This window comes from Rhinoderma darwinii, chromosome 2 (genome assembly GCF_050947455.1).
Source record: "Rhinoderma darwinii isolate aRhiDar2 chromosome 2, aRhiDar2.hap1, whole genome shotgun sequence".
Taxonomy (NCBI): domain Eukaryota; kingdom Metazoa; phylum Chordata; class Amphibia; order Anura; family Rhinodermatidae; genus Rhinoderma; species Rhinoderma darwinii.
This window is the reverse complement of record NC_134688.1, coordinates 467219720-467363898: the sequence shown is the minus strand read 5'-3', so window position 1 is coordinate 467363898 and position 144179 is coordinate 467219720. Positions and strand designations below refer to the sequence as shown.

General features: G+C 46.5%; 2 protein-coding genes across 3 annotated transcripts; both read right to left on the bottom strand.

Moving 5' to 3' along the window:
- Positions 1-34868: 34868 nt before the first annotated feature.
- On the bottom strand, positions 34869-96273 carry LOC142741644 (interferon-induced GTP-binding protein Mx2-like). Of its 2 annotated transcripts, XM_075850998.1 has the most exons (18): positions 96219-96248; positions 84863-85001; positions 83257-83327; positions 83130-83173; positions 81738-81840; positions 81516-81565; positions 79396-79591; positions 72315-72452; positions 68333-68487; positions 66703-66841; positions 66213-66411; positions 58728-58806; positions 56162-56284; positions 55036-55177; positions 53038-53196; positions 51936-52012; positions 41380-41592; positions 34869-35466 (listed from the first exon to the last, which is right to left on the bottom strand). In XM_075850998.1, the coding sequence occupies exons 3-18, from the start codon at positions 83312-83314 to the stop codon at positions 35245-35247; spliced, it is 2097 nt and encodes a 698-aa protein (XP_075707113.1). In that variant the 5' UTR covers positions 83315-83327; positions 84863-85001; positions 96219-96248; the 3' UTR covers positions 34869-35244. The 2 variants fall into 2 exon arrangements, with proteins under 2 accessions (XP_075707113.1, XP_075707111.1); XM_075850996.1 differs by lacking the exon at positions 84863-85001 and having other exon boundaries at positions 96219-96273.
- A 20017-nt stretch (positions 96274-116290) lies between these two features.
- Positions 116291-141231, bottom strand: LOC142743661 (interferon-induced GTP-binding protein Mx1-like). Its single transcript, XM_075854627.1, has 13 exons — positions 140952-141231; positions 133478-133668; positions 132716-132853; positions 131903-132057; positions 131012-131150; positions 130272-130470; positions 129752-129830; positions 127025-127147; positions 124707-124851; positions 122411-122569; positions 121082-121158; positions 119669-119914; positions 116291-118129 (listed from the first exon to the last, which is right to left on the bottom strand). The coding sequence occupies exons 2-13, from the start codon at positions 133665-133667 to the stop codon at positions 117899-117901; spliced, it is 1881 nt and encodes a 626-aa protein (XP_075710742.1). The 5' UTR covers position 133668; positions 140952-141231; the 3' UTR covers positions 116291-117898.
- Positions 141232-144179: the final 2948 nt, after the last annotated feature.

Below are 144179 nucleotides of genomic sequence, written 5' to 3'. Positions count from 1 at the left end.
CTGAGATGGACAGTGACAGTGGCTACTTCTTAAGCGGAATCCCCATTGCCGATGATCTGGCAGGGGATTCCGCTCCTAGAGGAAACCCCTTAGGTCACTGTCCATATATGGACAGTAACGTCAAGGGATTCCCCGAGCACAGCTCTTAAAGCAGATGTAACGTCCACAGCCGCGGACCGTCGTTCTGACTTACCCCTCGACGGCCACGGCTATGAACGTGTGAGACTCCCTACTGAGAGATGCCGGCACTCACTTCCACTTCGCTATGCTGACTCCCGTAGGGTGCACGCGCGCACGCGCGTGCTACCAGCCTTAAAGGGCCAGTGCGCACACATGTAAAAAAATAAATAATTAGCCTATGATCACCCTGGACTATAACAAGGGCTCTGCCCTTTCACTAATTGCCTGAGCGTTGTTGTGTTTATGGTCCCTTAGTGTTATCCAGTTCCCGTTGTTCCCGTGCCCTGCTACCTGTATCCCGTGCTATATTTGTTTCTGTGCCTAGAGTGTTGGAGTCATGTTGTGCCACCTGTCATGCCTGCTGTCCCATACCACATCAGGTGTCATCTGTCTTCAAGTTCATCTGTGCCTAGCCCCCGCTACTGTCTGGACTATCAAAGGTACTCTTGTACTAGGACTGTTGTTTGGCCAGCTGCTACTCCGCTTCAGTGGTGCGGCCCAGTGGGTCCACATACCCACGGATCGTGACAGTACGCTCAGGCCATAAACCACGCTGGTCAACTCAAGACCATGACGACGTCACAAGCCATTCAGGCAGACCTGCGAGACCTTCGGTGACGACAGGACCAATTCCTCCTGGCTGGATGCGCAACCTACAGTCATCACAGCACCTGTTCCTGTTGCTCTGGCTGTTCCTCCTGCTACACCTCCTGTCAGTACCAGTGCCAACTGTCGATTCTCGCTGCCACTACCTCCTCACTACGACGGGGACGCGAGGACCTGCAGGGGATTTCTGAACCATTGCCAGATCCACTTCAGTCTACATGCCAGAGCATTCCCTTCCGATGGTGCAAGGATCGCTTTCATAGTCTCTATCCTTACTGGCAAGGCCCTAGCATGGGTGAATCCTACCAGAGACCCATGACTTCCAGTGTTTCCTACAGACTTTTCGCACGGTATTTGAGGAACCTGGACGAATCTCGTCAGCAGCTGCATCTCTGCTGTCCCTTCACCAGGGAGACATCTCCGTGGGCGTGTACGCCATTCAGTTCCGCACCATGGCATCAGAGCTGTCCTGGAAGAACGAGGCCTTGGTGGCTACATTCTGACAGAGACTGTCTTGTGAGATTAAAGACGAGCATACCGCTCATGATCTGCGACGTACCCTGGATGACCTCAATCTTCTAGCCACCCGGATTGACATGAGGATCCGAGAGCAATCCCAAGAAGTTTGTCGGGAGAGAATCTTCCCCAGGCTGTCTCCTACTTTCTAGCAAGCCCTATTGCCCTCACTTGTTGTTCCACCAGAGGAGCCTATGCAGGTGGACTGGCTCAAATTGTCAGCCCAGTAGAAACAATGCAGACGCACTTCGGGAGCTTGTCTGTATTGCAGCCTCAGAGGTCATGTTGTGCTTTTGTGTCCCCAGAAAACAAAAAACTCCAATGCCTAGGATTGGTTGGAGGGACAACCCTAGGCGGAACGGAGCTAAATAAAAAATTCTCTTCTAAACTGTCCAACCCAGTGACCATAGTGTCCGGCGAAAAGACACACCGGGTCTCTGTCTATCTGGACTCAGCAAGAAGGAGGCGGAGATGCTTCTTCCACACCGGTCTTATGACTGTCCAACTGAACTGGTTCCAAATGTTTCCCCTCCCCATGGACGGGTATATCCTCTCTCTTTGCCATGTCGGCCTATATCAAGGATAATCTGGAGAGGGGTTTCATAGAAAAATCCTCCTCACCAGCCGGGGGCGGGTTCTTCTTCATTAAGAAAAAAGACGAATCTCTTTGACCTTGCATTGACTACCGTGGTCTCAACCAGATCACGGTCAAAAACAAATATCCGTTGCCACTAATTTCCGAACTATTTGACTGCATACGAGGAGCTAGGATTTTCTCTAAGCTAGACTTGCGTGGGGCTTACAAATGGAGTAGAATCTGTCAGATTGACGAGTGGAAGACAGCATTCAACACTCGAGACGGGCACTACGAATACCTGGTGATAACCTTCGGTCTGTGAAACGTCCCACGGTCTTCCAGGAATTTGTCAATGATATATTCCGAGATCTCCTCTATGTCTGTGTTGTGGTCTATCTCTATGATATTTTGAGCTTCTCTCCAGATCCGAGGACTCATCGGACGCATTTACGTCAAGTTCTGCTGTGATTATGGGAGAATCATCTGTACGCCAAGCTGGAGAAGTGCACTTTTGAAAAGAATTCCCTTCCCTTCCTGGGCTACATCATCTCGGATCAAGGTCTCAAGATGGATCCAGAGAAAGTAAAGTCTGTCCTGGAATGGCCACGTCCCTAGGGTCTGCGGTCCATGCAGCGTTTTTTGGGATTCGCCAACTTCTACCGGCAGTTTATTCCAAACGCCAAGGTGTGGACTCCGGAGGCAGAATCAGCGTTTAATAGCCTTAAGAGTGCCTTCACTTCAGCCTCCCTCATTCTGACGTGTCTCAGCAGTTCTCGTTGGAGGTGGACGCTTCCTCTGTTTGTGCAGGTGCACTTCTGTTCCAGAGAAGCTTCAAAGGAAAGGCAGTAGTATGTAACTATTACTCTAGACTTTTTTCTCCCGTAGAGCACAATTACTCCATTGGGGATCGGCAGTTACTGGCCATTAAATCGGCTCTGGAGGAGTGGAAACATCTACTAGAGGGCGCAGGTAACCACATCCTGCTATATACCGACCACAAGAATCTCACCTATCTTCAGTTTGCTCAGCTGCTGAACCCCCGTCAAGCCAGGTGGTCGCTGTTCTTCACTCAATTTGTGCTCCACTACGTCCCGCTGACAAAAATGTGAGGGCCGATGCCCTGTGCTGGTCACTTGAAACAGAGGACACTGTGGACTCCCCTCAATGTATCATAGACCCGTCCTGCATTATTTCTCCTAATCCCTTGCAATTTAAAGACTTTCCTCCTGCGAGGACTTTTGTGCGGTTTGCAGACAGGAGGAGAATCCTTCGCTGGGGACACAGTTCCAAACTGGCTGGGCACGCGGGTGTTCGTAAGACTCGAGATCTGATTGCTCGTCAGTTCTGGTGCACCACGCTGCCCAAAGTTATTGTGGACTTTGTCTCTTCCTGCACTGTGTGTGATTCCAACAAAGTTGCTCACTCCAAGCCTGCCGATCCGCTCCAACCTCTGCCCGTGCCCAACACTCCCTGGCAGCATATAGCAATGGAGTTTGTCACCGATCTTCCCTCCTAAGCAGGATGCAATATGGTCTGGGTTGTGGTTGATCGGTTCTCGAAGATGGCACATTCTGTCCCGCTGAACGGCCTCCCTTCTGCCTCTCGACTGGCCAATCTTTTCATTCAGCACATCTTCCGCTTACAGGGCTTGCCCCTTCATATCGTGTCTAATCAGGGGGTTCAGTTCACCTAAAAATTCTGAAGAGCCCTCTGTAATCTCCTAGATGTGATATTGGACTTTTCCTCAGCTACCATCCCCAGTCCAATGGCCAAGTTGAGAGGATTAACCAAATCATGGAGAACTATATTCAAAACTTCATCTCCATGCAGCATGATGACTGGGTACAGCTTCTTCCATGGGCCGAGTTCTCATACAACAACCACACAAATGAATCCACTGCTTCCGCACCATTCTTCATTGTCTACAGGCAACATCCACGAGTCCCTCTTCCTGTTTCGGCTACATCCCAGGTACCCACAGCTGACTCTGCATTTGGGGACTTTATACAGATCTGGCAGCAGACCCGGTCCTCCATTCTGCTGGCAGTCAATCGCATGAAGAGAAAAGCGGATACTAGGAGAAGACAGCCACCTCAGTATTTTCCGGTTACCGAAGTCTGGATGTCCTCAAGGAATATTCAGCTGAAAGTGCCTTCATACAAATTTGCTCCCAGGTTCCTCTGACCTTTTGAGATCCTGCAGCAAATTAACCCTGTCTCTTATAAGCTTCGGCTGCCTCCTACCCTCAAGATCCCCAACTCCTTTCATGTGTCGGTTTTGAAGCCTGTGGTCCTGAACCGCTACACTAAAACTCCTAGCACTGCAGTTGCTCCCAGCGGTTCTGCCGATGTGATCCTGGACTTCAAGAAAGTAGGAGGAAAAACTTTTTATTTGGTGGATTGGAAGGGGTTTGGTCCAGAGGAGACGTCCTGGGAGCCAGAAGGGAACCTCAATTCCCCTACCCTCACTAAGAAGTTCTTCTCTTGCTCTTGCCCCAGGAAGAGGGGGCGTAAAAGGGGGGATACTGTAACGTCCACAGCCGCAGACCGTCATTCTGACTTACCCCTCGACGGCCACGGCCATGGACGTATGAGTGCTGGGCGGCAACTCCCTCCTGAGAGACCCCGAAACTCACTTCGGCTTCGCTATGCTGGTTCCCGAAGCAAATGGTCCCTTAGTGTTATCCTGTTCCCATTGTTCCCGTGCCCTGCTACCTGTATCCTATATCCCGTGCTATATTTGTTCCTGTGCCTTAGAGTGTTGGAGTCATGTTGTGCCACCTGTCACGCCTGCTGTCCCACACCACATCTGGTGTAATCTGTCTTCAAGTTCATTTGTGTACCTAGCCTCCGCTACTGTCTGGACTATAAAAGGTACTCTTGTACTAGGACTGTTGTTTTGCCAGCTGCTACTCTGCTACGGTGGTGCGGCCTAGTGGGTCCACATACCCACGGATTGTGACAGAAGCACTGTGCCCGGGGAGTCCTTGGCGAGCGGAAGAGCTCCCTCTGCTCCTCCCCTCCGAACTAATCCTGAAGCAGGGAGCTGATGGTTCTCTGCTTCAGAATTAGTGGCTACTCCTTGAGCGAAATCCCCATTGCCGATAATCTGGCCGCGGATTCTGCTTCAAGAGGAAACCCCTGAGGTAAATGTCCACACATAGGAGTAGCCATTGACGTCACTGTCCATATATAGACAGTGACATCAGGGCTTGCCTCTAGGAGCGGAATCTGTGTGGGCATTATACTGTATGGGGGCATCTGTGTGGGCATTATACTGTATGGGGGCATCTGTGTTGGCTTTATACTGTATGGGTGCATCTATGGGACAGTATATTGTATGGTGGCAGCAAGAGGGCATTATAATGTGTGGGGGCAGTTATTTGGTATTATACTGTGTGGGAGGCATTTGGGAGCATGATACTGTGTGGGCTGAAACAGGTGTGTATGGGCGGGGATTGGGTGGGATTAGATTGCTATGACGCACTGGTTGTCCTTTGTGATACTTGAAAGTTGGGAGGTATGGTATAACACATGATAAGGTTAGATACAGGGCTCCAGCAGACAGCATCCACCATATACTCACCCAGTCACTGCTCCTGAGTCAGGTCCTCTTCACCTCTAGGTCCAGCAGAGGTGGACCTGACGCCATTCAGCGACAGGACGTTATCTGCACCACGCTGCTGCAGTACATTGTAGTTTTAACGCGTTTTTGCCACGATTTTGCAAAAGGACCATTAGACATAAGGTCACATGACCGCAGGACCTTGAGCAGCAGCAGTAGCAGCAAAATTCCGCAGAGCAGACTGAGGAGAGCTGCTATCTAAGCATAAGGGGATGGATTTGTTTAAGGGGGTCTGTATTTAGGGGGACTGTATTTAGGGGGTCTGGTGTGGGGTCTGTATTTAAGGGGCCTGGTTTGAGGACTGTATTTAGGAGGTTTGGTGTCTGTATTAGTTTAAGGGGTCTGTATTTAGGGGGTCTGGTCTGGGGCCTGTATCAGTTTAAGGGGTTTAGGGTCTGTATATTTAGGGGTCTGTGTTAGTTTGAGGGGTCTGGGGTTGGTATTTAGGGGGTCTGTATTAGTTTGAGGTCTGTGGTCTGTATTTAGGGGTTCTGGTCTGGGATCTGTATTAGTTTATAGGGTCTATTTAGTGGGCCTGTTCTAGGGTCTTTATTTAGGGGTCTGTATTTAGGGGGTCTGGTCTGGGGTCTGTATTAGTTTATAGGGTCTATTTAGGGGGCCTGTTCTAGGGTAGTTTAGGAGTCTTTATTTAGGGGTCTGGTCTGGTGTCTGTATTAGAATAGGGGGTCTGGTCTGGGGTCTGTATTACTTATGGGAGTCAGGTCTTTTGGTCATTATTAGTGTAGGGGTCAGGTCTGGGGTCTGTATTTAGGAGGTCTGGTCTGGGGTCTGTATTTAGGGGGTCTGTGGGTCTGTATTTAGGGGTCTGTATTAGTTTAGGGGTCCTTATTTAGGGGTCTTTATTAAGAGAGTCAGGTCTGGGGTCATTATTAGTGTAGGGGTCAGCTCTGGGGGTCTGTAATTAGGGGTCTGGTCTGAGGTCTGTATTTATTCAGGTTGCTCGTTCTGGGGTCTGCATTTGTTTAGGGGGGTCTGTCTGGGGACTGCAATAGTTTAGAAGGTCTGGGTCTGTATGTATTCTATGATCTAGTTTGGGGTCCAAATTTATCAGTCTGAGTAAAAGGGGTTGTCCGGGCACATCGACAGGGTCATCAGTATAAAAAACGGTCCATGCCCGGACAACCGCTTTAATGTCCTGGGCCTTGGTGTCTAAATTTGTGTGTTTCTATGGAGGCTGGAAATGGCTGCAGAAGTGATGGGCAAAGATGTCTCATCAGGAGAAGTCGCCATAATGGTCTGCGTCAGATGGAGAAGAAAAGAAAATGGCTCCCATCAGAGAAGACGTCACTTGTGAGTAACTGGATTTATAGGCGATCTGTCACCTCTCCTGAAATGTCTGTTGCAGATAATCCTTATATTCTACATTTCTCTGTGTACCCAGGACAAGTAGAGAAATGCGTGTTACCATTCCTAATGTCAAGAGGAAGTGTCCCTACACAGTGTTATACTGTCAGCGATGGTTGGGGACTGTCAGTATGTAGGGACACAGCCCTTTGACAAGGGGAATCGTAACAACCATTTGTCAATGCTCACACAAAAAGGTGGTGTTCACTATAGACACGGCAGAGCGGTGGTGGGGAAGGGGGACCAAGTTTGTGGAATAGCCCAGGGCCTATGGTCTACTTAATCTGCCACTGAGTGTCTGGGTAAGTATATGGAGGCCCTGATGAACATGGCAGCGGCAAGTGCCGAGCCTAGAGTGCCCCCTTAAAGGACAGCCCTGGGCAGCGATAATGGGCCCTCAGGTAGCTAATGGTAAAGCGGGGGTTTTGGTTCTTATTCATAAAAGGGTAAACCACTCACACACTTGAGGTGCTAGATACGCTCCTAATGGATCAAATAAATCATTTTCTCACTCCTTATAAGGTACTTTGCTGCAGGAGATGGACCAAAATGTAATAGTTGGAGGAGACTTAAACGCGGTGTTGACTACTCCAGAAGATAGAAAACGCACGAACACATATTTTTGAAATAATAGTAGCAGCAAATTACCATTACCTTCGATGTTAGGAATACGCAGGAATAACCCGATGTTGTTTTAGGACTCAACTAAAGCAGTTCTCAGGGAGAATATTATTTCATATGCGTGACCCAAAAAGGAAAGTTTAGATGAAAAATACTTATAAGCTACTTACTTATTACGGGGGGAATACACAAATTTCAATACACACCTGACAGACTTTTTAAAAACGGGTGTCTTGTAATAGTGTCTTGTATTAGTTTTATGCCGAACTCTACAGCCAGTGACTTTTAAATATGAATAAGGGAGACTATTTTTGAATGGGACAAACCTGCCACAATTATATGGTAAAGATAGGGATCTCCTTAATGCTTCAATATCTGAGGACAAAGTGAGTAAAACCAATAAATCTTTACATACGTAATTGATCTTCTCTGAGTTTTAAATTCCCCAAAAATAGATAAGTAACATAGAAGTTCTGTATTTACCCTGCAGAGTCTCAGTGTATCCTATGTGGTGCAGCTTCAGCCTGTCTCCTCTGCCTCTGAATAATATATCTAGATATTGGGCATTTATAACTATGGTTCCCAACCTAAAAGATGTTGTCCTTAACCATCTAGCCATCACATATAGAAGTCGGAGTATAGAGGATAAATTAGTAAATTTTGAAGGCCTGTTCTTTTATACAAACTGTATTGAAAATGTGGATCCCAGTACTTACATTCACTACTATGCAATGATTTTACTAACTGCCTCACGAGTGGAGTCGCCTACATCTGAACCTCTATGTGCGACAATAGGTATAGTATGGAGGAAAAATCATCAGAGAGTCTATAAAGAAAATTCTCAAACACATAGGAGATGTAAACAATGAACGTGATAAATCAGTTTCCCGACATGTTGTTGAATGTTACGACGGGGACCCATTTATGCCACTTAAAGGAGTTGGCCAGGAAAAAAAATATTTTCTAAAAAGTGTCCCCCTAGCCTTGGTTTGCCTTCCCTAAGACCCCCTACAAACCTTCTAACCAGTTCTGTTTAATCACAATCATCACTGCTGCTCTCTCTGTTTGTTTATAACCCCTGCATCTGGTCCTGGCTGTTTCCTGTCTTGTAAACCCACCATACCCATGATTCCTTGCTGCATCTGAGGACACAGCTTACATACACAGCATCTCAGCTATTTGTCACGCACCTCTATGTTCACAGGTCATTCCCTGCTGTAATTACAGGCACCCAGCTCCCTGCACACTGTCACAAACACCCAGTAATTATCACACAGGGGGGACGGGGGTTATACACAGGAGTGATGGGTGTTATACACAGGGATGATGGGGGTTATACACAGGGATGATGGGCGTTATACACAGGGATTATGGGGGTTATACACAGGGATGATGGGGGTTATACATAGGGATTATGGGGGTTATACACAGGGGTGATGAGGGTTATACACAGGGATGATGGGGGTTAAATACAGGGATGATGTGGGGTAATACACAGGGATGTTGAGTGTAATACACAAGAATGATGGGGGTTATATACAGGGATGATGACCCCCATCATTCCTGTATATAACCCCATCATCCCTGTATTTTTGTAACCTGCGTAATCACTTTATATATGTAATCATCGGGGCGTGCGGGGATTGAGGCATAACATGAACGCTGCCACCTCCTTCTACATTAGAGAGTAGAAAAGAAACTCCCAAACTTTTCAGACTCGAGGCACCCCTTAAAAAATAATTTTTCTCAGGGCACCCCTACCAAAAATTGTTTTGAGAAAGACAGAAAATGCCTAAAAACAAGCACTAAACTCTTAGGGTATGTTTACATAGCATTCTTTGTAAGGCAGAAAAAAATCTGCCTCAGAGTTCCTTCAGGAATTTTGAGGCAGATTTTGAATTGACAGATTTTGAATTTACATTTATGGATAGTGACGTCAGGGGTTTCTCCTGTAGCCAAATTAACGGCCTCTGCGCCGGCAACTCTGTAAACGGGGATTCCGCTTCCGGAGTTGCCCCTGATGTCACTGTCCAGGAGCAGAATCCCCGGCCACAGGGGGATTCCGCTTCTTCAGGGAGTTACAGTGGCGCTATGTACAGGAAGAGGGGGTGCCATCTACCGAGGTAGGGGGTGCTATCTACAAGGGGGCTGCAAAATAATCTCCTCCTCCTCACATGCACTTTGCGTTGTGAGGAGGAGGAGAGAAAGCACGGCCGTGGCAGTGGTTCTGAGGGGTGTCACGGCACCCCTGGAGGGTTCTCACAGCACCCAAGGGTGCCACAGCACCGCGTTTGGGAACCACTGGAGTAGGAAGAGGAGGGGGCGTGTACTATGAGAGACGACATTCCGTGTCTTAGCTCAGCCAGCACTTCCTGCTGAACTGAGGCACAGTGCGTCATCAACTACAATTACAGGCAGTGGGACCAGAAGCGGAGCTCTGAAGAGCTCTTGAAACATCTGTCCGGCCCACTGCCTCTAAATCTACTTGATGACGCGCTGTGCCACAGCAAGCCGGAAGTGCTGGCTGAGCAAAAATACGGAAGTGAAAAGTTTACTCTGGGTGCGGTTACGTGACCGCAAGTCACAACACAGTAACACTAAGGCCTCATTTACACGAGCGTGTGCGTTTTGCGCGCGCAAAAAACGCTGCGTTTTGCGCGCGCAAAAGGCACTTGACAGCTCCGTGTGTCATCCGTGTATGATGCGCGGCTGCGTGATTTTCGCGCAGCCGCCATCATAGAGATGAGGCTAGTCGACGCCCGTCACTGTCCAAGGTGCTGAAAGAGCTAACTGATCGGCAGTAACTCTTTCAGCACCCTCGACAGTGAGTTCCGATCACAATATACACCAACCTGTGAATAAAAAAAGACGTTCAAACTTACCATGAACTGCCTGCTTCCTCCAGTCCGGTCTCCCGGCCGTTGCCTTGGTGACGCGTCCCTCTCTTGTCATCCGGCCCCACCTCCCAGGATGACGCCGCAGGCCATGAGACCGCTGCAGCCTGTGATTGGCTGCAGCCTGTGCTTGGCCTGTGATTGGCTGCAGCCTGTGCTTGGCCTGTGATTGGCTGCAGCTGTCTCTTTGACTGAACTGTCATCCCGGGAGGTCGGACCGGAGTTATCGGTAAGTCAGAACGTCTTTTTTTTTTTACAGGTTCATGGATTTTCGGAGCGGAAGTCACTGTCCATGGTGCTGAACCAGTTTAACGCTTTCAGCACCGTGGACAGTGACTGTCTCCTGACGTCGCGTACCCGAACATTTTTTACCGGTTTCGGTCAAAACGAGTTTGGCCGAACCCGGTGAAGTTCGGTGCGCTCATCTCGAATTTGACACTCCGTTTGGATGTTTGTAACCAGAAAAGCACGTGGTGCTTTTCTGTTTACATTCAGGAGTTTGACAGCTCTTGCGTGATTTTCGCGCATGCAACGCAGGACCGTCAGGGTGGCATGCGTTGTTTTCACGCACCCATTGAAGTCAATGGGTGCGTGTTGCGTGAAAAACGCAAGAATATAGAACATGTCGTGAGTTTTACGCAACGCACTCACGCAGCGCAAAATTCACGCATCGTCTAAACAGCCCCATAGACTATTATAGGTGCGTACGACACGCGTGAAAAGCACGCGCGTCGCACGCGCGTATAATACGCTCGTGTAAATGAGGCCTAACACATATAAATATACATTATATTAGAAAGTTAATTATATATGTCACACGAAGTTAAAGGGAATGTGTTGTTAGCAAAAAATGTTTTTTTTTTTTAGTTAAACAATTAGTGTGTGGGTGATTAAACATTGTTCTAATTTTTTTTATTTTTTCACGAGTCAGGAAATATTATAAATTGGATTCAATTGGATTCTAATTAATAATATTTCCCATTGCTGGTCACTAGATGGAGCAATTCCCAAAATTGCAGCATTGCATGTGGTAAAGCAACCACATTGCTTTATGCTGCAAAATTGGGAAAAATCACTCGCTCTAGTGAGCTCTCAGAATCCCCCCCTCCTTTATCCTGGCTAGTGCCGGGAGAAACGAGGGGATTGAACGGTCAAACCTCCTACACTGTGTGTCGCCATTTTTTGAGCTAACACACAGTGTAGTAGGTTTACATACAGTAGTAAACACACAGTAAAACACGAACATACATAGAAATCACTTACCTGCTCCAGTCGCCGCCGCTCCCTCCGGTCCGTCCGCTCCGTCTACTGCCGCTGCTCCATGTGCACAAGTCCGGAAGCCGCGACCGGAAGTAGTAATCTTACTGTCCGGCCGCGACTTCCGGTCCACAGGAAAATGGCGCCGGACGGCGCGCATTTCAAATTGGACTGTGTGGGAGCGGCGCATGCTCCGTTCCCACACAGACGGCGTACACCATAGTGGATGGAACGGGCCCCGTTCGCATTCCCTATGGGACTGGAGCTGCCGTATTCCATGTCTTATGTGTCGTTAATCGACACATACAGAAATGGAAAAAAAAATGGCAGCCCCATAGGGAAGAAAAAGTGTAAAAATAAAAAAAAGTAACACACAAACACACAAATAAATACAAACGTTTTTAACCCCTTCCCGACATTTGCCGTACATGTACGTCATGGAAAGTACTGACTTCCCGCATCTTGCCGTACATGTACGCCAAATGTTTGGGACCGGCTCAGAAGCTGAGCCGGTGCCATCATCACCGGATCTCAGCTGTATCTTACAGCTGACATCCGGCTGTAACGGCGGGGACCGAAATTAGCTTCGATCCCCGCCATTAACCCCTTAAGTGCAGCGCTCAAACGCGATCGCTGCACTTAAGGTGTTTGCAGCTCATCGGAACCCCAGTAATGAAATTCCCGGGGTTCCGGTGGCTGCAATGGCAACCGGAGGCCTAATACTGGCCTCCCGGTCTGCCTAGCACCGAAGCCGGTCAAGATCCGCCCGGCGGCGGAGCCTGATCGGCTTCCGTAGCTGCCGGCAAGATGGCGCCGGGTCAGGAGCTGATCCGGCGTCATCAGCGGTGGAAGTCAGCTGTACTGTACAGCTGACATCCACCTGTAACGGCAGGAACCGGAGCTAGCTCCGATCCCTGCCATTAACCCCTTCGATGCAGCAATCGAAAGCGATTGCTGCATCGTAGCGGTTACTAGCAGATCGCCAGCCCTGACAGGCAATCGGGACTGGCGACTGCTGTTATGGCAACAGGAGACACAATGGTCTCCTGCTCTGCCATTACGGAAGCCGATTTAGGCCCCGCCGGGAGGCGAAGCCTAATCGGCTTGCTGTCAGTGAATGACTGACAGATCTAATACATTGCACTACATAGGTAGTGCAATGTATTAGAAAAAAAAAAAATCTGACCGTTGGAACTTCAAGTCCCCTAGTGGGACTTGAGAAAAAGTGTAAAAAAAGTATAAAAAAGTGTAAAAAAAAGTGCACAAAATAAAAGTTTGAAAACAGTAAAAGTTTCAAATAATCAAATAAAACACAATCCCCCTTTTACTCTTATCAAGTCCTTTATTATTGAAAAATAATAATAAACCATATGTATTTGGTATCGCCACGACCGTAACGACCGGAGGTATCAAAATATTATATTATTTATTGCACGCGGTGAACAGCGTAAAAAAAACCGTAAAAAACGTTACCAGAGTTTCTGTTTTTTGGTCACTTTGCCCTACAAATATTAGAATAAAAAGTGATCAAAAAGTCGCACGTATCCAAAAATGGTACCTATAAAAACTATAGCTCGTCCCGCAAAAAACAAGCCCTCATACACCTCCATCGACAAAATAATTAAAACGTTATGGTTCTCACAACTTGGCGACAGAAAAAATACATTCTTTTTACAAAAGTAGTTTTATTGTGCAAAAAGTTGTAAAACATGAAAAAGTTCTATAAATTAGGTATCGCCGGAATCGTACGGACCCGCAGAATAAAGTGAACATGTAATTTATAACGCATGGTGAACGCTGTATAAAAAAAAAACGAAAAAAGCTGTGCCAGAATTGCGTTTTTTTGTTTACCTGGCATCCCAAAAAATAGGATAAAAGGTGATCAAAAAGTTGCATGTACCCCAAAATGGTACCAATAATAACTACAGCTCGTCCCGCAACAATCCAGCCCTCACACCGCTACGTCTATGAAAAATAAAATTAGTTATGGCTCCAATAAGTCAGGAAATAAAAAAATATGCAGTTGTGCCCGAGGGGAACATTTCTTCTGTTTGAAGAGGCGATTTATCAAGGACCTAAAATTAGGGAACCAGGAAAGGGAGGGCCCAAACATATCCTCTGGAAGCGACGGTGCCCGTATTATACCAGGACAACACTTCCTAGCAAAATTCCCCAAACTACAAAGGCGCGGAGTGTGGACCAAAAGGGGGATAAGAAATGACACCATTTATCAGTGCGACACCGGCCTGTGCGGAAAGGATTGCTTCACAGCGTAACACACATCTATGGATTATTTTATTGTTTTTTTTTACCCCGTTATTATACCACCTGACTATGCCCCTGATATACTCCGCCCAGCTTACATATGCCCTACATTATAAACGGAAACACCAGTAAGACTCCAAACAAAACTACTACCAAGCAAAATCCACGCTCCAAAAGCCAAATGGCATTTCCTCCCATCTGAACCCTACAGCGTGCCCAAACAGCAGTTTCCTTCCACATATATGGCATCGTCATACCCGGGAGAGCTCTTTTAGCAATTTTTGGGGTGTGTGTCTCCAGTGGCATAAGCTGGGCACGACATATTTGCCACTGAATGGCATATCTAGGGAAAAATATAAATTTTTAATTTGCACCATCCACAGCGCATTCATTTATGGAAAAGATCTGTGGGGTGAAAATGCTCACTACACCCCTTAATAAATGCCTTGAGGGGTGCAGTTTCCATAGTGGGGGTCACTTCCCAGGGGTTTATTTTTATTATTTCACATCTGAGCCTCTGCAGTTGTGAACCAATACTTTGTAAATCGCCAAATTAGGCCTCAATTTTACATGGTACGCTTTCACTCCTGAGCCTGGTCGACTGTCCAGGCAAGAGATTAGGGCCACATGTAGGGTGTTTCTAAAACCAGGAAACCCAGCATAATAATTAGAGAGCTGTCTCGTTATGGTGGCACAAGCCGGGCACCACATATTGTCCACATATCTGTGGAAAAAATCCCATTTTCACTCTGCAACATCGAGTTCACACTAATTTCTACAAAACACCTGCAGGGTTAACATGCTCACTACACCCGTAGGTAAATGCATTGAGGGGTGTAGTTTCCAAAATGGGGTCACTTCTGGGGGGTTTCCACTGTTTTGGGCCCACAGGCGCCCAGAAACCAATCCAGAAACATCTGCACTCCAAATGGCGGTCCTTCCCTTCTGAGCCCTGACGTGTGCCCAAACAGCAGTTTATGACCACATATGGGGTATTGCCGTACTCGGTAGAAATTGCTTTACAAATGTTGGGTTCTTTTTTTCCTTTATTTGTTGTGAAAATGAAAAAATTTGCGCTAAAGCTACGTCTTATTGAAGAAAAAGGATTGTTTTTATTTTCACTGCCCAATTCTAATAAATTCTATGAAACATCTGTGGGGTCAAAATGCTCACTACGCCCCTAGATGAATTCCTCAAGAGGTGTAGTTTCCTAAATGGTGTCACTTTTTGGGCGTTTTCATTGTTTTTTCCCCTCAGGGGCTTTGCAAATGTGACATGGCCGCCGCAAACCATTCCTGCTCAATGTGATCTCCAAAAGCCAAATAGCGCTCTTTCCCTTCTAAGCCAAGCCGTGTCTCCAACCAGCCGTTTATTACCACATGTGGGGCATTGTTTTACTCGGGAGAAATTGCTTTACAAATTTTGTGGTGCTTTTTCTCCTTCAGTCCTTGTGGAAATGAGTAAAAATAAGCTAAACCTACATTTTCTTTGAAAAAATGTTGATTTTTATTTTCAGGGCCTACTTCCAATAATTTCTGCAAAAAACCTGTGGGGTCAAAGAGCTCACTATACCCCTAGATAATTTCCTCAATGGGTGTAGTCTCCAAAATGGGGTCACTTGTGGGGGGTTTCCACTGTTTTGTCTCCTCAGGGACTTCGTAAATGTGACCTGGCCTCCGCAAACCATTCCTGCTAAACTTGAGCTCCAAAAGCCAAATAGCGCTCTTTCCCTTCTCAGCCCTGCCGTGTCTCCAAACAACCGTTTATTACCACATGTGGGGCATTATTTTACTCGGGAGAGATTGGTTTACAAATTTTACGGTGCTTTTTCTCCTTCAGTCCTTGTGGAAATGAGAAAAAATTAGCTAAACCTACATTTTCTTTGAAAAAATTTAGATTGTCATTTTCAGGGCCTATTTCCAATAATTTATGCAAAAAACCTGTTGGGTCAAAACGCTCACTATACCCCTAGATAATTTCCTCAATGGGCGTAGTTTCCAAAATGGGGTCACCTGTGGGGGGTTTCCACTGTTTTGTCCCCTCAGGGGCTTTGTAAATGTGACATGGCCTCCACAAACCATTCCTGCTAAACTTGAGCTCCAAAAGCCAAATAGTGCTCTTTCCCTTCTCAGCCTCGCCGTGTCTCCAAACAACCGGTTATTACCACATGTGGGGTATTGTTTTACTCGGGAGAAATTGCTTTACAAATTTTACGGTGCTTTTTCTCCTTTAGTCTTTGTGAAAATGAGAAAAAAAATCGCTAAACCTACATTTTCTTTGAAGAAATGTTGATTTTAATTTTCACGGCCTACTTCTAATAATTTCTGTAAAAAAGCTGTGCGGTCAAAATGCTCACTGTACCCCTAGATAATTTCCTTGAGGTGTGTAGTTTCCCAGATGGGGTCACTTTTGGGGGATTTTGACTGTTTTGGCACCGCAAGAGCCCTTCAAACCTGACATGGTGCCTAAAATTTATTCTAACAAAAATAAGGCCCCAAAATCCACCAGGTGCTCCTTTGCTTCTGAGGCCGGTGTTTCAGTCCAGTAGCACGCTACGGCCACATGTGGGATATTTCCTAAAACTGCAGAAACTGGGCAACAAATATTGAGTTGCATTTCTCTGGTAAAACCTTCTGTGTTATAAAAAAAATTGTACTAAAAATTTATTTCTGCAAAAAAATATGAAATTTGTAAAATTCACCTCTACATTGCTTTAATTCCTGTGACATGTGTAAAGGGTTAAGACATTTTCTAAATGCTGTTTTGAATACTTTGAGGGGTGAAGTTTTTAAAATGGGGTGACTTTTTGGCGGTTTCTAATATATAAGGCCCTCAAAGCCACTTCACAACTGAACTGGCCCCTGTAAAAATGGCCTTTTGAAATTTTCTTGAAAATGTGAGAAATTGCTGCTAAAGTTCTAAGCCTTGTGAGGTCATAGAAAAATAAAAGGATGTTCAAAAAACGATGCCAATCTAAAGTAGACATATGGGGGATGTTAATTAGCAACAATTTTGGGTGGTATAACTGCCTGTCTTACAAGCAGATACATTTAAATTGAGACAAATGCTAATTTTTGCAATTTTTCGCTAAATTTTGGTGTTTTTCACAATTAAATACTGAACATATCGAGCAAATTTTGCCAGTATCATAAAGTCCAATGTGTCACGAGAAAACAATCTCAGAATCGCTTGGATAGGTGAAAGCATTCCGGAGTTATTACCACATAAAGTGACACATGTCAGATTTGAAAAATGAGGCTCGGTCAGGAAGGTCAAAAGTGGCTAAAGAGGGAAGGGGTTAATAAAACACTAACATCAAACTGATATAAAAAAAAATGTTTTGGGTGACACTGTTCCTTTAAAAACTAAAAAAAAATGTATTCCTGGACAACCCCTTTAAAGTTGTGAGGAGGTCTATCTGTAAGGGAAACTGAGATAAAGTCATTTTGAGAAAGGAAACACAATGGATTTTTAGACTAAAAACGTTATCTCCTAAAGGTCTAAACAAACAACAAATTTTTATTTTAATCAACTATTGGATAGTTTCATTTGCGTTTTTGTTTTGGGGTATTATGTTTTATTGCCCATGATTGCTTTTTTAGAGAACTAACCTTCCATAACTGCTATCCTCCAGTACCTGATATTCCCTTTGTGTCTATGTCCCTTCCAGTATCATCTGACACTTAGGCTCTCGTTTGTTCCGATGGGTATTAGAAGCCCAGTATAGGGAAACTGTATGTATAGCTCCTACATGACTAGTACAAGGCAACCTTGTCTGTAGCTAACTGCTCTCATAGGCAGGGCTTAATAGGAGCTGGTAAAAATGGCCTTATTCAAGTTTGCTCTGGAGACTACGAAGAACATGGTCCTAAACGGTAGGTAGTTAAAACATCAGGAGGAGCATAAGCGTGTAGTTATTGCATGGGCACAACAATCCTCTGGCATGGCCTACTGGGTTGCACAAATGCTACGGAATACATAGTTTTCCACTGGTTAAACCAGGGGTCCCAAGCACGCGGCCCCTGAGGCTGTCATCTGCGGTCCGCGGGACACAGAGCCGCTTGTATCGGCTCTGCTCCAGGTCTCTGTGGAATTCCCCGACATCGCTATCCATATATGGAAAAGGTTGTCAGGGTCTTCCCCAGAGCGGAGCCTCGGGCAGAGTGCTAGAATCGGCTCTGCTCCAGGACTCTGTGGAATTCCCTGACATCGCTGTCCATAAATAAACAGTGTTGTCAGGGTCTTCCGCAGAGCAGAGTCCCGGCCAGAGTGCTAGTATCAGTTCTGCTCCGGGACTCTGTGGAATTCCCTGATATCGCTGTCTATATATGGACAGTGTTGTCAAGATCTTCCCCGGAGCGGAGTCCCGGGCAGAGCGCTAGTATCGGCTCTGCTCCGGGACTCTGTGGAATCCCCTGACATTGCTAACCACATATGGACAGCGATGTCTAGGGCTTCCCCAGTGTTGGACAGTAATGTCAGGAGCACAGCTGGAGTCCCAGTAGGAGCGATAGTAGCCACTGGCGTAGCTATAGGGGTCGCAGCGGTCGCAATTGCGACCGGGCCCCGAAGCCAGGGGGGCCCACGGCCCCCAGCACCACATCAATAAAAAGTTACTATAGTAACTCGGGCCGCGGGCCCCTGTTACTATAGTAACATACTTTACTTACCTTCCTGGTTCCGGATCGCAGCGGAGGTCCTGACGTCAAGCGCTGTGCGCAGCGCATGACGTCACAGCGCTATGCGCCGCGCACAGCATCGAGACGACAGAACTCCCGCCGCGGCCGAAGAGGAAGGTAAGGTTAGCCCTGACTGGCGGGGTCCGACTCCCGGGACCCGCCAATCAGCTGTTTTGAAGGGGCCGCAGCACTCGTACGAGAGCTGCTCCCCTTCATTCCTGTCACTTCATTCCGGTCACACTGTGAATCCGTGTTGGCGAGTAGTGAAATGAAGGGGAAGCAGCACATTCCGGTCACTTCATTCCGGTCACACTGTGAATCGGTGTCGGCGATTCACAGTGTGAGCGAGTAGTGAAATGAAGGGGAAGCAGCTCTCGTACGAGTGCTGGGCCCCTTCAAAACAGCTGATTTGCGGGTCCCGAGAGACACATCAGCTATTGATGGCCTGTCCTGAGGATAGGCCATCAATGTTTAGGGACTGTACAACCCCTAAGCCTACGATGTAGCAGGCTTAGGGGGCCCATAAGACAGGATCACAGATTGTGTGATCCTGTCTGCTGGGCCCTGTATCTAAGCCAATCACATGGTAGGCTTAGATACATGGCCCATGCGTGATCCTGTCTGCTGGGCCCTGTATCTAAGCCAATCACATGGTAGGCTTAGATACATGGCCCATGCGTGATCCTGTCTTCTGGGCCCTGTATCTAAGCCAATCACATGGTAGGCTTAGATACATGGCCCATGTGTGATACTGTCTGATGGGCCCTGTATATAGGCCTACCACACTGTAGGTTTAGATACAGGGTCCAGCACACCATAATCTTATACTGTATAAGATTACTGTCTGCTGGACCCTGTATCTAAGCCTACGTTGTGGTAGACTTAGATACAGGGTCCCACAGACAGTATCACACATGGGCCCTGTATCTAAGCCTAACACACGTGTTACTAATAATTTTTTGTGTGTTTTCTTACAGGTTCGGTCGTTGGACTACGTCGGATTCCAGGACTACTTCGATGACAGCTTTTTTTTTATTATCAATAAAATGGTTAATGAGGGTTGTGTGTTTTTTTTTTTTATTTCAATAAAATATTTTTTCTATGTCTGTGTTTTTTTTTAAACTATATTACTACCACCTTAGTAATGGCCGCCGGCTGATTGACAGCATCCATTGCTAAGGCGGGGCTTAGTGTTAGCCGGTACAGAGGCTAACACTAACCCCCTTTATTACCCCGGTACCCACCGCCACCAGGGGTGCTGGGAAGAGCCGGGTACGATCCAGTACCTGACCATCTGTAGTGATGGTCGGCCACTGGGGTGGCCGCAGGCTGGTATTATCAGGAGGGGAAAGGCCAAAAACAGTGGCCCTTCCTACCCTGGTGATGCTAGGCTGCTGCTGCTTTATTGTATCTGGCTGGTTATGAAAAATGGGGGGGACCCCACGTCATTTAAAAAAAAAAATAATAATAAAATAATTGGAAAGAACGATGTGGGGTTCCCCCCAATTTTCATAACCAGCCAGATACAACACAGCAGCAGCAGGCAGCATTACAAGGGTGGGAATGGCCACTGTTTTTGGCCTTCCCCAGCCTAATACTACCAGCCTGCGGCCGCCCCGGTGCCTGCCCGTCACTACAGATGGACGGGTACTGTTTCGTACCCGGCTCTTCCCAGTACTCCTGGTGGCGGTGGGTACCGGGGTAATAATGAGGGTTAGTGTAGCCTCTGCACCGGCTAACATTAAGCCCCGCCTTAGTTTGTCAATCAGCCAGCGGCCATTACTAAGGCGGTGATAATAAAGTTTAAAAAGATACAAGCACATAGAAAAAATATTTTATTGAAATAAAAAAACACAACCCTCATTAACCATTTTATTGAGAATAAAAAAAACGCCGTCATTGAAGTCCTCGAATCCGAAGTCCAACAACCAAACCTGTAAAAAAAACACAAACACACAAAAATAACCAGTAACACATAAAAAAGCAAAATTATTATTCTTACCTATCCTGGGTCCAGCGCTGGAGACGCAATGTCAGCGAGCTGGGCCCTGTATCTAATCCAATCATGTGTGATACTGTCTGCTGAGCCACTGTATCTAATCCTATCATGTGTGATACTGCCTTCTGAGCCACTGTATCTAATCCTATCATGTGTGATACTGTCTGCTGAGCTGTGTATCTAATCCAATCATGTGTGATACTGTCTGCTGGGCCCTGTATCTAATCGTATCATGGGTGATACTGTCTGCTGGGCCCTATATCTAATCCGATCAAGTGTGATACTGTCTGCTGAGCCACTGTATCTAATCCTATCATGTGTGGTACTGTCTGCTGAGCCACTGTATCTAATCCTATCATGTGTGATACTGTCTGCTGGGCCACTGTATCTAATCCTATCATGTGTGATACTGCCTTCTGAGCCACTGTATCTAATCCTATCATGTGTGATACTGCCTGCTGAGCCGTGTATCTAATCCTATCATGTGTGATACAGTCTGCTGAGCTGTGTATCTAATCCTATCATGTGTGATACTGTCTGCTCAGCCACTGTATCTAATCCTATCATGTGTGATACAGTCTGCTGAGCCACTGTATCTAATCCTATCCATAGTTTATAGGGTCGTAGTGCTATAGATATGCTATGCTGTCTCCTATACACACATTTTTTTTGGCGGACACATATGTATTGGGGCTATTTCCCTGACATTTTAAGCCCTGAGGGTATGTTCACATGGCAGCGTCTGTTACGGCTGAAATGACGGTGCTGTTTTCAGGAGAAAACAGCACCGTAATTTCAGCCGTAATGGCATGTGCAGGCGTCTTTCGCTGCGTCCATTACGGACGTAGTTGGAGCTGTTTTTCTATGGAGTCCATGGAAAACGGCTCCATTTACGTCTGAAGAAGTGACAGGCACTTCTTTGACGCGGGCGTCTTTTTTACATAAAAAAAAATGACCGTCGGCACAGAACATCGTAAGACCCATTCAAATGAATGGGCAGATGTTTGCCAACGCTTTTGAGCTGCATTTTCGGACGCAATTCAATGCTAAAACGCCCGGATTACGTCCGTAAATAGGGTGTGTGAACCCAGCCTTAGTGACACCCCCGGCTGCTAGTGCTGCATTGTTGGGTCACTTAGGAGACCCAGTGATGCAGCTGGAAGCTGCGGACCGTCGGCCATGAGAAGTTTGTGGGGGGGGCCCAGTAAAAATTTTTGCATCGGGGCCCATGAGCCTTTAGCTACGCCCCTGCTAGTAGCGCTCTGCCCGGGACTCCAGCTCTGGGGTTGCCGCTTACATCTCTGTCCATATATGAACAGTGATGTCAGGAGCAGAGCTGGAATCCCAGGCAAAGTGCTAGAAGCAGATCTGCTCCAGATCTCCAGCTCTGGGCAGGCTGATGTCAGTTGCTTCCCCAGAGTTTCAAAGCGGAGCCTATACTAGTGCTCCTCTCTGGGACACCGGCTCTGGGGTTGCCCCTGACATCACATTCCGGTCCATGACCTGCCTAGGTAGAGTCGTGTGTTAACGAACCTTCCCTTACCCCATCCTATCCCCCCACCCCTCCCTTTAGGAAAGACACGTGACACCGAGGTTGGATGTGAAATGGCCACAGCAGCCGTTTATTAATTTTACAGTTTTATAAAAACAATTTAAATCCGAAACCTTCGGATAACTAGTTAGGAATCCACCAGAGAATTCCTTCCAATAATTCACATGACCCAACATGGGTCAGAAACGTAAATAACAATTTAACGTTAACATTAACTCGAGCAGAGGAAGTCCTTGAGGCCCTTTCAGATATTCCTTTTTTAAGAACACACCGAGTTAGCCATCTGCAAACCACTAATTACCTCCAGCCGTAAACCAGCTCGGAAGCACCGTTCACCTCTGCAGATGGCTCCAACCACTAGAAGTCCACTTCAAGGGGATAACACCCGATGAAGCCCTCAAGTGATATACCGACCACTAGAAGTCCACTTCAAAGGGATAACACCCGATGAAGCCTTCAAGTGATATACCTTCTACCAGAAGACCACTTCAAAGGGATAACACCCGATGAAGTCTTCAACCATGTACCTTTTTTGGGGGACGCATACCCCCGATGCGACCCCCCCACCATTTTGTACTGACTGGCCTCAAGGACTCCCCCCGCCACAGCGAAACAGGCCTTGACCACCTTAAGCCTGTGAGTTCCTCCACACCACCACCGCCCTTTCTATGCCTTCTGCTATCGCCAAGCTCCAAAGATCAATGCCAACCTCGGTCAGATGAACCCCGTCACTCCTCCAGAAATTCCCCATTCCTGACTCCAAATCCCAGTGCCTCACGCAAATGCCCCCATTTTTTGCCACAAAACGGGACACCGCCCGATTAACTTTAATGCGAGCCTTATTGACTCTCTCCACAGATCTAGCCAACCGCCACTGTTTTCTTGGGACTATGTCCGACCACACTATCACCAACTTGGGATAAGAAACCCACAAACACAACATATCGTGTTTGATATCCCGCACCAACTCACGAAAGGGGCGGACTCCTAAGTCATTCCCACCCACGTGCAACACTAAGACCTCCGGAACCCTATCAAGCCGAGCATATGTCTGGAATTCCGCCAACACCCTGCTCCACGACATACCTCTAAATCCCAGCCAATGCACAACCGCATCCTGTCGCGGAATGCGCAACTGGCGACCATCCGGGCGGACGTCTGCCCTCAAAGCCCCCCAGTGCACGTAAGAATGACCCATCAACCACACCAAACACGGAGGCGAATCTGAAACGGAAAAAACAGTTAGGCACCACCATACAACATTTTAAAAGCGTTACCAACAAACCTCATAACATATGGGGGCGGACATAGGACTTAAACCTGTTGGACTCCCAACGACCAATACGCCGCACCCCCTCATCATCCAACCCCCAGCGCCCCGCTTCTGTTGCTGCGCCAATCCTGAAGGAATGAGATGAATATGAGCCTGCCGCAACCCCAACCGCCATCAAACATTTTTTAAATACAGCTCCAAACTGAAACCTGGACAAAAACGACCCGTCCACATGACGTGACAAAGGCAAATCTGGAGACCCCCTTTTTGGCGTAAAACCCCGCATGCACTCTACTGGGCACATAACCGACCCCGGGAGGGCGAACAAAACTATCAGTTTACCCTTCCCTACTTGGTCAGTTTTTGACCGACGCAACCATACCTACAGCCGATCTGCGAATAGGCTCACCTCCCCAGATCTCAGCCCCCCTGCCTGTTTGGTACTTGGCGACACCAACTCACCTATTCTAAATGCCCCAAAGAACGCTAACGAAAAGGCTAACCGAAACAAATCCATTTCGTCTGAAGAACGACAGACCGATGCTAATGAACCGCCCAACGAGCTAAGCAAAGCAAACGACACAGGCCTTCTACTATCCGCCTCCACCCTACCTCGGCGCAACCCCTTCAACGCCTGCGATACCAGAAATTCCTTCGATACATCCTGAAAGCCCCGCAACTTAAACCCAAACGCCACCGCAGATATGAACCGGTTCACCTTTGCCACTGAAAACCCCGCCTCCCAGGCGTCCCCTAGCCAGTACAAAAGTGCCACCAACCTGTCTCTATCCGTATTGACGTCACCCAACTCTCTTACCCACTCCTCCCACTGCCTCCAACAAGCAGCATAAGCACTCCACGTCGTGCGCGCCAAAGACCTTTGTAACAGTTGTTCTACGGGACCGATACCAGATCCCAAAGATGATCCGGACAAGACAAACCGAGACGATCCGCTCCCGGTGCCAATTGCCGAAACCGGTCCCACTGCGAGCGAGAAAGAGCATCAGCGATACAATTCCGTACTCCCGGGACATGCACCGCCACCACCCACGCGTTCAACGACAAACACACCAACACTAAATGTCGCAACAATTGAACTACCGGAGGAGAGGACGCCGTGATGTTATTAATGGCCAGCACCACCCCCATGTTGTCGCAGTAAAAACGGACCTTCTTATCCCTGAGCCTGTCCCCCCAAATGGTAGCCGCCACCACGATGGGAAACAGCTCGAGCAGGGCCAGATTCCGCATGAGTCCACTGGACACCCAACTAGCCGGCCATTGACCTGCGCACCACGGACCTCCCCCGTAAGCTCCAAAACCGCCCGCCCCAGCCGCATCCGTAAAAATATTCAAATCACTCGTATCCTGCGCTGGGGCCATCCATAGCGAGCGACCATTGTACTGGCCCAAGAAGTCATCCCAAACCTGAAGATCAGCTCGGTGCTCCTCCTTGAGCCGCACAAAATGATGTGGCGCACGCACTCCCGCCGTTGCCGCCGCCAACCTCCTACCAAACACCCTCCCCATCGGCATAATCCGGCAGGCGAAATTCAGCAGCGACTGAAGCTCCCGCAGCGTAATTTTTTTCAGTCTACAAGCCCGCCGTACCTCCAACCTCAAAGCACCCAACTTATCCGCAGGGAGACGACACTCCATTGCCACCGAGTCTATTTCAATACCCAAAAAACAAATCGTCGCTACCGGGCCCTCCGTTTTTTCTGGCGCCAAAGGAATCCCAAAATCCCTCGCCACCTTCTGTAGTGTATGAAGCAAATTACCGCAAACCGGCGAACCCCCCGGGCCAACGCACAAAAAATCATCTAAGTAATGGATCAACGAGTCGACCCCGGATACTCCCCTCGTTACCCACTCCACGAAGCTACTAAACGCCTCGAAGTATGCACAAGAAAGGGAACACCCCATCGGAAGGCACCGATCCACGTAAAAAGCCCCATTCCAAAAACAACCCAACAGCCGTTGGCTTTCTGGATGAACTGGCAACAACCTGAACGCCGCCTCGATGTCGGTTTTTGCTAGCAGCGCACCTGGACCCGCAGCCCGCACTAAACCCACCGCCTTATCGAATGAGGTATAGACTACGGAGCACAACTCGTGATCAATCCCGTCATTTACCGACGAACCCTTGGGATACGATAAATGTTGAATCAAACGAAATTTTCCGGTCTCGCGTTTAGGGACAATACCCAACGGGGACACAACTAAATCTTTTACAGGCGACTCAACAAACGGCCCCGACATGCGGCCCAACGAAACTTCTTTTAACAACTTTTCCGACGCGACTTTTGCATGCAAGTAAGCCGATTTTAAATTCCTCCGCGTAACCGGAACCTCATAAGGAGGCGGAGGAATAACAAAACCAACACGAAACCCTTCGTAAAGCAACTTAGCCGCCGCCCTATCCGGATACTCATTTAGATAAGGGGCCATCTTTTCCACCCTCACCGGCGACACCCCCTTGACCAGCCGCGGAGGGCTGGTTCCCTGACCTCTTTTTTCGCAGACATTTTGCCGCCCCGTGTGATGCACCATTACACTCGGAACACACGTGCTTGAACTTGCACGTGGCCCCGAACTTACACTGGCCTTCATTAAATTGCCAGCAAAAAGCCGCCTTTCCCCCGCCGCTTTGTCCAACCTGACTAGACTGGCCTCCCTGGCCGGCGCTCCCGGGAAAGGACTGCCTAACCGGAGCCGTAACCCGTAACCAGAGAGCAATATCCTTCTGGTCCCACCGAATCGCCGGCCGAACCGCTTTCCGCTGACGGAATTGCTCATCGTATCGCAGCCACGCCTGACCCCCATACGCCCTATGAGCCTCCCCAATGGCATCAAAATAACAAAACAACGCCGAGCAATTTTCCGGCGCCTTTTCCCCTATCACACTAGCCAATATGGCGAACGCCTGCGACCAATTAACGAACGTCTGCGGGATAAGCCTATACCGCCGCCGTTCCTCCTCGTCCTTTTTACTCTCGTCCCGCTTGCTCTTATCCAAATTAAATTTAGCGAGCGGCAAGAGAGAAAAAATCTCAACATATTCGTCCTTCCATATCCGCTCGCGCACCTCCTGCTTTAAATGCGCCCCCAACGGACCTTCGAAACAAACGTACACCTCGCCCCGAGCACGGTCATCAATACGCACCCGATCGCCATCCTTTTGTGCCTCGGTCTGTACCGACACCGCGACCGCCTCCCTAACCGCCAGCACGGGCCGCGCCTGTACCAATCCCACGTCCCTGGGGCCCTCCCACACTACCGCCGGGGACACTTCCGTAGCTACCGGCGCCGCCGCCCTGTCTAGGCGCCCGACCAGCTCCCTCAAACAACCCACTAAATCTGCCAGACCCGCGCCATCGTGCCAGCCCGCGCCACTACCGGCCACCGATGCGACGCTAGCAGCCCCCCCGCCGACACCCGACATAAAAATCGCTGGATATGACAATGATGGAGTTACACACTCACCGGGCCGCACAGGCGCTGTGTTCCCGTCAGCCGGACCATCCTGACCTCGACGATACACGTCCAGTTCACCTTCCTCCAGCTCCTCTCTCGCAGACGACTGGCCATCCCACCGACATCTTCGGATCGGAGATGATGAAGCGCTGACTGATGGGCCGGCAACCTGCCGCCCGACCGATGGAACCCAGACTTCCGACTGGAGCTGTTGCCTCAACGTCGCTGCAGATCTAGGCGTCCGTCTCGATGATCCTGAAGAAGCCTGCCCCCTGGCCGGAACATCACCAGGCGGGGCGGCCGTACCTCGTCCTCCAAATCTTCCATCCGATGGTGGAGGGGTGACAGGGAGCCCGGCCTGCGACTCCCTGCTCACCGCCGGACCCCGTCGCGGCTTGGGATTCCTGCCAGGACGCAGGGCCTGGGAAGGGGCGGTCCCCCCAGCTGCCTGGCCTGCAGCGTCTGAGATCGGGCTCCCTCTGCGACGCCGTGTCCGCGGGACTGCCTCAGGACTGAGGCGCTCTGGAGGTCGAGACCGCCGGGAGGGACGAGTCGACCCGGCCTGCATCGCCGTCACCCCCGGCAACGCTCTCTGCCTGCTCCGGACAGGAGCAGTTGTTGCCGACTCCCCCCCGCCGCCATGCTAGGAAGGGGGCCGGGGGAGGGGAGCCTGTCTCCTGCAACAGACCCCGAACGCCGGGCCCGACGTGGCAACACGGCGTCCGGGATCCTTGCTAATGCAGCCACGGTCTCCTCCAGCCATCCGGGACCGTGGTGCACAGCAGCAGCACGCAGCTGCTCTAACAACACTACCTCTGCCATACTGAGCGAGCGCGGGCAACGGGGAGCTTATCCTCACTGTGCTACTCCTCCCGCTGCTCCCGGCTCAATGCCGCAAACAGCGGGAAGCGCAGCAACAGCCCCCTGACTCCTCCCTGACCCCCCCCTCCTCCGACTCCCTCCAACTCTCCCTCACATGTTAACCCTTTCCCTTCCAGGGAGGTCATGGAGGCTTCCCTTCAGCCCTGCAGGCTCCGTCCAGCCCCTTCTGGAGGATCCCCTGATGTCACTGTGTATGGACAGTGACATCAGGGGCTCCTCCAGCAGAGGAATCCCCAGCAATGCTCTGGCTGGGGATTCCACTCCTAGAGGGAGCCCCAATGGAGCTATCTACCAGGGGTGTGTGTGTGGCACTATCTGCAAGGGGTGTGTGTGGCATTATCTACAGTGGGCACTGTGGCAGCATCTACAGAGGTCACTGTGGCAGCATCTACAGAGGGCACTGTGGGTGTGTGGCAGTATCTACAGAGGACACTGGCATTATCTAGAAGTGTGTGGCATTATCTACAGAGGGCACTGTGGCAGTATCTACAGAGGGCACTGTGGCAGAATCTACAGAGGGCACTGTGGCAGCATCTAAAGAGGGCACTGTGGGTGTGTGGGTGTGTGGCAGTATCTACAGAGGACACTGGCATTATATAGGGGTGTGTGGCATTATCTAAAGAGGGCACTGTGACAGCATCTACAGAGGGAACAGAAGAGGCTGGATGCAGCCTGCAAGGCTTAGGAGGGAAGCCTCTATGACGGACCTAGTAGGGAAAGGGTTAACTATGAGGGAGAGGTAGGGGGAGGTGAATTAGAGGCAGGGTGGAGTTAGGGGCAGTTACCAAGCTTCCCGCTGTTTTCGGCATTGAGCCGGAAGCAGCGGGAGGAGTAACACATACCTGTATAAGCTCCTCCGTTGTCCCGCTCTGTGCTATGTCGGAGGCCGACATACTTGTGCGGCTGCGTGCCGCAGCTGTTCACCACGGTCCCGGATGGTTGGAGGAGACCGTAGCGGCACTCACAGCGATCCCGGATGCCGAATCGTCGCCACGTCAGGCACGGCACCCGAGGTCTGTTGCTGAAGGGGACAGACTCCCCTCCCCGGCCCCCTTCCTAGCAGTAATATGGCGGCGGGGGGGGGGGGAGTCGGCAACACCCGCTCCTGCTCAGAGGAGGCAGAGAGCGTCGCCAGGGGAGACGGTGACTCAGGCCGGGTCTACCCGTCGCTCCCGGCGGTCCCGCCCTCCAGAACGCCTCAGCCCTGAGGTGGTCCCGCGGACACGGCGTCGCAGAGGGAGCCCTACAAAGGACGCTGCAGGCCAGGCAGCTGGGGGGGCCGCCTCTTCCCAGGCCCTGCGTCCTGGCAGGAATCCCCAGCCGCGATGGGGTCCGGCGGTAATCAGGGAGTCGCAGGCCGGGCTCCCTGTCACCCCTCCCCCATCGGATGCAAGATTTGGAGGACAATCTACGGCCGCCCCGCCTGGTGATGCTCCGGCCAGGGGGCAGGCTTCATCAGGATCGTCTAGACGGACGCCTAGAGCTGCAGCGACGACGAGGCAACAGGTCCGGTCGGAAGTCTGGGTCCCAGCGGTCGGGCGGCAGGTTGCCGGCCCATCTGTCAGCGCGTCGTCGTCCCCGTGAAGGAGATGTCGGTGGGATGGCCAGTCGTCTGCGAGAGAGGAGCTGGAGGAAGGAGAACTGGACGTTTATCGGCGAGGTCAGGATGGTCCGGCTGACGGGAACACAGCGCCTGTGCAGCCCGGTGAGTGCATAACTCCGTCTTTGCCATATCCTGCGATTTTTATGTCGGGTGTCGGCGGGGGGGCTGCTAGCGTAGCGTCGGCGGCCGGTAGCGGCGAGGTCGGGCGCGACGGCGCGGGTCTAGCGGACTTAGTGGGTTGCTTGCGGGAGCTGGTCGGGCGTTTAGATAAGGCGGCAGCTCCAGTAGTTACGGAGGTGTCCCCGGCGGTAGTCTGGGAAGGCCCCCGGGAAGTGGGATCGTTACAGGCGCGGCCCGGGATGGCGGCGAAAGAGGCGGTCGCGGTGTCAGTACAGACCGAGGCCCAAAAGGAAGGCGATAGGGTGCGTATTGATGATCGTGCTCGTTGGGAGGTGTATGTTTGCTTCGAAGGTCCGTTGGGGGCGCATTTAAAGCAGGAAGTGCGTGAGCGGATATGGAAGGACGAATATGTTGAGATTTTTTCTCTCCTGCCGCTTGCTAAATTCAATTTGGATAAGAGCAAGCGGGACGAGAGTAAGAAGGATGAGGAGGGACGTCGGCGGTATAGGCTTATCCCGCAGACGTTTGTCAATTGGTCGCAGGCGTTCGCCATATTGGCCAGTGTAATAGGGGAAAAGGCGCCAGAAAATTGTTCGGCGTTGTTTTGCTATTTTGATGCCATTGGGGAGGCTCATAGGGCGTACGGGGGGCAGGCGTGGCTAAGATACGACGAGCAATTCCGTCAGCGGAAAGCGGTGCGGCCGGCGATTTGGTGGGACCAGAAGGATATTGCTCTCTGGTTAAGGGTTACGGCTCCAGTTAGGCAGTCCTTTCCCGGGAGCGTCGGCCAGGGAGGCCAGTCCAGTCAGGTCGGGCAAGGCGTCGGGGCAAAGCTGGGATTCTGCTGGCAATTCAACGATGGCCAGTGTAAGTTCGGGGCCACGTGCAAGTTCAAGCACGTGTGTTCAGAGTGTAATGGGGCATCCCACGGGGCTGCAAAATGTATGCGAAAGAAGAGGTCAGGGAACCAGTCCTCCTCGGTTAGTCAAGGGGTTGTCACCGGTGAGGGTGGAATGGATGGTCCCTTATCTAAATGAGTATCCGGATAGGGCGGCGGCCAAGTTACTTTACGAAGGGTTTTGTGTTGGTTTTATTATTCCTCCGCCTCCTTATGAGGTCCCGGTTATGCGCAGGAACCTTAAGTCGGCCTATTTGCAAGCTCAGGTCGTGTCGGACAAATTGTTTAAAGAGGTTTCGTTGGGTCGCATGGCGGGGCCTTTTGTTGATCCGCCAACAAAAGATTTAGTGGTGTCCCCGTTGGGTATTGTTCCAAAGCGCGAGCCTCGGAAATTTCGTTTAATTCAGCATTTATCGTTTCCCAGGGGTTCGTCGGTGAATGACGGGATTGATCACGAGTTGTGCTCTGTAGTGTATACCTCATTCGATAAGGCGGTGGGGTTAGTTCGGGCTGCGGGTCCCGGCGCGCTGTTAGCAAAAACCGACATCGAGGCGGCTTTCAGGTTGTTGCCAGTTCATCCAAAGAGCCAACGGCTGTTGGGTTGTTTTTGGAATGGGGCTTTTTACGTGGATAGGTGCCTTCCGATGGGATGTTCCCTTTCTTGCACATACTTCGAGGCGTTTAGTAGCTTCGTTGAGTGGGTGACGAAGGGAGTAGCTGGGGTCAACTCTTTGATACATTACTTGGACGATTTCTTGTGCGTCGGCCCGGGGGGTTCGCCGGTTTGCGGTAATTTGCTTCATGCACTGCAGAAGGTGGCGGGGGATTTTGGGATCCCTTTGGCGCCAGAAAAGACTGAGGGCCCGGTATCGACTATTTGCTTTTTGGGTACTGAAATTGACTCGGTGGCAATGGAGTGTCGTCTTCCTGCGGATAAGTTGGGGGCTTTGATTCAGGAGGTACGCCGGGCTTGTAGGTTAAAGAAAATTACGCTGCGTGAGCTTCAGTCGTTGCTGGGGAAGTTGAATTTCGCTTGCCGGATTATGCCAATGGGGAGGGTATTTGGTAGACATTTGGCGGCGGCAACGGCGGGGGTGCGGCTCAAGGAGGAGCATCGAGCTGATCTGCAGGTACGGGATGACTTCTTGGGCCAGTATAACGGTCGCTCGCTATGGATGGCTCCGGCACAGGATACGAGTGATGTAAATATTTTTACGGATGCGGCTGGGGCGGGCGGTTTTGGAGCGTACGGGGGAGGTCCGTGGTGCGCAGGTCAATGGCCGGCTAGCTGGGTGTCCAGTGGACTCACGCGGAATCTGGCCCTGCTCGAGCTGTTCCCCATCGTGGTTGCGGCGACCATTTGGGGGGACAGGCTCAGGGATAAGAAGGTTCGTTTTTACTGCGACAACATGGGGGTGGTGCTGGCCATTAATAACATCACGGCATCATCTCCGCCAGTAGTGCAGTTGTTGCGACATTTAGTGTTGGTGTGCTTGTCATTGAACGCGTGGGTGGTGGCGGTTCATGTGCCGGGGGTACGGAATTGTATCGCTGATGCTCTTTCTCGCTCGCAGTGGGACCGGTTTCGGCAATTGGCACCGGGAGCGGACTGTCTCGGTTTGGCTTGTCCGGAACATCTCTGGGATCTGGTCTCGGTCCCGTAGAATGATTGGTGGAAAGGTCTTTGGCGCGGACAACGTGGAGTGCTTATTCTGCTTGTTGGAGGCAGTGGGAGGAGTGGGTAAGAGAGTTGGGTGACGTCAACACGGATAGAGACAGGTTGGTAGCACTTTTGTACTGGTTAGGGGACGCCTGGGAGGCGGGGTTTTCATTGGCAAAGGTTAATCGTTTCATGTCTGCGGTAGCGTTTGGTTTTAAGTTGCGGGGCTTTCGGGATATATCTAAGGAATTTTTAGTGGGACAGGCTTTGAAGGGTCTGCGCCGAGGTAGGGTCGAGGCGGATTGTAGAAGGCCTGTGTCGTTTTCTCTGCTTAGCTCTTTGGGCGGATCGTTAGCATCGGTCTGTCGTTCTTCGGCCGAGATGGAGTTGTTTCGGTTCGCATTTTCTTTGGCGTTCTTTGGGGCATTTAGAATTGGCGAGCTGGTGTCGCCTAGTACCAAGCGGGCAGGGGGGTTGAGACTGGGGGAGGTGAGCCTATATGCGGATCGGCTCGAGGTATGGTTGCGCCGGTCAAAAACTGACCAATTGGGAAAGGGAAAGCTGATAGTTTTGTTCGCCCTCCCGCGTTCGGCTATGTGCCCGGTCGCTTGCATGCGGGGTTTTGAGCCACGAGGGGGGTCTCCAGAGTTGCCATTGCTATGTCACGAGGATGGGTCATTTTTGTCCAGATTTCAGTTTGGAGCTGTATTTAAAAAATGTTTGGCGGCGGTCGGTGTCGCGGCGGGCCCGTATTCATCTCATTCCTTCAGGATTGGTGCGGCAACAGAAGCAGGGCGCTGGGGGTTGGATGATGAAGGGGTGCGGCGCATCGGTCGTTGGGAGTCCAACAGATTTAGGTCTTATGTCCACCCCCATCTGTTATGAGTCATGTTGTTAGCGGTTAAAAAATGTTTGTGTGTTGGTATCTAACTTTCTTTTCCGTTTCAGATCCGCCTCCGTGTCTGGTGTGGTTGTTGGGCCACTCTTACGTGCATTGGGGGGCTTTGAGGGCGGACGTCCGCCCGGACGGTCGCCAGTTGCGCATTCCACGGCAGGATGCGGTTTTGCATTGGCTGGGATTTAGAGGTATGTCATGGAGCAGGGTGTTAGCAGAATTCCAGACATATTCCCGGCTGGATAGGGTTCCAGAGGTCTTGGTATTGCACGTGGGTGGGAATGACTTGGGGGTCCGCCCCTTTCGTGAGTTGGTGCGGGATATTATACACGATATGTTGTGTTTGTGGGTTTCTTATCCCAGGTTGGTGATAGTGTGGTCGGACATTGTCCCAAGGAAACATTGGCGACTGGCTAGGTCAGTGGAAAGAGTCAATAAGGCTCGCATTAAAGTTAATCGGGCGGTGTCCCGTTTTGTAGTCAAAAATGGGGGCATTTGCGTGCGGCACAGGGATTTGGAGTCAGGAATGGGGAACTACTGGAGGAGTGATGGGGTTCATTTGACCGAGGTTGGGATCGATCTGTGGAGCCTGGCAATAGCAGAGGGAATTGAAAGGGCGGTGGTGGTGTGGCGGAACTCACAGGCTTAAGGTGGTCAAGGCCTGTTTCACTGTGGCGGGGGGAGTCCTTGAGGTCAGTCAGTACAAAATGGTGGGGGGGTCGCATCGGGGGTATGCGTCCCCCAAAAAAGGTACATGGTTGAAGACTTCATCGGGTGTTATCCCTTTGAAGTGGTCTTCTGGTGGTTGGAGCCATCTGCAGAGGTGAGCGGTGCCTCCGAGCTGGTTTACGGCTGGAGGTAATTGGTTGGTGGTGGTTGCAGATGGCTAACTCGGGGTGTTTAAAAAGGAATATCTAAAATGGCTTCAAGGTCTTCCCCTGCTCGGATTAATGTTAACGTTAAATTGTTATTTATGATTCTGACCCATGTTGGGTCATGTGAATTATTAGAAGGAATTCTCTGGTTGGATTCCTAATTAGTTATCCGAATGGTTCGGATTTAAATGGTATTTTATAAAACTGTGAAGTTAATAAACGGCTGCTGTGGCCATTTCACATCCAACCTCGGTGTCACGTGTCTTTTCTAAAGGTGGGGGTGGAGGGATAGGAAGGGATAAGTGAAGGTTCACTAACACACGACTCTACTTAGGCAGGTCATGTGGGTGTGTGGCAGTATCTACAGAGGACACAGGCATTAACTAGGGGTGTGTGGCATTATCTACAGAGGGCACTGTGGCAGTATCTACAGAGGGCACTGTGGCAGTATCTACAGAGGGCACTGTGGCAGTATCAAAGGAGGGCACTGTGGCAGTATCTATAGAGGGCTCTGTGGCACTATCTAAAAAGGGGCTGCCCAATCTTGACATTTGTGTGTCTGCCAAATGCTGCCAATTGAGAAACCCGGACTGCATTTAGCGACACTTATACTGGAAAACTGGATTGTTGAAATATACACGTGGAGAAAACACAGAAATTTCCGTTAAGTTTAAACCTAGCGCTATTATTCTAGTAATGTAGTATTATTATTATAGTAATATAGTGTTATAGTAGTTCAAATAACTAATTGATTAACAATAATTTTGTATTGTATCAAATTTGGAAGTAATGCGGCCCGTCAACTTCACATTTTTTCTATATGTGGCCCACTTACCCGGCCGAGTTTGAGACCCCTGGGTTAAACTATGTTTTTCCTAAAGCCCCATGTCAAACATTTATGGTTAAAAACATGCTGCATCGCTAAATTACTAGAGCCAGATTATAGAGAGGGTAAAAGGGGCAAATGCTCCTGGGACCCTTATCATACTCCTCAATATCATCCACGGCAGGGCTCAACTACTAGGCATTCAAGATTTGAAAGACGTTTATTAATTGGTCTTCTAGTGAAAGTACCACAATTCTACATAGGAAAAAAAGGCTACAAAATTATGCACAGTATATGTTTTTTCTGAATTTCCTGGAGAGTGACCGTACAGGTTTGGCCACTTTTCCGCTGCAAATTGTAGACAGGGTACATCCATTCTCTGTCTGACATAGAGCCGTGATTATATGAAAAATGTGTGGCCGATGCAACTGAGAGTGAACATAGGAGCTGTACACACTGAGCAGTACACAAATGAAAAAGGGGAACGGAGATTGAGCCCAAATTACCCGCCAATTGCGCCATTAGAAAAAAAGTTGATTAACGGGGCATATTTTCCTATAGGATAAAAGCAAAAAAGGTTAAATGATCCTTCATATTGATTCAAAATTTTTGTAAACGTTCACGGGCAAGCTTGAGTCGCTGAATCTGATCCTTCAGCTTCTGTCTCTCTCCTGACAAGCCGTCTTTTTCTTCAAGTAAGTCAGTCCTGTTTCTTTCTTCCAGTAGACGGATCATTCGATAGTGTAGATCGACCTTAAACTCGTATAGAATGTAATGCTGAATGATAAGAGGGACTTGATTTGACAAACGAGTGGTGGTGTTCTGGAAGAGAAAAACATGCCGATGATGATAAATGTTCTTATCCTCAGTTATATAGTGTTAACATATCATAATGCCTGTTTAAAAATTAGTAGCACATGTCAATACAACTTTAATATATGTTATAAGGGGATTGTGGCCACCTGTAGGCCCGATCGAATATTGCGGAAGGGTCAGGGACTGCAGAAGGTAACACTTCTCAGAAGAGCATTTAGAAGATCTGGGCCTGGTAGTGCGGTTTTTGGAGAACTGTGTTATTTTAAAATTACCATCGTCTCTTATGTTGTGTATAGTAAGAAGAGGCTTTGAGCTACGATTTAAAGGATGAGTGTCGCAAATTTTTTTTTTTTTATATAAATTTGATTTTAGTGTGTTATTAAAATACATTTTATTTATTTGTGTGTTTGTGTTTTACTTTTTTATTTTTTCAAACTTTTACTTCACTATGGGGGCTGCCATTTTTTTTTTCATCTCTGTATGTGTCGATTAACGACACATACAGACATGGAATACGGCACATACATCCCCATAGAGAATGCGAACGGGAGCCGTTCCATTCACTATGGTGTACGCCAACTGTGCATGCGCCGCTCCCACACAGTCCAAAAGAAAAGCGACATCCGGCGCCATTTTCATGTGGACCGGAAGCCGCGGCCGGACAGTAAGATGACTACTTCCGGTCGCGGCTTCTGGAAATGTGATTAGAAGCAAGCACTAGGAGCGGAGGGAGCGGACGGAGTGATGGGAGCAGCGGCGGCGGCAGGAGCAGGTAAGTTATGTTTGTGTTTTACTGTGTAATTACCACTGTATGTAAGCATACTACACTGTGTATTCGCTCAAAAAATGGCGGCACACAGTGTAGGAGGTTTGAACATTCAACCTCCTCCTTTCTCCTGGCACTAGCCAGGATGAGGGAGGGGGGATTCTGTGAGCTCACTAGAGCTAGAGCGTGTGTATCTACACCAAATTTGCAGCAAAACACCTATTGGTACAGACAGGAAGCAATCTTGCCAATGAATGTAACGCAGTGTAGCAGACAATGCTATATTTGAGACAAGATCATTATATGAAACCAAGTATGACTTGGTGCATTGACCCTCAATAACTGATATATAACCTATAGAGTTTGGGGTACAATTAACACAAAAAGGTGTGGCAGAGAAAATATATACATTTTATTAGCATATATCACAAACAATTAAAAAATGAGTCATACAGAGCATGAAATAAAAACGTTCAAAAATCGCAGGGAATGCAGGTACAAAGAAAATGGGGACAAAATCTAGTGGGTGTAGCAACCAGACTGATTACTTTGTTGTATGGTCTGCACAGAAGTCCAAACTCATGTTTTGTAAAAGGCAACAATGTGCAATGACACGGTCACCACCCCCGGACGAAGGCATCCCGCCGAAACGCGCGTCGGGTTTGACGGTCTCTCATCGCAGGGATATCATCAGTATCATGGGTATGTTATTTAACTCATTTCTCCCATGCTGCTTGTGTTTACCATAACAATTACTTTTGAGCAATATTCATCTTTACTCTCTAGCTTCCCAAGCAGTTATATGGGTGATTGAGTTTAGCTACAGACTTGCACTTTGTCCATTACTTTACATTAGTGTCATTGCACATTGTTGCCTTTTACAAAACATGAGTTTGGACTTCTGTGCAGACCACCATACAACAAAGTAATCAGTCTGGTTGCTACACCCACTGGATTTTGTCCCCATTTTCTTTGTACCTGCATTCCCTGCGATTTTTGAACGTTTTTATTTCATGCTCTGTATGACTCATTTTTTAATTGTTTGTGATATATGCTAATAAAATTTTTATATTTTCTCTGCCACACCAAATTTGCAGCATAAAGTAATGCGGTTGCTTCACCACATGCCAATGTTGCAATTTTGGGAATTGCTCCCTCTAGTGACCAGCACATGGAAATGTTATAAATTAGAATCTAATTTATAATATTTCCTGACTTGTGAAAAAATAAACAAAAAAATAAGACAATGTCTAATCATGTAAATACGAACTGTTAAACTAAAAAAAAAAAACATCCCCTTTAAAACATTCCCTTTAAAAGCTCGCAAGTCAGGAAGTGAATCCTCTGTATGCTACAAACTGCTCCTACCCTCACTGACAGCTCCTCTATACTACACCATACACGAGAGCTGACAGATCCTCTATACTACACCACACAGGAGAGCAGAAAGCTCCTCTATACTACACCACACAGGAGAGCTGACAGATCCTCTATACTACACCACACAGGAGAGCGGACAGCTCCTCTATACTACACCACACATGAGAGCTGACAGATCCTCTATACTACACCACACAGGAGATCTGACAGATCCTCTTTACTACACCACACAGGAGAACTGACCGCTCCTCTATCCTACACCACACAGGAGAGCTGACAGATCCTCTATACTACACCACACAGGAGAACTGACAGATCCTCTATACTACACCACACAGGAGAACTGACAGATCCTCTATACTACACCACACAGGAGAGCTGACAGCTCCTCTATACTACACCACACAGGAGAGCTGACAGCTCCTCTATCCTACACCACACAGGAGAGCTGACAGATCCTCTATACTACACCACACAAGAGAGCTGACAGATCCTCTATACTACACCATACATGAGAGCTGACAGATCCTCTATACTACACCACACAGGAGAGCTGACAGCTCCTCTATACTACACCACACAGGAGAGCTGACAGATCCTCTATACTACACCACACAGGAGAGCGGACAGCTCCTCTATACTACACCACACATGAGAGCTGACAGATCCTCTATACTACACCACACAGGAGATCTGACAGATCCTCTTTACTACACCACACAGGAGAACTGACCGCTCCTCTATACTACACCACACAGGAGAACTGACAGATCCTCTATACTACACCACACAGGACAGCTGACAGATCCTCTATACTACACCACACAGGAGTGCTGACAGCTCCTCTATACTACACCACACAGGAGAGCTGACAGATCCTCTATACTACACCACACAGGAGAGCTGACAGCTCCTCTATACTACACCACACAGGAGAGCTGACAGATCCTCTTTACTACACCACACAGGAGAACTGACCGCTCCTCTATCCTACACCACACAGGAGAGCTGACAGATCCTCTATACTACACCACACAGGAGAACTGACCGCTCCTCTATCCTACACCACACAGGAGAGCTGACAGATCCTCTATACTACACCACACAAGAGAGCTGACAGATCCTCTATACTACACCATACATGAGAGCTGACAGATCCTCTATACTACACCACACAGGAGAGCTGACAGCTCCTCTATACTACACCACACAGGAGAGCTGACAGATCCTCTATACTACACCACACAGGAGAGCGGACAGCTCCTCTATACTACACCACACATGAGAGCTGACAGATCCTCTATACTACACCACACAGGAGATCTGACAGATCCTCTTTACTACACCACACAGGAGAACTGACCGCTCCTCTATACTACACCACACAGGAGAACTGACAGATCCTCTATACTACACCACACAGGACAGCTGACAGATCCTCTATACTACAACACACAGGAGTGCTGACAGCTCCTCTATACTACACCACACAGGAGAGCTGACAGATCCTCTATACTACACCACACAGGAGAGCTGACAGCTCCTCTATACTACACCACACAGAAGAGCTGACAGATCCTCTATACTACACCACACAGGAGAACTGACAGCTCCTCTATACTACACCACACAGGAGAGCCGACAGATCCTCTATACTACTCCACACAGGAGAACTGACAGATCCTCTATACTACACCACACAGGAGAACTGACAGCTCCTCTATACTACACCACACAGGAGAGCTGACAGATCCTCTATACTACACCACACAGGAGAGCTGACAACTCCTCTATACTACACCACACATGAGAACTGACTTCTCCTCTATACTACACCACACAGGAGAGCTGACAGATCCACTATACTACACTACACAGGAGAGCGGACAGATCCTCTATACTACACCACACAGGAGAGCTGACAGATCCCCTTTACTGCAGCACACAGGAGAACTGACAGATCCTCTATACTACACCACACAGGAGAGCTGACAGCTCCTCTATACTACACCACACAGGAGAGCTGACAGATCCTCTACACTACACCACACAGGAGAACTGACAGATCTTCTATACTACACCACACAGGAGAGCTGACAGATCCTCTATACTACACCACACAGGAGAGCTGACAGATCCCCTTTACTGCAGCACACAGGAGAACTGACAGATCCTCTATACTACACCACACAGGAGAGCTGACAGCTCCTCTATACTACACCACACAGGAGAACTGACAGATCCTCTATACTACACCACACAAGAGAGCTGACAGATCCTCTAGACTACACCATACATGAGAGCTGACAGATCCTCTATACTACACCACACAGGAGAGCTGACAGCTCCTCTATACTACACCACACAGGAGAGCTGACATATCCTCTATACTACACCACACAGGAGAGCGGACAGCTCCTCTATACTACACCACACATGAGAGCTGACAGATCCTCTATACTACACCACACAGGAGATCTGACAGATCCTCTTTACTACACCACACAGGAGAACTGACCGCTCCTCTATACTACACCACACAGGACAGCTGACAGATCCTCTATACTACACCACACAGGAGTGCTGACAGCTCCTCTATACTACACCACACAGGAGAGCTGACAGATCCTCTATACTACACCACACAGGAGAGCTGACAGCTCCTCTATACTACACCACACAGGAGAGCTGACAGATCCTCTATACTACACCACACAGGAGAACTGACAGCTCCTCTATACTACACCACACAGGAGAGCCGACAGATCCTCTATACTACTCCACACAGGAGAACTGACAGATCCTCTATACTACACCACACAGGAGAACTGACAGCTCCTCTATACTACACCACACAGGAGAGCTGACAGATCCTCTATACTACACCACACAGGAGAGCTGACAACTCCTCTATACTACACCACACATGAGAACTGACTTCTCCTCTATACTACACCACACAGGAGAGTGGACAGATCCACTATACTACACCACACAGGAGAGTGGACAGATCCTCTATACTACACCACACAGGAGAGCTGACAGATCCCCTTTACTGCAGCACACAGGAGAACTGACAGATCCTCTATACTACACCACACAGGAGAGCTGACAGCTCCTCTATACTACACCACACAGGAGAGCTGACAGATCCTCTACACTACACCACACAGGAGAACTGACAGATCTTCTATACTACACCACACAGGAGAGCTGACAGATCCTCTATACTACACCACACAGGAGAGCTAACAGATCCCCTTTACTGCAGCACACAGGAGAACTGACAGATTCTCTATACTACACCACACAGGAGAGCTGACAGCTCCTCTATACTACACCACACAGGAGAGCTGACAGCTCCTCTATACTACACCACACAGGAGAGCTGACAGATCCTCTACACTACACCACACAGGAGAGCTGACAGATCCTCTACACTACACCACACAGGAAAACTGACAGATCTTCTATACTACACCACACAGGAGAGCTGACAGATCCTCTATACTACACCACACAGGAGAGCTGACATCTCCTCTATACTACACCACACAGGAGAGCTGACAGATCCTCTATACTACACCACACAGGAGAGCTGACAGCTCCTCTATACTACACCACACAGGAGAGCTGACAGACACTCTTTAAAGGGATTTTACTATAATTGACTTTTATGTCATAAACAGGTACATTGTGGGTCCTACATTTGGACAGATTTTTTTATTACTTTTTTCATTGATATTTAGAAATTCTGTATAGAGATGACGTACCTTAAAATATGCCTCCAAATGACAGGTCAGTTCATTCATTGACAGTTTCCTCTGATCATTCTGGACATTTCCCCTGTCTGCAGATCGTATAGATGTCAATGCTTCACAATACAGACTGTCCTGGCAATATATGATCTTCTCCATTTTGAATTGTAAACGGATTATCCCCTCAGCCTCCTTTTTCTGCTTAAGAGAAATATCTTCAATGTTGTCCTTGGTACCCAGAATAAAAGAGAGTGCAAACATGAAACACAAGTGGGAATAAGCACAATTTTCTTAAAATACAATGTATACAGAATCAAGAGCTCCAGAATGATTCCAATATATTTGTTACACCTCCAATTCTTTCCATTTCAACAAATTGACATATGGTACCACAATTATAAGAATATCCTGAAGGCAGGGGCGTAGCTAAAGGCTCATGGGCCCCGATGCAAAGGTTCTTCTTGGGCCCCCCCAAAAAAAACTTCTCAGGGCCGATCGCCCCCAGCTTTCAGCTGCATCGTTGGGTTTCCTAAGTGATCCAACAATGCAGCACTAGCAGCCGGGGGCGTCACTAGGGACATAAAACATCAGGGGGAATAGCCCCAATACATATGTGCCCCCCCCCCCCCCCCAAAAAAAAATAAAAATAAATGTGTGCGTATATGAATATGTGCATATATATATATATATATATATATATATATATATATATACATGAGACAGCATATCTATAGCACTACGACCCTAAAGCTATGAATAAGATTAGATGCAGCGGTTTAGCAGACAGTGTCACACATTATAGGATTAGATACAGTGGCTCAAGAAACAGTATCACACATGATAGGATTAGACACAGTGGCTCAGAAGACAGTATCACACATGATAGGATTAGATACAGTGGCTCAACAAACAGTATCACACATGATAGGATTAGACACAGTGGCTCAGAAGACAGTATCACACATGATAGAATTAGATACAGTGGCTCAAGAAACAGTATCACACATGATAGTATTAGATACAGCGGCTCAGCAGACAGTATCACACATGATAGGATTAGATATAGGCAGGGGCGTAGCTAAAGGCTCATGGGCCCGGGTGCAAGAACTCAGCTTGGGCCCCCCTACCACTCCCCAACACCACCATCATCATCAGACCCCTGCGCGCGCCTATGCCCAGACGCCTTGCCCAACAGTCCCCATAGTATAATGCCCCCCACACTGTATAATGCCCCATAACGTATAATGCCCCCCATAACAGCCCCATACAGTATAATGCCCCCCATAACAGCCCCATACAGTATAATGCCCCCCATAACAGCCCCATACAGTATAATGCTCCCCATACAGTATAATGCCCCCCATAACAGCCCCATACAGTATAATGCTCCCCATACAGTATAATGCCCCCCATAACAGCCCCACACAGTATAATGCCCCAATATGTGCATAATAGAAAAATAGCATAATTACTTACCTATCCCCGTTCCCACGTCGGGTTCCCAGATTGTGTCGAGCCGCTCAGGGCACAGGGAATGCTGGATCAAGTAGATGTCAGCTCCTTGCTCCAGGATTGAATGGAACCGGGACCTCGGTGAGTGACTCGCGACCCCCAGGGGGACGCGACCCACAGTGTAGGGATGTCATGATAACAAAATTTGGACTCCGATATCGATACTTCGTTTACTTTGTGAACAGTAATAAAAAAAAAAAAGTTCTTTAGTTTTCTGATGTGAGGCGCGAGGTGTGATGATGAATTTTGAATGTGCCTCACATTAATAGTAATTAATCCCGTCATTTTTCTCAGTCATAATGGGTTAATGTGTGAGGTACATGATGGGGTTAATTACTATTAGGCCGGGTTTACACGAGCGTGTGCGTTTTGCGTTTTGCGTGTGTCATCACCATATGATGCGCGGCTGGGTGATTTTCGTGCAGACGCTATCATTATGACACTCTGTTTGGATGTTTGTAAACAGAAAAGCACGTGGTGCTTTTCTGTTTTCATTCATCCTTTACAGTGCTGTTGCGCGCATCACGCAGTTCGCACGGAAGTGCTTCCGTGTGACATGCGTGGTTTTCACGCACCCATTGACTTCAATGGGTGCGTGATGCGCGAACAGCGCACAAATATAGGACATGTCGTGCCTTTCACGCAGCGGACATACGCTGCGTGAAAATTACGCACCTGTCTGCACGGCCCCATAGACTAATATAGGTCCATGCGACGCACGTGTAACACGCTCGTGTAAATGAGCCCTGAATGTGAGGCACATGGAGGTTAAATTCATCATCGCACCTCGTGCCCCACAATAAGTGATAGAAAGCAGTTTTTATTTGATTTTTTTTACGGCGTACACATCATAAATGATGCAAAAAAATTGTTGTGCAGGTTATTACGGTCGCGCCAATACTGAATGTGTGTATTTTATGTATTGAGACTTATTTTAATGTTTATTGTAAAAAAGGTGAATGTGTATTTTTTTTATTTAACATTACTTTGTTTTTACTTTATTTTTAAACTTTAATGTACTGGCATATATCAGATATATGTCAGTACATTAGCCTGTGGACAGATAGTACACAGGCAGTTGTTAGGACATACCTAAATATGCCCTAACAACAGGAAATATGGTAAGACAGCCCTGGGGTCCTTCAATGGACCCTGGGCTGTCTGACGCAATCCAAGGGGCATCCCCCTTCTCATTTTCCCCTGAATGCTGCAGTCCGCTGTGATCGCAGCATTCAGGGGAATAACGGCGGAGATGAGAGGTTTCTCTGATCTCCGCCGTTATAGAGCGGGGCTGTGGCTGTGTAATACAGTCATTTCCCCGCTCCTGACAGGAAGTGCGCGCACGGTCAGCATGAGGAGATGCGGCCGGCGCTGCACTAATGAGCGGCGGTTCAGGCACTGAAGACAGAACATGGGGGTGTTTTGTAGCGCGCCCGCCATGTTCTGTCTTCAGTGCCGACGCTCATTAGTGCAGCGCCGGCCGCATCGCATCATCCTGACGGCGCGCACATGTCAGGACTCAGGAGCGGGGAAGTGCCTGTATTACACAGGTGCAGCCCTGTTCTCATACATTCATGTATACTATACTGTATTGTGTTGGATTGTGCAGTTTGCGGTGGAGAAAGGAGGGGGGGCTGTGATTTAACGCCCCCCCCCCTCTCCACCGCAAACAGCACAATACAACACAATACATTACAAGACATTACATTACAACACAACACATTACATCACAATACATTACATTACAGACTGCAGCTTACTTGGAGTCCTCCGCACCGACTCTTCCATTCCACTGTCTGGAAGCCGTGTCACGTGACAATACGGTCACATGGTACACTAAGTGTACCATGTGACCGTAACCAGGAAGTGCCGGCTTGGCACAGAAGATTTCTTTAGGAAGCATGCTGTATGGCAACGGGGGCCCGTGGGCCCCCAAGGCTTAGTGGCCCGGTCACAAGTGCGACCGCTGCGACCCCTATAGCTACGCCACTGGATATAGGGCCCAGCAGACAGTATCACACATGATAGAATTAGATGCAGTGGCTCAGCAGACAGTATCACACATGATAGGATTAGATATAGGGCCCAGCAGACAGTATCACACATGATAGGATTAGATATAGGGCCCAGCAGACAGTATCACACACGATAGGATTAGATACAGCGGCTCAGCAGACAGTATCGCACATGATAGGATTAGACACAGTGGCTCAGCAGATAGTATCACACATGATAGGATTAGATACACAGCTCAACAGACAGTATCACACATGATAGGATTAGACACAGTGGCTCAGCAGACAGTATCACACATGATAGGATTAGATACACAGCTCAGCAGACAGTATCACACATGATAGGATTAGATACAGTGGCTCAGCAGACAGTATCACACATGATAGGAATAAATACAGTGGCTCAGCAGACAGTATCACACATGATAGGATTAGACACAGTGGCTCAGCAGACAGTATCACACATTTTCGGATTAGATACACAGCTCAGCAGACAGTATCACACATGATAGGATTAGATAAAAGGCCCAGCAGAAAGTATCACACATGATAGGATTAGATATAGGCCCCAGCTCGCTGACATTGCAGCTCCAGCGCTGGACCCCGGAAAGGTAAGAATAATAATTATTTTCCTTATGTGTTACTAATTATTTTTGTGTGTTTGTTTTTTTACAAGTTCGGTTGTTGGACTACTTCAGATTCGAGGACGACTTCGATAACTGTGTTTTTTTTTTTATTCTCAATAAAATGGATAACGAGAGTTGTGTGGAATTTTTATTTAAATAAAATATTTTATCTATGTCTTTGTATTTGTTTAAACTTTATAACTACCGCGCTAGTAATTGTCGCTGTCTGATTCACAACGCCCAATACTAAGGTGGGGACTTAATGTTAGACATGAAGAGGTTAACACTAATCCCCATTATTACCCTAGTACCCAGCGCCACCAGTTAGAGCCGGGCATGATCTAGTACCCGACCATCTGTAGTGACAGAGGGGCACTGGGGCGGCCGCAGTCTGGTATTATTAGGCTGGGAAATGCCAAAAACAGTGGCCCTTCCCACTCTGGTAACGCTAGCCTGCTGCTGCTGTGTTGTATCTGGCTGGTTATGAAAAATGGGGGAACCCCACATCGTGCTGTCCAATTATGTATAAAAAAAAAATGACGTGGGGTCCCCCCCATTTTTCATAACCAGCCAGATACAACACAGCAGCAGCAGGCTAGCATTACCGGGGTGGGAAGGGCCACTGTTTTTGGCCTTTCCCAGCCTAATAATACCAGCCTGCGGTCACCCCAGTATCCGACCATCACTACAGATGGTCAGGTACTGGATCGTACCCGGCTCTTCCTGGCACCCCTGGTGGCGGTGGGTACCAGGGTAATAATGGGGGTTAGTGTTAGCCTTTTCACCAGCTAACACTAAGCCCCGCCTTAGTAATGGACGCTGTCAATCTGTCAGCGGCCATTAGTAAGTTGGCAGCGATAAAGTTAAAAAAAAAATACAAAGAAAAAATAGATTTATTGAAATAAAACACCCCCACACAACCCTCAGTAACCATTTTATTGAGAATAAAAAAGCCGTCATCGAAGTAGACCTGGAATCCGACGTAGTCCAACAACCGAAACTGTAAAAAAACACACAAAAAAAAAACAATAGTAAAGGCCTGTTCACATCACCGCTGCCCTTCTGTTGATGGGTTCCGTCGGGTTAACCCCTCAACAGAAAGGCAAACTGAAACCTCTGCTTCAGTTTCCCTCACCATTGATCTCAATGGTGATGGAAATGTTGCTAAAGATTTCCGTTTGTCACCGTTGTGGCAGGGTTCTGTTGTTTTGCATTGTCGACTGCGCTATTGATTCCGCCAAAACACCATTAGCAAAGTTTCCATCACCATTGAGATCAATGCTGATGCAAACGGAAGCTAAGGTTTCCGTTTGCCTTTACGTTGAGTGGTTAACCAGACGAAACCCCTCAACGGAAGGGCAGTAGTGATGTGAACAGGGCCTTAGATACAGGGCCCATGTGCATGTGTGATACTGTTTGTTGGACCCTGTATCTAAGCCTAATGTAGGCTTAGATACAGGGTGCAGCAGACAGTATTCTTATGCAGTATAAGCGGGGGCCCTGTATCTAAGCCTAACATACGGTAGGCTTTAAAGATTGTCCAGTCCCTAAACATTGATGGCCTATCCTCAGTATAGGCCATCAATAGCTGATGGGTTGGGGTCAGACACCCGGGACCCCCGCTAATCAGCTGTTTTGAAGCGGTTGCAGCCGCTCATACGAGCGCTGCTTCCCCTTCATTTCCCTCACTTGCTCACACTGTGAATCGCTGACACGTCCTTGTCGGCGATTCAGTGTGAGAAAGTGACCGGAATGAAGGGGAAGTAGCGCTCGTACGAGCGGCTGCAACCCCTTCAAAACAGCTTATTAGCGGGGGTCCCGGGTGTCTGACCCCAACCCATCAGCAAGACACTAAAATGAAACTTACCTCCTCTTCGGCCGCAGGTCCTCACTCCATCAAGTGTCGGGACGCTGTGCGCAGCGCTGTGACGTCAGAACCTCCGATGCGCTCCAGGATGAGGAGGGGTAAGTACTGTCAGTTACTATAGTAATAGGGGCCCGCATAGTTTATTACATAGGCCCCAGTTACTATAGTAACTTTTCATTGATGTGGTGCGGGGGGCTGCGGGCCCCCCTGGCTTCTGGGCCCGGTCGCAATTGCTACGCCACTGCCTGAAGGTAATTATCATTGTAAACAATCTCTTGAATGTTCCCATAAAGAGTGGGAAAAATGACTGCAGGAAACCCCAATGCATTCCCATAATATTATACCAATATGAGAAAACTTAGGTTACCCAGCAATTCTAACATGCTTAAGCTGCCAATACATTTAAGATAGCTGTTGGCCAACACTAATTCCGCTCGGCTTCTAAAGCTACATGACCACTCAGCTGAGCATGCAGGTGTATTCCAATGGAAGAGGTATATAAGCCGTTTCAAGACTCTTCTGGCAGCCGCTTATCTCTTGCAGAACCAAATGAATAGACACATTGAGATGCAATATACCAGCTCCTTCTTTCCTCCAATATTTGCTGTGGGGAAAATTTGAGAAATCCCTATACACATTAGATAGTTGACCGAGCCAGCCACAGAAATCATTAGATTTGGCCGACTGTCATTTGATGTGTATAGTGACCTTTAGGACCTTTGCACATCATGTTCAGGTGATCGTTCTTCTGTATTATTTTTTTTGATCAAAAAATAGATTCTATCTTGACCCAATAAATAGGGGATACAATTCCTTAGGCAATTTCCCCCTTGCCCTTGTGGTGAGAACCGCCCGGTTCTATTGGCCGCGGACACCTTTCAGTAGCGCTACGAATAGGTGTCTGTGCCGTAGAATCGTGCAGGAAAATACGGAGCAGGTCCTACTTTTCTTATTTTACGGGCCGTACTCCCATATTTTGTATGGGAGTACGACATGAAAATGCGGCCCGCGGGTGTCAGCGGCCGGCCGTGCTCGCAATCGCGAGCTGTGATTACGGGCAGGGCCGGCCTTAGGGGTGTGTGACCTGTGCCATTGCACAGGGAGCATTACTCCAGCAGGTGGAAGGGGGCGCTGCACTGGCTCCCTTCCCCTGCTTGTTTCAGAAGTGCCCGGGCCCGACGACTCAGCACCTGACTTTCTGCCCGTGCGCTTCTTCTCTCAGTGGCGTCGCTTACCTCTGTAGCAGCCATAGAGGCTGCTAGCGGCTACACCGGGCATGAGGGCGCCTGTGCTGCCCCTCAGGAGGGCCCTCCCCCCACCGCCGGTGGCGCCGCTAGCATCCACTGCGGCTGCTACAGCGCTAGCGACGCCACTATAGCAGAGCAGGGAGGTATCTCCCTGCTCTGCGATCTACTAGCGCCACTGTAACTCCCTGAAGGAGCGGAATCCCCGTGTGGCCATATATGGACAGTGACATCTGGGGCAACTCCAGAAGCAAAATTCCCGTCCACTCCAGGAGTAGCCCTGATGTAATGGTCCATAAATGGATGGTCGTATATGGACAGAGACATCAAGCGGAGCGTTCCCGGGGAGGAATCCCCAGCCACAGGGGGCTGATGGTCATTATACTGTGAGTGGGGCTGATGGTTTTTACACTGAATGGGGGGGGGGGGGGCTGATGGTTATTATACTGTGAGTGGCGGCTGATGGTCATTTTACTGTGAGAGGGGGGGCTGATGGTCATTTTACTGTGAGTGGGGGGCTGATGGTCATTTTACTGTGAGAGGGGGGGCTGATGGTCATTTTACTGTGAGTGGGGGGGCTGATGGTCATTTTACTGTGAGTGGGGGGGCTGATGGTCATTTTACTGTGAGTGGGGGGGCTGATGGTTATTTTACTGTGAGTGGGGGAGCTGATGGTTTTTAAACTGTGAGTGAGGGGCTGATGATTATTTTACTGTGAGTGGGGGCTGATGGTCTTCAAGTGGTTTCCACCTCTGACCTCCAATTGAAATTAATAGGTGGCAGAAAATACCTGCGGCGCTCGTTTGGTGCTTTTTTTTTCCTGTGTCTTTTGCATTCACATCAACGGCTTAAAAAAAACGCAAAAAAAAAAGTTCAAACTACGATGTCAATTCCTGAAGGAATTTTGAGGCAGATTTTTTTTGCCTTCTTGTTTTTAGATGTTTTCTGTCTTTTCAGAACAATTTTTGGTCACGGTGCCCTGAGCAAATTTTATTTTTCCAGTGCTGCCTTGAGAAAAGATTGGGAAACTCTGTACTAGGCGACAGGATCACGCCGGCCTATGCAAGGATCCCGTCGTGGAGCAGCCCAGTTCGTCGTGGGAACGGGGCCTAGGTGAGTACAATTTATTTTTTGTTTGGGGGTACTGCCTACAAGGGGGAGGAGGGGGGCTGTATGGTACTGTTTACAAGGGGGAGGTGGGGGGTTATGGCCCTATCTACAGGGAGGCTGTATGACACAATCTACAGGGGGCACTATCTACAAGGTGTGGCTGTGTGTGGCAGCCAGGGGAGGGGGGAATTATACTGTGTGGGGGCCACTAAGTGGACATTATACTGTGTAGGGTTACTACAGGGGGCATAATACTGTGTGGGCACAATTAGAGGAAAAAATACTGTATCCTTGAAGGGGTAATAATATATTATATAATTAAATATTATTATTATACTGTATGGGGGGCACTAAAGGGACATTATACTGTGTGGGAGCACTACATAGGACATTATATTTTGGGGGGTATTATAGTTTTTTATGGGGCATTTTTTTTATGATGGGATGGGGCGCCGAAAGGTAATTTCGCATGGGGCACCATCTATTCTAAGGCCGGCCAGGATTACGGGCACGGCCGTGTGCATGAGGCCTAAGCAAGTGCTGGAGTAAATATTGGCAAACACAGTTATAATTATTAAATAACCTGGAATCCAGAATGTATCAATTCAGACTTTCCTAAAAGACACACTGAGTGTAAGGTGAACACACGCACTTGTGTCTTTTAGGAGAATGTTGTTGCTCTTTGCGTGAAGCTTGAACATAGCCGAGATTGGTGAACCAACCTAACAGGAACCGCCGCCTCTAAAGTTCAGCTATTGTTCTGTAAAGGATCTGCCAGGCACTACGTCTGTGGAGACTCCCAGGGTTAATCAGTCGACACCTGAGGCCAGACCTCTTAGACTGACACCGGCTCCCACCAATCAGGGTGGCAGGCTCAGGAGTGGGAGAGCCTATCGCGGCCTGGTCAGTCAGAGTTAGCTCCGCCCCCTGTCCATTTATACCTGCAGTTTTCTCTTCCTCATTGCTTGTTATTCTTTTGGATTCCTGGCCCCACTGCTGCTTGCTCCAGCCTGCTTCTGCCGTGCTTCTGCCTTGCTGCAGTTCTCCTTGACTTGACTTGCTTTGCTTTGCTTTGCCCCTGGCTTGCTTCTGTCTCCGTGCCCGCTCGGGTTACTCACTTCGTCCTGGTCCTGACTGTTCGTTCGCCGCTCCGTTTCCTCGTGGCGTTCCGTGGCTACTGCCCCTTCCCTTGCGTGTTCCCTGTTTGTTTTCCTGTGCACTTAGACAGCGTAGGGACCGCCGCCCAGTTGTACCTCGTCGCCTAGGGCGGGTCGTTGCAAGTAGGCAGGGACAGGGCGGTGGGTAGATTAGGGCTCACTTTCCCTTCACCTCCTTCCTGCCATCACATGTTCTTTTAAAGTATTGTCGTCAGTGTCAGCCTTATTTTTTAAGCATGAATCACAGTGAACAAAGTAATATAACACTGCTGCACTTTATTCGGCTTCTCTAAGTCGCTCTCACTTGTTTTTAGTGAGAACAAATTCCTCAAGCCGGCGTGTCCAGCAGAGGTCACAGCAATCAGCTGTTTGTGTGAGAAGAGCGGGGATTTTATATGCCGCTCTCTCTCCACTCTGTCACTGCAGGCGGGCGTGCAACTCAATATACACTGCACCGCTTTCACCGAGTAGCGTAACTTCTCGCTACTCTGTTTAGATTGCTCCGCTATGCGAACGCCGCATTTAAGCAGAGCGGGGCAAAAAAGTTCATAGCTACGAGCATTAATCACATATCCCTCGATTAAGCTGTCCCTAATCTACAGCCGGGTTTGTCCAGACGCGCGTTTCGCTGATGTTAGTCAGCTTCTTCTAGGGGAGTGGACGCTCGGTTTTTGACGTCTTTTAAAGCCAGTAGTGATTGACAGTGATTGACTCCCACCAATCAAAACGTCTGACTTGTCACTATGACATGTCAAAAGTTTTATGAAAGTTCAGGTACACTTTAAATAGATACTAACAAATCCTTATGGGACATATTGACTTATAATGGGGCCCGGCAGGTTACCATTGTGGTTCTAGTATTTTTTTTGTAGATTGCGCTATTCTTACCATCAAAAATACCGGAGACTACAACGGACTGGCAATAAAGTAAGTGTGAACAGCGCCGACACTAACCTGCAGGAGACCATAGACATACTAACAAATACGTAATACAGAAGCTATGATGAATGCGATACAGAATTTCATTATTATACTCTTACCATGGCAGCAGTGTGAAACTTTTCAAATTGAGCAAAACATTTTGAAGCTACATCTCTAAAACATTTCTGGATGAGTTCTAGAAAAAAAAAAAAAAAAGGAATTTAGATTGAAAATATATACAACTTTTTCCTCCACTGCCCCCCGTTCATTGACCACGGTGAACCTGTATTTTAAAGCACTTCTCCATCCAAATAGTAAAACTTAAAATTTGCTCATGAATATTCCTGTTCCATGTTAGGAGTAGCAGTTTGTGCTTCAGAGCTGCTCTTCATTTTGTAGCTACAGACAGGAAGCTGCAAACAAAGTCAGTCATTTTGGAAGATCTGGGGAATTGTCTTTAGTCACCGGGTCACCCAGCTTGAACACAGGTATACATAGTCTGTTTATTGCTCTCAGCTTCCATATCTTTCTATTTTCCTCAGATTACTTTTATAGTCGAGCCCTAATGTCTTCGGTGCCTACTTGGATTACTCCACAAGGAGAAGTTATTCCTAGACTTGCGATAATAAAAAAGTGCATGTACACCTTGGGGGATATGGAAAAAGTACTCATTTTAGGATTACCTTTAATTTCAATGGGGGGGGGGGGCGAACATGCAAGTCAATAGCTATAAAAAATACTGACATGCAATTCTTAAAGGAAAACATAGCATTATATTATTGCACCCGAGGGACACCCATCCCATAAACTTTATACAAATAAGTGTAATAACTAAGGCGATGTGCACTTCTGTATCCAACTTTGTTTTCTCCAATGAATCTAAAATAAAAAGTGGAGCAAATCTTCTACTGTTTCTAAAGTTCCAATGGAGACTTATGTGTCTCCATGGTTACAGACTACAAACAACCCATGTGTAGTCTGATCCTGCAGTCATGCGTTACTCTCTCTGCAGTGTTAACCTACAGGGAGCGGAGAAAGTGGAGCGACACGTGACTGCAGGATCACACTACTCATAAGTCTGCATAAGAGCTGTATACCCAAAACCCTAGAAGATACATTGAAACAAAATTAAAAAAGTTGGTTGCAGAAGTCTACATACCCTTCAAGGCATAAACAGGTGTAATACACATACGGTCTATTTCCACCACAGAATTATCTTACCAGTGACTTCCTGCAGCACATGTATAGCCGGCTCTTGAAATGTCCCTATATTTTTGCTCATAATGTTCTCAAATTTCTTGTAGTTGATGAATCCGTAGAGCTCGCGGCCCCGATACTGATTCTCGTAGACATCCCTTTCTCTTCTCAGCTCATTTACAACTGAAATGTAAAGACTTTATATTATTCTGAACCAATTGTCATAAATATTGGAGCTGAGAACTTGTGCACGGAACTTTGGTTTAGCTTCATTAGTAATTATTGTGTAACCCTTTAGTGACCAGCCTAATTTGGGCCTTAAGGCTGAATGCACACGTTGCGTAATTAGATGTGGGAAAATACGCATCAAAACCGCAGGTATACGCACGGAATACCACAGGTTTTACATTTTGATGCGGAAATAGGTGCGTTTTTTTGCTGCGTATTTGAATGCGCTTTTCTTTAAAACTAGACAGATACAATTGTCAAGCGGAAACGCAAGATAAATTGACATGCTGCAGATTTTAAAATACACACCACAGGTCAATTTACGTGCAGAAAAAATCTGGTACTGTATTACGATGCGGATTTGCCACACGCAAAACCGCACGTAATACGCATCGTGTGCAACCCTAAAGGGGTTTTCTGACTTTTTTTTTCACCCCCATCCCCTCCTACAATTACTAACTTTAACATTGGCTTAATTTTAACGTTTCTATTTTGTAATGGCACCATTTAAGCGTACATATAATATATTAATTAACCCTTATTATACACTTTTTTTGGGGGGTATGGAAAAAAACCTGAAATTCCGCCAATGCTTTTTTGCCTCTTAAATTGACACCATTTACTGTGTGGAATAAATAACATAATAACTTTATTCTGCGCGTCATTACGATTACAGAGAAATTGCATACTAGTATATATATATTTTTTTATTTTATTCGACTTTTGCACAATAAAAACACTTTTTTTTTAAAAAAAACAAAAAACATTTGTTTTTTTGTCGCTATATTCTAAAAGCAATAACTTTTATATTTTAGCGCTGGCGTAGCTGCATGGGGGCTTATTTTTTTGCAGGACGACTTGTAGTTTTTATTGGTACTATTTTGGCACACCTACGACTTTTTGCACTTCTGCCATTTTTCTATGGGATTTTGTATACGCTGTTCACCATGCGATATGTATTGCAATGTCTTATGCCTTCTGTCACACCAGTTAAATGCTGCGTTCATTATTGGCTGTGACATCTAAGGCCGGATTCACATGAGCGTGTTCGGTCCGTGATATGTCGGTCGAATTTCCCAGACCGAACACAGTGCAGGGAGCCGGGCTCCTAGCATCATAGTTATGTACGATGCTAGGAGTCCCTGCTTCTCCGCGGAACTACTGTCCCGTACTGAAAACATGATTACAGTACGGGACAGTTGTCCCGCAGCGAGGCAGGGACTCCTAGCGTCGTACATAACTATGATACTAGGAGCCCGGCTCCCTGCACTGTGTTCGGTCCGGGAAATTCGACCGACATACGGACCGTATATCACGGACCGAACATGCTCGTCCTGATCATGTGATGGACACACAGGTGCACAGCGCGTTACAGTACAGTTATCAGAGCGGTGTCATGTAAAAAAACTAAACATGTCAGATCGGCATAAGGTCACTTGAAATTTTTGGGTTTACATAGGGAAACATTAAAGTCTTGGCTCAGTTGTGGTAATGGCGCAATTTTACCGCGTCTCCAGGGTGACGCTGTATGACTGTAAAGCTCTGGACAAAATAAATAAATAAAAAGCCAAAGCACAAAAAAGTACAGATAATTTGTTCTATGTAAAACTGCCCTAGTATGTATATGAGGTATGGACACAACATTGTGACTGACTACAATATGTATACAGCGCTGCGGAACATGTTGGCGCTATATAAGCAACAGTAATTAAAGCTAAATCCTTTTTTTTTTTTTGCTGGGAGAAGTTTATTATGTAAATTCTGTCATACTGGGGGATGGAGCGTCACACTTACATACTGCACATGAATCCTGCATTGCCTTTTCCCAAGATTCAAAAAGTTCTCTTAAGTTTTTGAAAAGTTTTAAGTCTTCACTGCTTCCTTCTTCATCCCCATTTACAACTTTCGTGATTGAATCATCGAAATCTCGAATTTTCTGCCAGGATAAAAGCAAAAAAATCACTTTGCCTACTTAAAATTATCTCTCAATATTCATAGGTAACGAGTACTCTCTGGAGTATCCAGGCAGCAAGTATTTAATTTCCCTACAGTGCCACCACAGGAGAAATGAAGCATTACACAGTGGCCACTGAAATCACTGGGCTGTCCTTGTAATGCATGGACATACTGGGTCTTCCAGGGTGAAGGGGCTTATCAGTCTTGCTAATAGATCAGGGTACTGAATGCGGACCCCTCCTCCATCAACTCAGAGTTCCCTAAAAGGATATAAAAAAATTGAAACCAGACAAACTGTTTTGCCCTCAGTCGATGACCGCCAGGCCCGTCCTACTTTACGGCAGCCGCGACCGCAGTACATTCTCTTCATGCCGGCGTCTCCCTCACCAGAGAAGCCGGCACATGCAGCTGCTGCTCCTCTAGGAGTCCTGTAAGGTGTGCTCACGCGCTTGTTCCAGGCCATGAAGGGCAAGCGCACTCACCAATGCAAAGTTCGCCAACCAAACCCTATAAACCCTGGACTTTAAAAAGGGCTCTGCCCTTCCTCTCCTTGCCTGAGCGTTGTTGTGTTTGCCCATGTTTGTTACTGCAAATGGTCCCTTAATTGTATCATGTGTTCCTGTACCCTGTATCCCGTATCCAGTAATTGTGTTTGTTCTAGTGCAAAGCCAAGTGTCATCTGTGCCAAGTGTCAGCTGTGCAAAGTGTCATCTGTGCAAAGTGTCATCAGTGCAAAGTGTCATCAGTGCAAAGTGTTATCAGTGCAAAGTGTTATCAGTGCAAAGTGTCTGCTACGCCTCGTGTCTGCTATGCCGAGTGTTTGCCAAATCATCTCTCCAGGTACTCTTGTCCTAGAAATGGTTATTGACTATTGTTTGGCCAGCTGCTACTCCGCTACGGTCAAGTGGCCCAGTGGGTCCACATACCCCATAGTCGTGGCACAAACCTTTTAATATTTACTTACTTCTATAATAAATTTAGTCTTCTCGTCTTCTGTGTCAGGCACGCCTAAGCCGATCTGTAGAAGCTGCTCCTCTGCCTCACGAAGCTTACTTCTGATCTGTTGATCTATATTAGGTAATGTTTTCTAAAATAGGAAAAATCAGCAAAAATGTGTTAACAATCCAAACAGCTTTATCTATATTAAAAATAAAACCTGTTGTTTCTGACCTATGAGACATTGAGATCTCAAATCTCCATTAATTCCAGAAACTCCTGCATGTTCAGTGTCTGTACAGTACTAGCTCTGGTTATTAACAAAATTTTTTCTACCAGGTATTGTACAAAAGTCTCATGTAGGGAGAATAGGCTCTCCCAGAACACAGTAGACCACAAAGCATTGCATTATAGGAGTTCAGCTGTCCAGTTAGGGGTCTATCAACAGAATATTGACTGTTTCCCGTTGCTGCCAGCAGAATTGTGAATACAGCTCTGGACTCCAACTCATGCTGTAACTCTGCGCCGGAACCTGATAAGTGACACCTGCAAAGTAGCAATTTAAAGGAACACAAAACCTAGAAATAATTGAGTAAACAGGAGATATATTTGGCCGTACAGTTTCAGTCTGCATGATATTCTACATGTTCCTGAAACTAGCAGTCTCATACAAAGAGAGAACACAGGGGTTAGTGTCCTGCTGATCTGTTCCATTTTTGGCTAGTGAAACGTTGAGGTCGGGACCTAACAAATGGGTGGGGCTTAACAAACTTTTTGTTCTACTGCCGACAGGGGAGAGGGAAAGGTTCCTGCTACAGCCAGTTGTCTTATAGCAAGACATAGGACAGTGAAGAGGAGGAGGGAGGGATATGGCTGAGAACCTGGGACACACAGAGAAGATTTCTTTATATATGTCTTAGTTTTAATTGCAATATGAGGCAAGTGCGCATTTTCTATTTTTAGTGTTCCTTTAAGTAGATTATATACACTATATGGACAAGAGTATTGGGACACATCTATTAATCATTGAATTCAGGTGTTTCATTCAGTCCCATTACCACAGGGGTATAACATCCAGCTCTCGCTATGAAGTCGCCTTTACAAACACTTGTGATAGAATGGGTCGTTGTAATGATGACACTGAATTCCAGCGCGGTCCTGTAATAGGACGCAACCATTGTAACCAGTCAGTTCATTTCTTCCCTCAAAGATATTCCACCATCAACTGTGAGTGTTATTATTGTAAAGTGGAAGGAACCGCCACAAGAGGAAGATAGTGAAAGAAAAAGTCGCCCACGCTCTGATGACTCAATAACTACAGAGTCCAAACCTCCTCTAGTATTAACAGCCACACAAAAACTGTGCGCCGGGACTTTCATGGCATGGGGGCCGAGCAGCGACATGCCAGCCTTACATCACCAAGCATAATGCCAAGTGTCAGATGGAGTGGTGTAAAGCCGCCACCACTGGACTCTGGAGCAGTGGAAACGTGCTCTGTGGAGTGACGCTTCTCTATCTGGCGGTATGATAGATGAGTCTGGGTTTGATGAATGCCAGGAGAACGCAGCCTGCCTGACTGCATTATGCTAACTGTAAAGTCTGGTAGAGGAGGGATAATATTATTATGGGGTTGTTTTTCAGGGGTCGGCTCCTTAGTTCCAGTGAAGGGAAATCTTAATTCTTCAGCACACAAGACCTTGTGGACAATCGTAGCCTCCTACTTTGTGGGAACAGTTTGAGGAAGGATCTGTCTTTTCCAGCATGACGGTGCCCCAATGTACAAGGTCCATAAAGACATGGTGGGTGAGTTTGGTGTGGAAAAACTTGACTGGCCCGCATGTCCTGAACTCCACCCCATCCAACACCCTTGGGATGAACTAGAATGGAGATTGTGAGCCAGACACCCTCCCCCAACATCAGTGTCTGACCTCACAAATACTCTTCTGGATGAATGGGCAAAAATTACCACACACTCCAAAATCTTGTAAAAAAAATAAATAAATTAATTCCCAGAAGAGTGGAAGCTGTTTTAGCTGCAAAGGGGAAACCAACTCCATATTAATGACTATATATTTAGAATCGAATGTCATAAAGTCTCCTCTAGGTGTAATGTGTAGGTGTCCCAAAACTTTTGTCCATATAGTGTACTGTATGTAAGGAATGCCGCTGCTTGGGACCAAGTAGACACTCATCAAGTGCTTTCTACAGGTATGCTCAACCTCCGGCAGCTGCTTCTAGTAATTTTCTGGGGTTATCTTCTGCCAAACTTGATTTAGATGAAGATTATATTTAGCTTTATTTTTCCATTATATTTCTCTCTATTTACATTGGAGCCCCGATGGGATTTTTGACCTATTTAAATGTAAAAAACAAAATTGTGTGGAAGGGTTGACATTTATAATCAATTTGGTTAATTTTACTGAGTCTTCATCTTTCCAAATTGTGAGATTCTGAACTATTAAACAGTTTTGTGTCAAACAATTGTTCGATCTATCACAAATGTCAGAAAAATCTGTTGCCGGATTTAAAAAAAATTCAGCATTTGAAACTTATTAAGCTGAAAATCTCATAACTATTACACTTTGCATACTTACGAAGATATGGGCTACTAGTTCTTTGGTGAGTCTTTCTGCCAGGTGAGGTATGGTAGCCTGTCCACATTTCAAAAGATCCCTACAAGAAATATAATGTTATAAGTAGCATTGGCAAATGTCAAATTGCAATATTAAAATGCATGTGATACAGACAGTCATCATGTGATAGCTCCAAAATCTCCAAAACAAGCATAGGTGGGGTCACATACTGTACATGTACCTTATACTCAATCCCACGAGAGAAGGTTAGTACATCCAGGGCCGGCCTTAGGATAGATGGCGCCCCGTGCAAAATGATCGTTCAGCGCCCCACCCCATCATTAAAAAAAACACCCATAAAAATGTATAATGCCCCCCAAAGTATAATGCCCCAAATAGTGCCCCCACACAGTATAATGCCCCTTTAGTGCCCCCACACAGTATAATAATAATATTTAAGAATATAATATATTATAATCCCGTCAAGGACATAGTATTTTGTCCTCTAATTGTGCCCACTCAGTATTATGCCTCCTAAGTTCCACACACTCTATATTGCCCCATGTAGTATACCTACACAGTATAATGTCTGCTTAGTGGCCCCCACACAGTATAATGCCCCCCTCCCCTGGCTGCCACACACAACCCCCCTTGTAGATAGTGCCCCCTGTAGATTGTGCCATACAGCCTCCCTGTAGACAGTGCCATAATCTCCCACCTCCTTCTTGTAGACAGTGCCATACAGCCCCCCACCTCCCCCTTGTAGACTGTGCCCCCAAACAAAAACTCACCTAGGCCCCATTCCCACGACGAACTGAGCTGTAACCTAGTACAGAGTTTCCCAATCTTTTCAGACTCGAGGCACCACTGGAAAAATAAAATTTCCTCAGGGCACCCCTACCAAACATTTTTTAGAGAAAGACAGAAAATGGCTAGAAACAAGCACTACACTCTTAAGGTATGTTCACACAGCGTTTTTTGTAAGGCAAAAAAAAAAAACTGCCTCAAAATTCCTACAGGAACTTTTTCTGCCTCCTATTAATTTAAATTGGAGCTCAGAGGTAGAAACCACTTGAAGACTATCAGCCCCCCACTCACAGTAAAATAACCATCAGCCCACCACTCACAGCAAAATAACCATCAGCCCCCCACTCACAGTAAAATAACCATCAGCCCCCCCACTCACAGTAAAATAACCATCAGCCCACCACTCACAGCAAAATAACCATCAGCCCCCCACTCACAGTAAAATGATCAGCCCCCCACTCACAGTAAAATGACCATCAGCCCCCACTCACAGCAAAATAACCATCAGCCCCCACTCACAGTAAAATGACCATCAGCCCCCCACACACAGTAAAATGACCATCAGCCCCCCACACACAGTAAAATGACCATCAGCCCGCCACTCACAATAAAATGACCATCAGTCCACCAGTCTCACTAAAATTACCATCAGCTCGACACTCACAGTAAAATGACCATCAGCCCAGCACTCTCACTAAAATGACCATCAGCCCGCCACTCACAGATTCCCATGTAGATAGTGCCACACAGCCCCCTGTAGATACTGCCACACAGCCCCTTGTAGGTAGTGCCACAAAGGCCCTTTGTAGGTAGTGCCACAAAGGCCCCTGGTAGGCAGTGCCACAAAGGCCTCTGGTAGGCAGTGCCACACAGTCCCTTGTTGGTAATGCCACACAGCCCCCTGTAGGTAGTGCCACACAGTCCCCTTGTAGGTAGTGCCACACAGCACCCTGTAGGTAGTGTCACACAGCCCCCTGGTAGGTAGTGCCACACAGCCCCTGGTAGGTAGTGCCACAGTGCCCCCTTGGGTAGGGCCACACAGCCCCCTGGTAGGTAGTACCACACAGCCCCCTTGTAGGTAGTGCCACACAGCCCCCTTGTAGGTAGTGCCACACAGCCCCCTTGTAGGTAGTGCCACACAGCCCCTGGTAGGTAGTGCCACATAGTCTCTTGTAGGTAGTGCCACACAGCCCCCTGTAGATAGTGCCACACAGCCCCCTGGTAGGTAGTGCCACACAGCCCCCTTCTAGGTAGTTCCACACAGCCCCCTTGCAGGTAGTGCCACACAGCCCACTTGTAGGTAGTGCCACACAGCCACTTGTAGGTAGTGCCACAAAGGCCCTTTGTAGGTAGTGCCACAAAGGCCCCTGGTAGGCAGTGCCACACAGCCCCCTTCTAGGTAGTTCCACACAGCCCCCTTGCAGGTAGTGCCACACAGCCCACTTGTAGGTAGTGCCACACAGCCCCTTGTAGGTAGTGCCACAAAGGCCCTTTGTAGGTAGTGCCACAAAGGCCCCTGGTAGGCAGTGCCACAAAGGCCTCTGGTAGGCAGTGCCACACAGTCCCTTGTTGGTAATGCCACACAGCCCCCTGTAGGTAGTGCCACACAGTCCCCTTGTAGGTAGTGCCACACAGCACCCTGTAGGTAGTGTCACACAGCCCCCTGGTAGGTAGTGCCACACAGCCCCTGGTAGGTAGTGCCACAGTGCCCCCTTGGGTAGGGCCACACAGCCCCCTTGTAGGTAGTGCCACACAGCCCCCTTGTAGGTAGTGCCACACAGCCCCCTTGTAGGTAGTGCCACACAGCCCCTGGTAGGTAGTGCCACATAGTCTCTTGTAGGTAGTGCCACACAGCCCCCTGTAGATAGTGCCACACAGCCCCCTGGTAGGTAGTGCCACACAGCCCCCTTCTAGGTAGTTCCACACAGCCCCCTTGCAGGTAGTGCCACACAGCCCACTTGTAGGTAGTGCCACACAGCCACTTGTAGGTAGTGCCACACAGCCCCCTGTAGGTAGTGCCACACAGCCCCCTGGTAGGTAGTGCCACACTGTACCCTGTAGGTAGTGCCACACAGCCCCCTCGAGGTAGTGCCACACAGCCCCCTTGTAGGTAGTGCCACACAGTCCCCTGGTAGGTAGTGCCACACAGTCCCCTGGTAGGTATTGCCACACAGCCCCCTTGTAGGTAGTGCCACATAGGCCCTTTGTAGGTAGTGCCACATAGCCCCCTTGTAGGTAGTGCCACACAGCTCACTTGTAGGTAGTGCCACACAGCGCACAGCCCCCTTGTAGATAGCACCCACCCCCCCTTCCTGTAGATAGTGCCAGTGTAGCTCCCTGAAGGAGCAGAATCCCCCTGTGGCGGGGAATTCTGCTTCTGGAGCGCTCCACTTGATGTCGCTGTCCAAATATGGACAGGGACATCAGGGGCAACTCCTGAAGCGGAATCCCCATCCACAGAGTGGCTGACGCTGTGATCAGGGATTCCACTCCATGAAAAGCCCCTGTTGCTTGTGTCCATTTATAGACAGTGATTTTGATGGCTTCTCCTAGAGTGGAATCCCCAGTCACAGAGTCGACAACGCTGTGGACAGGGATTCCGCTTCAAGAGTTGCCCCTGATGTCACTGTCCATATATGGACAGAGACATCAAGCGCACCGCCCAGGAGCGGAATCCCCAGGCACAGGGGGATTCCGCTCCTTCAGGGAGCTAAATTGGGCGCTAGTATATAGCAGAGCAGGAAGATGCCTCCCTGCTTTGCTATAGTGGCTGACGGGTGGCACAGGCGCCCTCCTGCCCGTTGTCCGCTAGCAGCCACTATGGCTGCTACAGCGGTAGCAACGCCACTGAGTAAAGAAGCGCCAGGGAACAAAGGCATTTATTGTCGCCGGGACCTGGCGCTTCTGAAACATGCAGCGGAAGGGCGCCAGCGCAGTGCTCCCTTACACCTGTAGGACTGATGCACCCTGTGCAATGGCCCAGGTCGCACACCCCTAAGGCCGGTCCTGAGTACATCCCAAGGGTGAGTTTCTGCCTCACCTGTTTGCAAACTTTGGATACATCTGGTGCTTCATCCTCAAATGTCACCTACAGATTCCCATCCCCTAAATGCCTGCCACTAGAGATGAGCAAATTTCACAAAATTTGTTTCGGGTTTGATTCTATCGAACCGGCCGTCAGATTTTATTTGGTCCGAATGAATTCGTTGCAAATCGATAGTGCCCCAATTGCACTGAAAAATCGTGTGTGACACTCTGAGGTCTTCTAGGATTGTATCCAACCCCTTTTAAGCTCTTTAACGCCAAGACAGCATGAGTAATGTCAAAGTGACAGCAACATACATGGCTATGGGTAAACCAATGTAGCCAGTGGTACCAAACAGGCTGTTTAAAAACACACTGCACTGTCAGATAGTGGTAGTGGTGGTGGTGGTGGTGGTAGTGGTAGTGGTAGTGGTAGTAGTAGTAGTAGTAGTAGTAGTAGTAGTAGTGCAATATTGAGCTCAAGGCTATAGTTGTGAAGAAAACCATTCAGAAGTTTATCCATTAAAAGAGTCAGCCCAACGTAATGAAGGCGCAGCTGTAATGAAGGGAGAACATGACAAGGTGTTTGGGTAGGGCTTTAGCATACATTCATTCAATAAAGGGTATTAAATGGTTAAGTTAGAGGGGGTTGGCTAATGGGTGGAACTTTAAGTTAGGGGGAGAGTATTGGGCATGTAAGCCCACTTGGGATAGAGGCAGCCCTCTTACACGCCAGACAACAGAAGAAGAATCTTTGTGTATGTAGTGGGGCTCTTTTGGCGACAACTGACATAAAGGCCGCGTTTCGGTTGTTGCCGGAGAGTTTTTGTTTATTAGATTGCTGTTGGCAGGGGGGCTATTTTGTTGATTGCTGCCTTCCGATGGGCTGTTCCATTTCCTGCGCCTATTTCGAGATGTTCAGCACGTTTTTGGAATGGGTGGTTTGGCGTGAGGCGCAGGTGGCGTCGGCCTTGCATTACCTCCTCCGACCGCGTACGTGTGTGCGGGGTTGCTTCATACTATGGAGAGGGTGGCAAGCGAGTTTGGCATTCCCTTGGCACCCGAAAAAACTGAAGGACCTGCTATGGTTCTCAAGTTTCTAGCGATAATTATCGATTTGGACAGGATGAAATGTCTGTTTGCCTGATGATAAGTTACACAACTTAAAAGCCTTGGTGTCGCGAGTATTGCGAATGAGGAAGATACAGTTGCAGGACTTACAGTCTCTTCTGGATCGTCTGAACTTTGCTTGTCTGATAATGCAGATGGGGCGGGTTTTCTGTGGTTGGTTGGCTAGGGCGACCGCGGGGGTTCCTTCTCCTCACCACTTCATTCGGTTGCCCGGTGAGTTGAAGGCAACCGAGAGAATTTTTGGAATGTTTCAACGGCTGGTCAGTACTCATGGACAGTCTCGTTTCTAGTGTGGATTTGGAGCTGTTTACTGATGTGTCAGGAGCCTGCGGTTTCGGGGCGTATTTTCAAGGGCGGTGGTCCGCGGGGGTGTGGCCGGCAGGAGTCTGCCTTGATTCGTAATTTGGCTTTGCTTGAACTTTTCCAAATAGTGGTGGCTGTGGAGATTTGGGGGATTTTCTGCGGGACAGGAGGGTGCGTTTTGTGTGTGACAACTTGGGAGTGGTTCAGGACATCAATGTTTAACATAAAGCCCACCACTGTATATAGTGCCTCACATATAGCCCACCCATGTATATAGTGCCCCACATATAGCCCATCCCTGTATATAGTGCCCCACATATAGTCCACCCCTGTATGTAATGTCCCACATATAGCCCACCCCTGTATATAGTGCCCCACATATAGCCCATCCCTGTATATAGTGCCCCAGATATAGTCCACCCCTGTATGTAATGTCCCACATATAGCCCACCCCTGTATATAGTATCCATCATATAGCCCACCCTTGTATGTAATGCCCCACATATAGCCCATCCCTATATATAGTATCCCTCGTATAGTCCACCCCTGTATATAGTGTCCCTTATATAACCCATCCCTGTATATAGTGTCCCTCATATAGCCCATCCCTGTATATTATGCCCCAAATATAGCTCCCTCTGTAGATAATGCCACACACATTTTTATTAGAAAAAAACCTTTACATACTCACCTTGATTCCATTCCCACGCCGTCCGGCGGCAATGCAGACCTGCTCCCTTTTGAGTGTCTGCGGCGGCTGAACAACGAAAAAAGGCGTTGATTGACAGGGCAAGTCAGTCTGCCCTGCCAATCAGCGCCTTTCAACGATGCAAGCGTCATTGAAAAGAGCTGAATGGCCAGGAACGGCACTCGGCCATTCATCGCTTATGCAATTATAGTGCAAAAGTGTGTTGCGGTGGCTAGTTTCAGTGGCGCTGCCGCCCCCCTCAGAGAGGCAGCAGGGCGCCGCCTGAGGTGAGATGCTAGGAGGGATTGGTCTTGGAGACAGTTGGTGCCCTTGGGTCAGGTGCAGCATGGCTGAGGGCAAAGTTCCAGACCCGGCAAGAAAAGGATGGATTGGAAAATATATTTATGGAAGTGCCTTCAAGGATCCTTTAACAGGGGAATTTTTTCAGATTAGTGTAGGGTTTTGTATTATAATTTTTTTTAATATTATGGTTGTTATGATTGCAATTAAATATTTGCTGTGGCCTTTACAGCAGTTTCAAGTTGTGGTCCATTACTTGGGGTATTGGTGGGAGGTTCATAGACCGAACAAACATCAAACATATCTTAGTCATGCACTGTATTGTTGACTGTTGCTGCTGTTATTGTTGACTAAATTTGATGCAAAACAATATGTAAAATTTTGGTGCCACTATTAGCGATTAGATATATGCAAAACAATGAAAGTCGTCACATCGGGATGTCTGTATTAGCCTCAAAACCAGGATTAATATTATAGAAGATTTGTGAATAATGTAATGAAGATTGGTGATTGTCAAATTAATGTAAGAATTGTATAGCTGCAGCAGCACTCACTCACAGCAATGGCTGCCTGTCTAACTAACACACTGACACTGGCTGACTCCTATAGCAAAAATCTCTCTCTATCAAATTATTGTAAATCTATCTATTCCCTTATCCTCACTATGTAACACACTCACTGACACTAATCCACTATCTATCTGCAGCAGCATTTCCTGGTTGCTCTGTTTATAGTGGCCATGACTCCTATGACTGTCATCCACTGAGTCATAAGTGACTCACACCTGTACCCCTCATGATTGGCTGAGATAGAGGGAGGGCTGCCCTCAAGGTATTATGGGCAGTCATTTTGAACGATTTGTGTAGGTCATATCCGAAAAGTTTGGGATTCGCGAGAATCCAAAACTTTTGGCAAATTTGTAGCGAATACGATTAGAGTAGAATTCATTTGCTCATTCCTTCCTGCCACACATCCTTGGCCTAGAGTGCCTGCCATAAATCCCCACTCCAGAGTGCCTGCCACAAATCCCCACTCCAGAGTGCCTGCCACAGATCACTGCCCCTGAGCACCTGCAACACAGTGATGAATGGTTCAAACTATGTTTGGGATACCCAGGACTGGAAATACTTGCACTGCAGATAGGTCTGGTGCACCAGTATCATTTGCACTATGGATAAAGCGGTCCTGGACATAAGTAAAGTTTGAATATTATTTTATGCTTTGTGTAATGAATATTGAATAGAAATCTTTACCTGAATTGTTCATGATTTTCAAAAAAAGTTTCCTCATTGCGTATAGCTTCGTCGAGGGAGATGTTATTGTGTATGTCTTTCTGACCCCGACACCTGACCATCATGTAACCTTTCCTAAGTTTGTACACTCGGTTTTGGACTACACGTAAGACCTCCTCTTCTGCTCCTGCGTCAACCAGGTCTGGTTTGGTAAGAACGCCTATATAAAAAGTACAACACAAATATACAATTACTGATACATTGTATAAAAAGGGTATTATATGTCTTAAAAGTGTTAGATATCAATATTTACTGTAGATTAAAAGAACATGCAAATAGTCTTTCAATACTGAGTGAGAAGCTGCAGCTGCATCCCCCTCCTCCCCATCCTTCTTGTCTTCTCATTGTTGTTTTACACTAGATGGATTTTATGGTGATTGAGGAGGTTTCTAAACATTTACAACCTCTCATTTGCTTTATTTAATGACCTTTCTAGGAAAATTGATGTTACCTATAGTTCTTTCACCAGTAGGATCCACTTCTCTGGCCATTTCCAGAACTTCCGTTGTTGCTATATCCACATTACAGGGAACCACTGCCAGATTGATGGTCTCTTGTCTGGTTATGTATTTTCTTATTACTTGCTTGATCTAGAGATATGTATATACAATAACATATATTATTACTACTACGCACAATTGTATTACTAGTTTAAACATTTTATTTAATTCTTTAAAGGTTAACTAAACTTTCAAAAAATTACTGACCTGTTATAGTGACATGTCAGAAGTTTTGATCGGTGGGGGTCCGAGAACTGATACCCCACTGATCGGTAAAACAAAATGGAATGGATTTTGCCCTGTCTGTACTTTCTTTGCCACGTTTTTTGCTGCGTTTTACGGCCGCAGCCATTCAGCGCCACAAGCAAAAAACTTCATGAAAAACACTTTCTCTACCTCCCATTGATTTCAATAGGAGGTCAGAGACAGAACAGCGGGAAGAAAGAGCATGACACTTTTTTTTTCCTGCGAGCGTGTTTTTCTGAAATCAATGAAAGACAAATTCAGCAGTTTTTTTGCGCGGTTTCCGCGTCAAAAACAGCGCCAAAAATCTCAGTGTGAACTAGGCCTAAATATGTATTAGTCGGTAGAGGGTGACAAAGAACATAGGTAAAAGCTGTTACCTGAATAAAAACAGTACAAATACTGCACATTTTATGGCATCATGGGAAAAATTTTCAGAATAAAAAGGTGAACCTTATCCTTTAATTTTTTTTTTTTTACCTTTAAGATCATTTTAAAAAGAAATCTAAATAGATAATACATATTCATTGGAGTTGTCTGCTATGGACAATCTCTTATTGGTTGAAGGGCACCCCTTTAAAAGGTTGATCACAGGGTGTCCTGCTGTGATCTGTTGTGGAACCTGCCAGCGAGAGTTTATTTTTCCTGCAGCTCCCTCGCAGGAGAAATTAAGTATTTCACAGTTCTCATTTAAATCAATGTGTTGACTATGTACTATACAGACATGGAGGGTCCTCCGGGGTGAGTGACCCTCTTTGTAACTACTCTCCATTTTGGATATACACAGGATATGTCATAAATGTCTGATAGATGCGGGTTCCACCTCTGGGACCCGCAACTATCTCTAGAACAGGGCCCCCTAAACGATGTTTCCGTTAGTCCCATAGAACTGAATGGTAGTTACAGAAACATCGTAGCTCGCATTCTACAATGCTTCCATAACTGCCATTCACTACTATGGGAGTTATGGAAACAGCGTAGCTCAGCGAGTTATGCTGTTTTCGTAACTCCCGAACAAGTATAGTCTGGAAGTGTCCGGGAGGCAGAGGGAGCAGAAAAAGCTAGAACAGGGTTTTAGGGGGCCCCGTTCTAGAGATAGGTGCGGGTCCCAGAGCTGGGACCCGCATTGGTCTGACATTTATGACATGTCCTCTGGATATGTCATAAATGTCCCTCATGGGAAAACCCCTTTAACATAAAACAGTATGCAGCAAACTCCTAAGATCTCTCTAGTAGTGGCTGCAGGCCATGATATTTTATCCTATTACACTTTGTGTGTGCAGGGGTTTTTGGAGCTCTGTATTAAGAAAACAATTGCTCTCTAATTTTCTGACAAACCTGGTTTCCAATGTCTTTGGGTTGATCGGGTAAAGCAATCCTTGTGATCCCTGGAAGATCAATCAGAGTCAGATCTGGGACGTTTGGGGAGACGATTTCCAATGTTATGAGTTCATGGCTGATTCCCTTTCCTTTACCAGCTACATTGTCTTGTGCTAGGAAGAAAAATAGAAAGGTAAAGCTCAGTAGATGTAGTATTGTAATTATTTAACCCCTTAAAGGCAGCCTGTCAACAGTTTTAAGGCCTCAGACAGGGCATTTTAAACTTCCTTTTTTTCCCGGTCATGCAAGTTGCCGACATTTGATTCCCCCAGTGCAGCAGTCGTAAGGACCACTCTCTGATCTGAGTGATGGCTTTAGCATAGTTGCCAGAACTGTTCCAAATTAACAGAGTCAGTCCCAGCAAATTACTGTCCCGCATGTTTCCCGGCAACTTCCATATACAATTGTCCTCAGAATGAAGATACAATTGAATACTATGGCAGAGCAGGAAACTATCCACTCCCTACTCTGCCATTCACTTTTCCTGGAGCGGAATCCCCAGCCCCGCTCTGGTCAGGGATTCCTCTCATAGAGGGAGCCCCTGATGTCACTGTACATGTATGGAAAGTGGCGTCAGAGGCTCCTCCAGGAGCTCAATCCTCGGCCAGAGCATTGCTAATGGGGTGATAGAGGGAGCTTCCTTTCTCTGTCAAACACCCTAGATGCCGCGGTCGCTATTGCCGCGGTATCTAAGGTGTTAAACTGCCTGAATTGGAATAATCCAATCCAATTCCAGGATTTGTGGCAGGAGATTGGCTGTGTATAACAGACCTGATTTTCTGGGATAGTCCAGCAAATTGGATCACAAAAAGGGTGGGGTGCATGCTTATTTACATTAAAAAGGGCGTTTGAGAGGAGGAACGGGCAGAATGGGATGGGGCATAAAATGTCCAGCAATTTGGGATTGAAATGCTAGTATGTATACAGTGATCAAATGGCAGCAAAACGGCTCTGTAGGGCCTTAACCCTCTATGAACGTTTGACCTTACTGTACATCATAGGCAGCAGGCAAGGAGTATGGAGCAGGTATGTTACAGCCGACACTACATTGTAACGGTCAGGAGCCCCCTCTATCACTCCATTGCCCCCCACGACGCAAACTCAAGGTGCCCATGATTATAATTGCAGCCTAGGGGCCTAAAGAATTCCCCATGGTCTGCCGTTTTTCTGCTCCTATTAAGACCTACCAGAGGCATGACAATAGGAGCCGGTAAAAATTACGATACAGTGCAATACATAGGTATTGCACTGTACTGTACAAGCAATCAAATGGTCTTTCTATCATTAGTTTTTATTCCCCCTATAGTCTAGGGGGAATAAAAAAAAAAATGGAAGAAATAGTTAAATAAAGTTTTAAGTAATGTTGATAAAATAAATGAATCAAAAGTTAAAGAAGAAACATTTTAACCTTTTTTCCTAATTATGTAAAAAATTTAAAAATAAACATAATCTGTATCGCCGCACCTGTACAAGTCTGAACTACTATAATATAGTGTTATTTAACCTTTCATAAAAAAAACATTGCAGGAATTGCTATTTGTAGTTACCTTAGTTGGCAAAAAAATTTTTAGAAAATGTGATCAAAGTCGTATGTACCCAGAAATAATACCCAGAAATAATACAATAATTTTTTGAACACATATTTTTTTTCATTGTCTAAGCCCTTATTCACACGACAGGGTTTTCCGGCCGGGTGATGGTCGTTCATAAATCGGCCGTCACTCGGCTGCATTAGGAACAATAGACCCCTAATGGGGCTATTCACACGACCGATTTTTTGACGGCCCGGGAAACCTGGCCGTCAAAAAATGGGACATGCCCTATTTTCGGCCGGGGATTGGGGGGATTCCGCTAAAGGAGAAGTGAGTAACTACACTTTCCATATATGGACACAGCGATGTCACTCACTTCTGCAGCGTAATCCCCGACTCTATGGCCGGGGATTCCGCTACAGGAGAAGTGAGTGACTACACTGTCCATATATGGACACAGCGACGTCACTCACTTCTGAAGCGGAATCCCCGACTCTATGGCCGGGGATTCCGCTACAGGAGAAGTGAGTGACTACACTGTCCATATATGGACACAGCGATGTCACTCACTTCTGCAGTGGAATCCCCGACTCTATTGCCGGGGATTCCGCTAAAGGAGAAGTGAGTAACTACACTTTCCATATATGGACACAGCGATGTCACTCACTTCTGCAGCGTAATCCCCGACTCTATGGCCGGGGATTCCGCTACAGGAGAAGTGAGTGACTACACTGTCCATATATGGACACAGCGACGTCACTCACTTCTGAAGCGGAATCCCCGACTCTATGGCCGGGGATTCCGCTACAGGAGAAGTGAGTGACTACACTGTCCATATATGGACACAGCGACGTCACTCACTTCTGAAGCGGAATCCCCGACTCTATGGCCGGGGATTCCGCTACAGGAGAAGTGAGTGACTACACTGTCCATATATGGACACAGCAACGTCACTCACTTCTGAAGCGGAATCCCCGACTCTATGGCCGGGGATTCCGCTACAGGAGAAGTGAGTGACTACACTGTCCATATATGGACACAGCGACGTCACTCACTTCTGAAGCGGAATCCCCGACTCTATGGCCGGGGATTCCGTTACAGGAGAAGTGAGTGACCAAACTGTCCATATATGGACACAGCGATGTCAGTCACTTCTGCAGCGGAATCCCCGACTCTATGGCCGGGGATTCCGCTACAGGAGAAGTGAGTGACTACACTGTCCATATATGGACACAGTGACGTCACTCACTTCTGAAGCGGAATTCCCGACCTGTGGCAGGGAATTCCTCTCCAGGAGAAGTCAGTGACTACACTGTACATATATGGACATTGAAGTCAGTGACTTCTCCTGGAATGTGGGGGGGGGGGATGGGTACAACCTACAGGGTGCTGTGTGGCATCACCTACAGGGGACTTGGTGGCATCCCCTACAGGGGACTTGGTGGCATCACCTACAGGGGCAGGGTGGCATTACCAACAGGGATCTGGGTGGCATTACCTACAAGGGGCAGGGTGGCATTACCTACAAGGGGCAGGGTGGCATTACCTACAAGGGGCAGGGTGGAATTAACTACAACGGGCAGGGTGGCATTACCTATAGGGGGCTGGGTGGCATTACCTGCAAGGGGCTGGGTGGCATTACCTGCAGGGGGCTGGGTGGCATTACCTGCAGGGGGCTGGGTGGCATTACCTGCAGGGAGCTGGGTGGCATTACCAACAGGGGGCTGTGTGGCATTATCTACAAAGGGCTGTGTGTGGCAACAAATTTAAATGAAATTCATCCGATTTTAAAATGGACAGTGAAAAAAACGGATGCAAAACGAGTCAAAATCGGCCGTTAAAAACAGCAACACGGCCCGGAACGGAATCGGAACGGATGCAAACCGGCTGGGAAAAACAGCCCAAAACGTCCGATTTTATCGGCCGACACTCGGACCCTGTCTTGTGAATGAGGCGTAAGTAGTAGATTATAGTAGTACCACACGGTGAACGCCATAAAATCAAAACCCCAAAAACAATGAAGAAATCGCAATTTTTTTCCCGTTCCACTCCACAATTCATTTTTTTCCAGTTTCCCAGTACATTATATGGTACATTAAATGGTGCCAATAAAAACTACAACTCATTGCGCAAAAACCAAGCCCTCATACAGCTATAAGACGAGAAAATAATATAGTTATGGCTTTTGGAAGCGGGTAGGAAAAAATGAAATGAAAAAACTAAAAATGGCTGCAGAGGGAAGGGGTTAAACATAATACAGAAAGTACACAATGGGCCTCATTTGTCAATGGCCTTGTTACCCATAGCAACCAATCACAGTGCAGCTTTAATTTTTCAAGTGCAGTTTAAGAATTGAGCTCAGTTTCCCTATCTGTTTTAGTCAATTAGGCCCATGTCTTTTTCGTTACCTGTCCTAACTTCATTCTCCACTGCGAATGGACCTGGAACCGATATTTTTGTATTTCGGTAAGAAATTGTTCCACACCATGGGGCATTGTGAGCAGATTTTTTCATCTTTAGTTCAAGTGGGCAACGTGTGACAATACCTGTTGAGAAAAAAAACAAAGACAAATAATAATATGGTTGTGAAATATGGAGGATCGCACAAGATACCAAAGACAGAATTCCAAGACCACAAGCAGACAGTGGTTTGATAAAGCCGACCTAAGACTCCTAAAAAGGGGATTGCCACCATTAGTAGTGATCACTAGGATATGCCATCACTTCATGATCAGTAGGGACGATCACTACTTCACGTCACCCCTTCATTACCCTAGACCAGTGCTTCTCGGACTGTGAGGTGGACCTCTTCGGTGAGGTGCCTCCTATTTGTTGGTGGAGGACAGCTGGGGGGCATTTTTGACAAAAGCGATCATAAGTTGCACAGGCCTTTCTCGGGTCTGTGGTTTAGAAACACAATTGTCTATTTTTAGGCCTATGTTAACGTTACGCTGAGTTGAGGAGACTGCAGGTACCCGAGGGGTTAAGGAGAGGATGCCTTCTCACTGAGGGGGCTAGGAAGAGGGGGAGAGCGGTGCAATAACAGCAGGCTTTCCTGACAGCCCCATTGGCTATCCCTGTTTTGATACATACAGGGCTTAGTTGATATAATCCCTTTGCAAGGATGATTGTGCACCCAGGGTGACCTGGTGCAAATCTGGTGTTGAAGCGGTTGTAGCAAATGGCTGGGCGGCAAATGGTAGTTAACACTGCCCTTCTTTGTTGTAAAGTGGAGCAGGGGTGCATTTTAGCCTCTAACCACGCTGTTTCTGATACAGTACCCGAGTCTCCAGCTTCCCAGGACTTCTCTCCTCCTGAACGGGCTCCGCGTGGGCTGGCCTGCTTCTTTAGTATTAAGAGGCTAGTTGCTATTAATAACAGTGCACCGCTGGTGGCACCCTTTACTGAGATTACTTCAGCTACCCCCCTTTTATAATGCCCCTGAAAGTCAGTCCTCCCTCCCATACTGTTCCTCTCTGTTGCCTGGTCGCCCTCATGACGTTGGATACACTTGCATTTCCAAGGGTAAAAGTGCCTCGGCACGGCTGATGCGAGAATCCGATTAATATTCTTCTGACGAGTCAGACAGGCATGTAAAGCATAAGAATGAAATCGCGGGGAGGTCTCGTTCTAGATGCCCTCCTGATTCTTGCAGATGCCCTAATGGTAAAAGGCAAAGCAGAGGGCACTCCCAAAGCCCGAGGAGAGAACATTCGGTGTCCTATTCTACTTGCTCAAATTCCGCCTGTAGCGACCACAGTCGTTCCGGCAGCCACGACAGGAGTCACAGGAGCAGGAGACGTGTTGCGAATGAAGGCTCTTGTGCAGCAGGTTCTGGGAAGATTTTGTTACCGATGAGGGAAGTTGGTGAGCTGACGTGCTTCTAAGCTTGGTCAAAGGCACCCATGTCTGGCGATGTTGAAATTCTTATGGGTTTTCACAACAGTACTGTCCTACTTAGATAAATGCTAAGTCAGTACTCCATCGCCACAGATCACTTCCCCAGGTGCGTCGTTGCTTTAGACTGCGTCGGTGGCAGAATCTGCGAGTTTAATGTTCCGTGATTCCTATTTCTGTAGTTTTGTCCTTTATTGGGAAATATGTTTTCACTGAAATAAAGGAAAAAATATGCAAAAACAAATTTAAGAGAATATGGTCCCTTATCTCACTGGAACAGATTACAGTAGACAAGGAAAAACGTATGGAAAAAGATGAGAAAAAAGTAAAAGTTGCCAAAACTTTTGGAAATTGGCTCCAGGCGTTCTCAGTGCTAGCTTGTACCCTGACTCAGAAACATACTGAATTCTATGCTGATATGTTTATTTATTTGGACACATTTTTCTCAGCATGCAAGCTGCACGGTGGCACGGCCTGGTGGATATATGACTAGAAGTTTAGGTGGAGGTTAGCTTTGCACCCGAACGTAAACTACTTGACGCTGACCCGGAGAATGCTGGATGTGCATTGTCGGTTATTCGCATCCTGCATGCAGGTTTCTGCAAATATGCTCGATTTGCGGATGATCACATTCCGCACTTTGATGTTTCAAAAAAGGAAAAGTGGTCCCCCAAGTCTTCTTCTTAAGGCTGGGCCGAGGATACACCAGAGAACGTGGCAGAGTTGCATTCGTGGAATTCAATACCCCAGGAGATGGGAAACCGATGCAGTTGAAGCAGGTTTTGTATACGGTTATTTTATCCCTTATGTTTTGCATAATGCAATGTTTTCACAGGTAACTTGAAGTCAGTGAAGGATTTACAGGAAAGGGCAAAGGAAAAAAATTACAAGGAGGTGACGAGCCCCTTTGCTGAATTTGCGAATCTCTTTCTTGGGTACAGTACCCTAGAAGGTGGTTGGAAAATGTTGATTGATACATCACTTGTCCCTTACCCCCAGGGAATCAGTAAATGACGGTATTTCAAAGGAGGAGGCCACAGTCCGCTATGTGTCAAATTACTGTGCCATTTGGCTAATTAAGAGAGTGGTAGTGACGCTTTGTTGGTATAGTCAGACATACAGTCCACTTTTCACCTTGTACAGTGCACCCAGATCGTTCCCATCTTCTTGGGTGTCAATTGGATAAAAAAAATGTAGTTGTTTTTTGGAGTGGATTGTAATATTCGAGACTGGTTTTACTTTGTAAGTCCAATATTTGAACGACTGTTTTTCGTCGGTTCCAGTGATACAAATGTTTGCCAGTTATTGTTGGATTTATTTAAGTACGTTATGGCCCGTGTCGGGTTCCCCTTGTCATTTCAAAAGCCGGAAGCCCCTACCACAGTCATATCCTTTTAGGGGATCGAGTTTGACACTGTGGAGATAGTTTTCTGTTTTCCAGGTGATAAGTTGGCCAAGTTGCTTTTCTTGATTGACCCTTCAACAGATGCAATTCCTTTTGGGGCTATTAGTTTTCATCAGTGAAGTTATGCCAATGGGGCGAACCCCTTAGCTACAAAAGTGGTGAAGGGTCCGCACCATTATATCCATTTGACAAAGCAGTTAAAGAATAATTTGTCAGTTTGCAGTCGTGGTTGTCGACATATGAGTTGGTCGAATGAAAAATAGGAGAATCTTGTTCTGGTCAGATAATTTAGCAGCAGTTTTAGTCCAGTCCAATTCAGTCCCCCATCGCACCCACCACTTGGTTAGGATACAGTAAAGTCATAAAGAAAAGTAGTTGGGGTGTGCAGGTGAAACACATCTGAAGGACTGCAGCGCAGTTAGGTCAGCTTTATTTAATTTTCTTGAAATGTTACACTTTGGTGACGCTTCAGCATCGACGGTTCAAAAGAGCTTCTCCAGTGTTTCTTTCATTTTACAGCTCCGCGGTTGCTCGGACGTTACAAAAGAATTTTGATTTCGCTAAATCCTAAAGAACTGGTGTAAAGCGGCACTATTTCCAGATTTGGGCAGACCAGTATCCTTCTGCTTTTTACAGAGTATCCTATCATTTCTACAATTCATTTGCCCTGATGCCTGCGAAGCAGCGCTTTTTCGTTCAGCCTTTCCATTGGCATTTTTTGGCGCACTAAGAGTGGCCAAATTAGTACCTCACAATGCGAATGTCCCTGTGACTTTGGCTATTTCCGATGTGGTTTTACTGCCAGATAGCATAAGAATCAGGATAAACAGTCAAAGCTGGCATTTATGGCAGAGGCACATGGATATCAATTTTTACCCTCACATTCGAATTCTGTTCCATAAAAATGTGTAGTTGGAAGTCGGATCGTTTCAGGCATAACAACTGTCTGGATTTACTTACTTTACTTACTTTACAACTGTTGAATGTTCCTTCTTTACTTTAGCAGGGTCACAGAAGAGTATGATTTATAAGGCATTCGTACTTATTCTGGGCAGAGGAGAGAGCGGACTGTCGTCCTGGTGGAAAGACCCATGGTTTCTCACAGATACATGCACTTTGGAAGGGTATTAAGAGGTTAAATTGGTTACGTCCTACACAACGTTTATCCAGGCTAATTGCCAAAAAATCGTTTGGATATAGACCATTTTAGTGCCTTTTTTCAAAAATGTGTTATTATTTGGTCAGAAATTATTCATAGAGTTATGTGGAGAGGTCCTCATAAGCCAGCAGCTATAGAGCTAGAAGAGTGTTGCGTGATTCTCGGTGTGTCCGATCAAAAGGTGGTGTAGCTGTCAAACATAGGCAGCTCGAAGTTCCAGATAACAATCGCAACTTAATGCAGGATGATGAAGTGCATCCTAATGATATAGGCTTCGACATACTATGGTCTGATATACAGGATGGCCTGGACAAAGTGCTAGTTCTACTTTCTAGTGGGGTAAGTCGTGACATTGTGTAGAAGTGCATAAACTCCTCATGGTGGAAGTAAGAACCTTGAATAGGCGAGAAAAGTCATCTGGAATGTTCCTCGCATGTCTGTCATAGGTGCGGTGGCTGACATCTGAGATGACACCTCTTCAAAGAGTAAGGACTCATGCACATGGCCGTGCCTGTAATCATGGCCCGCGGCTGCGGGCACCGCCGACGGGCGTAATAGAACTGAATAGGTCCGTAATTACAGAGATTTTTTACGGTCGTGTGCATGGGGCCTTAGGCACATGTTCTATCTTTTGCGTTTTACGGGCTGTGCTCCCATACTTAGTATGGGAGCACGGCCCGAAAATGCGGCCCGCCGTGCCCACAATCGCGGGCCCTGATTACGGGCACGACCGTGTGCATCAGGCCTAAATGTGTAATTTATGATCAAGGTTCGCTTTTAGCTCTCATATAAAAATAGTTAAATAAAGCTGTGGCCTACCCCACTTTCCATCAAGATCTGAGTTATTTTGTCTTATTATTAATGTAGAAGATTATACAAATAGAGAAAGGCTAAAAGGAGCACGCACTTTAGGATGTTAGCATCCCCCCGTCAAATAAAACATGAATTGTGAAATGTTTTTCACTTTGGCATGGCTTTGATCACTGTTGGGGTGGCCCAGGCATCATCATGCTCTGGTTGGTGAGGCCCTAGTAGAAAAATATAAGAAATCCTGCCCTGGACACCAGTAAAGCTAGCATTACCTCCTCCACTCCCCTAGACCACCAGGGAAGCTAGCATTACCCCTCCACTACCCTATACTGCCGGGGAAGTTAGCAGTAACCGCTCCACTACCCTAGACCACCAGGGAAGCTAGCATTACCCCTCCACTACACTAGACCACCAGGAAACCTAGCATGTAGATAGCACCACAGTGTCTCCTGTAGATAGTGCCCCTATATAGTGCTAAAGTGTCCATGTAGCTAGTGCCACACACCCCTTGAAGACAGCACCCGCTGTAGATAGCACCATTGGGACTCCCTCTAGGAGCGGAATCCCCAGCCAGAGCATAGGCCGGGGATTCCGCTCCTAGAGGGAAGCCCTGATGTCACTGTCTATATGTGGACATAAGTGGCTACTCTTGATTCTTCAGCAGAATCCCTGTTGCCAACTCTGCCGGGGATTTTGCTTCAGGAAGAGCTCCTGACGTCAATGTTAATATATGGAAATATATAACCCCAGCACACACAGAGGTACACAAGAGATCCAGATGCAAACAAATTTAAGTTTTATTGCAACAAAAGTTGGTAAAGTTGAGGTAGTAAGCGACTTGGTAAAGACGTTTCGGCCGAACCTCTGCCTTTGTCACGGTCGCTAAAATGGTAAAGAATAAAATGCTTTTACAAAGGTGGCAATAAAATTACTATACCACCAGGAAACCTAGCATGTAGATAGCACCACAGTGCCACCTTTGTAAAAGCATATGCAATAAAACTTAAATTTGTTTGCATCTGGATCTCTTGTGTACCTCTGTGAGTGCTGGGGTTATATATTTCCAATATTGTGGGATTCTCGTCCCTACCTTACTAGCACCACGCCAATAGATTGAGAAGTGCATCCCAATATCTATTTTTAATGTCAATATATGGACAGTGGACTTGCCGCTGACATCTATGCGAGCATGCTTCCGTGGAGTACAGCAGAATATCTGCTGCTGAACAAAATATCGCTGGCATCCCGGCCAGAGTGACCAAGCTACAGACCCCTGATGATGAGTATTGAAACGCGTAGGGTCGGTTGTGAATAGGAATTTTTTAGCATTGGGAACACTAGCATTGTTTGTATACCTCAACACTAGGAGCTTCCGGTGCGGTTATCACGGACTCTAGTGTGAATTAGGGTCAAGACTATTGTTATGCCCATTTTTCAAATGCTGATTCCGTATTGATATTCTTGTTGAACACTGAGCTATAGGAGGTTCACAATTGAATTAGAACTCAGAGTTTATTATTTAATACGTTTTTATACACACAGTGGGGCTTCTTCACAGTGGTGATTGTACCCCTGTTTTTAGAGAGTTATAAATAAATGTTATATTTTACTCATATATCACACCAGTGAATCCAATATATGGACAGTGACCTCAGGGGTCTCCTCTAGGAGTGGAATCCCCAGCAAGATCATTGACAACGGGGATTCCACTCAAGGAGTAGACACAGATGTCACTGTCCATATATGGACAGTGACATCAGTGCTTTCCCGAGCACAGCGCTTAAAGTAGTGCTGTGCCCGGAGAGTCCTCATCCTAAGGACGCAGATACAGTTGACAGCGGGACATACCCCCTGTCGCCAGGGACAGGAGGATACTGCCCGAAATCCGGGACTGTCCCATTGAATCCGGGACGGTTGGGAGGTACCAGGCACAGGTGCAACACCATTTTTAAGGCTTTACCTGGTAAACAATATAGGGGACGCAATGATGAATGCGTTGCCCCAGCTCCTTCACTCAGCTGATCGGCGGGGATGCCAGTAATCGGATACCCCCTCCCCGATCGGATATTGAAGCTAGAAAAATAATCCTTCTATTATCTGGATATTAACCTCAGACCACCAGGGAAGTCTGAAATAGTCATATTCTAGTACGTCTTATATTTTAAAACATATGACACATAAAACAAGAAAACCCCATGACAGAAAATGAACCTCTCACCAGTGCCTCTGGGAAGTGTGACTCCAGACAGAGCCTCCAGAACGGAGCTTTTTCCAGAACTCTGATCACCAATGACAGCGATCGCAGGTAACGCCAGATCCTTCTCCACCCCAAAAGATCGAAGTGAGTCAATGAGGTCAATACATGGACGGATCTTCTCTTGGAATTGCTTATCAATAAGTTTAACTGTCTGTGGCTTGAAAAGAAATAATAAAAATGTATTATTATGATAAATAAATAAATAAATAAGGACTATAAAAAATAAATTAGAAATACATTATTTTTTTTATTTTTTTAATTCTTATGTATTTCTTTATTAATCATGATAAGATATATTGTATTTCATTGGGGCTTATAATATTAATAATTTCCCTAAGAAAATAATGAAATTGCAACTGATTGTGGTCTGTATGTATAGGGACAAAAACATTTATTATATTTGAGCGATGAAAATAAAATCGATTTATTATTTCTCTTTTGTGAAATGAATAAGTTTTTAAAAAACATTCTTTTTCAAACCTGCACGGATCGCAGGTTTTCAGTCCCCGTCGTTTGGAACTGAGTGGCCATTGTTGCTGTGACGCGCCGACACAGGCTCCGGGGTGAAGGACACCCCCTCCTCTCTGTGTGTCAATGACGCGGATCAAGGGGCTGGCTGTCTGGCTCAATTTATCAGCTAAGCCAGACCCTTTCTCGGTCTCTGAATCAACCACTTTAAAGTCAGTACTTCCTCAGTGCATGTGCTGGTATTTTATATAGTAAGCTGGTCAGACTATGGTATTGACCATCTGGGGTGCTGGGATATGCTGGTTGGTATATTTTTTTAATGATTGTGATGGTTGTGTCTATATTATGTATTCAATAAATATATTCACCCCATCCCGCCGCAGCCATTTTTTAGATTTTCATTACATTTTTTTCCTCCCCACATTCCAAAAGCCATAACTTTTTTATTTTTCCATCGATCAAGCCGTATGATTTGATTTTTGCGGGATGACTTGTAGTTTTTCATGGCACCATTTATTGTACCCTATAATGTACTGGGAAATTGGAGAAATATTCTTTGTAGGGTGGAATGGGAAAAAAACATTGATTTCTCCATTTTTAGAGGTTTTCATTTTTACAGCATTTACCGTGCGGTACAAGTGACGTGTTGACTTTATTCCGTTGGTCAAAGTGATTATGGCGACACCAAGTTTTTGTCGTTTTTTTCTGTTTTACTACTTTTACAAGGAAAAAACTAATTGTTTCAAATTTATTTATTTTGTATCGTTATATTCTGAGAGACAGAACTTTTTGATTTTTCCGTCTATTGAGCGGCATGAGGGCTTTTTCTTTGTGGGGCGAGCTGTAGTTTCTATTGGTATCATTTTGGGGTACATAAGACTTTTTTTTATCACTTTTTATTCCATTTTTTGTGGGAGTTAAGGCGACCAAAAACAGCAATTCTGGCGATTATTTATTTTTTACGGTGTTTAGTTGTGTTTATTGTGATAGTTCAGACTTTTATGGATGCGGCAATACCAGTTATGTTATTTTTTTTACAACACTTTGGGAGAAAATAGGAAGAGGGTTTTTTTTTTTAAACTATTTTTTTTTATATATATATGGAAACCAGCGGACTTGAACCAGCGATCGTTGGATCACTTACACGATATACTGCAATACTAATGTATTTCAGCATATCATTAAGGAATACAAAGATAGCTTACCTGGGGGCCTTTATTAGGCCCGCAGGTTGCCATGTCGACCATCGGCACACTGCGATCACATCGCGGGGGGCAGAGGGCACGTCATAGGGGGCCGCCTCCCTCATTCTAACAGCTCATTCTAAGGGGTAAAAAGAGTGGGATTCTGCTCATTACACTAAAGTGTTGGCTGTAAGATACAGTCAACACGCTCATTGTATGGAATAGGCATAGCCCATGAGCCCGCTCCATTCTCTCCCACCCGACCTCGGCCCGTCTGCCGGATAACGTATATACAGCGGATGTCGCGAAGGGGTTAACATAGAAATTCAAATTATTTTGGTCATTCTTGACAGAGGGACTTTGGAGGTTGGGGACTGTAATACGGGTTTTTACTGTGGATATGTGTATCTTAATGCGTGCGTTTCTTACCATATTATCCTGGTCTTTATTGTGGGGGGAGGGAACAGGAGAAGCGAAGCCTGGAATTTATATAGAAAAAAACAATTAGTAAACAGCGACCTTAATTTTAGGCTGTATAGCTACGTGACAATTTTGAGCCATTTTTACTCTACCATGACAAAAAAACACAATAAATCTGCGGCGTGTGAATGTACCCTTTAACTATGAAACGTATCGATCTGCAGATTGTACCTTGATTAAAATGCTGCCCAAATGGGTTCATGTTCATTTTCTCTGAGAATCCTGCCGCTGCTTGAAATGAAAATGGACGTGGCTCATGTTGACCAGACAATCCCTGTTGTAAAGTCAAGAAAAGAAAATATTATCTGGAATTATACTACATTAGTGAAATATGGTCATATTTTGTGCCCTTATTAAGGCCAAAACTCCCGGCCGAATCGCGGTTGGCAATATAGTCAAATATATATATCAAGGGCGTGACTCCTTCTATTTTCTATGCTATTCTCTGTTTTACAGAGTTATTTTGCACATAGCAGAAACCGCAAACTGTTTGAAGGGTAACTAAATATTCAAAAAACTTCTGACATGTCATAGTGACATGTCAGAAGTTTTGATCGGTCGGGGTCCGAGCACTGGGACCCCCACCGATCGCTAAAACGAGGCGGCAGAAGAGCTCAGGTGAGCGCTGAGCCGATTAGTCTCTGATCGACTTTTCTCGGAAAGCCGAACGACTTTTTATTGAGTCTGTACACCGATTGCTCGGCTTTCCGAGAAAAGGTGATCAGAAACCAATCATCAGATCGCTGGTACAATATGTTGCAATGCTAATGTACTGCAGTATATTGTCATTTTTACAGACTCCCGTTAAGCCCTGCCAGAGACAGTGCTTAACAGGAGCAGAAAGAAGGCAGACCTGTCAGGCCCCAAGCTGCCATGACAACCATCGGCACCTGTGATGGTTTCGCGGGAGAGGGTGTGATGAGCTGTTAGCCCCTCCCTCTTTCTAACAGCTTAGATGTCACGTTGCTTGACCGGAGAATCTAAGTAGTCAAACGGTCAGGATCAGCGTTCTCTCTGTTCCTGGCCGTTAGTGTGAGGTGTTAGCTGTAATACACAGCTGACACCCGCAGCGTATGGAGCAGGCACGGCGCGTGAGCCTGTTCCATAATTCACCCCCCCCCCCACACCACGACGTGTGGGGGCTTCCTGGTGCATCAAGGGGTGAAACTTGATTTATTGTTAACTAAGTCAGTAGTGTGTGTGTGCTTTTGTTCCTTACAATCCAAAAAGAATACACAGGTCTAATTACCTGAACTAACAGCGTCATAAATCCCTATGATGTTGTTAGTTCAGATCATTAGACCCATGGTCGGGGCAGGTCTTGTGGCCGTTATACAATGTTATCCCTGCAGGGCTGTGGGGAAGATCAAATTCTGCCATCAGCAGGACTATGGTGCTGTTTATGGTAGCCTGTAATATGTGAATGGCTGGGGGAGGGATCAAATTCCTCATCGCTGCCCTACCACCTGTGTTCTGTAGTGGACTAGAGACATTGTGCAGATACTGTATCTATGGCCATCACAAATGATGTAGACGTTTTTGTAATATTTTTTTCTCACTTACCATGTTATTCCGATGGAGAGGGATATTTGAAAAGTCTGGAAACCCTGAAAAAGAGTGTAGATATAAGAAAATAATTAAAAATAAACATCATATGTAAACCAAAAAAGGGGGCATACGAGAAATGTACCTTGATTAAAACCTTCTTGGCCAAAATTTGGCATGTTCCTCTGCTGTTCTCTTGCCATGAGTGGTGAATCTCTGAGGTAAAGAAATAGAAACATTTTTTTTTCAACAAATAGTTTGATTGTGATCCACGTAACACCCTTCTTATGCAATAATATTACACGTTAATCAGATAGAAGATGGTCCCCAGTTGGGACACTCACAAATTGGCCAAACCCAAGACTTCAGTCAGGGACAGCTCTTTTCTTGGTGGACATCTGTTGAATGGACCTCAATGATTTCACTGGTTGCTCTGCAATGCTTAATTTTCTTTGGGTTGCTATAGGGTGGTGATTCCCAAACTTAGAACCATCGGGGAACCTCCAAACCTCTTTCCACCTCTATTCCTTCCTCAAAGATGCTCGGTGTAGGGTCGGGTAAGCCATACCTCCCAACCGTCCCGGATCCGGCGGGACAGTCCCGGTATTTCACTGCTGTCCCGCCGTCCCGGCGGTCTGAGCAATGTCCCGCCCTGCCCCGGAACCTCCCTGTTGCCAGCCACGCCCCGCTGCAACGCCGCTGCCTGCGCAGCAGTCTGCCTGGAGCAGGGAGCAGAGTGCAGCAGACACACCGAAGCGGAACACTGGAGAGGAGAAGAACGAAGCCACAGGACAGGGGTAACTGGTGAGTACACAGTTTAAACTATTTAGTGCCTGGGAACACCAGCATTTCCAAAATCATAAAATAAATTACATTATTTTATGGTTTTAGAAAATCTTGTGTCTCCAGGCACATTCTTTTTGCGGCTCCTGCACCCCCCTCGTGCCCCGCCTCGTGGGGCCCCCCGTGCCCCCCTCTTGCGCCCCCCTCGCTGGACTGCTGTAACTTCTCCCTCTCCTGGCAGGAGTGGTAGAATAGTAATAATAGTGGTAATAAAAAAACAAAAACATTTCTCCATTAAACATGTCTGTCTGTCTGTCTGTCCCTCCCTCCATCTATCTATCTATCTATCTATCTATCTATCTATCTATCTATCTATCTATCTATCTATCTATCTATCTATCTATCTATCTATCTATCTATCTATCCATCACATATCATACTCAATAGATGCAAACAAAGCAAAAACAAATGTTATACCCAAGTTACGAAAACTAAAACAAAGAAGATGTAACCGGATCCATAATATTTATAATATCCATATAGTTTTTTTTGTAAGTCTAGAGATCCTCAGTGAGAATATGCTCTTGTTATTTGAAGGAGGAGCTGGGCACGATTTGATGTGCTTATGCGAGATATCGGGCGTGGTTAGGGGGCGTGGCTTAAAAACTTCCCTCTTTTCAAGATTCAAAAGTTGGGAGGTATCGGTAAGCCATTCTATAATTGTTGCCCAGCACTATATTTTGATGGAGATGTGTTTTTGCCAAGCATCTTGCAGGCTCCATTGGATTGGTTCCATTGGTTCCTTGCAGACACTGAAGCGCCTAGGGAGAGTGTCAGGGACTGCAAGGGGTTAAGAAAGGATGGAACGGTTTAAAATAATGCCCAGGACCAGGATTGGTTAACAAGGGGTAAGAGGGGCGTGGTTAAGAAGATATAAGGCAGGGGTTTGGAGCAGAAAGCTCTCTTACCTTCAAGCTGCAGTGGAAGAAACACCTTTGCTGCTGCTGTGGAGATTCAGAGCGTGTTCTTTTCAAGAAGATGGCAGAAGAACTGTTGCGGAAGGTGGCACAGCGGGTAGCGTCGGAGGGACCTGCCTGGCTGGAATCCCTGTTGGAGGAAGGAGAGAAGCGAGGATCTGAGCGCGGCACGGAACAGTCGGGAGCGGCTACCCGAGGTAGGCCGCAGCGCGTTACACGCCCTCCGGTTCGACTGAGCCCTAGCCCCGTTGCTATGAGAGGTGCTGTGACTGCTGCACAGTCATGCGGTGGTCCCAGCAGGTCCCCTAGGCCTATGTCGATGGGCGCTTCGTCGGTCGACATAGTGCCCCCCTCCCCCCCGCCGCGCTGGCGTCCTTCCCCATGGCGGTAAGAGGGCGGCTGTTAAACCGGCACGGGCACGGTACAACCCGCCTCAAGCTGCTGATGCGGGCACGGAGGCAGCGGTCGATTTTCGTGACAGTGGGGTGAATATGGCGGACACAGGGGATTGGTCCGACATGGTCGCTTACCATGCGGCATGTTCACAGGAGCTGGGACTTGCTTCCGGTGCCTGTGTGCAGCCGGGGTCGGCGCCATCTTTCCCCGTGCTGTTCTCTGCGCAGCCAGATTTGGCGGCGGGGGGAACAGGGGCGGGACGTCCTGGCAGGCGCAGTGCGGCCAGGAAACAAGATGGCGGCTCACATAAAAAGAAGATGGCGGCGGGTTCGGGGAAGCGGGCGGTGAGCAAGCAGCCCAGCCAGGGGGCGGGGGCTTCTGCGGTGCCTGTCGCTTCTCCACCCCGGTCCCCCCCGGGCCCCTGTCAGCATGGGTCCAGGCCAGGGGGGGAGTGTGCTAGGAAAGATAGGGTTGAGGGTGTTTTGGACTCGATTTGCCCTTCTCCTGCCTTGTCATCTTTTTCTCCTGCAGGTCCAAGGAGGGAGCGTTCCAGGCGAGGGAGGAAACGCCGGGCTGGAGGACATCGCCGGCACGGCCATCATAGACGTCGCAGATCAGGTGACGTGAAGAGGCGTGGTCGGCGGTATTCCTCGTCTTCCAGCGATGGATTCTCCTCCTCGTCGGCGACGACGTCTGCATCATCAGGATCGTGGAGGAGGTCGTCGCGGAGATCATCACGGCCGCAGAGACGCAGTCGACGCCGGGAGGTGCAGCGCTTGTCGGTGGATCAGGAGCAGCTGTCCCAGGTTGTCCCTCCCGCCGGGCCGGTGGAGGAGGTGCAGGCCGTGGTTCCAGTGCAGCGGCAAGTGGCTGAAGGACCCTCTGGAGTCGGTGGGACCTCTGGGAGCGGTGAGTCGGCCTGCGGTGACGCATGGCTTAATAAATCTAATGCAGCGGGTGCGGATTTGATTTCTGTTTTAAAAGCCGTGGTGGCTGGGTTAAAAGTGAATGAGGGAACGTCGTGTCCCTCGGTGCCACCAGAGGGAGCTATGCCCCCGTCTGAGAAAGAGAATGCTTTAGCTAGTTTGACGTTTAGAGATTCATTGTTTTGTGGAGTCGCTCCTCTCGGGACTCATTTGTCAGCGGAGATCAAGGACAAGATTTGGAGGAATGAATTTGTGGATATTTGGTCCTTGGTCTCGGTGGAGCAGGTGACTGTCGACAAGGAGCGGGGTTTTGAGAGAGGTTCAGATAGGAAAGCGAAAGTCGCGAAGACATTTGGCAACTGGGTACAGTGTTACGCTATACTGGCTCATGTTATTTGCCAACGCTATCCTGGGAAAGGGGCCGAGTTGTTTGTCTATTTTGACACAATTTTCAGCGCCCACAGGCTGCACGGTGGTGCGGCCTGGTGGCGATATGATGAAGAATTTCGGCGTCGTTTGGCTTTGTCGCCTGATATTAGTTGGGCGACGAAGGCAACGGACGTGTGGTTGCAGCTTATCTTAGCGCAAGGGAGCAGGCAACAACGCCCCTTTCCCAGTGCGGCCGCAGCGCCGGGCCCCGCCCCTGGAGTTGCGGCCGCTAGGCCCACGGGTGCCTGTTGGCTCTACAACGAGGGCCACTGTCGTTTCTTTGCCACGTGCAAATTCCGACATGAATGCTCCATCTGTGGGGGCGCTCATGCGGCGCTCCGGTGTTTCCGGAGAGGTAAGCAGCCGGTTAAGGCACCTCCTTCCGGTGCAGCGGAGAACGCCGGTGAACGTTCTCGAGATGGGCCCATGGTTAGAGCGGTACCACAGGAGATGGGAAGCAGAGGTGCTCACTAGCGGGTTTTCGTTTGGTTTTGAGATTCCTTTTGAATATTCTGCGACATTGTCATTGGCTGACAATTTGAAGTCGATCAATGAGAATGTGGGCATTGCGCAGCTAAAATTGGCGAAAGAAGTGGAATTAGGGAGAATGGCAGGTCCATTCAGCGAGCCGCCGTATACGAATCTTCGAGTTTCCCCCCTTGGTTTAGTTCCAAAGAAGGAACGAGGTAAGTTTAGGTTGATTCATCACCTTTCCTTTCCTCGCGGTGGTTCTGTTAATGACGGTATTTCTAGGGCGGAGGCGGCGGTTTCGTATACGTCTTTCGATGTTGCAGTAAGGCTGGTACAGGCGGCTGGACAGGGGGCGTTGTTAGCTAAATCTGATATTGAAGCGGCCTTTCGTTTGCTGCCGGTTCATCCGGAGTGTTTTCACCTGCTGGGTTGTTGTTTAGATAAAGGGTTTTACGTTGATATGTGCCTTCCTATGGGTTGTTCAATATCATGCAGTTACTTTGAGATGTTTGCGTCATTTTTAGAATGGGTAGTTCGTTTGGAGTCTGGTTGTGACTCGGTCATTCATTATCTGGATGATTTTCTTTTTGTAGGCCCGGGTGGCTCTGGGTTGTGCAGCACGTTGCTGAGAGTGTTTCGACAGGTGATGTCGCGTTTTGGTGTACCTATTTCCGAAGATAAGACGGAAGGTCCTTTAACTGTTTTGTCATTTTTGGGTATCGAAATAGATAGCGAGCGGATGATTTTTCGCTTGCCCGATGAAAAATTGGCAAGGCTAGTGACGCAAGTTGACCAGGTCATGGGGTCGAAAAAAGTGACGTTAAAACAGTTACAGTCGTTAATGGGACTGCTGGTGTTTGCTTGTCGTATAATTCCAATGGGTCGTGTTTTTTCTAGGCGTTTGTCTTTAGCCACTAGAGGTATCTCGAAGCCGAATCATTTTATCCGGGTAACCTCTTGGATGAAGAAGGATTTGTTTGTCTGGCATTCGTTTTTGAGTTCGTTTAATGGGAGGTCGGTATGTCAGGACGCGGAGTTGTCTAATGTAGACTTGGAATTGTTTACGGATGCAGCCGGAAGTGATGGTTTTGGAGCAATTTTGGGCCGAAGTTGGTGTAGGTCCCCTTGGCCCTTGCATTGGAGTGAGTTGGGAGTTTTACGTAATTTGACGCTATTGGAATTGTTTCCTATTATAGTTGCAATAGAGTTGTGGGGTAGCGTGATGGTGAATAAGAGGATTGTATTTTGGACAGACAACATGGCGGTGGTGCATGCGGTGAACGGGTTGTCGTCTAGTTCATTGCCGGTATTAGCTTTATTAAGACTGTTAGTTTTGAAGTGTTTGCGTTTGAATGTGTGGTTTCGTGCAAAACATGTTCCGGGAGTCCGTAATGTGATGGCTGATGCTTTGTCTCGTTCACAGATGTCCCGGTTTCGGGAATTGCACCCGGCAGCTTTGGCAGAAGGGGTGTCCCCATCCCCCTTCACTTATGGGCCCTGGTCGAGGACAACTTATGAGGCTGTTGAGGGGTTCGGTGGTACCGGCGACTTGGAAGAGTCATTGCAGAGCGTGGGATCGGTGGTTGGAGATTGCGGGGAGTAACTTCCCATCACAGGATGGGTGTCACCTGGACGTCACGTTAGCAAGTTTGGTACAAATACGTCAGGAAGGGGGTAGTGCGGCCACGGCGAGCAAGTTTTTAGCAGGGGTGGCCTTTATGTTAAAATTGTGGGGATGCAGAGATGTTACAAAAGAATTTGTAGTTCGGCAGTCTTTAAAAGGGTGGAAAAAAGAGGCGTGTTCCAGGGACACGAGGCGGCCAGTATCTTTTTCGCTTCTGGGTCGGCTTCTAGCCGTTTTATGTTTTGTGTGTCGGGATGAATATGAAGTGTCCTTGTTCGGCGCGGCGTTTTCTTTGGCTTTCTTTGCCGCATTACGGGTTAGTGAGCTGGTTCCGCACAGCGTGGGTGCAAGCGGTGGTCTTCTCGGATCGGATGTCGTGACGTTGGGAGATTCTCTCAGGGTCTGTGTGCGGAGGTCAAAGACTGACATGGTAGGGAGGGGGGCTTGGCTGTCGATTGGGAGGATTGGGGGGGCAGTATTGCCCGGTAAAATGGGTCCAGGAATTCGTGTTGGTCCGAGTGCCCGGGTCTCAATTCTTGATCCATCAGGATGGATCCGCAATGTCGCATTTTCAATTTGAGGCGATTTTTAAGGCCGGTTTGAAGTACCTGGGTTTGCCACCGGGCGAGTTTGGTACACATTCGTTTAGGATAGGGGCGGCAACTGAGGCGGATGCCTTGGGCTTGGATTCAGCGGCTATCATGAGTCTGGGTAGATGGCGTTCTAATAGCTATAAGTCATATGTGCGACCTGATTTGGTTTTAAAGAGTGTGTAAGCTGGAAGTTTTCATAGTAAAAATGTCGCCCCCTTCCCCCCCCCTCCCCCTCCCCCACCCCTGTTTTTCCTTCCTTGTTTTATATGGAGTGTTATGTTAATCCTGCCTGTATCTTCATTTGACCGGAATGTAGCTTAATTTCTTTGTTAGGGTCGCGGCGCCCCCAAGTGTGGATCTTGGGGCATTCGTATGTGCATTGGGCAGCGGTTCGAGCGGGACGGAGGCCTTTAGGTCCGAATTTGGGCCTCTCACAGGCCGACGTCCATTGGAGAGGTGTCCGGGGATTACGGTGGGTGCAGTTACTGCCAGAAGTAGTGGCGGTTACAAGGCACACGTACGGACCTGTTGTCCTGATCATACATGCTGGTGGAAATGATATCGGCCAAGTAAAAATGGCCGAGTTATTGTCATTTATACGGACTGATTTGTCGCGTTTTCAGGACCTGTTCGCCTGTTGCGTGGTAGTTTGGTCCGAGATAGTGGCGCGCACGGTGTGGCGAGGAGCGAGGAACATGGCAGCGTTGGAGAGAGTGCCCAGGCTAATTAATGTGCGGGTGTCGCGGTTCATTCGCTCTATAGGGGGGATCGGGTTGCGACACCAATCCCTGGAGGGGGATAATGCAGATTTGCTGGCGCCGGATGGAGTGCATCTGAATGATATCGGGCTCGATATCTTTTTATTGGACCTCTTGGATGGTACCGAGAGAGGGTTGGCGTTGCTTGGTGGGGGTGGTCGGGGGACTGAGTAGGTTTCTCAGTTCCCCCTTCTTGGCGGAAAGTACGGCAGATGAAGACGGAGTTAGCACCCTACATGCCTGATGGAGACAGGGAGCATCGGCATTTCAGGAGAAGGAGAGAAAAATAAATATATATATATGTCTTCATGCCGATGTTTGTAAATAAGAATAAAGCTGTGGCCACTTCCACATTTCCATAAAGAAGGTGTTGGTGTGTTAATTCAAAGAAGGATGGTTAAGGTCCTGGGCAGGTAAAGTGGATAATGGGTCCTTGCAGTCTTGCAGACACTGAAGCGCCTAGGGAGAGTGTCAGGGACTGCAAGGGGTTAAGAAAGGATGGAACGGTTTAAAATAATGCCCAGGACCAGGATTGGTTAACAAGGGATAAGAGGGGCGTGGTTAAGAAGATATAAGGCAGGGGTTTGGAGCAGAAAGCCCTCTTACCTTCAAGCTGCAGTGGAAGAAACACCCGCCCTCCCTCCCCTGGTGGTTTTGGTTTTTTGTTTTTTGAAAAAAATTTCTACGGTTATATTCTTGTTCTGGCGTTTTTCTGGTTTTTTCGTAGATGTCACAGCTGGCGGAAAGTACGGCAGATGAAGACGGAGGTAGCACCCTACATGCCTGATGGAGACAGGGAGCATCGGCATTTCAGGAGAAGGAGAGAAAAATAAATATATATATATGTCTTCATGCCGATGTTTGTAAATAAGAATAAAGCTGTGGCCACTTCCACATTTCCATAAAGAAGGTGTTGGTGTGTTAATTCAAAGAAGGATGGTATAAGGTCCTGGGCAGGTAAAGTGGATAATGGGTCCTTGCAGTCTAAGATAATTATGTCCGAAGGGGGAGGTGGCAGTAGAGCAATTTTATCTCATGTATATCATTGCCTTTTGAAACTGAACCAGTTTCTTCCACAACAATTCATACTGACAAGCAGCGGAAGGTGTACGTGAGTCATATAAATGAGATGGGGGGTACCAGAAGCTCCAGGCCCAGGTAGTTAGGAGTATCGGGGTGTCAAGCAGCACCTAAAAGAGGACTGATTTTTATATTTGCTGCTGGGCCGCCATCATCAATGTAGGCCACTGCCAGGCCTACTATAGATCCTAGGTGGGCCTCATGCAGAGGCAGCCACTGGTATTCTTTCTGACTATCTGGTGCTGTGATTTGAATGGGCAACCGAACAAGGTGAGCAGAAGCGGATACCATTTGTTTGTTTTTTATGGTGATGCCCTATGGAGACTTGTTTTGTGTTTTTTTTTTTTTTTTTAGCTAAAGCAGTTTTATTAATCCTGGAATACAGAAGTGATTTTGTATGTTTTTTATGACAGGGCCTCATTTATGAAAGTCTAATAGAAGCACTGGCCTTGTTAGACATATCATCCAATCAGCGCTCAGCTTTTATTTCCTAACTGCTCTGGAAAAATGAAAGCTGCACTGTGATTGGTTGCTTTGGGCTTCAAGGCCAAACTAATGTTTCAATAAAGAAGCCCTATAATTGGATCTATTTTTACCTCCACACAGGGGCGTAGCTAGGGGGGGCAGGCGGGGCATGTGCCCCGGGCGCAACTAAGAGCGAAGGTGCGGGGGCACCAGGGCCGCACCGTCCATGACGGTGGCCGGCTGCCTCTCTAAGGGGGCGGCGGCGCCACTGAAACCAGCTGCTGCCACCCCCTCCTGCACTAAGAATCTGTATGAGATTACTGTCTGCTGGGGACCTGTATCTAAGCCTAACATGTGGTAGGCTTAGATACAGGGCCTATCAGACAGTATCATACATACATACATACAAACATACATACATACATGCCCCCATATAGAAGTTAGTCCGTTGCCTGTGCTCCCATATAATAGCTAATCACCCTAATCCCCCAGATTGGTGCCTTTGCTCCAATAAAAATAATTTAAAAAAACTCACCTGGCACGTTCCCACGACGAGCTGAACGGTCCCGTCACTGCCTACTTACTGGTACTTGGCGCCGCTCGCATCCACAATAACAAAGCGGTGGGCGCAGATGACGTAATCACGTCAGCGTGACATGATTACGTCATCTGTGCCGCAATGCATTGTTATTGTAGTTGCGAGCGGCGCCAAGTACCATCTGGGGCTAACGCTGTTATAGGAGCATCTACAGCTGTCACTGTAATAAGGGGCATCTTTGTGGTGACACTGTTATAAGGACATTTATGGCTGATACTATTAGGAGGGCATCTGTGACTGACACTGTGATGGGGAAATCTTTGGCCGACACTGTTATGGGGGCATCTGTGACTGTCTAGCAATTCCTTGATCCTTCTACCACTATGGCCAGTGGCGTAACTACCACCGTAGCAGCAGTAGCGGCTGCTATGGGGCCCGCGGCATGAGGGGGCCTGTGTCGCCCGCCGGCACGAGCCCCCACCATGGCCGCAGGCTCCGCTAGCAGCCGCTGTGGCTGCTACAGCGGGATGCCACTGAACAGTACGGCAGAGCAGGGAGGTATCTCCCCGCTCTGCCATTAAACAAAAGACATGTATCCCCTATCCACAGGACAGGGGATACATATGTGATTGCTGGCAGCGATAGGGAGAAATGGGGACTGAAAGGCCCCTGAAGTTCTCCATCACAAACCTCAGACTTCCGGGGTCTGTGTCGACAGCTCCGGAGAAATGAATGAGTGAGCTGCCGACACAGACGCCGGAAGTCAGAGGTTAGTCAGGGAGAACTCTCCCTATCAATGCCAGCGATCACACATGTACCCCCTATCCTGTGGATAGGGGATACATGTCTTTTATTAGGTCTGTAAAGTCTTTATCACACTGTAGGTCACATTTTTTTGGAAGGGGGGACGCTGTATGGCGTTCGCTACAGGGGGGGCTGTATGGCGTTCCCTACAGGGGGGGCTGTATGGCGTTCCCTACAGGGGGGCTGTATGGTGTTCCCTACAGGGGGGGCTGTATGGCGTTCCCTACAGGGGGGGACGCTGTATGGCGTTCCCTACAGGGGGGGACGCTGTATGGCGTTCCCTACAGGGGGGGACGCTGTATGGCGTTCCCTACAGGGGGGGACGCTGTATGGCGTTCCCTACAGGGGGGGGCGCTGTATGGCGTTCCCTACAGGGGGGGACGCTGTATGGCGTTCCCTACAGGGGGGCTGTATGGCGTTCCCTAGAGGGGGGACTGTATGGCGTTCCCTACAGAGGGGGCTGTATGGCGTTCCCTACAGAGGGGGCTGTATGGTGTTCCCTACAGGGGGGCTGTATGGCGTTCCGTACAGGGGGGCTGTATGGCGTTCCCTACAGACCCCCCCTGTAGGGAATGCCATACAGACTCCCTGTAGGTAACGCCATACAGTCCACCCTGTAGATAACGCCATACAGTCCCCCCTCTAGATAACGCCAGACAGCCCCCTCTGTAGGGAACGCCATACAGCCCCCCCCCTGTAGATAATGCCATACAGTCCCCCCTCTAGAAAACAGCATACAGCCCCCTCTGTAGATAGTGCCATACAGCCCCCCTGTAGATAACGCCATACAGCCCCCCTGTAGATAACGCCATACAGCCCCCTGTAGATAGCGCCATACAGTCCCCCTGTAGATAACGCCATACAGTCCCCCTGTAGATAACGCCATACAGTCCCCCCTGTAGATAACGCCATACAGCCCCCCTGTAGACAACGCCATACAGCCCCCCTGTAGACAACGCCATACAGCCCCCCTGTAGACAACGCCATACTGCCCCCCTGTAGACAACGCCATACAGCCCCCCTGTAGACAACGCCATACAGCCCCCCTGTAGACAACGCCATACAGCCCCCCTGTAGACAACGCCATACAGCCCCCCTGTAGACAACGCCATACAGCCCCCCTGTAGACAACGCCATACAGCCCCCCTGTAGACAACGCCATACAGCCCCCCTGTAGACAACGCCATACAGCCCCCCTGTAGACAACGCCATACAGCCCCCCTGTAGACAACGCCATACAGCCCCCCTGTAGACAACGCCATACAGCCCCCCTGTAGACAACGCCATACAGCCCCCCTGTAGACAACGCCATACAGCCCCCCTGTAGACAACGCCATACAGCCCCCCTGTAGACAACGCCATACAGCCCCCCTGTAGACAACGCCATACAGCCCCCCTGTAGATAACGCCATACAGCCCCCCTGTAGATAACGCCATACAGCCCCCCTGTAGATAACGCCATACAGCCCCCCTGTAGATAGCGCCATACAGCCCCCCTGTAGATAGCGCCATACAGCCCCCCCTGTAGATAGCGCCATACAGCCCCCCCTGTAGATAGCGCCATACAGTCCCCCCTGTAGATAACGCCATACAGCCCCCCTGTAGATAACGCCATACAGCCCCCTGTAGATAGCGCCATACAGCCCCCCTGTAGATAGCGCCATACAGCCCCCCTGTAGATAGCGCCATACAGTCCCCCCTGTAGATAACGCCATACAGTCCCCCTGTAGATAACGCCATACAGTCCCCCTGTAGATAGCGCCATACAGCCCCCCTGTAGATAACGCCATACAGCCCCCCTGTAGATAACGCCATACAGCCCCCCTGTAGATAACGCCATACAGCCCCCCTGTAGATAGCGCCATACAGCCCCCCTGTAGATAGCGCCATACAGCCCCCCTGTAGATAGCGCCATACAGCCCCCCTGTAGATAGCGCCATACAGCCCCCCTGTAGATAGCGCCATACAGCCCCCCTGTAGATAGCGCCATACAGCCCCCCTGTAGATAGCGCCATACAGCCCCCCTGTAGATAGCGCCATACAGCCCCCCTGTAGATAGCGCCATACAGCCCCCCTGTAGATAGCGCCATACAGCCCCGCCTGTAGATAGCGCCATACAGCCCCCCCCTGTATGGAACGCCATACAGCCCCCCTGTAGATAGCGCCATACAGCCCCCCGGTAGATAGCGCCATACAGCCCCCCCTGTAGATAGCGCCATACAGCCCCCCCCTGTATATAGCGCCATACAGCCCCCCCCTGTAGATAACGCCATACAGCCCCCCCCTGTAGGGAACGCCATACAGTCTCCCCTGTAGGGAACGCCATACAGTCTCCCCTGTAGGGAACGCCATACAGTCTCCCCTGTAGGGAACGCCATACAGTCTCCCCTGTAGGGAACGCCATACAGTCTCCCCTGTAGGGAACGCCATACAGTCTCCCCTGTAGGGAACGCCATACAGTCTCCCCTGTAGGGAACGCCATACAGTCTCCCCTGTAGGGAACGCCATACAGTCTCCCCTGTAGGGAACGCCATACAGTCTCCCCTGTAGGGAACGCCATACAGTCTCCCCTGTAGGGAACGCCATACAGTCTCCCCTGTAGGGAACGCCATACAGTCTCCCCTGTAGGGAACGCCATACAGTCTCCCCTGTAGGGAACGCCATACAGTCTCCCCTGTAGGGAACGCCATACAGTCTCCCCTGTAGGGAACGCCATACAGTCTCCCCTGTAGGGAACGCCATACAGTCTCCCCTGTAGGGAACGCCATACAGTCTCCCCTGTAGGGAACGCCATACAGTCTCCCCTGTAGGGAACGCCATACAGTCTCCCCTGTAGGGAACGCCATACAGTCCCCCCCTGTAGGGAACGCCATACACCCCCCCCCCCCGTAGGGAATGCCATACAGTCCCCCCTTTAGGGAACGCCATAAACCCCCCGTAGGGAACGCCATACTGTCCCCCCGTAGATAAAGCCATACAGCCCCCTCTGTAGATAGCGCCATACAGCCCCCTCTGTAGATAGCGCCATACAGCCCCCTCTGTAGATAGCGCCATACAGCCCCCTCTGTAGATATCTACAAAGGGGGCTGTATGGCGTTATCAAAAGGGGGGGTTTGTAAAAAAGGCACTATCTACAAGGGGGGGTTGTGTGACACCCGGGAAAGGGGGGGCCCCCAGTCAAAGTTTGCTATGGGGCCCAGTCTTTCCTAGTTATGCCTCTGACTATGGCATATAATATATAGTCAAAATAAATGCTCACCAACCTGAAGAGCTCAGCGTCTACCTTCCTAGTGAGCAAAATGTCAGGATTTATTTCCTCCTCCCTTTCCTATCTTTCTACAAGTTTCATTTATCTGTAACAGAAACTGAAACTGAATTTCTATGACACTGGATGTGGAAACAGGACGACATTCCAGACAAATGAGACACCGCCAAAGTTACGAGATCAAAGATCAATTATTTAGCTGCCCATGTACAATAGCCCAGAAAATGACCATCACCAATGACTCAAACCAGGGTGGTCAACCCCCTAATTATTTTTTCTGGACAATTTTGCCAAAAATTCATGGACAAATAATAAAAATTTGCAGATAACTTACAAAAGCAAAAAAGAACAATAAAGATAATGCCCTGCTCCTTGACTGTATAAACCATGGAGCTGTTGACTGGCAGCGCGGGGGTTAATCTCTATACTGGGAGGCCCCTTCCCTTTCTCACCCCTCACATGGCTCATTTTGGATTGGTGCACGCAACTGTCGGCGTCGCTGAAGTTTAGATAAAGTTTTACCGCAGTCTTGTCGCTGCCTCTTTGGACCCCTGCACAGCTACCCGTGAAGACGTTGGCCACCCGTCCTCCTTTTGTTAACCACTTCCTGACCAGAGGCTTTACCCCCCCTCCCCCTTCCTGGCCAGGCCCATTTTCAAGTTTTATCCATGTGCCAATTTGAAACCGAATTGTTCTTCTATTACTCTTCCAATCTACATGGATTTGGTCTTGGGTTTTTTTTTAGAATATTTTGGTCTTCCATATTTTGTAAAAAAAATAATAGATATATTTTACTTTTTAAAAAAAGGTAAAAGGAAAAAGGGGAAATAAATAAAAATAATAAAAAATGTGAATATGTGAATTCAGATGAGGTTTTCTGACATCTGGTGCAGCCACTGGGTAAACACACCTGAATACATATTTGTCAACTTCTGCCGACTTCAGCGATACTAACTGTGTGTTAATTTCTTACACGCTGGGCGCAAGGCGGAGCTTACAATGAAGGGTGCGCAAACTGGCTTTTGGGGAGCAAATGTTCCAAAGCGATCTTTGTGTATGCGACCAGTATCGCGGTCAAAGTGGCCGGCAGCCCCAGCCTAACGCCCCCTGCACACGTCCATGCCCATAGTTACGGCCGGTGATTACAGGCACGGCCGGCCACGGACAAACACTTGCGGACTGTAAATCCAGGAGTCCGGTCCATAAAATTAAAAAAATAGGACATGTCTTTTTTTTTGCGGGTGATTTCTATGGCCTGGACACCTTCCTGTAAATTTACCGTGGGCAATAGAAAAGAATGGGACTGTACTTTGATTCGCAATTACGTTCCGTAATTGCGGATCAAAATTACGGCCGTGTTCATGGGGCCTAAATATGTACATCTATATATTATATGAAAGATATAGATAAACAGATAGGTAGATAGAAATAATAATAATCTTTATTTGTATAACAAAAAAAGTTTGCAATTTAGATATATATATATATATATATAAAAAGATATTATAATCATCTATCTATCTATCTTTCTATCTATCTATCTATCTATCTATCTCATATCTATCTATCTCATATCTATCTATCTATCTATCCCATATCTATCTATCTATCTATCTATCTATCTATCCCATATCTATCTATCTATCTCATATCTATCTATCTATCTATCTATCTATCTATCTATCCCATATCTATCTATCTATCTCATATCTATCTATCTATCTATCTATCTATCTATCTATCTATCTATCTATCTATCTATCTATCTATCTATCTCATATCTATCTATCTATCTATCTATCTCATATCTATCTATCTATCTATCTATCTATCTATCTATCTATCTATCTATCTATCTATCTATCTATCTATCTATCTATCTATCTATCTATCCCATATCTATCTATCTATCTATCTATCTATCTATCTATCTATCTATCTATCTATCTATCTATCTATCTATCTATCTATCTATCTCATCTATCTATCTATCTCATATCTATCTATCTATCTATCTATCTATCTCATATCTATCTATCTATCTATCTATCCCATATCTATCTATCTATCTATCTATCTATCTCATATATATTGATATATAGTAAGTTCTAGGCTGGGGTTACGACACAGGTCCCATGGCCAAAAATCGCTTTGTCTTGTAAAATTACAGTGACCACATTCATTTGCATTACTTGCCATGTAACCCCAGCCTAAAACTACAATATTTATCAATATATATGAGATAGATAGATAGATAGATAGATAGATAGATAGATAGATAGATAGATAGATAGATAGATAGATAGATAGATAGATAGATAGATTAATAGATAGATAGATAGATAGATAGATAGATAGATAGATAGATAGATAGATAGATAGATAGATAGATAGATAGATAGATAGATAGATAGATAGATAGATAGATAGATAGATAGATAGATAGATAGTTCTTCATGAAAAATAAGAAACGTAAAGATTTGAAAGAAAAAACAAGAATTTTGCTTAGAGGACAGACTGCAGCAGAGAACATCAAGTCTGACTGAGTCCAGAGAACTGAGCATCCAAAAGGTAAGAACTTCCTGCAACACCAACACAATCCTACTAGAGAGAAAACACCATAGATATAAGGATTTATCTAAAAATGGAAAATCACAACTTAGAACAAGAAATGCAGAATAAAGTAAATGTCCATAAGACGGAGTTTGGGATAGAAGATTCAGACAACAGGGGGTCAGGCACCTTGGAGATCACATACTCCGAAGAGCAGAGGAGCATTCAAGCGAGGAAAGCAGTAAAACATGCCACAATCAGACACAATCCAGAGACACTTTTTGCTGACTTTACCTCTAAAGAAGAAGTCAAGAGGAAAACAAATGTATTATTCTACACTGAGCACCGCTCCGCCTGGCACACAGCCCTGTGCCAGCACTATAAGGACATATCAAAGTGTGGCATCAATAAGGGCCGACAGATCAGAATAAAAGACCCAGGAAATGATGGGAGTATTACACTTACCATAAGTCTATACAATAACGGCAACGTTCTCATACAAGGCAATGAGGACAAGCTAGAGGAATTCCAAGAAATCTTTCATCATATTAAAGACCAGACCCAAACTTACAAAGAACAACAAACTCCAGCAACCCAGACCAGAGATGGACATACAGAGACAATCTCCAGCGACACCCCCGCTGCCCCATGTCCCAATGTCTCACACCCCTCACCCGACACCCTCAGAGACTGTTTATCTCAATTAGAAAGAGACTTTGTACAATTCAAAGAAGAACTTCAAAGAAATCTCGGTGACAAAAACACAAATGACCAAGTAATTAAAGAGATAAACAAACTGAAGTGTGAACATGCATCAGCTCTGCAGGAAATACAATGTACACTCCGAGAGCTGCAACAAGAAAATACAAAGCTCAGATTAGAGATAGAAAATCTAAAACCACAAACACAAAGTCTAGGAGCAAGGGAGAGCGCTGACATAAGGACTGCCAATGACCAGGGCGCTAGTACATCAAATCACCCAAACCCAATAAATATTCCTGAAATTAATGAAAACAAACTAGGAGAAAACAGAGCGATACAAGTGGGTACAAAGCCGACCGCCAACCAATCCTCCAGCACAGAACCACAGCAGCACCACATAACACCACCAAGCAGGACCCAGGACACAAGCATCAGACAAGCCACCCGCAAGTCACAATGTCCTGATACTGTCCTAATAATTGACTCAAATGGCAAATACCTTAATCCACGGCGACTCTTCCCAGGAAAAAGGGTCAGTAAAATTCACTGTGCAACTATCCAACAAGTCACATCAGTCATCAATAACCCACATTTTACCAATCCAAACCATCTCATTATACACACGGGTACAAACAACCTCCAAGACCAGCAACAGCAGATTGCAGAACAACTGACCCAACTAGCAAAGACGGCACAACAAAAGTTCCCTGACAGTAAAATAATTATATCATCCGTGCTCCCAAGAAAAGATGTACCCAACGAGATCACCCAGGCCATCAACACAGAGCTGGCAGCAAACATCAGCTCAATGTCAAACATCAGCCTGGCACAACACCCCTCCATAGAGCAGCACCACCTGTATGATGACAAACACCTCAACAAACGAGGGGTCAGCCTTCTGGCCAAAGAACTGAAAGACATTGTGCTGAACAGACCCCCCAGACCTGGACCCCACACCAGCCAAAGCCAAAACATGGAGACATCACTAACAATGAAAAGACCTCAAACTCCACACACCTCACTACACCCAGGAGAAAAACCCCTTTACCCAAGGTCAGACCAACAGAGGCAAAAGCCATGGAGAAAACCCCCTGCCTCACACAGAGACACGCAGAGCAGAGACATGGAGGAAACCCCCTGCCTCACACAGAGACACACAGAGCAGAGACATGGAGGAAACCCCCTGCCTCACACAGAGACACACAGAGCAGAGACATGGAGGAAACCCCCTGCCTCACACAGAGACACGCAGAGCAGAGACATGGAGGAAACCCCCTGCCTCACACAGAGACACGCAGAGCAGAGACATGGAGGAAACACCCTGCCTCACACAGAGACACGCAGAGCAGAGACATGGAGGAAACCCCCTGCCTCACACAGAGACACGCAGAGCAGAGACATGGAGATGCTAAAGACCCTGCTCAGCACTCTATGTAAAAAACTAATGTGACTGTACAACACGAGAACATCTACAACACATCCAACAGTCACATCTCCAGCCCGTCCTACACAGCGCCGCTCATTACAAGGTATATGGACACACAATGACGTCCTTTATAATCAGCAGCTGGAATATTCAAGGCCTCAACGCCTCAGCCTTTGGATGCAAAATTAACGATCCAGACTTCATCCAAAGACTGAAAAATATCGATATACAAATCCTCCTGGAAACATGGACTAGGACAGAGAATGAGTCCCTGGTGCCCACTGGATACAGGGAAATCTCTGTCCCCGCCCTGAAAAATAAACACATCAAGCAGGGTCGGTGTTCAGGAGGAATATTAGTCTGGTACAAGGAGGAGCTCCATGAGCAGATCAAAGCCGTGAAGCGAGGAGACAGCCACATCTGGATAAGAATAGGCAGCTCCATCCTCACCTCTCAGTCTGACATGTATCTCTGCGCAACGTACATCGCACCGCCAGAGTCCCCGTACTCCAACCCAGACAGCTTTGAGATTATACAAAGGGAAGCCGCCCATTTCCAGACCCTGGGCAGCGTTCTCATCTACGGAGACCTCAATGCAAGAACGGGGAGAGATAAAGACTACCTGACCAATGATGGAAATATCTTCATCTTTGGAGCAGAGGCCGACTGTCATAACTCCCTACAGAAAGAGAGAAACAGCTATGACAGCACCGTCAACAAAAGCGGGAAAAAACTACTGAATCTATGTCGAAGCTTAGGACTCCACATACTGAATGGCCGCACCAAGGGAGACTCTTTAGGAAGGTATACACTAAACTCCCATGTAGGCAGCAGTGTAGTAGACTATGCCATCACGGACATGGACCCCGCAAACATTGGCGCACTCATAGTCACTCCACAAACGCACCTGTCAGATCACAACCAATTACTTCTATACATCAAATCCACAACCAAACCATCTGCACAAAAACCACATCAAAGCGGCCTCTTCAACCTGCCCCCATCTTATAAATGGTCCAAAACGTCAACTATAAAATATAAAGAGACAATGAACAGACCAGAAGTGCAGGAGATGCTTCACAACCTCTACAACAAGGTGTATGAGACAAGCCCAGGAGGGGTCAATCAGGCCGTAAATGACCTCAATAATATATTCTATACCATGGCAGAGAAGTCTGACCTGAAAAGATGTGACTACAAGAGGCCACAAGAAATACATCCTAACGATTGGTTTGACCGTGAGTGCAAAGAAGTACGGAAAACCCTAAGAAATGCCTCAAATAAGAAGCACCGAGACCCAAACAACACCGGTCTGAAGGAGGCCTACAGCAACATACAGAGGCAATACAAGACCATCCTCCGAAAGAAAAAACAAAGGCACATCTCCACCAAACTTACCCAACTCCAAGACGCCCTCCATGACAACTCGTTCTGGGAATTATGGAAACACATGGGCAAAAATTGCAAGAAAAACAACCTTCATATTCAAAATGGCAACATCTGGCTCCAATATTTCAGGGACCTCTACAAAGATATCCCGAAAGAAGAACAAAGCCAAGAACAAAAACAAATAATATCAAAATTGAAGGCGATGGAGGAAACACTTAAAGATTCTCAAAACCCCCTGGATACACCAATAACACTGCAAGAAGTAACAGAGAGTACCTCAGACATAAGGTGTAAAAAATCCAGCGGCCTAGACAGAATCTCACCAGAAATGATAAAACACAGCCCGCCAGAAATACAGGCCGCAATAGTCAAACTATTTAATATAGTGCTGAGTGCCGGCTACTTCCCGCAAATCTGGAACCAAGGCCTTATAACACCAATCCACAAGAGTGGGGACAGGTACGACCCGGCCAACTACCGAGGGATATGTGTCAGCAGCAACCTGGGGAAACTGTTCAGCAGCATCCTGAATAAGAGAATCCTCAGCTTCCTCTCCCAGCACAATGTCCTCCACCAAAGCCAAGCTGGGTTCATGCCAAACCACCGCACCACTGACCACATCTACACCCTGCGCAGCCTCATCAAGAGCCACGTCCACAATACAAAGCATGGGAAGATTTACGCCTGTTTTGTGGACTTTAAGAAGGCCTTTGACTCAGTGTGGCACCCGGGCCTATTCCTGAAACTGCTGGAGAGCGGAATAGGAGGTAAAACCTATGACGTCATCAGAAGCTCCTACACAGAGAACAGATGCAGCGTGAAGGTGAACGGGAGAAGAACGGCTGATTTCCAGCAGAGCCGAGGAGTCAGACAAGGCTGCAGCCTCAGTCCAACGCTCTTCAACATCTACATCAATGAACTGGCCACAGCTCTGGAATCCTCCTCAGCACCAGGTCTCGCCCTCCATGACACCCAGGTGAAATTCCTGTTGTATGCAGATGACCTTCTGTTACTATCACCAACCGAGAAAGGTCTCCAAGACAACCTGCAAATCCTAGAAAAATTCAGCTCCACGTGGGCACTACCCATCAATGCCAAGAAAACCAACATCATGGTGTTCCAGAAGAGAAACTCAAAATCCCCCAGGCACCCGACCTTCACACTAAATAACGCCACAATCACAGCGACCGACAGGTACACTTACCTGGGCCTAGAAATCAACCAATCAGGAAGCTTTAAACAAGCCATAGAGATTCTGAAAGACAAGGCGTGCAAAACCTTCTATGCCATCAGACGAAAACTCTATCACCTCAAACCACCAGTGACGGTCTGGCTGAAAATCTTTGACTCCATCATCTCCCCAATCCTCCTGTATGCCAGTGAAGTCTGGGGTCCGGACACATACCCAGACTGGTCAAGGTGGGATTCCAGCCCAACAGAAATCTTCCACCTAGAATTCTGCAAACACCTTCTCCAAGTCCATCGGAGTACCTCAAATAGTGCCTGTCGGGCAGAACTGGGCAGATTCCCACTACACCTCACAATCCAGAAGAGGGCGCTATCATTCTGGGCCCATCTACACAGCAGCAGGCAAAGTTCCTATCACCATAAAGCCCTGTTACACCAAGGGGTCCCAGGTAAACCAGGCCCCCCAGAACATCTCACCCTGACCCGGCCTGAAGAAAATGTCACCCAGCGTGGCCTCACAAAAGCCGAAATCAAGAAGACAATAAACAAAGGCCAAGAGGAGTATATCAGTGACTGGAGAAACGACATAAAGACATCCCAGAAACTGACAATATACCGGAGTCTACAGCGGGAATATAAACTGGCGCCATATCTGGAGAAACTGCCAAACCCCAGAGACAGACAGATCCTGAGCCGCTACAGACTGAGCGCCCACAACCTGCTCATCGAATCCGGGCGCCACAGACAGACCTACAAGCCCAGGGAGAGCCGACTGTGCCAACAGTGCGACCAGGAGGCCGTGGAGGATGAGACCCACTTCCTGCTACACTGCTCCAAATACTCAGCAGTGAGGGACACTCACTTCAGGAGACTCTCTGATCTCTTACCGGACTTCAGCTCCATGGAAGAGCAAGAGAAACTCTACATCCTGCTGGGTGAAGAGGAAACCACAGTGGGCACAGCGGCACAATATGTCACTGCATGCCATAAACTGAGAGAGACATGATATGCCATGGACTTGTATAACCCCGACCCTAGATATGTCCCTATCCCCCAATCCCTCAGTCCCTATCCCTCATTCCCTTACTTCTTACTTGCTTTGGCAATGCTAATATGTATTTGGTCCTGCCAATAAAGCTTCTTTGAATTGAATTGAATTGAATTGAATTGATAGATAGATAGATAGATAGATAGATAGATAGATAGATAGATAGATAGATAGATAGATAGATAGATGATAGATATGAGATAGATAGATAGATAGATAGATAGATAGATAGATAGATAGATAGATAGATAGATAGATAGATAGATAGATAGATAGATAGATAGATAGATTGATATGAGATAGATAGATAGATAGATAGATAGATAGATAGATAGATAGATAGATAGATAGATAGATAGATAGATAGATAGATAGATTGATATGAGATAGATAGATAGATAGATAGATAGATAGATAGATAGATAGATAGATAGATATGAGATAGATAGATAATAGATAGATAGATAGATAGATAGATAGATAGATAGATAGATAGATAGATAGATAGATAGATAGATAGATAGATAGATATGAGATAGATATGAGAGAGATAGATAGATAGATAGATAGATAGATAGATAGATAGATAGATAGATATGAGATAGATAGATAGATATGAGATAGATAGATAGACAGATAGATAGATAGATAGATAGATAGATAGATAGATAGATAGATAGATAGATAGATAGATAGATAGATAGATAGATAGATAGATAGATAGATAGATAGATAGATAGATAGAGAGATAGAGAGATAGATAGATAGATAGATAGATAGATAGATAGATAGATAGATAGATAGATAGATAGATAGATAGATAGATAGATAGATATGAGATAGATAGATATGAGATAGATAGATATGAGATAGATAGATAGATAGATAGATAGATAGATAGATAGATAGATAGATAGATAGATAGATAGATAGATAGATGATAGATAGATAGATAGATAGATAGATAGATAGATAGATAGATAGATAGATAGATAGATAGATAGATAGATAGATAGATAGATATGAGATAGGTAGATATGAGATAGATAGATAGATAGATAGATAGATAGATAGATAGATAGATAGATAGATAGATAGATAGATAGATAGATAGATAGATAGATAGATAGATAGATATGAGATAGATAGATAGATAGATAGATAGATAGATAGATAGATAGATAGATAGATAGATAGATAGATAGATAGATAGATAGATATGAGATAGATAGATAGATAGATATGAGATAGATAGATAGATAGATAGATAGATAGATAGATAGATAGATAGATAGATAGATAGATAGATAGATAGATAGATAGATAGATAGATAGATAGATAGATAGATAGATATGAGATACAGATCTTACACTCCTCCCATTCTGCTATGAGTGATTTTAATTAGTTTAATGCTCGTTCCTACCATCCCCAAGTGTATGTAACACAATGCAAGTAGAGAGAAAAAAGCTGCACTCACCGGGTCTGACGAAGAAATTTCTTTAATGCTTTGTCTACGTCTTCCCCCCACACCTTTTTTACAAAGCTTTAAATAATTTTCTACGTCAGACTGGGTGAGTGCGGCTAAACTAATTAAAATCACCCAGGGCAGAATGGGAGGAGTGTAAGGTCAAAAAATGGAGACAGTCACTAACCCCACATATATGAATCACAGAAACAACACAAAAGTTTGAACAGCACATTCCAACAACATGAAACAAAACGTGTAGACAGGTGTAAGATGCCTGTGACTGCAAATATACAGCACACAAGAAAATGGTGACCGCACACTGCGAACACCTAAACCGCCAAATATTAATAAATATCCAACACTACTCCAATAGTAAAGCTGGACTTCCCTTCTGCCTATTACCCACAGTCCAATAGTGAAGTGGAGAGGACTTGCGTCGTTTAGTTTCCACCCAACATCACAATTGGGTACAACTTCTGCCTTGGGCGGAATTCTCTTACAACAATCACACAAGTGAGTCTACTGCCTTGTCTCCTTTCTACATTGTATACAGCCAACTTCCTCGAGTTCCTCTTCCTGTGCCAGCTATGACTCAAGTACCAGCATCAGATTCTTAATTTGGGACTTTCATTAATATCTGGCAGCAAACCAAGTCCGCGATCCTCCAGGCAGTAGACCGCATGAAAATACATGCAGATAAAAAGAGAAAGGCTCCTCCACAATTCTCTCCCAGAGCTAAGGTCTGGCTGTCCTCTAGAAACATTTGTCTCAAGATGCCTTCGCACAAATTCGCTCCCAAGTTCCTCAGTCCTTTCAAAGTCTTGCAACGTATAATACCTGCATCCTATAAACTTTGGCTCCCTCCTACTCTCAGAATCCCCAACTCGTTCCACGTGTCCCTCCTTAAGCCTTCTTCTGATGTTTTTGAGGTGAAGGAGATGCTGGAGGTTCAGGATTTCAAGAGAGTAGGAGGAAGAACTTTCTATCTAGTGGACTGGAAAGGGTTTGGTCCTCAGAAACGGTCCTGGGAGCTAGAAGAGAACCTCAATGCCCCTACCCTCATAAAGAAATTTTGTGACCACAGACCTTAGGCATACTGCCAATGTCTCCCTCCTAGGAGGCGCCAACGACTCGCCCCCGCCTTGCTCTGAACTCTCAGTCCCGGCCTTAAAGGGCCAGCGTGCGCACATGTTAATTCCTGACCAATCTCCAGATCACCGTGGACTATAAAAAGGGCTCTGCCTTTCCACTTTTTGGCTGAGTGTTGTTGTTGTCTACCCATGTTGGTACTGCAAACGGTCCCTTAGTTATATCCTGCTCCCAGTGTTCCTGTGCCCTGCTACCTGTATCCTGTGCTATGTTTATTCCTGAGGCTTATCTAGTGCTGGATTCATGTTGTGCCATCTGTTATGCTTGCTGTCATACACCACGTTTGGTGTCATCTGCCACGCCTGGTATCATCCGCCACATCTAGCGTCACCTGCCATGTCAAGCTCTATCCGTGACAAAGCCTCTGCTACTGTCTGGACTCTTATAGGTACCCTTGTGCTAAGGACTTTGCATAGACTGTTATTTGGCCAGCTGCCACTCCGCTATGACAGAGCGGCCTAGTGTGTCCATATACCCCGTGATCGTGACAGTGGGCAATGTCCAGGTTAAATAAAATAACATGCAGTGTATATATATATATATATATATATATATATATATATATATCAGCAGAACCTTTCGGCCATTGTTATTGGGGACCATGACTGGCCATGTCTACTTTGTATGGACGCAGAGAGTCATACAGAGAAGCCACGGCTTAGCCCAGTACATGTGTGGTTTAAGGGAGCAAACATGGTAGTCTCTGCTGCCCATAAACTAAATTGCCCCAAAAAGATAGCTACTAACCCAAAAAAGATGGACGAAACAATGATGAGAGAACTATAAATAATTTTCATTGTTATTTTTGTGTTTTGCGTTACGGTGATCTGCATCATGGGTGGATCTGACCCTGGGGCCGGTGATATTCCTACCATAAAAGCATGGCAAATTATTGCTATTGTGAGCCCAGAGCTAAGCAGAGCTGGGCAGAGGGCGGTCATGACGGGTCTGGGCCTGCAAGGGGTCATTTAGAGGGGTATTTTGGTTATAGGTTGGTGGGTGGGTTTGAGTTAGGAATTGTGCTAGGGGGTTGTGAGCATTGGGGGTGTAGTTAAGGGGATGTACAGTGAAAGAAATAAGTATTTGATCCCTTGCTGATTTTGTAAGTTTGCCCACTGTCAAAGACATGAACAGTCTATAATTTTTAGGCTAGGTTAATTTTACCAGTGAGAGATAGATTATATTTAAAAAAAAAACAGAATATCACATTGTCAAAATTATATATATTTATTTGCATTGTGCACAGAGAAATAAGTATTTGATCCCTTTGGCAAACAAGACTTAATACTTGGTGGCAAAACCCTTGTTGGCAAGCACAGCAGTCAGACGTTTTTTGTAGTTGATGATGAGGTTTGCACACAAGTTAGATGGAATTTTGGCCCACTCCTCTTTGCAGATCATCTGTAAATCATTAAGATTTCGAGGCTGTCGCTTGGCAACTCGGATCTTCAGCTCCCTCCATAAGTTTTCGATGGGATTAAGGTCTGGAGACTGGCTACGCCACTCCATGACCTTAATGTGCTTCTTTTTGAGCCACTCCTTTGTTGCCTTGGCTGTATGTTTTGGGTCATTGTCGTGCTGGAAGACCCAGCCACGAGCCATTTTTAATGTCCTGGTGGAGGGAAGGAGGTTGTCACTCAGGATTTAACGGTACATGGCTCCATCCATTCTCCCATTGAGGCGGTGAAGTAGTCCTATGCCCTTAGCAGAGAAACACCCCCAAAACATAATGTTTCCACCTCCATGCTTGACAGTGGGGATGGTGTTCTTTGGGTCATAGGCAGCATTTCTCTTCCTCCAAACACGGCGAGTTGAGTTAATGCCAAAGAGCTCAATTTTAGTCTCATCTGACCACAGCACCTTCTCCCAATCACTCTCAGAATCATCCAGATGTTCATCTGTAAACTTCAGACGGGCCTGTACATGTGCCTTCTTGAGCAGGGGGACCTTGCGGGCACTGCAGGATTTTAATCCATTACGGCGTAATGTGTTACCAATGGTTTTCTTGGTGACTGTGGTCCCAGCTGCCTTGAGATCATTAACAAGTCCCCCCCGTGTAGTTTTCGGCTGAGCTCTCACCTTCCTCAGGATCAAGGATACCCCACCAGGTGAGATTTTGCATGGAGCCCCAGATCGATGTCGATTGACAGTCATTTTGTATGTCTTCCATTTTCTTACTATTGCACCAACAGTTGTCTCCTTCTCACCCAGCGTCTTACTTATGGTTTTGTAGCCCATTCCAGCCTTGTGCAGGTCTATGATCTTGTCCCTGACATCCTTAGAAAGCTCTTTGGTCTTGCCCATGTTGTAGAGGTTAGAGTCAGACTGATTCATTGAGTCTGTGGACAGGAGTCTTTTATACAGGTGACCATGTAAGAGCTGTCTTTAATGCAGGCACCAAGTTGATTTGGAGCAGTAACTGGTCTGGAGGAGGCTGAACTCTTAATGGTTGGTAGGGGATCAAATACTTATTTCTCTGTGCACAATGCAAATAAATATATATCATTTTGACTATGTGATTTTCTGTTTTTTTTTAAAAATATAATCTATCTCTCACTGGTAAAATTAACCTAGCCTAAAAATTCTAGACTGTTCATGTCTTTGACAGTGGGCAAACGTACAAAATCAGCAAGGGGTCAAATACTTATTTCCTTCACTGTATGTACGTGAAGAATCCACATGGAGCTTTCTGTATTTTTTATAAATATGTTTCAAACCCATTCCATTTGACAACGCCGAGTCCTTCTCCTCAAACATCTTCACCCCACTGCAACGTTTTGGGAGACCCTACTCACTTACTCATGAGTGCAGGTAGGAGACTTAAATAGCAATAGCCTCATGATATATTATTCAAACATATTCAACAATTCTGAAATAGCATGAGTTATATGGAATATATTATTATTTCCTCAATTTCTAAAAGCATAAACAGTATATTATTCACGTTCTATCGTTGCAAGAAAACCTTGACGCTACAGACCTCATTTAACCCTTTTGGTTCCAAAGTTTCAATTTTTACAATGCAAAACATCTCTCATTGCAATGACAACCTCCCTCATTCTCCCTGACTTCCATCTGATCTAATACCTGCCATTCACATACGTGATGATTCAATTCATAAAAATATCTAGCAACAGACATTTCATAAAATTTACGTCCCATCTCCTTTTCACTTTTCTCCAGATCTCTTTTGGTTAGATTTTCTAACTTTCTTTTCTCGCATGTATTCTTTTTGTACTTTAAATGGGTCGTCCCAAGATTAAAAGTTATCTCCTAACCACAGGATAGGTGATAGCATGGTGATCGATGGGGGTCCGACCACTGGGACCCCCACCGATCACGAGAACGGGGGTCCCGTTCCACCGAATGATTGAGCGGCAGGTCGTGCATGTGCCCAACTGCTCCATTCATTCTCTTTCAGGCGCTGTACTTGGCTATCTCTGGCAATCCCATAGACATTGAATGGAGTGGCAGTGCGCACGCGTGACCTGCTGCTCCATTCGTTCGGAGGAACGGGACCCTAGCGGTTGGACCCCCACCAATCAGCATGTTATCACCTATCCTGTGGTTAGGAGATAACGCTTAATCTTTGGACAAGCCCTTTAAATTTTGTTGTGAGGCTTGGTCTATGTGTCCGTACATCGCTCGATCAGCTTTGCGGGAAAAGCCTTTCAGAAACTGCATAAGGACCTGCACACATAAGGTTAGAGGTCTGTATTAGTTTAGGGCATACCTCCCAACTTTTGAATTCGGAAAAGAGGGACATTTTAAGCCACGCCCCTAACCACGCCTAATATTCCGCATAAACACATCAAATCACAGCCAGATCCTTCTGCAAATAAAGCGCACATTCTCACTGCGGATCTCTAGACTGTCTGGATATCACAGATATTATGGATCCGGTTATATCGTCTTTATGTTACTTTTCCTATCTTGGGTATAACATTTGCTCATCACGGCAGCAGCAGCTGCAGGACAAACCAAAAGGCTGAAAACAATGAAAGTCAAGAGGGAGACCCTGTGGTGGATGACTTTTCAATTGACAGGTAGCAGAGTTACATGATGGGGATTTTTTTTTTTCAGCTGTGTAACTCTGATACCGGTCAATGGAAAAATCATCGACCAGAGCCCCCCTGTAGATCGCTCCACACTCAGCCCCCCTGTACATAGCGCCAGACACAGCCCCCCTGTAGATAGCTCCACACACAGCCCCCTGTAGATAGCTCCACACACAGCCCCCCTGTAGATTGCGCCACACAAAGCCCCCCCTGTAGATATCGCTACACACAGCCCCCCTGTAGATAGCTCCACACACAGCCCCCTGTAGATAGCTCAACACACAGCCCCCCTGTAGATAGCTCCACACACAGCCCCCCCTGTAGATAGCACCACACACAGCCCCCCCTGTAGATAGTGGCAGATACAGCCCCCTGTAGATAGCTCCAGACACAGCCCCCCTGTAGATAGCGCCACAGTTCCCCCTGTAGATAGCGCCACAGACAGCCCCCCTGTACATAGCTCCACACGCAGCCCCCCCTGTACATAGCGTCAGATACAGCCCCCTGTAGATAGTGCCACACACAGCCCCCCTGTAGATAGCGCCAGACACAGGCCACCTGTAGATAACGCCAGACACAGCCCCCCTGTACATAGCGCTAGATACAGTCCCCCTGTACATTGCGTCAGATACAGCCCCCTGTAGATAGTGCCACACACAGCCCCCTGTAGATAGCTCCACCCACAGCCCCCTGTACATAGCGCCACACACAGCACCCCTGTAGATAGCGTCACACACAGCACCCCTGTAGATAGCGCCACACACAGCACCCCTGTAGATAGCTCCACACACAGTCCCCCTGTAGGTGCCACATTGCTGCCAGAGCGGTAGAGGTAGGCTTTATTCAAACGACAGGGTCCGAGTGTCGGCCGTTAAAAATGGCCGATTTTGACCCGTTTTGCATTCGTTTTTTTCCCTGTCCGTTTTAAAATCGGATGAATTTCATTTCAATTTGTTGCCACACACAGCTCTCTGTAGATAATGCCACAGCCCCCCTGGTAGGTAATGCCACACAGCACCCTGTAGGTAATGCCTCCCAGCCCCCTGTAGGTAATGCCACCCAGCCCCCTGCAGGTAATGCCTCCCAGCCCCCTGTAGGTAATGCCACACAGCCCCTTGTAGGTTGCACCCACCCCCCCTCCTTCCAGGAGAAGTCACTGACTTCAATGTCCATATATGGACAGTGAAGTCACTGACTTCTACTGGAGAGGCATCCCTGGCCACAGGGTCGGGGATTCCATTTCAGAAGTGAGTGACGTCACTGTGTCCATATATGGACAGTGTGGTCTCTCACTTCTCCTGTAGCGGAATCCCCAACCCCCGGCCGGGGATTGGGGATTCCGACTCCTACAGGGAGCAAAAAAAGACCCTCCTCCTCCTCACATGAACTCTGCACTGTAAGTAGGAGAGCGCGAGCGACGGAAGACACGGCCGTCACTCGGGACACATCCGATGATGGCCGTGTATTACCTGGCCCCATAGACTTCTATGGGAGCCGGGCGGCCGGGTAAAAGGCCAAAAATAGGGCATGTCCCATTTTTTTACGGCCAGGTTTCCAGGGCCGTCAAAAAATCGGTCGTGTAAATAGCCCCATTACTCACCGTCAGAAGAAGGCAGGAGTCTTGCAGCGGTGTTCTCACTGGTGTCGATGCCGGCCCGGGATTGAACCAGTTCAGTCACCTGACAGGTGAGGTCAGGTGACAGGTCAGGTGACTGGACTGGTCCACTCACGGGCCGGCATCGATCCCAGTGAGAACACCGCCGCAAAACTCCTGCCTTCTTCTAATCGCTGCTGCAGTCAGCAGCGATCAACTGTTCTGATGCAGAGCCCAGCGGGACATTTACAGACCGCTCGGGACGGTGGGACAGAGGTGAGAAACCGGGACTGTCTCGCCGGATCCGGGACGGTTGGGAGGTACGGTTTAGGGGGTCTGGTGTGGTGTATGTATTAGGGGGCCTCATCTGGGGTCTGCATTATTTAGGTGGGTGGTCTGGTATCTAAATTTATTTAGGGGTCTGGGCATGTGTTTAGGGGCAATAGTTGGTGCTCGGAATTTATTTAGGGTGTCTGTTTTGGGTCTGTATTTGTTTAGGAGGTCTAGGATCTGTATTTATTTTAGGGTCTAGTCTGGGGTCTAAATTTAGAGGTCTGGTCTGGGGTCTGAATTATTGTAGGGGTCCGGCTTCTGAATTTATTTAGGGGTCTGTATTTAGGGCTTCTAAACTAGCATCCACATTTTTTTAGGGCTCTGGGTCTGTGTTTAGGGAGACTAGTTTGTGGTTTGTTATTATTTAGGGTGTCTGTTGTGGGGGTCTGTATTTGTTTAACCCCTTAGTAACCAGACTAATTTAGACCTTAATGACCAAGCCATTTCTTTTGTTTTTTCATCGTCTCATTCAAAGAGCTATAACTTTTTTAATTTTGTGTCGACATAGCTGCATAAGGTCTTGTTTTTTGCAGGACAAGTCATAATTTTTAATAGCACCTTTTTGGTGTACATAGAATTTATTGATTAGCTTTTATTAACTTTTTTTTGGGGGGGGATAAAAAAAACTTCAATTTCGCCACTTTTTTGCGTCCTAAATTTACGCCGTTTACAATGTGGTATAAATAACAATAACTTTATTCAGCGAGTTGTTGCGATTGCAACGATACCAAATTTATATAGATTTTGTATGTTTTACTACTTTTACACAGTGAAAACGTTTTTTTCAAAATTATTTTATTGTTTCTCCATATTTGAAGACCCATAGCTTTTTTATTTTTCCGCAGATGCAGTTGTAGGAGGGCTTTTTTTTTTGTGGGACGACTTGTAGTTTTTACCGGTATAATTTTGGAGTAGATGTGACTTTTTCATCACTTTTTATCACATTTTTTTAAGGCATGATTCAAAGAAAACAGCAATTTTTCATGGTTTTTTATTTTATTTTTTACAACGTTCACCGTGTGGGTTAAATTATGTAATAAGTTTATAGTTGGGGTCGTTACGGACACGGCAATACCATATATGTGTAACTTTTTTACTTTATTTTGTTTATTAATAATAATAATGAAGCAGTTTGAAAAAAATAAAAATGAAAAACCCACTTTTTCCCCTTACACTTTTTATTAAACTTTTTTTTACTAGTCCCACTAGGGAATTTCACTATGCGATTATCCGATTATACTTTTGTATTGCAGTGTATTATGCCTGTCTGTGTAAAACGGACAGGCTTCTGCTAGGTCCCTCTTCAAAACCACTCCGATGCGGCGCTCGCTATTGAGCACCGCATCTGAGGGGTTAAACGGGTGAGATCGATACGGATATCGATCTCACCCGTTAGAGAAGTGATGCCCCCAGCTACCTCTGGTAGCTGAGAGCAGGGAGATTTAACGACTCCCTGCTGTTTATTTATTCTGATGCAGCACCGTAAAAAGGCAACTGCATCGGAATAAAGCCCGTTAGTGGCCACCGTAAAAACACTATGGGGCGGTTACTAACGGGTTAAAAGGTCTAGAGTCTGTATTTACTCCTGGGTCTGTTTATTCTAGGCCTGGTCTGGGGTCTGGAGAAGTCGTTATGGTGGTCCGGGCCTGGATGGGAGAAGAAAATAAAAGAACGTCTACAATCAGAAAAGACGTCAACTGTAAGTCACTGTATTTATAGAGGAGCTGCAACCCCTCCTGGCTTGTAGCAAATCCTTGTATTCCACAAAAAGTCTCTATGTAGCCCAGGACTAATAGACAACTGGGTGTTACCATTTCCATTGTCAAAGAGATGTGATACTGTCAATGATGATTGGACACTGTCAGTATGTAGGGACACAGCCCTTTGAGAAGGGGAATGGTAACACCCAGTTGTCAATGCTAGCAAAGAAAAGTGATGTTGATTACAGACAAGACATGGCAGGCGGTGGGTAACGATTGGGCCCACGTTTGTAGAGCAGCCCAGGGCCAGCTTCTGATGCAGGGAATGGAGCACCGTCATTAGACAGCAGCTCTGTTATTTCTCCCTGCACTGCTCTTAGATATCAGTGCAGGACTTGGAAGATACTAGTAGCTGCTCACATTTATCTTACATGTCAGAGAGAAAAGGAGTGGACATTAGTAGCAGGCGCTGTTATGGGCTGTGCTGTGTAGCTGGCATCATTATGGGGGGGAACTGAAGAGCTGCATGGGTTATAGGAGAAATTCAGGCAAAATTATTAAAGTATTATGTCTAGTGCTGACCACGACTGGGATTCTCATTTTAGTTATCTTTGAATCCCTGTGTCATGCTCTGCCCCTTCAGGCGTGCACAAAGCTTAGCACAGTGCATCCGTTTTACCCCAAAATTTTCTTTAAACAAGTAATCCCCGATGACACATTTATGGTATAACCACAGGGGAGAGAGAGAGAGAGAGAGACCCAGTGTGCCTCTCCATTCTAGTTTCTGGGTGCTGTAAAATGCTCAGTGGTTTTAAAAACTTCCATTACCACGTACATGTGCGCCACCTTGTCTCCTTGGTGTTCTAGATAAAGTGACAGGGGACCGCCAATCTTCCCATAAGTTGGAGTCACAAACATGAAATAAATACACTGTTGATATGCCATAAATGTCTCAGATGGTAATACCCCTTTAAGTTTTATTGCAACCCTTGGGAGTGGCATAATTTGGCAATGTGCCTCTTTATACCAGGGGTGCACAACCTTTTCTGGTTCGACACTAAAACAGGGTCTGTGTATTTTACAGCAGCTGCAATGAATGGGAGTCAATTGACAGAAAAATGTCATAGACTATTACAGTCTCCTGTAGGTGATGGAGTACAGCCCCTCCCCCAGAATCCAGGGAGTGTCAGGGGAGCTGTATACAGAGCTTTATCTGTGGATATCATGTTGTAATCCTTATCTAGGCCTCCAGAAGTACAATACAGCTATTGTCCAATCCCCTGTTGACTCTGTCCCAGTCTATACGTAAAAGGTGACATGTGAGCCACAGAAAATGTCAGCGTTTATTCCATCTGTTCCAGTGGCCAGTGTGAAAACTGGTATATTTTAAGATTTGTTTATATGGATAGTGACAAACATACTTTCCATATAAGCCACAAAATAAGCAGAAAAAGCTATATATTAATTTCGCCACAAGTTTTCGCTTATATTTATTATTGATGATACAGTATATCGATATCTCATGTACGTCCTTGCAGTGATGTTGTAAGTCCCATTGACTCATCAATTACTGATAATAATGAGATATAACAGTACTATACTGATATTATTTTATTTCTAAGCACCTGCATTGAAATAACAGAACAGATTATAACAAAATGTCAACAATACTATGGATCATGACCAATCAGATCCAAAGTATGGAGGTGATTGACCATTGGAGTGGATTATAAATGAGAACATCAACCAATAACACGTCCTAGAACCTATAAAGTGTATACATAATATATCTCCCTTTGTCTTCCATTACACAAATATAATACTTCAAAGAGTTATTCCCTTAGACAATCCTAATTTGTTAGAAGGGTCCCCTGACGATAAGCAGATCACAATGTGCCCCATTGCTAAGACGCCCAGTGATCAGAAGTAACCTACAGGGGAACCTGTAAGCAAATGTTCAATTCCCCCACAGCACCTCTACAGGAGAAATAACGTATTACACAGTTCTCATTTAAATCAGTAAGGTGTGTGTAATACATGGGTGTGTTGGGTTTTCAAGGAAGAGATGTTCTTTGTAGTTGTTCTCCACTCTGGCTAATAGAGGTGGGTCCTGAGCGAAAGTACCCCACCTCTCCAATTAGCTTAAAGTTCACTAAATAACTTTTGTAAACCAAACAACCCTTTCAATGAAACATTGACGGATTGTAATGTCAATGGGCAAGGCCTGGATTAACAATGTGCTAGACCATTAGGGATATTACCAGGAAAACTATCACTAACCTCGTCTCCACTGTGGGCACCAATACATTTGGAAACCACCCTTCAATAATTCTGCTTTTGCCCTTAAAAGCCATGGGGGGGGGGGGGGACATTGTGGTAACAATCTGAGATCTGATATAGGGCACTACTATTCATATATTTTTTGGGTTGCTGCGCAAATAAAAGTAGATATGCGGAGGTTGGCATTAATACTGTTCGATTACTGTTAATAAGTTGGTGGGCCATTCCTGGCTTTGTTAAGGAGGCCAATAGTTACACCCCTCATTGTTGTCCATACTGGTCCCATGGGTTTCCCAGATACTGATTTGAGATAATCAGAAATCTTGAGGAGTCTTGATCAAATTTCTAATACCCCGGTTCGATGGATGGGGTGGTATTAAGGAGCTGGAACTATATAGAGGAAAGTCGGGAACTCAAGTGTAATAAAATTATGGCGTTATTGATGAAAAATGTATTTCCATACCAAATAACTAGCTCAGTTCGGTCTTCTACAGTTCTTAGTTGGTCACAATAAGGGACTGTAGGGGGTCGAAACAAGTCAGCAATTCAAGGGAACACATTGGTCTCAACCAATCCAATGATGAGAGCGCTCACTACAATGCTGATTGGCCAAGACCAATGTCATTTTTTTTTTTTTTTGTGATGATATTAGTTATTCTTGATCTATCTTTGACTGGGAATTTTCCTTTGTACTGTGTAAATTTATACTAGCTATAATATACCTATATCTAATATAATAATAATAATTTATCAAATGCCCTCTAAATTGTGTCAGTTTAGGTAGATTGTTTAGCCCGGGAAGCGGAGTAGACGTTTATGGGCCTCAGACAACCGGTGAATCCTTTGCTTCAGGAAGTTCCTGGTGCTTGTGAGATCTTTACTTTCCTTCAGAATAGACTCATGTTCCTCTCTCCGTTGTAGAAGTTGCAGCATCTCTTTTTGGAGTTGCTTCCCATATTCTTGTAATATGTAAAACTGGATGATCAGGGGAATCTGATTGGCGAGACGGTCCGCAGCACCCTGTGTGATAAGAACAACAATGGTGACCAAGGCTGACTATAGACTCACGGAGAATTTGAGAGTGGTTCTTTTAGCTTGCATGTTGCACCCACAAAATGATACCAACCATAGTGACCATATTATAATACCAGTCAAAATGTCCACAAAGCAGTACCAGTCAAACCTCCCATATAAGTGTCAGCCATAGCTATTGCTTCCATAGCAGGACTATGTATGGGATAAAGTATAGTTATAATAGGTGCTCGACTTTCTACCAGAACAGGACCTGATCCTGGTCATGTAGCATGGTTGAGTCTAACACCTTGCAGGTTTCTACAGTGGAAGAATGTGCCGGCCTGGGAGATCTCTTGGGAGACAACCCATACACAAGGAAGATGTCCCATTCACAAAGAGGTACCATCTCACAAGGACCAGCATACTTATCCACTCCATGCTTACAAACCGTTCCATTTGGTATCTCCAGCCTCTACCAATTAGTAAAAAGTAGACTATTCCTCAGAAGAACTCAGAGACGTCTTCAGAAATCAACTTGGAGAGAAGATGACACCGATGACTCCTGGTGGACAGTTACGTACCAGTTATAGACCATAACCCCACCACCACTTCGTGATTGCCACTGAGGGCAAGTATTCTATCTCAGGGCATCTTGCTATATCAAATGGAAAAAATAAAATACCCAAACAATTTCAGAATTTTTTGCTGGATCGGACTATAAATTAGTATCACAGCAAAACCAATGAGTAGGGCTATAGCTGTGCATCTTCTAGGTCTATGGCACCTTCTATGTGCCACCCAAGAGCAGTAATTAAGTAATGATCAACCTCATTTCCAAGAGAAAGACAGAATTAGTTCAACCACACAAGCTACCAAATCTGTGTGCAATAAGAGCAACGCATCAGTTTGGAATAGTCTCCTGTACACATACACGATCCGATCGAAAGATTGGGTGATAGAATATAACCCCTTCACTGAACTATCCTAGACCACCAGGGCTGTCATCATTAAGCCCTTCACTGCCCTAGCCCATAAGGGATAGCCATTACTGCGGGGTAAATTTAGACTACCTGATTTCTAGAGAGAGAACGGCAAAATATATATATTTCATAGTAATTATTTATCTTAAATATGAGATGTAAGTTGCGGGTTTGTCGGCAGAAGAGGGACCACGCACTGTTTTTGCACAAAGTCCCCTTAGTTGTGTGTCCAGCCCTGCTACACGGGGTCATAAGCAGAGCAAATCATTTCATCTATCGATTGATGGTGGCAGATTCGCCAGTCCATAGATTACAATGGGAGAACTAAATTTTACGTTTTACAAAAGCGAATCTCTATTGTGGCAAATTCACAAAATACGTCCGATCGGTGGGCAAATCCCAAAATGGACTCCCTAAAAGATCATTTTCAGGCCGGGGTAAAAATGAAGCTTTTGTTAAGTCGTCGATGTACCGTAATTTGATGATTAATAGCTATTAATCAAGGATGAAGGTCAGCATTGCCTGGCAGCTATTACATAGATGTAACATTTACTAAAGAGGTTACCTTAAAATAAGCCTCTACATGATGGGTCATCTCTTTGACAGAGCACTGCAAAAGGTCAACCACCAGTTTCTGCTGTATCATAGACTGATTAGGATTGCTTGGAGGTGCGTTATTTTTAGCGACTGTTTCCAACTCGTTTCTGTAACACTTGTCTTGGGAGTAGACCATTCGTTCCATCAAAAACTGGGTTTTGATGAGATTGTCCGCAGAATCTTCTTGTGATTGTCTTAGGTTTTCAATTTTAGTCTAGAAGGAAACAAACAGATACAGTACGACCCACAAAATTTGACATGGACTACTTATAGGGGTTGTCTACTTTGGCCAACCAATTTTTGTTAGAAGGTATTTTTTGCCTTAATGACCATTTTCCGCTTGTACTGGTTAAACAGCTGTAACTTTTTTTTGTTTCAAGTGTAGCTAAACGTTCGACAAACTTCTGACATATCATAGAGACATCTCAGAAGTTTGGATTGGTGGGGGTCCGAGCACGGATACCCCCACCAATCGCTAGAACGAAGCAGCTGAAGTGCTCGTGTTAGCACTCCGATACATTTATTTCCGGAAATAGCCAAACAGATACGAAGCAGATGAGCGCTCACACGAGCACTTCAGCTGCTTCGTTCTAGAGATTGGTGGGGGTCTCAGTGCTCGGACCCCCACCAATCCAAACTTCTGACATGTCACTATGACATGTCAGAAGTTTGTCGAACATTTGGTATCATTGCAATCGCAACAACCCGCTGAATAAAGCTAGTGTTTTTTATACCACACGGTAAACGGCGTAAATTTAGGACGCTAAAAAGTGTGGCGAAAGTGGGGTTTTTTTCTATTCCCCCCCCCCCCCCAAAAAAGTTAATCAAAAATTCTATATACCCCAAAATGGTGCTATTAAAAATTACAACTCGTCCTGCAAAAAACAAGACCTTATACAGCTATAATGACTCAAAGAAAAAAGTTATAGCTCTTTGAATGAGACTATGGAAAAAAAGTAAAAAATAGCTTGGTCATTAAGGCCTAAATAGGACACTACTGTAAATCTGAAGTCAATCTTCTTTACATCTGCTGTACAATTGAATGCAATCTACTGTCACCTGTTATCAGCCATGACAGACTGGATGCCTAGGAAAATCCTTGCCTTCATGATCACTACTGTATCTATATCTTCAGTGCTGGGAACTTCCAATAACATTTACATCCATACGTGTGACTAGTATCACCCACCCCTCTTTTAAGGCATTGTTCACACTGCATACACCGTTACATTTGACGTGCATAATGAATGTCAATGGGCACATTAGATGTATATGCTGAACATAGTGCCCAGACTAAGTGTGAACAGAGCCTAACACTGCTGCACGTTAATCGTCTCAACACAGTGTAGGTTTACAGGCCCTTTAAAACAATATCGCTTACCTTAGTAACTTTGCAAAGATTGTTAAAGTTGTGAAAATGTGACAAGGCAATATCACTGAATGTTTTTCGTACAATATCTAAAAGAAACAACAACATTATCACCATGATCGGAGAGAAATCTGAGCATTTCTTAAAGTGAAAAAAGTGCGAACTTTTATGACTAGTAAAATGGAGCTACGAGGGTCATGAAAGATACCAAGACTGTTCACTCTTTCACTCTGGTCCCCCCAAATGCAAGTTTCCAATGTGCTCTGTATCCTATAAACTACTGCCACAGCTTACTGGGCTGTACAGCAGAAGTTGCCAAAACGACACCCCCTTCGCTGACATCACTTCCTGCTCTGCAGCTATTGGCTGAAACTGCACCTTACCGACTTCCTGTTTTGCCTCAGAGTATTGAATGGGGACTACTGCTCCAATTCGCACTGTAAAAACCCTGACCCTAAAGGACAGAAATCCTGTTCTACACGGCCTTCCATAGGCAGAGACCACTGGTGCCTAATGGAAAAATCGAACCTTGAATGATATGTGTTTATTTCCGCAACGTTCCTGCACTCCAGTGGATTCCCTTGGCATCTGGACCACTGAGGCATTTGCTTTATTAACAATGACCAGAATGGAAGATATTTTTAATGACTAGGAGAGAAGGTACATTGACCCCAGTTAAACAATCCTTTAAAGGAGCTGTCCACTTTAGAAAATCTCTTTTTGATACTCCCCACTTAGACTGTCTTAACATGAATGGATTTTGGTGTCCAAAACTTGGCCTCGGGTCTTGACCTGAATGTCTATTGACCCAAACTAATATCATCATAGGGACCTATAACGCTGTTAGTTCCGGCTAGTAGACCCGTAGTCTGGCTGTGGTGGTAACACGCATGCGACCACATTAGAGCCGCTTGAATGAGGCTTTCGAAAAGTTCTCCAACGATAACCTCAAGACAGGGTGTCCCACTGGTTGTTGGGTCCTCCAAAGCGAGAGGCTAATAGATGTGGCCCTTGAGTAGGGGAGCCCTATCTACTAACTCCCTAATGGAGAAGTTCAAAATGTGTTTTCGAAACCAGACATTAACTTTCGGTAGTATGAGTAATATGGCTATAATGATGGATGGACACATGTATAGCAACTATAAGCCAGGCCCTAAATAGGTGGCCACTAGGTTGTTTCTGGTCCAAAAAGTTGGTGATATTGCTACTTTAGTATCCACAGCCCCTGAGTTTTTAAACTGATGGAAAATCTCAGCCTGATTTGTAGTCTTCCTTGCCCCAGATATTCAATTTATCCCCGTACCCCCAGTCTACCACCCACATAGACAATGACGTTCTCACCGGTCACTGTTTTCAGCACGTCTCTGGCAGGATCTTCCATGTTTTCAATCTTTTCTTTAATGATTGCTTCAAATGTCTTATAATTAATAAATCCTGGGAGTTCCCTTCCTCGATGCAACTTCTCAAATTCATCTATTTCATCTTTTAGAACGGAGTTAACTAAAAAAGAAAATCATAACAGTTGGAGTATACGTATGTTTTTTTTTTTTTTAGTAATTAGGAAATCTTAGATATCATTAGTTTCCAAGTATGAGGAACCAGCTATTTGGGTGCTCTTGTACATGGTTGGAGAAGTAAAGCTACTGCACCTCTCCACCTCTCAGTCTTCGCTTGGGCCTATGTGATAATTGTGATACTGGACTACATACATTTGTTTTAACATAAAGGGTTTTCTTTTATTAGACAACCCCTTTTAAGTAGTAGCTTCCTCGATCGCCTGGCCTTTGTCGATGAAAGTATCTGGCCTTACAATTTCCCCACAGTGGCCACTACAGGGGAAATATAGTATTACATGCTGGTCATTCAAATGAATGGCTGATCAATTAATGAATAGATGAGCCGGGTCAGTCAGAGTGGAAGCTGCTCTTATATACCAGCTATCCGTTTTGGTTCATAGAGCCTGGGCCCCCCTCTATGACATCCATATGCCATAATAAGGAAAATGTAAAGGGGGTGTCCTCACATCACAACCTCGTAAAAAACAATTTGGTAAGGAAAGTCTCACACTGTAAGTCTCACACAAACGTTACCGAAGTGTCAGGATTCTGACTAGACATCATGTCCTGGCTGGTAGCGATGTCTATTCACTGTCAGGACACTTGAGTAACGTGTGTGTGTGTGTGTGTGTGTGTGTGTGTGAGAGTGTGAGTGTGTGACTGCACAGTGATCTAAAAGATCACTATGTGCAGAGTAAATGAATGGAGAGAAGTGTATGACGCTGATTGGTCACTGATTGGTCAGCGTCATACACTTCTCTCCACAACACCCACTTGGCCAAAAAGTAAAACACGCCCAGTTGGTCATTAAGAAACTCATTAGCATAAAGCTAAAATAGGTCATAACTCCGTCAAAAATGATCGTTTTTCAAAATCAAAAACACTGCTGTAATCTACATTACAGCGCCGATCACATCATGCACAAGATGGGCCACTTATAATGTGGTGACAGAGCCTGTTTAAAATACGCTATTAGGGAATTATAAGTTAATATAGGGAGGCCAACTGTTCAGGACCCTCAAAGTGGAGAGCAGCTTTATCCCCTTCCCGACATGCGTTTTATATATGTACTGTACAGGCTGAGCTCACGCCATATGCTGGGGCTGTATGTTACAGCCGACACCTCACTGTAACGGTCGAGATCAGAGATAGTGTAACTCTCATCACGGACGTTTAACCCCTCAGATGCCACGGTCAATAGCATCACCCAATCGCCCCCTTTTGAAACAATTGCTGGGTGCTGATCGGTTGCAATGACAACCAGAGCCTTATTGAAGGCCTCCTGGTCTGGCATCAAGGTCCTATGATTAAGCCTTGCCAACACAGTGCAATGCAAGTAGGAAATAAAACTTCACAATGTTTGCTTTGCCATTTTTTAGTCATTTCGGATTTCTAAAAGAAATGAAATAAAAAGTAATAAGGAAAAGCAGGTACCCCAAAATGGTACCAATAAAAACTACAGCTCGACACGCAAAAAAATATAAAAGTTATGTGTCTTAGACTATGGCGACAGAAAGCAAACGCTATAAAAACAAAACCCAACAATTTTTTTTTCAGCCGGTCAGCACATTGTATGCTTCAATAAATGAGGCCGTGAAAGACAAGTCCTCATATGGCTAGACTGACAGAATAATAAAAAAAGTTATGGATTTTGGAAAGTGGGGAGGAAAAAACAAAAAAAAGAGAAAACAAAAAATATCTGCGATGTGACTGTCTCGCTCTGGAGGACCCGTCATATCCATGCATCGAGCAGACAACCCTTTGTTTTCCAAAGGAATTATGTAATACTTAATTTTACCTGCGGTGGTGCTGCAGGGAAACTGAACACTTGCTGCCAGGTTCCCCCACAGATTACAGCTGATCGCTGAAAGTCTCAAGAGTGGGACACTTTGTGATTAACTGATCATTGTGAGACCCTCCGAACAAAAAGGGATTGTCCAAAGCGTTACCAGAATGGCACCCACTTTAATCCCTCCATTACAGCATTCTATAGATTACTACTAACGCCTATGTCTGTTCGTGAATTGGTACTACGATTTTACAAGCCGCCATCTCAACAAAAACATAAGGTCATGACTTACACCTCATGATGGACTCGTCCAACTCTAATTGCCAAGTATTGAAGAACGTCCGAACTCTGGCAAAAAGTTTGGGGGTCCTGTTTAGCGAAACAAATTCTTCTCCTTGTGTAACGTGGGCAATGTCCAGGTTGAATTGCTGAATTTTCTGTCATGGAATAAAATAACATACGGTATATATATCAGGAGAAGCTTTCGGAGCATTGTTATTGGGGACCATGTCTAGTTTGTATGGACGCAGAGATTCATACAGAGAAGTCACGGCTTAGCCCTGTACATGTGTTGTTCAAGTGAGCAAACATGGTGGACGCTGCTTCTCATAATCTAAATTGCCCCAAAAAGATGGCTACTAACCCAAAAAAGATGGCCGACACAATGAAGAGAGAACTATAAATAATTTTCATTGTTATTTTTGTGTTTTGTGTTACGGTGATCTGCATCATGGGTGGATCTGACCCTGGGGCCGGTGATATTCCTACCAAATTATTGCAATAGTGCCCACCATTTAACTGCGTCCCCTTCTTGCAGTGACACTTTCATAGCAGGTACCTGCAGCCACCACTAGGGGGAGCTCACTGCTCAGAGATGTATACAGTTTCTACTTAGTTTAAAGGAACAGTGTCATCACAAATTATTTTTTTATATGTTAAAGATGTTAGTGCTTTATTAAAAACGTTTATATTCATTTGTGTGTTTGTGTTTTACTTTTTCTTATTTTTACACTTTTTCTTCCCTATGGGGGCTGCCATTTTTTGTTCCATTTCTGTCTGTGTCGATTAACGACACATACAGACATGGAATACGGCAGTCCATAGGGACTGCGAACGGCTCCCGTCCCATTGACTTCAGTGTACGGCGGCTGTGTGGGAACTGCGCATGCGCCGCTCCCACACAGTCCAATTCGAAATTGGCGCCGTCCGGCGCCATTTTCCTGTGGACCGGAAGTCGCGGCCAGACAGTAATATTACTACTTCCGGTCGCGGCTTCCGGATTTGTGCACTTGGACCAGCGGCAGCAAACGGAGCGGACGGGCCGGAGGGAGCCGCGGCGGCAGGAGCAGGTAAGAGATTTCAATGTATGTTCGTGTTTGTGTGTGTTTACTACTGTATGTAAACCTACTACACTGTGTGTTAGCTCAAAAAATGGCGACACACAGCGTAGGAGGTTACACTGTTCAAACCCCTCGTTTATCCCGGCACTAGCCAGGATAAAGGAGGGGGGGATGCTGAGAGCTCACTAGAGCGAGGGCTTTTAACCCATTGTTGCAATGCTGCAATTTTGGGAATAGCTCCATCTAGTGACCAAAAATGGGTAGTATTATAAATTAGAATTAATTTATAATATTTCCTGACTATTTCCTGACTCGTGAAAAAAATAAAAAAAATTTGAACAATGTTTAATCACCCACACACTAAATGTTTAATTTTTTTAAAAAAAACATGTTTTTCTGGGAACACATTCCCTTTAATACTTGCTGTATAAGTGAATATGCAATGATCGCCCCCTAGTGGTGGCTACAGGCAGGCAGGATTTTAACAAGAATACCAAAAGGAGAATCCCTGTGTCATGCACCTCACTGCTTGTTCTGTACATTCGTTTTTCTCTTTCCAACTAGAATTAAAGAGGTCCAGTGTATACATTGCCTAATAAAAAGTCCTGCTATTTTCTATTATACTTTGTGGTTCAATACCCCATGATTTTCAAGAGCTCTGCTTGCTACCGCTGATTGTGAACATTCTTGAGACGAAAAACGTATAAAGACCCAATACTTTTCACAGCTGAGAGTTTGCTACAATTGTGTCCAGACTAGACAATCTGTGTTGACTCAAGAACTGATATTTTTTTAGCTGCAGTGATACATTGTAGCAAATTATCAGGGCAGAAAAGGGCTTTGTGTCATTGATGTATTGATCTCACGATCAGTGGTGGTCCCAGTGATGGGGCACCCAGTGATCAGACAATTAGGTGATAATTGTCCCGTTTGAGACTACCCCTTTAAGGAGGATGTTCTATTCTGAGCTATTAGAGAACAAGAGACACGTATTGCGCTTTTGCACGGGACCCTCTGATATCTGTTTCACCCCTGCAAAGAATTATTCAGTCTAGGTACAACAGTAAAAAAATGTCAGCTGTGAGAAAAATTAGGCTTGTACATGTTTTTAGCCTCTATTTGAAACAAGACTGTTCCTATTCACTGACAGCAAGCAGAGATTTTGAAAATAGAGGTAGATTGAAGCACAAAGTATATTAAAAAGTTGCAGAATGTTACATTCCATAAAGGTTAATCTCTGCTGTGTTTTATTAGCTCCCATATCATTTACCTCCACCAGGAAGGACAGTCTCTCGCTCTCGTCCTCGGGGACACCTCTTCCACACTTTTCTAGCTCGTCTTTTGTGATTTGAAGTTTGTTTTTTATCTGATCCTCTAGTGTTGGAAGTGATCTCTGTGAAGGAAAGAAAATTTTAATATTGCAAGATGCTACCATCACTGTGATGACACGGGGCTGTCCCCTTTATGTCCTTGGGCTCCTGCATATGATTTGTGGAGCATCATGGGAATAAAAGGCAATGGGGAGATTTACAAAGATGCATTCACCTCCTTCAAAGAGGCTCTGTCACCAGATTTTGCAGCCCCTATCTGCTATTGCAGCAGATCGGCGCTGCAATGTAGATAAGAGTAATGTTTTTATTTTTAAAAAACAAGCATTTTTGGCCAAGTTATGACCATTTTTGTATTTATGCAAATGAGGCTTGCAAAAGTCCAAGTGGGTGTGTTTAAAAGTAAAAGTCCAACGGGGCGTGTATTATGTGCGTACATCGGGGCGTGTTTACTACTTTTACTAGCTGGGCGCTCTGATGAGAAGTATCATCCACTTCTCTTCAGAACGCCCAGCTTCTGCCAGATCACGCTGTGACGTCACTCACAGGTCCTGCATCGTGTCAGACGAGCGAGGACACATCGGCACCAGAGGCTACAGTTGATTCTGCAGCAGCATCGGCGTTAGCAGGTAAGTCGATGTAGCTACTTACCTGCAAACGCTGATGCTGCTGCAGAATCCACTGTAGCCTCTGGTGCCGATGTGTCCTCGCTCGTCATACACGATGCAGGACCTGTGAGTGACGTCACAGCGTGATCTGGCAGAAGCTGGGCGTTGTGTAGAGAAGTGGATGATACTTCTCATCAGAACGCCCAGCTAGTAAAAGTATTAAAAACGCCCCGATGTAACACACATAATACACGCCCACTTGGACTTTTACTTTAAACACACCCACTTGGACTTTTGCAAGCCTCATTTGCATAAATACAAAAATGGTCATAACTTGGCCAAAAATGCTCGTTTTTTAAAAATAAAAACGTTACTGTAATCTACATTGCAGCGCCGATCTGCTACAATAGCAGATAGGGGCTGCAAAATCTGGTGACAGAGCCTCTTTAAGATATGTTCGGTAACGGGGGCATTAACGATCCCCAGATACAGGTCGAGGGCAGCAAAATATATTTTTTGCCCCAGGTGAAACAAAGTCTCTACACAAGTTAATTTCCTTATTTCCTATTCACCTTTTAGGCTGTGTTCACCTTGTGCATTCTTGTTGCATTTTGAAAAGCTGCCAAAAAAATTACGTATTAAAAACCCATGCATTTTTTAAATATCTGCTTTTCAATGTTATGGTTATTAGCTTACAGCTTAAAATCTTTGTTAAAACGTGCGGGTATTTAAAAAAAATATTTTTTCTTAAACGCATGAGTTTTTAAGATATTTTTTTTGGAGGGGGGGGGGGGGACGACTTTTTTTAATTAAACATTATTAAACTTAATTTTACTTTTCCTTTGTTCCACTTTAGGACTTGATTGCTCATATAGTTCTCTGGAATACTTAGTCCGTGTATCAGTGACAGGCAATCTATATAGTTCCTTATACACGGCGTGATATGGGTCGTCAAAATGAGCGCCGATTGGCAGAGCTTGTTTATCGGCGCTCGTTTGCTTTTTTCACAAGAGCTGTGATTGGTAATGTATTGGGATAAACGATTATTACTACGATCGCTCGCCCCATAGATTTCCATCATGTCGGCAGCACGTCTCCCTGCTTACACAGCGAGACGCACTGCCAACTAGCGGCCATTTTTTTGCCACATAAAAGATGCGATCAGCCAATGAATGAGCAGTTGCTCGTTTATTGGCCCGCGTTGCGCTGTTTACACCTGCCTTTGGCAGATATCTATGGCAGACCGGGGGGCCTTTGTTAGACCGCCAGTTGCCCGGTGCTGAAAGGGGGACCCCCTCCCTCTATCAAGCTCCTTTGATGTTGCGGTTGAGGTTTCTCTGATCCCGACTGTTACATCACAGCCGGTCCCCGCACCAGTTGCGCCGTTGCTAAATGTTAAAATTTTGCCTCCTTACTTAGCAGGAAGAAAAAAAAATAATAATTTGCTATGGGCAACTGCTACTTTATTTCTTACACCCCGCCACACTTTTCAACCCCGTCACATCCATAGCGGCAGTGCATAGTATTACATCATTGTCCCATTGACTTGAATGGAAGTAAGCGGTAATACTGTGCGCCACCGCTACAAATGTGTCGGGGGTTGTATAGTATGGAGCGGTGTAAGAAATAAAGGAAAAATCTGCGCTCGACCTAGCGCCGCATTCCCTTCAAACAGCTGATTGGCAGGGGTGCCGAGAGTCGGACCCTCACCGATCACATATGAATGGCCTATCCTGAGGATAACCCCTTTAAGTACTGCCAATAAGCGTCTGATAAAAGGGCATAGAGATGGAATAGAGTGGGGTTTGCGGTTTGGTACCAGCCCTCCCCCCTCCGGACAGCCCATTGCTTTCGATGGGCTATGCGTAAGGCCGTATTCCCCCTGCCGCGCTGAGTATCATCAGTGGGTCAACGAAGGCGCCTTTTAAAAGGATTTATCCAGACTGGACAATCCCTCTAAATATGGTTCACGCTTCATTAGGGGACGGAAGTTTCCAGAACATGGTGTATTCGAATGACATTTCTTATGATAGGCTCATGATTATTTTTCAGGTGACTTACATTGATGTGCTCCACAAGTTCCGATGTGAGTCGTTGAGCTAGATATGGGATGGTGGCCTTCTCTTCAGTCATAAGATCACTGTATTAATTGAAAGTAGATGAGAAAATGTATTAATATTGCTAAAAAGAAACTGCAGGTAAAACCGTACAGATGTAGCAGAGCTGAAATAGTCATTTAACCGTGTCTTATTTACATCACTCATACGGGGTCTCACTGTGATATCATTAGGAGTTGTCATCTTTGTGTTATGTTGCCCATCCTCCATAGAGAAGAAAAGCTTCCCGACTACAACCTCTAGCCACGACATACTGAAAACTCCCATCCTCCATAGAGGAGAACAGCTTCCCGACTACAACCTCTAGCCACGACATACTGAAAACTCCCATCCTCCATAGAGGAGAACAGCTGCCCGACTACAACCTCTAGCCACGACATACTGAAAACGAGGCACTTTTTTTGCAAATGTTTTTGGTCACATGGGAATTTACCTTCATTGTCTTGAGAAAATTAGTGACTCACCAGAAAAAGTCATGGTCTTCAAAAAAGCTCTTCTCCTTCTCAATGGCTTCTTTCAGGGATAGCTTGTCCTGGATCTCCTGCTGTCCTCGACATTTCACAATCATGTAGCCTTTCTTCAGGTGGATGACGTTATTATTTACTATATTAACAACATTTTCTTCGGTTCCCTTGTCAATTAAATCCGGCTTAGTTAGAATTCCTGCAGTTATAAAAGAAAAACGAGTGGTCCAATGACCACCGGGACCATCTCTAAAGACCATTGACCTTGTCAGCTTCCTTGGTCTGACCTTAAAAGGAACCCAAATGTGGCCGGACTATTATAAACTATGGACGTGTATGTTTTATAGATGTCCATGATTATTGGAGAACAGAAGAACACAGAGTCGTGGGGTGCCCTTTGGCAAAACTCAAATTGGGTTCCCTTCCTGGGGCTGGTTTACTCCACCGCATGCCCACTATCCCTGGACTGAAAAAACGGTCTGAAGGTCCCCATCCATTGTAAGACAAAATGTTGTGTTCCTTGGATTCCTTGGGTTTGTTTACCCTTTCCTTATTTGCTAATGTCTATATAAAGGGGGACCCATCACTGGTCAACACCAAAAAATAGAATTGGGTCAACATGAGCTGGGGCTCTCCTCTCCATAGGATTCATAACCCTTACATGGGTTGTCTTTATAGTATGAACACTCTTGAGTGCAACCATGCCCTCTCAATGGGCCGCTGCATGAGGACAAACTCACCCAAAGTTCTTTCTCCACTCGGATCCACCTGTCGCGCCATTTCAAGGGCTTCAGTAGTGGCAATGTCAACATTACAAGGCACCACAACCAGACAGATTGTTTCTTGCTTCTCAATATACTTCTTAATGAGCTTTTTGATCTGGAATTACATAGACTGTAAGGTGTACAAATTGGTAAGATACCCAAGGGCAAGAGACGTAACTGTCGGCGATGCAGAGGCTGCTTTCGCCCATGGGCCCAGGTGCCTGAGGACATCAACCTTATAAATGACATGATCTGGTTTGGGGAGTCCAATACACATTATTTTTTTTATTAACCCTAGTTACGCCTCTGCCAAGGGCTATTAGACCAGCATTACCAGCTAATTTTTCATTCAAAAAGTTATTTCATAGTCAGAACATACAAAAAAGCCATTTTTATATAGTCCATGATAAGGGCCAAATGTGCAAATCCATGAATCAGGGATGGCCAGAAAACAGGAGCTTCAAACTTGTATATTGTGTACAAATCCGGGTGCCCCTGTGGCCACTGTAATGGTAGCCATTTGAGGTCACCACAAAGAGAGTCTACTATATTACCGGGGTGGGAGAGAGCTCAGAAGGGGCTTTTAGATGGAAATTATTTATGGTACATAAGATACAAAACAAATGGAACCTCAAAAAGGAAAAAAAGTTCTCCCCACTGTAACATGGCAGCCACATATGACAATTTTTTTTACTTGTAATGAATACCCCAATGATATAACATGTTGTCGTGGGCAAAAAGGACCTGTATTTTTATATGGTCAGTCATTTGGACAAGCCGTAAACTAGGTGAATAGTATCTAACACAATATAATTAGTTTCTTGCTATTTTGAGGAACTTTTTCCAGCAAGGGATTTGATGACTCACCTTGTCCCCGATATCTCTTGGTTGGTTCCCGACAGCTACTCTAGCAATTCCAGGAAGATCGATGAGAGTCAGGTCAGGAACTTCCGGAGAGACCACCTCGAGGCTGATCAGCTCAGAACTGATCCCCAGTCCTGGACCGGCCATTGCGTCCTGAGCTATAAATGAAATCGAGAGAATAGTATTAGAACCTACAAAGTGGCCTACAAATAATAGTAACAGAATTCATCATAGTAATGATTATAGAGTCCTTCAGAATCCCAAATAGATATTTTTTTATGAATCCTAAATATGTTACATCACCTGAGAGCAGGTGGATCTTCAGGCCGTGATACTCATTATACTGATGTCCACCATTAACACCTTCACTCCAAGTCTACAGATTCTAAGGTGGCCACCTTCTTGTTGCTTTGAAGGTGACCGGAGGAGCACTAGAAGGAGGGACATGTTGTCTACTTAATGGAGTTCCAAGTCTTTCTTGATGTTGTTTCTGAATGACTGGACCAGGCCCTGGATCCAAAAGGTGGCCCAACAGGTCCATTTGTCCCATATGAGGAGATCAGTGCTATAAATTACGCATGAAGGTTGGGGGCCTAGAAGCTTCATCTACTGTGTTTGAATATAATAATAGATTCAAAAAAATATTCATTGGGACAAGACAAAAAAAAATAAAATTCCCACAGGACATCCAGCCACATCCTTTTTAAAGATTACCAGTAAAATGAACACCTGGACAGGAACCATCAGCCCGGAAGGAACAAGATACCGGCGAATATCATGGGGTCGTATCAGGACAATACAGTTCATGTCACTCACCTTTCATGATTTCCTTCTCCACCTCCATGGGAGTCTCGAGCTCTTGGTTGATCGTTAAATAACTGATTTTTCCCCTCCATTCAGAATTCCTTTTACCTTTGATAAGTTTCAGTTCTAATGGACACCTGGTGACAATACCTGCAAAGCAAGAGGATGGTCTAAAATAGTCACATGTCAATGTTTCCACAACTAAAATTCTCAAAAAATATGATTATTCACATGGGCGTTCACATAAATACGTAACGAATATAGATTTGAAGTCAATTTTATGAAAGTTACGTGATATTAGATCCGTATCATGACTTCCTACAAGCTCCGAGTTGTACGTAGTTGAATATAGGCAATTGCCGTTTTCTTGTCGGCCCTCAAGGACTGGACCCCCAGGAACAACCTGACTGCCCTGGACCACCGGGGACTTCACTTTTAATTCCTTCACTGTTTAGGCTTTGTGGATGGTATTAATTGGGCACTTAATGGCGGCATTGTATAGGAAATATATGGTAGTGTTATTTGGATACTGCATTGAGGTATTAATTTAGGCATTGTATGGCGGTATTGTTTTCGAACTAAATGGCAATATCGTGTGGGTATTGTATGGCAGGATTTTGGGAAAAAAAAAATTTGGGTTTAAAGTTTATATGTACAGTATGTGGCAACATAGAGCTGTGCGGTGGCACTAGCCAACAAAGGTAGAGCCAAGTCTATAGAAGTTGCTTCCCTTGGGGTCTCCATTGCTGTACTAGATTAATAATAATTACTCACCGCTGCCTCTGGGGAGCGTAATTCCAGACAGAGCCTCCAGAACAGAACTTTTTCCAGAACTCTGATCACCAATGACAGCGATCGCAGGTAATGCCAGATCCTTCTCCACCCCCAGCGACCTCAGGGAGTCAATGAGATCAATACATGGACGGATCTTCTCCTCATAGGTGTCATATAAGTAGTTCGACATTCTGAAAGTACAAAAATATGTCAAATGCGCAAAGTATAATTTTTTTTTTCGAATTAGACCTTAACCCTTCAAGAACAAGACTCATTTTAGCCTTCACGACGTGGTGTGTTGATTTGTTTTCGCCTCATCCGATTCCCATAGCAGCTTTTTTTATTTTTTAGTTGGCATTGCTGTGTGAGGTCTTGTTTTTTTTTGCGTTTTGGGTTATAGCGGGGCATATAGTGTTGCGTTTCATTGACAATAGTTTTCTTTTTTTTTTGTCAGGAGCTGCGCCGGCGCCATCCGCAGCAGGCGTCAGGTGTAACATGCAGCGGAAGAATGAAAAAACCACAGATAATAGGTATCACGGCCTCCTTAATGACCTGTACTAATAAACTTCTAATATTATTAATCCTGCTTGGTGAAAAACAAATGCCAGAATTGTTTTTTTGCCTCCCAAAAACATGAATAAACAGTTATAAAAAAAGTTGTATGTACCCAAAAATGTTACAAATGAAAACAAAAAACTCATTCTGCAAAAAACAAGCCCTTAAACCGCTCCACCAACTAAAAAGTCAAAAAGTAACACACAGTGAACGCTGCAAAAATAAATCCCAAAAAACCACGGAGAAATTGCTGTTTTTCCTCCATAAAAAAAATTTGTTAGAAAAGTTATTCAATATATAATATGTAACCCAAAATAGTGCCATTAAATAACGCAACTCATTCTTCAAAATAACAAGCCCTCATACGATGGAAAGAAAAAAGTTATGGGTTCTGAAACGCGGAGATTAAAAAACGGAAGATATCCCTTAACGCTGGATTCACACGAGCATGTTCGGTCCGTAATTGACGGACGTATTTCGGCCGCAAGTCCCGGACCGAACTCAGTGCAGGGAGCCGGGCTCCTAGCATCATAGTTATGTACGACGCTGGGAGTCCCTGCCTCTCCGTGGAACTACTGTCCCGTACTGAAAACATGATTACAGTACGGGACAGTTGTCCTGCAGCGAGGCAGGGACTCCTAGCATCGTACATAACTATGATGCTAGGAGCCCGGCTCCCTGCAGTGTGTTCGGTCCGGGACTTGCGGCCGAAATACGTACCGTCCTTTACGGACGTAACATGGTCGTGTGAATCCAGCCAAATTCCTCCTAGAACTTTATGAACCAAATCACAGCTGGGTGTTACCATTGGGGGGGGGGGGTCCCTACACAGACTGACAATGTCCAATCAGGGCTGACACTGTGTAGGGACACGTCGTTTCTACAATGGGAATGGCAACACGCAGTTATTAATTAATTCGGAAATTTGTACGAGTTTTAAGAAAATATTCTACAGAATTGTTATTTCATGGGGAATACAAGTGTTTACTAAAATAGACAAGTCCGGAGAGGTGACAGGTCTTCTGCCGTATATATACGGCGCACGCCAGGTGGGGGAGTATGAAGCCTGCTCCATAGTGCAGATGTTTTGGCTGTGTGTTACAGCCGACACATCCGGGTAAGGAGCGGGATCTCGTTCGATCCCGCTTGTTTAACCGGTCAAAAAAGGCGGCGGCATTTAAATGACTAAAAAAAGGGGGGTGACCCCCGGTTACGTTCCAACGACCCCCCTGTTGTATTGTGCAGTTTGCGGTGGAGAGACGAGGGGGGGCTGTAATTTAACGGGGGGTGCGTTGGTTGGCATGGCAGCCTGGGGTCCTGATGAAGTCCCCCAGGTCTGCCATCTTTGTACTTCCATGAAGCCCTGCTGGAGAATCTCGATATACTGCAATACATTAGTATTGCAGTATATCGTGCATTGCTGGTTAAAGAGGCTCTGTCACCAGATTATAAGTGCCCTGACTCCTACATAATGTGATCGGCGCTGTAATGTAAATAACAACAGTGGTTTTTATTTTGAAAAATTATAAATTTTGAGCAAGTTATGAACAATTTTAGATTTATGCTAATTTCTTAATAGACAAATGGGCGTTTTTTTTACTTTTTTTTTACTAACTGGGCGTTGTACAGGGGAGTGTATGACGCTGATCAATCAGTGACCAATCAGCGTCATACACTTCTCTCTATTCATTTTTAGCAGTACTCGCAACACAGCGTGATCTCGCGAGATCACACTGTACTGTCATTCACAGAAACTTTACCGAACTGTCGGGATTTTGAATAGACATCGCGTCCTGGCTGGAGGTGATGTCTATTCACTCTCAAGACACTTCGGTAAAGTTGTTGTGGGTGTATGTGACAGTATAAGATCACGCTGTGTTGCGTGCACTGCTAAAAATGAATGGAGAGAAGTGTATGTCGCTGATTGGTCACTGATTGGTCAGCGTCATACACTTCTCTTCACAGCGCCCACTTGGCCAAAAGTAAAAACACGCCCAGTTGTCCATTAAGAAAGTCATTAGTAAATCTAAAATTGCTCATAACTTGCTCAAAATTGATCGTTTTTCAAAATAAAAACCACTGTTAGGGCCTGTTCACATCACCGTTCACTTTCCGCTCCGGGGTTCTGTCTGAGGTTTCCGTCGGGTGAACCCCGCAACGGAAAGTGAAAGTGAAAGCACAGCTTCCGTTTCACTCACCATTGATCTCAATGGTAACGGAAACATCCCTAATGGTTTCCGTTCGTCACCATTCCGGCAGGTTTCCGGTTTTCCGACGGAATCAATAGCGTAGTCGACTGCACTATTGATTCGTTCGGAAAACCGGAAACCTGCCGGAATGGTGACGAACGGAAACATTAGCGAAGTTTATGTCACCACTGATATCAATGGTGACTGAAACGGAAGCTGTGGTTTCACTTTCACTTTCCGTTGCGGGGTTCACACAACGGAAACCTCAGACGGAACCCCGGAACAGAAAGTGAACGGTGATGTGAACAGGCCCATATCTACATTACAGCACCGATCACATTATGTAGGAGACGGGGCACTTATAATCTGGTGACAGAGCTTCTTTAAAGTCCCCTAGGGGGACAAGTAAAAAAAACAGTAAAATAAAGTTTTTTTAATAAATAAAAAAAATTAAAAAGTTCAAAAAAACACCCTTTTCCCTCAAGCACAATGTAAACAAAATAAAAAACGAACATAACTGGTATCGACGAGTCTGAACTATTACAATATATCATTATTTAGTCCGCACGGTGAACGCCGTAAAAAAGAAAAAACATCAGAATTGCTATTTTTTGGTCCCTTCATCTCCCGCAAAAAAATTAAATAGAAAGTGACCCCAAAACGGTACCAATATAAACGGAAGTGTGCATGGCCCCATAGAAATGAACGTGTCAGGCCTCATGCACACTTCCATCACCGTTTTAGCGGCCGTTTTTGATGGATCCGTGTGTCCGTTTTTGTTTCCGTTTGCACTCCGTTTCCGTTCCGTGTTTCCGTTTAAAAAAACGGATGTGAACTTCACTTGAACCTGTCACATGTCCCAGGAAACACCCATAGAAAGGTTACAAGAAGTTTTTGGTGCCGTTTTCTTAGCTTTCAGAGCATAGAGAACAGTTTGAGATTACTCTGCTTGGCTTACTTTGGATTTACGGGTCGTGATTACGACCCGAAATAGCGGGCCCATAGACTTCTGTTTTCTCACGGGAAGGTGCCCGAGCCGTTAAAAAGCTAGAACATGTTCTATTTTTTTATTTTACGGGCCGTGCTCCTATACTTTATAATGGGAGCACGGCTCGGAAAAACGACCGGCTGCCCGTGCTCATCTCCTGAAATACTCTGTGCTGCCTTAAACTCTGTGGACAGGTCAGGATCCTGTTTCTTTTAAATGCTGCTGGGGAACCCGCTCGATCCACGATATAAGGCTGCGCTGCAGTGCAGCATTTAAAAGAAACAGGATCCTGACCTGTCCACAGAGTTTAAGGCAGCACAGAGTATTTCAGGAGAGGAGCGTGTGATGGGCTGCAGAGGCCGCGGCAGCCTGTGATTGGCTGCAGAGGCGGTCACGTGACGAGCGTGACCGCCACTACAGCCTGTGATTGGCTGCAGCGAGCGGTGACATGGATGAAACGTCATCGCTGGAGGCCGGACAGGAGGAATGTAAGTATGAACGTATTTATATATTTTTTTTATTACATTAACATTTTATTTTCCGCGCGCCGAGCATGTACTGTGAAGGTTGCTGAAAGAGTTAGTGCAGCCCATTAACTCTTTCAGCACCCTGGACAGTACCATGCTCGGCGCACGGAAATGACAGGTTCGGTCAGAATCTAACTTTTTCGTGAAATTCGGCGAACTAGCCGAACCGAACTTTTCATAAGTTCGCTCATCTCTACTAGAAATAATACAGAATACAACTGTGCAAGGTCTACGCTACCCTCTGACACACTTGAAACTGCGCAAAGTCTATACCGGTCAGAATTTTGGGATTGCAAAGCACATGTTATAAGACAGCAGGTCAATGCGAAAATAACATTACTGTGGGGGTGTAAAGTTTACCTACTGAGAATGACATACAATGGAAGAAAAGAAAAGCGTGCTCAGAAAACAAGCCGTGCAATGTGTGCATTTACTTACTTATGACTTGTGACGCTGGGCACTCGTTCCCTTCTGCCATCTGCGTGTCAAAAGCTCCTTGGCAAGCTGGGTTCAGGGTGCTATCAGTGACACAAACGGATAGCACCCTGAAGGAAAAAACTGAAGTGTGCATGAGGCCTTCCGTGTGCTGTCCGTTTTTGACTGATCCGTTGCCATAGCAACGGCTAGGTGGGACAAAGTTCACAGACTTAGGCCTCATGCACACGACCGTAAAAACTCCCGTTATTACGGGTCGTAATTACGACCCGTAATAACGGGCTCATAGACTTCTATTGGCGACGGGTGCCTTCCCGTTTTCTCACGGGAAGGTGCCCGTGCCGTTGAAAAAGATAGAACATGTCCTATTTCAGACCGTAATAACGGCACGGACAGTCCATAGAAGTCTATGGAGCTCTCGTAATGACGGGTGGCTACATGTGTGCACCCGTCATTACGGCAGCGTTGCTAGGCGACGTCAGTAAATAGTCACTGTCTAGGGAGCTGAAAGAGTTAACTGATCGGCAGTAACTCTTTCAGCACCCTGGACAGTGACTACCGATCAGTATAAACCTGTAAAAAATAAGACGTTCATACTTACCGAGAACTTCCTGCTTCCTCCAGTCCGGTCTCCCGCCCGTTGCCTTGGTGACGCGTCCCTCTCGACATCCGGCCCGACGTCCTGGATGACGTTTCTGGCCATGTGACCGCTGCAGCCAATCACAGGTCAATCACAGGCTGCAGCGGTCACATGGACTGCCGCGTCATCCAGGGATGTCGGGCTGGATGTGAAGAGAGGGACGCGTCACCAAGACAACGGCCGGTAAGTAAGAATTTCTTTAACTTTTATTACAGAAAAGGCTGTCCCTTCTCTCTATCCTGCACTGATAGAGAGAAGGGGCTGCCGATTAGTGCAGTGCTATTTTGCCGCCAAAAACGTGCCCGTAAATACGGGTGGAATACGGGTGACACCGGACCCATATTTACGGGCACGGGTTCGTAAATACTGGTGCAAAACGGGTGGAATACGTGTGACACCGGACCCGTATTTACGCCAGTATTTACGGGTGGGAAAAAATACGGTCGTGTGCATGAGGCCTTACAGTCTACAGTAGCCAGTCAGTTCTGAAGATGGATGTGGAAAGAATGATAGCATTGGTGCAGGATCACCCAGAACTGTGGGATACGCGCACAGAATGCTACCACGACCGTTATAAAAAGGACGCCGCGTGGGAGGAGCTTGCCAAGGAGCTTTTGACACGCAGATGGCAGAAGGGAACGAGTGCCCAGCGTCACAAGTCATAAGTAAGTAAATGCACACATTGCACGGCTTGTTTTCTGAGCACGCTTTTCTTTTCTTCCATTGTATGGAATTCTCAGTAGGTAAACTTTACACCCCCACAGTAATGTTATTTTCGCATTGACCTGCTGTCTTATAACATGTGCTTTGCAATCCCAAAATTCTGACCGGTATAGACTTTGCGCAGTTTCAAGTGTGTCAGAGGGTAGCGTAGACCTTGCACAGTTGTATTCTGTATTATTTCTAGTAGAGATGAGCGAACTTATGAAAAGTTTGGTTCGGCTACTTCGCCGAATTTCACGAAAAAGTTTGATTCAGACCGAACCTGTCATTTCCGTGCGCCGAGCATGGTACTGTCCAGGGTGCTGATAGAGTTAATGGGCTGCACTAACTCTTTCAGCAACCTGGACAGTACATGCTCGGCGCGCGGAAAATACAATTTTAATGTAATAAAAAAAATATATAAATACGTTCATACTAACATTCCTCCTGTCCGGCCTCCAGCGATGACGTTTCATCCATGTCACCGCTCGCTGCAGCCAATCACAGGCTGCCGCGGCCTCTGCAGCCAATCACACGCTCCTCTCCTGAAATACTCTGTGCTGCCTTAAACTCTGTGGACAGGTCAGGATCCTGTTTCTTTTAAATGCTGCACTGCAGCGCAGCCTTATATCGTGGATCGAGCGGGTTCCCCAGCAGCATTTAAAAGAAACAGGATCCTGACCTGTCCACAGAGTTTAAGGCAGCACAGAGTATTTCAGGAGATGAGCACGGCCGGCCACGGGCAGCCGGTCGTTTTTCCGAGCCGTGCTCCCATTATAAAGTATAGGAGAACGGCCCGTAAAATAAAAAAATAGAACATGTTCTAGCTATTTAACGGCTCGGGCACCTTCCCGTGAGAAAACAGAAGTGTATGGGCCCGCTATTTCGGGTCGTAATTACGACCCGTAAATCCAAAGTAAGCCAAGCAGAGTAATCTCAAACTGTTCTCTATGCTCTGAAAGCTAAGAAAACGGCACCAAAAACTTCTTGTAACCTTTCTATGGGTGTTTCCTGGGACATGTGACAGGTTCAAGTGAAGTTCACATCCGTTTTTTTAAACGGAAACACGGAACGGAAACGGAGTGCAAACGGAAACAAAAACGGACACACGGATCCATCAAAAACGGTGATGGAAGTGTGCATGAGGCCTCAGGGTGAAGTCAGTTAAAAAAACGGATAGCACCCTGAAGAAAATAACTGCATTCGAGGTAATGGCTGCAAGTACTATGGGGACCGCATCCATCTATAAAAACGTGCGTCTCGGAAACATCGCGGTCACACTGGGACTTCTTGTAGCCCGACTGATTGACTTGCAGAAGATTGAATGACATTCAGTGTATTCCTCTGCGCTGCCGCTGCTGCTAAAATTGGAAAATCTCAATGCAAAATTCTAGGTTTAGCCTTAAAAAAAAAAAAAAAATCATTTCTGTCGTCTCACCTGCCGGGTGTGCAGAGCTGGTTGTGTGAGAGTCCGGGAGCAGCAGAGCTGGTGGTGTGAGAGTCCGGGAGCAGCAGAGCTGGTGGTGTGAGAGTCCGGGAGCAGCAGAGCTGGTGGTGTGAGAGTCCGGGAGCAGCAGAGCTGGTGGTGTGAGAGTCCGGGAGCAGCAGAGCTGGTGGTGTGAGAGTCCGGGAGCAGCAGAGCTGGTGGTGTGAGAGTCCGGGAGCAGCAGAGCCTCAGAGCTGATGTAGCAGTGAGACAATGATGCAGCTTCACCTCTGGCAGGACTGGATATATTGATGGGGGGGCGGGGGGGGGGGAGGGGATTCTCCTGATTATAGAGAAACAAAACCGAAACTCCTGAATTTCTGTGAAAGGAAACTCAGTCCAGATCCAACTGCAGAGAGTGATAGAGATGGACGGCGCTGCTGGGAGTTGTAGTTGCACAGTGGCTAGAGAGCCATCCGCTACACACAAGCGGCGGTGCAATGATACTTGTCCGGGCCCCTCACCGCCCATCGCACAGACTGGGTTCTTTTCTACCTTTCGATCGTTACATTTTTCCACACATCTCCTTTCATGCCCAAGGCGGAATTTTGCAGACAGAATATTCTGCCTCAAAATTCCGTTTGGAATTTTGAGGCAGATTTTGATCTGCCTGCAAGCCGCTTGCCGCGTTTTACGCTGCGTTTTTTGCCCGCGGCCATTGAGCGCCGATGGGCAAAAACGCAGCGAAATACGCTTTCTCTGCCTCCCATTGATGTGAATGGGAGATCAGAGACGTAAAGGTCCGAAGATAGGGCATGTCGCTTCTTTTTCCTGCGAGACAGTTTTTCCGCTCGCGGGAAAAAAGGCCTCCGCCTCCCATTGAAATCAATGGGAGACATTTTCTGGCGCGTTTTCCACGCGGTTTCCGCGTAAAAAATCAACTCTGTGTGAACAGGGCCAAAAGGTTTTCCCCCACGAGGGACATCTATGACATACCCACAGGATATGCCATAAATGTCAAATAGATGCAGGTCCCACCTCTGGGACTGGCACCTATCTCCAGAACGGGGCCCCCTAAACCCCTAGCTTTGTCTGCCATCGCTGACACCCGGCCACTTCCTGACTCTAATGGTCGGAAATCACGAAAACAGTGTAACCCGCTGAGCTACGCTGTTTCCGTAAGTCCCATAGTAGTGAATAGCAGTTCCGGAAGCAGCGAGTTACGCTGTTTTCACCTTTATGGTCGGAAATCAGCCGACACACAGAGGTAGAACGAGGTTTAGGGGCCCCGTTCTAGAGATAGGTGCCGGTCCCAGAGCTGGGACCCGCATCTATCTGACATTTTTGACCTGTCCTGTGGATATGTCATAAACGTCCCTCGTGGGAAAACCCCTTTAATGTCCACACCATAACTTCTGTTTTTGGAAATACACATTTTATTTTTGTTGGTGCCTCCCCCTGTCACCCAGCACTCCAGGTACATGCAGGGGCGTAGCTAAAGGCTTATGGGGCCGGGTGCAAGAATTCAGCTTGGGCCCCCCTACCCCTCCCCAACACCACCATCATCAGACCCCTGCGCGCGCCTATGCCCAGACACCTTGCCCAACAGCCCCCATAGTATAATGCCCCCACACAGTATAATGCCCCATAACGTATAATGCCCCCCCCTGAACAGCCCCATACCGTATAATGCTCCCCATATCAGCCCCCACAGTATAATGCCCCACATAGCTGCCCCCATACATTATAGTGCCCCCCACATCAGCCCCCATACAGTATAATGCCCCCCATACAGTAGAATTCCCCCATATCAGCCCCCCATACAGTATAATTCCCCCATATCAGCCCCATGCAGTATAATGCCCCCCATATCAGCCCCCCATACAGTATAATTCCCCCATATCAGCCCCCCATACAGTATAATTCCCCCATATCAGCCCCATGCAGTATAATGCCCCCCATATCAGCCCCCATGCAGTATAATGCCCCATCTTATCAGCCCCCATGCCATATCAGCCCCCCATACAGTATAATTCCCCCATATCAGCCCCATGCAGTATAATGCCCCCCATCTTATCAGCCCCATGCCATATCAGCCCCCCATGCAGTATAATGCCCCCCCCCCGCAATATCAGCCCCCCATGCAGAATAATACCCCCCCCCCCCCGCATTATCAGCCCCCCCAAACAGTATAATTCCCCCATATCAGCCCCATGCAGTATAATGCCCCCCATACAGTATAATGCCCCACATAGCTGCCCCGTACATTATAGTGCCCCCACATCAGCCCCCATACAGTAGAATTCCCCCCATATCAGCCCCCCATACAGTATAATTCCCCCATATCAGCCCCCATACAGTATAATTCCCCCATATCAGCCCCATGCAGTATAATGCCCCCCACATCAGCCCCCATGCAGTATAATTCCCCCATATCAGCCCCCATACAGTATAATGCCCCCCATCTTTTCAGCCCCCATGCCATATCAGCCCCCCATGCAGTATAATGCCCCCCGCAATATCAGCCCCCCATGCAGAATACCCCCCCCCCCCGCTGCAATATCAGCCCACCCATACAGTATAATTCCCCCATATCAGCCCCCATGCAGTATAATGCCCCCATCTTATCAGCCCCCCATGCCGTATAATACCCCCCCCCCCCCGCAATATCAGCCCCCCCATACAGTATAATGCCCCATATGTGTATAATAGAAAAATAGCATAATTACTTATCCTCGTTCCCACGCTAGGTGGAGGATCCTTCGCCTCCTCCGGTCTGTGCTATCAGTGACTCAGTGCAGACAGGCGCGATGATGTCGCTACATCCCGCCAGCCTGCGTCGAGCCGCTCAGGGCACAGTGAATGCTGGATCAAGGAGACGTCAACTCCTTGCTCCAGCATTGAATAGAACCGGGACCTCGATGAGTGACTCGCGAGCCCCCGGAGGTCTTCACATGAATCCCCCAGGGGGACGCGACCCACAGTGTGTAATGTATTGTGTTGTATTGTGCAGTTTGCGGTGGAGAGAGGAGGGGGGGGGGGCTGTAATTTAACGGGGGGTGCCGTTTGTTGGCATGGCAGCCTGGGGTCCTGATGAAGTCCCCCAGGTCTGCCATCTTTGTACTCCTATGAAGCCCTGCTGGAGAATCTCGATATACTGCAATACATTAGTATCGCAGTATATCGTGCATTGCTGGTTAAAGAGTCTCTGTCACCAGATTATAAGTGCCCTGACTCCTA

Coding starts and splice junctions, on each gene's coding strand:
- LOC142741644 (XM_075850996.1), bottom strand. CDS start 83,314: ATGGCAAGAGAACAGCAGAGGAACATGCCAAATTTTGGCCAAGAAGGT. Junction 56,285..58,727: donor AACTAGTAGCCCATATCTTC/GTAAGTATGCAA, acceptor TTCCTATTTTAG/AAAACATTACCTAATATAGA. Junction 55,178..56,161: donor AGACTAAATTTATTATAGAA/GTAAGTAAATAT, acceptor TTATCCTGGCAG/AAAATTCGAGATTTCGATGA.
- LOC142743661 (XM_075854627.1), bottom strand. CDS start 133,667: ATGTCGAACTACTTATATGACACCTATGAGGAGAAGATCCGTCCATGT. Junction 132,854..133,477: donor TACGCTCCCCAGAGGCAGCG/GTGAGTAATTAT, acceptor CTTGCTTTGCAG/GTATTGTCACCAGGTGTCCA. Junction 131,151..131,902: donor CAAGAGATATCGGGGACAAG/GTGAGTCATCAA, acceptor ATGTAATTCCAG/ATCAAAAAGCTCATTAAGAA.